This window comes from Oncorhynchus mykiss, chromosome 11, assembly GCF_057628025.1.
Source record: "Oncorhynchus mykiss isolate SJ-2025 chromosome 11, ASM5762802v1, whole genome shotgun sequence".
NCBI classification, from domain to species: Eukaryota; Metazoa; Chordata; class Actinopteri; order Salmoniformes; family Salmonidae; genus Oncorhynchus; species Oncorhynchus mykiss.
In genome coordinates, this window is record NC_143032.1 from 49527350 (window position 1) to 49663496 (window position 136147).

A 136147-nucleotide genomic window follows, 5' to 3' on the forward strand; every position below is an offset into this window, starting at 1 on the left:
TATTCCGTTCCAGCCATAACAATGAGCCGGTCCTCCACAATGAAGGTGCCAGCAGCTTCCTGTGGTGTGAGGTGAGGCTCGCAACCTTTTAGCGTCTGTCCTTTTTCTTTGCAGCCACATGGGCCTGAAAATAGATAGTTACAGAGTTAAGAGCCATAAACACTGGATATTCCTGTATCAACAGGTTCAACTGTATAACAGTGCAACAACAGGCTTCTTGTTTTTTCCTCGCAGGGCTCTCCAGAGTGATGAGAAGCTTCCCTTCCTCTGCTTTGCTGCAGATGCGATGCTGAGGCGATCACCGGGAGAGAAAACGTCTGCGAGGGCTCCAGGCTGGTAGCATCAACTACACTGAACAAAAATATAAACGCAACATGCAACAATTTGAAAAGATTTTACTGAGTTACAGTTCATATAAGGAAATCAGTCAATTGAAATTCAGTAGGCCCGTAATCTATAGATTTCACATGACTGGGAATACAGATATGCATCTGTTGGTCACAGATACCTTTTTTAAAAAAGGTAAGGGCGTGGATCAGAAAAACAGTATCTGGTGTGACCAGTATTTGCCTCATGTAGATCAGCACATGTCCTTCGCATAGAGTTGATCAGGCTGTTGATTGTGGCCTGTTGGCTGTGCGAAGTTGCTGGACATTGACGGGACCTGGAATATGCTGTCATACACGTCGAACCAGAGCATCCCAAACATGCTCAATGGGTGACATGTCTGATGAGTATGCAGGCTTGGAAGAACTAGAACATTTTGAGCTTCCTGGAATTGTGTCCAGATCCTTCTGACATGGTTCTGTGCACTATCAAACTGAAACATGAAGTGATGGCAGCGGATGAATGGCACGACAACGAGTCTCAGGATCTTGTCACGGTATCTCTGTGGATTCAAATGACCATTGATAAAATGCAATTGTGTTTGTTGTCCGTAGCTTATGTGTCTGCCCATTCCATAACCCCACCACCAGGCACTATGTTCACAACATTGACATCAGCAAACCACTTGCCCACGCGACTCCATACACGCTGTCTGCCATCTCCCCGGTACAGTTGAAACCAGGATTCATTCGTGAAGAGCACACTTCTCCAGTATGACATTGGCCATCGAACATGAGAATTTGCCCACTGAATTCGGTTATGATGCTGAACTGCAGTCAGGTCAAGAAACCTGGTGAGGATGACAAGCACGCAGATCGCTTCCCTGAGACGCTTTCTGACAGTTTGTGCAGAAATTCTTCTGTTGTGCAAATCCACAGTTTCACCAGCTGTCCGGGAGAGTCATCTAAGACCATCCCACAGGTGAAGAAGCCGAATGTGGAGGTCATAGGCTGGCATGGCGTGGTCTACGGTTGTGAGGCCGGTTGGACGTACTCCCAAATGCTCTAAAATGACGTTGTAGGCGGCTTATGGTAGAGAAATTAACATTAAATTCTCTGGCAACAGCTCTGGTGGACATTCCTGCAGCCAGCATACCAATTGCACGCTCCCTCAACTTGAGGCATCTGTGGAATTGTGTTGTATGACTAAACTACACCTTTTAGAGTGGCCTTTTATTGTCCCCAGCACAAGGTGCACTTGTGTAGTGATCATGCTGTTTAATCAGCTTCTTGATATGCCATACCTTTCAGGTGTGCCAGGTGGATGGCTTATCTTGTCAAAGGTTTTTAGAAGTTTTTGAGATAAGAAAATATTTATTAAATAAACTAAAGTACAGTGCCTTCGGAAAGTATTCAGACCCCTTGAATTTTTCCACATTTTGTTACATTACAGCCTTATTTGAAAATGTATTAAATAAATAAAAAATCCTCAGCAATTTACGCACAATAACCCATAATGACAATGCGAAAACAGGGTTTTAGAAATGGCTTATTTACATAAGTATTCATAGATTTTGCTATGAGACTCGAAATTGAGCTCAGGTGCATCCTGTTTCCATTGATCATCCTTTAGCTGTTTCTACAACTTGATTGGAGTCCACCTGTGGTAAATTAAATTAATTGGACATGATTTGGGCGGCAGGTAGCCTAGTGGTTAGAGCGTTGGACTAGTAACCGAAAGGTTGCAATATCGAATCTCAGAGCTGACAAGGTAAAAATCTGTCGTTCTGCCCCTGAACAAGGCAGGTAACCCACTGTTCCTAGGCCGTCATTGAAAATAAGAATTTGTTCTTAACTGACTTGCCTAGTCAAATAAAGGTAAAATAAATAAAAAATGGAAAGGTACACACCTGTCTATATAAGGTCCCACAGTTGACAGAGCAAAAACCAAGCCATGAGGTTGAAGGAAGTGTCCGTTGACCTCCGATACAGGATTGTGTCGATGCATAGATCTGGGGAAGGGCACCAAAATATTTTTGCAGCATTGAATGTCCCCAAGAACACAGTGACCTCCATCATTCTTAAATGGCAGAAGTTTGGAACCACCAAGACTCTTCCTAGAGCTTGCCGCCTGGCCAAACTGAACAATCGGAGTAGAAGGGCTTTGGTCAGGGAGGTGACCAAGAACTCGATGGTCACACTGACATAGCTCTAGAGTTCCTCTGTGGCGATGGGGAACCTTCCAGAAGGACAACCATCTCTGCAGCACTCCACCAATATGGATTTTATGGTAGTGGCCAGACAGAAGCCACTCCTCAGTAAAAGGCACATGACAGCCCGCTTGGAGTTTGCCAAAAGGCACCTAAAGACTCTCAGACCATGAGAAACAAGATTCTCCGGTCTGATGAAACCTAGATTGAACTATTTGGCCTGAATGCCAAGCGTCACGCCTATAGGAAACCTGGCACCATCCCTATGGTTTAGCATGGTGGTGGTAGCATCATGCTGTGGGGATGTTTTTCAGTGGCACGGACTGGGAGACTAGATCAAGGGAAAGATAAACGGAGAAAAGTACAGATTCTTGATGAAAACATGCTCCAGAGTGCTTAGGTCCTCAGACTGGGATTAAGGTTCACCTTCCAACAGGACAACGACCCTAAGAACACAGCCAAGACAATGCAGGAGTGGCTTTGAGATAAGTCTATGAATGTCCTTGAGAAGCTTGTTTCAAAAAATTATACAAAATAAAAAATGGAAAAATGGTGAGTGCATCTGTATTCATCCCCTTTACAATGAAGCCCATAATAAGATCTGGTGCAATCAATTACCTTCGGTAGTCACATAATTAGTTAAATAAAGTTCACCTGTGTGCTATCTAAGTGTCATATGATCGGTCATATGATCTCAGTATATATACACCTGTTCTGAAAGACCGCAGAGTCTGCAACACCACTAAGCAAGGGGCACCACCAAGCAAGCGTACCGCTTGAAGACCAAGGAGCTCTCCAAACAGGTCAGGGACAAAGTTGTGGAGAAGTACAGATCAGGATTGGGTTAGAAAAAAATATCTGAAACTTTTAACATCCAACAGAGCACCATTAAATCAATTATTTTTTATGGAAAGAATATGGCACCACAACAAACCTGCCAAGAGAGGGATGCCCACAAACACTCACAGACCAGGCAAGGAGGGCATTTCTCAGAGATAACCCTGAAGGAGCTGCCAAGCTCCACAGTGGAGATTGGTGTATCTGTCCATAGGACCACTTTAAGCTGTACACTCCACAGAGCTGGGCTTTACGGAAGAGTGGCCAGAAAAAAAGCCATTTAAGCAAGAAAGTAAATAAGCAAACATGTTTGGTGTTCGCCAAAAGGCATGCGGGAGACTCCCCAAACATATGGAAGAATGTACTCTGGTCAGATGAGACTAAAATTGAGCTTTTTGGCAATCAAGGAAAACGCTATGTCTGGTGCAAACCCAACACCTCATCACCCCAAGAACACCATCCCCACAGTGAATCTTGGTGGTGGCAGCATCATGCAGTTGGGATGTTTTTCATTGTCAGGGACTGGGAAACTGGTCAGAATTGAAAGAATAATGGATGGTACTAAATACAGGGAAAATATTGAGGGAAACCTGTTTATCTTCCAGAGATTTGAGATTGGGATGGAGGTTTACCTTCCAGCAGGACAATGACCCTAAGCATACTGCTGAAGCAACACTCGAGTGGTTTAAGGGGAAACATTTAAATGTATTGGAATGGACTAGTCAAAGCCCAGACCTCAATCCAATTGAGAATTTGTGGTATGACTTCAAGATTGCTGTACACCAGCAGAACCCATCCAACTTGAAGGAGCTGGAATTCCAGTGGGTAGATATGCTAAGCTTATAGAGACATACCCCAAGATACTTGCAGCTGTAATTGCTGCAAAAGGTGGATCTGCAAAGTATTGACTTTGGGGGGGCACGCTCAAGTTTTCCGTTTTTTTGTCTTATTTCTTGTTTGTTTCACAGAAGAAGAAAAACATTTGCATCTTCAAAGTGGTGGGTGTGTTGTGTAAATCAAATGATACAAACACCCCGAACAATCTCTTTTAATTCCAGGTTATAAGGCAACAAAATAGGAAATATTAATGACCTAATGAGACTCTTAAGGGATTGTTCTCTAAAGTTGTGGGAGCATGTGTTGTTAGCTGGGATGACAGCCCACAGAAATGTATGGATTTAGGCGCACAGCAGACACCTGTTGCACAACTTCTACCCACCTTTCTGAACTTTATTTGCCACAAACCTAGACATATACAGTGGGGCAAAAAAGTATTTAGTCAAATCAAATCAAATCAAATTTTATTTGTCACATACACATGGTTAGCAGATGTTAATGCGAGTGTAGCGAAATGCTTGTGCTTCTAGTTCCGACAATGCAGTAATAACCAACAAGTAATCTAACTAACAATTCCAAAACTACTGTCTTGTACACAGTGTAAGGGGATAAAGAATATGTACATAAGGATATATGAATGAGTGATGGTACAGAGCAGCATAGGCAAGATACAGTAGATGGTATCGAGTACAGTATATACATATGAGATGAGTATGTAAACAAAGTGGCATAAAGTGGCTAGTGATACATGTATTACATAAGGATACAGTCGATGATATAGAGTACAGTATATACGTATGCATATGAGATGAATAATGTAGGGTAAGTAACATTATATAAGGTAGCATTGTTTAAAGTGGCTAGTGATATATTTACATCATTTCCCATCAATTCCCATTATTAAAGTGGCTGGAGTTGAGTCAGTGTCAGTGTGTTGGCAGGAGCCACTCAATGTTAGTGGTGGCTGTTTAACAGTCTGATGGCCTTGAGATAGAAGCTGTTTTTCAGTCTCTCGGTCCCAGCTTTGATGCACCTGTACTGACCTCGCCTTCTGGATGATAGCGGGGTGAACAGGCAGTGGCTCGGGTGGTTGATGTCCTTGATGATCTTTATGGCCTTCCTGTGACATCGGGTGGTGTAGGTGTCCTGGAGGGCAGGTAGTTTGCCCCCGGTGATGCGTTGTGCAGACCTCACCACCCTCTGGAGAGCCTTACGGTTGAGGGCGGAGCAGTTGCCGTACCAGGCGGTGATACAGCCCGCCAGGATGCTCTCGATTGTGCATCTGTAGAAGTTTGTGAGTGCTTTTGGTGACAAGCCGAATTTCTTCAGCCTCCTGAGGTTGAAGAGGCGCTGCTGCGCCTTCTTCACAATGCTGTCTGTGTGTGGACCAATTCAGTTTGTCTGTGATGTGTATGCCGAGGAACTTAAAACTTGCTACCCTCTCCACTACTGTTCCATCGATGTGGATAGGGGGGTGTTCCCTCTGCTGTTTCCTGAAGTCCACAATCATCTCCTTAGTTTTGTTGACGTTGAGTGTGAGGTTATTTTCCTGACACCACACTCCGAGGGCCCTCACCTCCTCCCTGTAGGCCGTCTCATCGTTGTTGGTAATCAAGCCTACCACTGTCGTGTCGTCCGCAAACTTGATGATTGAGTTGGAGGCGTGCGTGGCCACGCAGTCGTGGGTGAACAGGGAGTACAGGAGAGGGCTCAGAACGCACCCTTGTGGGGCCCCAGTGTTGAGGATCAGCGGGGAGGAGATGTTGTTGCCTACCCTCACCACCTAGTCAGCCACCAATTGTGCAAGTTCTCCCACTTAAAAAGATGAGAGAGGCCTGTAATTTTCATCGTAGGTACACTTCAACTATGACAGACAAAATGAGAAAAAAAAATCCAGAAAATCACATTGTAGGATTTTTAATGAATTTCTTTGCAAATTATGGTGGAAAATAAGTATTTGGTCAATAACAAAAGTTTCTCAATACTTTGTTATATACCCTTTGTTGGCAATGACAGAGGTCAAACGTTTTCTGTAAGTCTTCACAAGGTTTTCACACACTGTTGCTGGTATTTTGGCCCATTCCTCCATGCAGATCTCCTCTAGAGCAGTGATGTTTGGGGGCTGTTGCCGGGCAACATGGACTTTCAACTCCCTCCAAAGATGTTCTATGGGGTTGAGATCTGGAGACTTGTTAGGCCACTCCAGGACCTTCAAATGCTTCTTACGAAGCCACTCCTTCGTTGCCCGGGCGGTGTGTTTGGGATCATTATCATGCTGAAAGACCCAGCCACGTTTCATCTTCAATGCCCTTGCTGATGGAAGGTTTTCACTCAAAATCTCACGATACATGGCCCATTCATTCTTTCCTTTACACAGATCAGTTGTCCTGGTCCCTTTGCAGAAAAACAGCCCAAAAACATGATGTTTCCACCCCCATGCTTCACAGTAGGTATGGTGTTCTTTGGATGCAACTCAGCATTCTTTGTCCTCCAAACACGACGAGTTGAGTTTTTACCAAAAAGTTATATTTTGGTTTCATCTGTCCATATGACATTCTCCCAATCTTCTTCTGGATCATCCAAATGCACTCTAGCAAACTTCAGACGGGCCTGGACATGTACTGGCTTAAGCAAGGGGACACGTCTGGCACTGCAGGATTTTAGTCCCTGGTGGCGTAGTGTGTTACTGATGGTAGGCTTTGTTACTTTGGTCCCAGCTCTCTGCAGGTCATTCACTAGGTCCCCCCGTGTGGTTCTGGGATTTTTGCTCACCGTTCTTGTGATAATTTTGTCCCCACGGGGTGAGATCTTGCGTGGAGCCCCAGATCGAAGGAGATTATCAGTTGGCTTGTATGTCTTCCATTTCCTAATAATTGCTCCCACAGTTGAGCCTCTGCCTACCTATTGCAGATTCAGTCTTCCCAGCCTGGTACAGGTCTACAATTTTGTTTCTGGTGTCCTTTGACAGCTCTTCGGTCTTGGCCATAGTGGAGTTTGGAGTGTGACTGTTTGAGGTTGTGGACAGGTGTCTTTTATACTGATAACAAGTTCAAACAGGTGCCATTAATACAGGTAACGAGTGGAGGACAGAGGAGCCTCTTGAAGAAGAAGTTACAGGTCTGTGAGCCAGAAATCTTGCTTGTTTGTAGGTGACCAAATACTTATTTTCCACCATAATTTGCCCCCCCAAAAATTCTAATTTTGTCTGTCATAGTTGAAGTGTACCTATGATGAAAATTACAGGCCTCTCATCTTTTTAAGTGGGAGAACTTGCACAATTTGTGGCTGACTAAATACTTTTTTGCCCCACTGTATGTTTAGTTTAGATTTTGTCCGGTCTGGACCAGCCTTGATTTCAAAACCACAGAGGTCGTCTGGCCCGGCCTATATTTGGCCCAAACATATAGACGTCTAGAATTGATTCAGATTTAGTCCGGTCCAGATCAGACCAAATCTAAACCAATCATAGACGTCTATGTTTTACAAGTTTGGACAGCACAGTATAGCAAGGTATACAGTACAGTAGAGCACAGCAGAGTACAGTAAAGAAAAGTATAGTACACTACAGTAGAGTATAGTAAAGAAAAGTATAGTACTGTACACTACAGTAGAGTACAGTAATGAAAAGTATAGTACAGTACACTACAGTAGAGTACAGTAAAGAAAAGTATAGTACAGTGCACTACAGTAGAGTACAGTATTGAAAGGTATAGTACAGTACACTACAGTAGAGTACAGTAAAGAAAAGTATAGTACAGTACACTACAGTACGGTACAGTAATGAAAAGTATAGTACAGTACACTACAGTAGAGTACAGTAAAGAAAAGTATAGTACAGTACACTACAGTACGGTACAGTAAAGAAAAGTATAGTACAGGGCACTACAGAGTACAGTAAAGAAAAGTATAGTACAGTGCACTACAGTAGAGTACAGTATAGAAAAGTATAGTGTACTGTATTGTACCCTACTTTACTAAGGTCTTCACCGGTCCACCCGAACCCGAATAATACTCGAGACCTGACCCGGGTCCCGAGTGTATCCGGGTCTAAAATTCAAGCTTCTCTCTCGGGTCTGGGTTGGGTCCAGTTTGGTTGTCATCAGCCAACTGGACCCGAGAAGACCCCTACTACGTAACTGTAATGTACTCTATGCTGCTGAACTAAACTATACTCTACTAAATTAAACTACTGTAATTTATTAAAATAAAAATGTATTAAAACTGAAGGAAACTATACTGTACTCTACTGTACTTTACTCAAGCGAATTAAACTGTCCTGTGCCGTACTGTACTCTCCTGGGCTCTTCTGTACTATACTCTGCCATAGTGTATTCTGATGTTAAAAACTTGTGAAACAGAGCCTAGACGTCTATGATTCTTTTAGTTTTGGATCTGGTCCACACCGAACAAATGTGTACTTATTTGGGGGCAGAGCTCATTTGAATAATACCCAGTATGCTTTTGCAAGTGTTTGTTTTTACATTTACATTTTGATCATTCAGCAGACACTCTTATCTTACAGTCAGTGCATTCAACTAAGGTAGTGTCATGGAAATTCTAACCAAGTGAGAGACTTAGTCATTTCTTCAAACAATCAATCTTTATTATAAGATTTGCAAATCTGGAGCTGGTTATCAATCCACTCAACAACAGTGCAGAGTTACGAGCCCATCAAACAAGATTCTGGTCTCAGCCTATATAGGGAAATACAACCTCTGTCTACGTGGCAGTTTAGCAGGTGTGTGAGATCATAGCGCACAAACACGTGATAATGCCAGTGTTATTACTCATTTCTGCTGATAGAATTGTCATTGCTGCTCAAGCTAGCCTCTTCTATTAATATCTCTACACAGCTGTGCCCTTGAAAGATAGGAAAAGAGTAGGATTGACCAAAAAAAACAGGTCACTCTCAGAGGCTCTTTTGTCATTGGCCACGTGACAGTTACTCAGAAACAAGAGAGGAAAAACACTGGCTTCTTCTTACATGAGAGAAACAGAGAGTGGAAATGTACAGGTTTAAGGTTTATACAGCACATGTGTATAACAGAGTTTGTAATTTTGCCACAAGAACATATCACAGCGACAGCAATAAAATAAAATACATCTGTAACCGTTACTGAGAATGTTATTGCAGTTAAAGTGATCTGTTGGTTTATTCTGTAGGTTGGACTACTTTGACCATCATTGTTGACAGTTTTGAAGCTTTTGAAAAAGTTAATATACAGTGTCTTCGGAAAGTATTCAAACCCCTTGACTTTTTCAAAATGTTGTTAGGTTACAGCCTTATTATAAAATTGATTAAATGGTTATTTTTCCCTCATCAATCTACACATAATACCCCATAATGACAAAGTAAAAACAGGTTTTTAGAAATTGTTGCTAATTTATTGAAAATAAAGAACTGAAATTTACATAAGTATTCAGATTACACCTTTGAGTCTTATTGGGTATGACACTTCAAGCTTGGCACACCTGTTTTTGGTGAGTTTCTCCCATTCTTCTCTGCAGATCCTCTCAAGCTCTGTCAGGTTGGATGGGGAGTGTCCCTGCACAGCTATTTTCAAGTCTCTCTGAAGATGTTTGATCGGGTTCAAGTCCGGGCTCTGGCTGGGCCACTCAAGGACATTCAGAGACTTTTCCCGAATCCACTCCTACGTTTTCTTGGCTGTGTGCTTAGGGTTGTTGTCCTGTTGGAAGGTGAACCTTCGCCCCAGTCTGAGGTCCTGAGCAGGTTTTCATTAAGGATCTCTCTGTACTTGCTCCGTTCATCTTTACCATAATCCTGACTAGTCTCCCAGTCCCTGCCGCTGAAAAACATCCACTTAGCATTCAGGCCAAAGAGTTCCATCTTGGTTTCATCAGACCAGAGAATCTTGTTTCCCATGGTCTGAGAGTCTTTAGGTGCCTTTTGGCAAATTCCAAACGGGCTGTCATGTGCCTTTTACTGAGGAGTGGCTTCCGTCTGGCCACTACTATAAATGCCTGATTGGTTGAGTGCTGCAGGAGATGGTTGTCCTTCTGGAAGGTTCTCCCATCTCCACAGAAGAACTCTAGAGCTCTGTCAGAGTGATCATCGGGTTCTTGGTCACCTCCCTGACCAAGGCCCTTCTCCCCCGATTGCTCAGTTTGGCCGGGCTGCCAGCTCTAGGAAGAGTCTTGGTGGTTCTAAACTTCTTCCATTTAAGAATGATGGAGGACACTGTGTTCTTGGGGACATTCAAAGCTGCAGAATTGTTTTGGTACCCTTCCCCAGATCTCTGCCTCGACACAATCCTGTCTCAAGCTCTACCGACAATTCCTTTGACCTCATGGCTTGGTTTTTGCTCTGACATGCGCTGTCAACTGTGGGACCTTATATAGACAGGTGTGGAACTTTCGACATTTTAGAATAAGGCTGTAACGCAACTAAATGTGGAAAAAGTGATGGGGCCTGAATTCTTTCCGAAGGCACTGTAAGTGCATATGACAAATGGGCGCAATAATAAATATTCAGTTGGCTCCTCTTTCCTATATTATTAAGAGCCTTGAAAAATGATATAATGCTTACTTCATTGAGAATATACACTGAGGGGACAAAACATTAAGGACACCTGCTCTTTCCATGACATAGACTGACCAGGTGAATCCAGGTGAAAGCTATGATCCCTTAATGATAAATCCATTTCAGTCAGTGTGAATGAAGGGGAGGAGACAGGTTAAAGAAAGATGTTTAAGCCTCGAGACAATTGAGACAGATTGTGTATGAGTGGGTGAATGGGCAAGACAAAATATTTAAGTGCCTGTGAACGGGGTATGGTAGTAGGTGCCAGGTGCATGAATTACAAATCCGCCTTTAACTAATTAAATCATGTTTGTAGTCTATTACATAGTTACAATGTGTACCATTGACGTCCCAGGACCAGGATTGGTAAACACTGTTGAAGTGTATAATTGTAATACATACAGTTGAAGTCGGAAGTTTAAATACACTTAGGTTGGAGTCATTAAAACTAATTTTTCAACCACTACACAAATTTCTTGTTAACAATCTATAGTTTTGGCAAGTTGGTTAGGACATCTACTTTGTGCATGACACAAGTAATTTTTCCAGCAATTGTTTACAGACAGATTATTTCACTTATAATTCACTTTATCACAATTCCAGTGGGTCAGAAGTATACATACACTAAGTTGACTGTGCCTTTAAACAGCTTGGAAAATTCCAGAAAATTATGTCAAGTCTGGTTCATCCTTGGGAGCAATTTCCAAACACCTGAAGGTACCATGTTCATCTGTACAAACAATAGTACGCAAGTATAAAATCAATTCCAGAACAACAGCAAAGCACCTTGTGAAGATGCTGGAGGAATAGGGTACAAATGTATCTATATCCACAGTAAAACGAGTCCTATATTGACATAACTTGAAAGCCGCTCAGCAAGGAAGAAGCCACTGCTTCAAAGCCGCCATAAAACAGCCAGACTACTGTTTGCAACCCCACATGGGGACAAAGATCGTACTTTTTGGAGAAATGTCCTCTAGTCTGATGAAACAAAAATAGAACTGTTTGGCCTTAATGCCCATCGTTATGTTTGGAGGAAAAAGGGGGAGGCTTGCAAGCCGAAGAACACCATCCCAACAGTGAAGCATGGGGGTGGCAGCATCATGTTGTGGGGGTGCTTTGCTGCAGGAGGGTATGGTGCACTTCACAAAATAGATGGCATCATGAGGTAGAAAATTATGTGGATATATTGGAGCAACATCTCAAGACATCAGTCAGAAAGTTAAAGCTTGGTCGCAAATGGGTCTTCCAAATAAACAATGACCCAAAGCATACTTCCAAAGTTGTGGAAAAATGGCTTACGGACAACAAAGTCAAGGTATTGGAGTGGCCATCACAAAGCCCTGACCTCAATCCTATAGAAAATGTGTGGGCAGAACTGAAAAAGCGTGCGAGCAAGGAGGCCTACAAACATGACTTCGTTACACCAGCTCTGTCAGGAGGAATGGGCCAAAATTCACCAAACTTATTGTGGGAAGCTTGTGGAAGGCTACCCGAAACGTTTGACCCAAGTTAAACAATTTAACGGCAATGCTACCAAATACTAATTGAGTGTATGCAAACTTCTGACCCACTGGGAATGTGATGAAAGCAATAAAAGCTGAAATAAATCATTCTCTCTACTATTTTTCTGACATTTCACATTCTTAAAATAAAGCGGTGATCCTAACTGACCTAAACCAGGACATTTTTACTTGGATTAAATGTCAGGAATTGTGAAAAATGTATTTGCCTGAGGTGTATGTAAACTTCCGACTTCAAATGTATGTATTTTCAATGTCCGGAAAATATGTCTTCACCTAAAATGCACCTGACATTGACGCCTTGAAAAGTTGTTTCAACATAACGTCTTTTCAACATAATTTTTCTCACAGGGAAGAGTAAAATGAAAGTATGAATTCACTTTCTCTGTACTATGAAGGGTTGCCCTATACCATTTTTATTTTATTTTTAAATGCCCCGTTTTGGGAGGGGAAAAGTGTTGGCTGGTACAAAACCATTACAAAAAGAGGTTACTCCAGGTCTAGTAATTGATGGATGACAAAGTGTAACAAAAATGCGTCCACTCACCGTTCGCGCACCTGTTACTTTATTGAGGTAATCCTGGATTTAATTCGCCATCTCGTCCAGTAATGTCTAGGAATTCCTTTTCAATTTTTTTTGTTAACAATACAAAATATGCATACAAACAACAGCATACAAACATCAACGACATCACACCTGCCCAGACACCCATCTCCAGGAGCCCGCATTACTCTCCGCCACATGGCCTCAAACTGCACCATTTTGCTTCTCTCTGTCTCACACACACTTTCAACATTTAGATAGTAACGCATTTGACCTTTCTAATCTGTTAACGATAGATGATTGGTTGATTTCCAGTTTTTAAATTACGTTTTTTTCCAAGATGATTGACAAGAAAAGTATTGTCCAACCCATCGGGTACTTCACTGCACCCTAATATGCCATGTCTTGAAATATGAAGAAAGATAGATTAAAAGGAAATTGACATTGTAATACTTCTGACAGACAACTTTCTAACTCCGCACACAACTTTTGGACTTCATAGCATTCCCAGAAGGCATGGATTATTGAGTCATTGTTAGTTTTGCACTTAAGACATGACTCTGCCGTTGTGCTGTAAAAGTTGTGAATTTTGTCTGTTGTATAATAAATATCTATAAATTACAAGTGTCCAGATTTGAATCCATACTTTGACAAAACATCATTAGCTATTATGCAATATGGGCATGATGGTTTTAGAAACAAAACGACTTTGTCTATATCCCCTTTAATTCTGTCTGAATAGAGTGGGATGGACCAATAGCAAAGTGTGTCAGCTCAAGTTTCAAACATCTATCCATATTTTACATGAGATCTGTTCAGCCTTATTATAAAACATCTTCCAATCAGTTGATTTGATATTATGGGGTCAGGTGTGTTAAATACCACAATATCATATATCACGAGGCAAGTGGTGCAGTGACCGTTAGGCCAATTCTTTGTTTAAGAAAGTGTTAAATCATTTGAATAAATATAATTATTATAAACATCAATCAATAATCTCACTGTTTTGCATCCGTTTATTCCCCCCCCCCCATCATTATATATTTTCACTTTTGTCCAGTAGAGTCCGCCCCTACCCAGCAGCAAGGTTGAAGTTTTGTAATAGTAGGCTTAGTCTAGTCTAAGACCACCTTATTCGAGTCTGATTCAAAACCTAGACAGTGAGGGGTTGAGACCAAGTCAAGACCAAGAGAGCAAGCCCAGTCAAATGTGAGACCAGGAAGTATTAAGGATTTCCAAAAAGTGATTTTCTAACACCAAATTTGCCTAGATGTCTTATTGCCATCAGTAGTCTGCAATCACAGGAAATAATGCACTATTTCATATACATTTATAATTCTCCAAGACTGAGTCAAGACCGAGTACAAGACTACAACATTGGTGATTTCATAAATGAAAAAAATCTCACAGCCCTGTGTTGTTCACCATCTGTTAACCTTCTCATGTGTCAGTTCCAAATATCTTTAACAGTGCCCCCCAGCTGGAGTTTTTTTATGCACATGATGTCAGAATGCGCTCACTGTTCCAAAATGTGATTGTTACACAACAGGACAATTAACCCGTTTCCCCCCTCCCTCAAAACCAAGGCACGCTGCCTGCTAATTATCTATAGGCTGTTTCAACTTGTCAATTTGAAATTATTTTCAAACAACAGTTTTAGTTTGAAATTGAGGCGTGTTCCGCCTCCTCGTTAATGCGGGCAATTTAAGTTTGAGGCATACTATGCTAATGTAATGCTAATCTCCAGTAAGAACAGAACCTGACTGAACTTTATCCCTCTTCGTTGTTGTTTTCCATTCTAAGAGACGTTGTGGCACAGATGCTGTAATGTAAAGAAATTATCACGGTTTATGCATCCTCAATGAAGTAGGAAGCCCATGTAATGAAATCATAGAGCATTGCCTTTACATAACCACACACAATAACATGTGTAGCCAAATACATGGTGTTGTCTAATGCGTTCAAGTGGATTCACGTTGAAAAGGTGCACTTTTCACACATAATCTGTTGAGTTAGTGTTTTTAGCTAGCAAGATGGTATTTGATTCACTGATGAAACGTGGCACATCATGACACGGGCAGTCTTCATGTATCATTGCTGTCAAGGGTCATGTACTATGTCATGTATCATTGTTGTTACAGTGCAGTGTGGCTGCCTTTTTGACACCTCCTCCTTTCCCTGAGCCCCTACAATCCAACATGAGACGACCTTGGGAGTGTCCAGACCAACCCCAAGTCCTACTGTAGTCTATTAATAAACACTGCAACTATGTCTATAATAGAAATCATTAGACTGATAATATGACAATTCACATATGTACCATGTTGTCTACATGGCAGGCTCTCACACTCATGTAATCCAATATAATGACAGAGGCTATTTTCCTGTTTTTAGACCAGGGGTGTGGTGTTTGGTGTTTTTCAACGAGTGTCATAGCATTGCCCAGAATAGAGTTCACACATCTCCCCTGTGCTCACCTTTCAGACAGTGGCCAGTTGTGTGGACAGCAACTGGTCCCCATGTGTGAGTGTGTGAAAAGGGAGTAGAGGCCAGTACCACTAATGAGAGGTTTCCCGAGAAATGTTTTAGAGGTTTTAAATGTTTTAACATTTGAGAAGAAACGTATCCCTTTTGTCAGTCGGTTTTCTTTATGAGTAAGTGAATTGAGTGTCATAACACTATCAAAGCACCAGGGTGTTAGCGCCACAGTGCAAATGTATTGTTTTTATGAAGAACCTCTCCCTGTCACGCCCTGATCTTAGTTATCTCTGTTTTCTTTATTATTTTGGGTAGGTCAGGGTGTGACTAGGGTGGGTATGTTAGTTTGTCTTGTCTAGGGGTTTTGTATATCTAGGTTTTTTTGTAAGTCTAGGTTTATTGTATGTCTATGGTGGCCTGAATTGGTTCCCAATCAGAGGCAGCTGTTTATCGTTGTCTCTGATTGGGGACCCTATTTAGCTAGCCATATTCCCTTGGGTATTTTGTGGGTTCTTATTCTATGTTTAGTTGCCTGTCTGCACTATTCATATTAGCTTCATGTTTTGTTAGTTTTTTCAGTGTTGCATTTCTTTAATAAATTAAGAATGTACGCTTACCACGCTGCGCCTTGGTCTCCTCCTTACAACGAACCTGACACTCCCTCTCTCTCTGACCTCGACATATTCCAAACATATAATAATTACATTGCTAAGTATCATCCATCACATGAACCTGTCTAACACAGATCTTTAGATCTAACCTTCAAATATGGCCTTTTGTTAATTTGTGACTTACACTATTGTTATGGATTCATGGTGAGATATATAGCAGTCCATCTGAGAATATATATATACGCTGACCATGGGAGGTTTGTTGACTTTACAGTTGATCAATAGAGTTTGGAACTTAGTGTATATTCAGAGGATCCAAGCACAAGAGGTTGGTGGAACCTTAATTGGGGAGGACGGGCTCATAGTAATGGCTGCAACAATAAATGGAATGGTATCATACTCATCAAACACATGGTTTCTATGTGTTTGATACCATTCTACCCACTCCATTCCAGACATTATTATGAGCCGTCCTCCCCTCAGCAGCCTCTTGTGATTCCAAGGTTCATAAACTCACACTAATGATGCTATTTTCTATAGTAATTCTCAACAAGACAAGTTTGCCAAGTTAGGCTTTTTCAAAGGTCTCCCTTCTTATGCATTTGGCACATTTGGATCAAGGAGTCTGGCTATTGAGGACAATAGCACTCCAATGAAAAACTCCTGTTACATGTCACCATCTACCCCCTCTCTCTCATTGATCACCACATCTGGGACTTTGGCATGGCGGAAATAAGCTCAAGCCACATGCCTGGAGGGCCGACTAAAAAGAAGGAAACCCAGATAATGAAAGACAAACAGAGACAGAACAAGTTGGGGGAAAGAAGGGAAGAGAGAGCAAATATACACGTGTGTCTTCATGCTTGCTGTTGACTGATGACTGGACACAGCAGTTGCTGCTCCCTATAGGGGGGGATTGAGCGATGGGCCAACTGAAGTAATGCTGTATGCTCATCACTCGCTCCGCTCCATAATATGAATTCCTAGAGGAGCCACTCAGATTAATGTCGAACATGCTCAGCCATGTGAGTCAGGGTGGCACTATCTTTGTCCATGCAGCCCAAGGGGAACAGAGGGGCATTATTATCACTGATGCGGTAGGTTTATGGAGGGTGGTCAGGGGTCAGTGAACAGGGGTTCAGGTCAAGGGTCACCATCACTGTGGTGAGAAACTAAGGAGGGAGTTTGACAGAGATTGAGGTGTGGGGTATTTACAGGTGGTAGGGATGGTGAGCTGGGAGCCATGGTTTCGGTGGTTAGGTTTGTTTGACAGATCACATTCTTCAGGTCCCTTGTGCTGCTAAGCAGGGTGTGGTGAGTGGAAGTGGCTCATGTTAGTAGAAATCAGGGCAGGAATACAGAGAAGACATGCTAACTATCTACACTATCACCACACACACACACACGTGCAAAGGCTTTTCTCACTCCTTGTATTTACCAAAAAGCCATTCTCACACTCTATACCTGCCCCCCCTCCATTGTCCATCATGTGTCCTACTGAGCAGTCAGCTCTCCACCGTGTTCCTTGATATGGTTACTCCTGTTGATCTATGTTGCATTTCACATTCTAGACTTCCTCCCGTCCATTGCATATGTGGACCTACAGATAGTTCTCACCATTAAAACTGGAACCAGGCCCCCCCCCAAACATACACACATACAGTGCCCTCAGAAAGTATTCATACCCCTTAATTTATTCTACATTTTGTTGTGTTACAACCTGAATTTAAAAATTGATTCAATTGATTTTTTCTCTCTCACCCATCTTCACACAATATCCCAGTCAAAACATGTTTTTAGACTTTTTGCAAATTTATTGAAAATGAAATACAGAAATATCTCATTTACAGTGCCTTGCGAAAGTATTCGGCCCCCTTGAACTTTGCGACCTTTTGCCACATTTCAGGCTTCAAACATAAAGATATAAAACTGTATTTTTTTTGTGAAGAATCAACAACAAGTGGGACACAATCATGAAGTGGAACGACATTTATTGGATATTTCAAACTTTTTTAACAAATCAAAAACTGAAAAATTGGGCGTGCAAAATTATTCAGCCCCCTTAAGTTAATACTTTGTAGCGCCACCTTTTGCTGCGATTACAGCTGTAAGTCGCTTGGGGTATGTCTCTATCAGTTTTGCACATCGAGGAACTGAAATCTTTTCCCATTCCTCCTTGCAAAACAGCTCGAGCTCAGGGAGGTTGGATGGAGAGCATTTGTGAACAGCAGTTTTCAGTTCTTTCCACAGATTCTCGATTGGATTCAGGTCTGGACTTTGACTTGGCCATTCTAACACCTGGATATGTTTATTTTTGAACCATTCCATTGTAGATTTTGCTTTATGTTTTGGATCATTGTCTTGTTGGAAGACAAATCTCCATCCCAGTCTCAGGTCTTTTGCAGACTCCATCAGGTTTTCTTCCAGAATGGTCCTGTATTTGGCTCCATCCATCTTCCCATCAATTTTAACCATCTTCCCTGTCCCTGCTGAAGAAAAGCAGGCCCAAACCATGATGCTGCCACCACCATGTTTGACAGTGGGGATGGTGTGTGTTCAGCTGTGTTGCTTTTACGCCAAACATAACGTTTTGCATTGTTGCCAAAAAGTTCAATTTTGGTTTCATCTGACCAGAGCACCTTCTTCCACATGTTTGGTGTGTCTCCCAGGTGGCTTGTGGCAAACTTTAAACGACACTTTTTATGGATATCTTTAAGAAATGGCTTTCTTCTTGCCACTCTTCCATAAAGGGCAGATTTGTGCAATATACGACTGATTGTTGTCCTATGGACAGAGTCTCCCACCTCAGCTGTAGATCTCTGCAGTTCATCCAGAGTGATCATGGGCCTCTTGGCTGCATCTCTGATCAGTCTTCTCCTTGTATGAGCTGAAAGTTTAGAGGGACGGCCAGGTCTTGGTAGATTTGCAGTGGTCTGATACTCCTTCCGTTTCAATATTATCGCTTGCACAGTGCTCCTTGGGATGTTTAAAGCTTGGGAAATCTTTTTGTATCCAAATCCGGCTTTAAACTTCTTCACAACAGTATCTCGGACCTGCCTGGTGTGTTCCTTGTTCTTCATGATGCTCTCTGCGCTTTTAACGGACCTCTGAGACTATCACAGTGCAGGTGCATTTATACGGAGACTTGATTACACACAGGTGGATTGTATTTATCATCATTAGTCATTTAGGTCAACATTGGATCATTCAGAGATCCTCACTGAACTTCTGGAGAGAGTTTGCTGCACTGAAAGTAAAGGGGCTGAATAATTTTGCACGCCCAATTTTTCAGTTTTTGATTTGTTAAAAAAGTTTGAAATATCCAATAAATGTCGTTCCACTTCATGATTGTGTCCCACTTGTTGTTGATTCTTCACAAAAAAATACAGTTTATATCTTTATGTTTGAAGCCTGAAATGTGGCAAAAGGTCGCAAAGTTCAAGGGGGCCGAATACTTTCACAAGGCACTGTACATAAGTACAAGTCAATATATGTTAGAATCATATTTGGCAGCGATTACAGCTGTGAGCTTTTCTGGGTATGTTTCTAAGATATTTGTACACCTGGATTGTACAATATTTGCTCATTATTATAAAAAAAATCTTCAAGTTTTGTCAAGTTGTTGATCATTGCTAGACAGCCATTTTAAAGTCTTGCCATAGATTTTCAAGACGATTTAAGTCCAAACTGTAACTAGGCCACTCAGGAACATTAATTGTCTTGGTAAGCAACTCCAGTGTATATTTGGCCTTGTGTTTTAGGTTTTGTCCTGCTGAAAGGTAAATTTACATTTTAGTAATTTAGCAGATGCTCTAATCCAGAGCAAGTTACAGGAGCAATTTGGGTTAAGGGCCTTGCTCAAGGGCACATCGACAGATTTTTCACAGAGTCGGCTCGGGGTTCATTCAAGCGACCTTTCGGTTACTGACCCAACACTCTTAACCGCTAGGCTACCCATCTTCCAGTGTCTGTTGGAAAGCAGACTGAACCAGGTTTTCCTCTAGGATTTTGCCTGTGCTTAACTCTATTCCATTTCTTTCTATCTTAAAAAGCTCCCTAGTCCTTGACGATGACAAGCATTCCCATAACATGATGCAGCCACCACCATGCTTGAAAATATGAACAGTGGTACTCAGTGATAGGTTTGGGTAAAATCCAACACAACATAACACTTTGTGTTCAGGACATACATTCATTTTTTTCAAGATTTCTTTGGGGGGGGTAGATCAGCTTTAATACTGCAGATAGATTGCAGCTTCCATCAATGTAACTGTCTGCATCCTTTCCAATCCCCCATCTTTTTTTGTAAATGTATATTGTAATGTTTTGCACATTCGAAAGTCTCTCAGCCTATCACACAATGTTATGCAAATGAGTTGCTGTATGTGAGGATGCGAGAGGCATGCTGAGAGAGAGTTTTTGGGAAGGCTTTGTGAGTGGCTGGTCAGTGCTGGGGTGCACTGTCTGTTCATCCAAATAAAATACAACCTGATTATTCCATGGAAAATCTGTGTCCTAGACTGTTTATGCTGGTCAACAAACAACGTGCAAGTTTCGGCGACCTTACGGTTCGTTACAATATGTATACACTACAGTTCAAAAGTGGGGGGTCACTTAGAAATGTCCTTGTTTTTGAAAGAAAATGAAAAATGTTGTCTGTTAAAATAACATCAAATTGATCAGAAATATAGTGTAGACATTGTTAATGTTGTAAATTACTATTGTAGCTGGAAGCGGCTGATTTTTTATGGAATATCTACATAGGCGTACAGAGGTCCATTAGCAGCAACCATCACACCTGTTTTCCAAAGGCCTGTTGTGTTAGCTAATCCAAGTTTATCATTTTAAAAGGCTAATTGATCATTAGAAAACCCTTTTGCAATTATGTTAGAACAGCTGAAAACTGTTCTGCTGTTTAAAGAAGCAATTAAACTGGCCTTCTTTAGACTAGTTGAGTATCTGGAGCATCCGCATTTGTGGGTTCGATTACAGGCTCAAAATGTCCAGAAATAAAGAACTTTCTTCTGAAACTTGTCAGTCTATTCTTGTTCTGAGAAATGAATGCTATTCCATGCAAGAAATTGCCAAGAAACTGAAGATCTCGTACAACACTGTGTACTACTCCCTTCACAGAACAGAGCAAACGGGCTCTATCCAGAATAGAAAGAGGAGTGGGAGGCCCCCATAAACTTGGATAAGCTAACACGACGTGTCATTGGAACACAGGAGTGATGGTTGCTGATAATAGGCCTCTGTATATCTATGTAGATATTAAAAAATAGTAATCTACAATAATAATTTACAACATTAACAATGTCTACATTGTATTTCTGATCAATTCAATGTTATTTTAATGGACAAAAAATTTGCTATTCTTTCAAAAACAAGGACATTTCTAAGTGACCCACACTTTTGAACGGTAGTGCCTTCTGAAAATATTCAGACCCGTTGACTTTTTCCACATTTTGTTACTTTACAGCCATATTCTAAAATGGATCAAATGTATATATATCCTAATCTACACACAATACCCCATGACATAGCGAAAACAGGTTTTTAGAAATGTTTGCAAATGTATTTAAAAAAACAACTGAAATACCTTATTTACATAAGTATTCAGACCCTTTGCTATGAGACTTGAATTTGAGATCAGGTGCATCCTGTTTCCATCATCCTTGAGCTGTTTCTACAACTTGGAGTCCACCTGTGGTAAATTCAATTGATTGGACATGATTTGGAAAGGCACACAACTGTCTATTTAAAGTCCCACAGTTGACAGTGCATGTCAGAACAAAAACCAAGCCATGAGGTCGAAGGAATTGTCTATTGAGCTCCGAGACAGGATTTGGTTGAGACACAAATCTGGGGAAGGGTACCAAAACATTTCTGCAGCATTGAAGGTCCCCAAGAACACAGTGGCCTCCATCATTCTTAAATAGAAGAAGTTTGGAACTATCAAGACTCTTCCTAAAGATGGCCACCTGGCCAAACTTAGCAATCAGGGAAGAAGGGCTTTGGTCAGGGAGGTGAACAAGAATCTGATGGTAACTCTGACAGAGCTCCAGAGTTTCTCTATGGAGATGGGAAATCTTCCAGAAGGACAACCATCTCTACAGCACTCCACCAATCAGGCCTTTATGGTAGAGTGGCCAGACAGATGTCACTCCTCAGTAAAAGGCACATGACAGCCCGCTTGGAGTTTTCCAAAAGACACCTAAAGGACTCTCAGACCATGAGAAACAAGATTCTCTGGTCTGAAGAAACCAAGATTGAACTCTTTGGCCTGAATACCAAGCATCAACTTCTGGAGGAAATCTGGCACCATTCCTACGGTGAAGCATGGTGGTGGCAGCATCATGCTGTGAGGATGTTTTTCAGCAGCAGGGACTGGGAGACTAGTCAGGATCGAGGAAAGATGAACGGAGCAAAGTACAGAGAGATCCTTGATGAAAATCTCCTACTGAGCACTCAGGACCTCAGACTGGGGCGAAGGTTCACCTTCCAACAGGACAACGTCCCTAAGCACACAGCCAAGACACCGCAGGAGTGGCTTCGGGACAAATCTCTGAATGTCCTTGAGTGGCCCAGCCAGAGCCTGAACTTGAACCTGATCTAACATCTCTGGAGAGACAATTTAATCAATTTTAGAATAAGGCTGTAACATAACAAATTGTGGAAAAAGTCAAGGAGTCTGAATACTTTCCGAATGCAGTGAATAGGGATTTTGCATATTGCTATTGATATGTTTAATAATCGTATATTCATATTACATGTTATAACTCCCGTACGGACTCAGGAGAGAAGAAGGTCAGGAGCCATGCGTCCTTCAAATCACGACCCTGCCAAGCCACACTGCTTCTTGACACACTGCTCGCTTAACCCGGAAGCCAACAGCACCAATGTGTCGGAGGAAACACCGTACAACTGGCAGACGTGTCAGCGTGCATGTGCTCGGCCCTTCCACAGGAGTCGCTAGAGCGCAAAAGGGGACAAGGACCTCCCGGTCGCGTCTGGTTGCGAAACACCTCATTCTTTATATTGTAGAACACTTAGAGCATTGGGGGCTTCTCGGAGGAGGAAGGGGACGACCATCTTCCTCAGTGAATTTCAGAAAAATACTTTTTTGATAAAACTACACTAAATATATTCATGTCACCAAATAATTTATTAAAACACACTGTTTTGCAGTGAAGGTCAACAGTAGCCTCAACACCACTCTGTATGATAGCACCATGGTGTAGCCGGAGGACAGCTAGATTCTGTCCTCCTCTGGGTATATTTACTTCAATACAAAACCTAGGAGGCTTGTGGTTCTCAACTCCCTTCCATAGACTTGCATAGTAATTATGACAAGTTCCGTTTGTGGGCACAAGTTCCGTTTGTGGGCACCCACAAATGCGGATGCTCCAGATACTCAACTAGTCTAAAGAAGGCCAGTTTAATTGCTTCTTTAAACAGCAGAACAGTTTTCAGCTGTTCTAACATAATTGCAAAAGGGTTTTCAACCTATCAGAGCTCTTGCAGCACTGACATGTTGTCCACCGAATCAAAGGATCAGAGAATTAATCTAGCACTGAAAGCATAAGCTACAGCTAGCTAGCACTGCATAAAATGTGGTGAGTAGTTGACTCAGAGAAAGACAATAGTTGAAAAACAACTTAATTTCTCCAAAAGTGAAGGAGAAGCAAGAGAGCTAGCTATATTTCATTGTATTGTTTTTCCAATTTCACTTAGCTAGCGAATGCAGATTGCTAGTTTAGCCTACTCAAACACCCAACAGAGAGGGATACTATGTTAGCTAGCTGGCTATGGCTATCCAACACTGGAACTCTTTTAAGTCAAGGTTTATCTTTTGGTTTTATTCCTTTATTGCCACTGGGCCCGCCAGAGTAACTACTAAACTGCTTGCTGACTGTACACTGTACTCTGTGATTGTAGCGGGTTTACTAACACGTTAGTTCTAGATATGTTGACTATGACGTTATCTAATATGGCGACAATGGTGTGTGCTGTGTGTAGCTGTTTCGATATGAAGGTTTCGCTTGGAAAGTTGTTTTTCGCCTGGTCACAGACAGCTGAGGTGTTGTGCACTGAAGAAGTTGAGAGGGAAAGAGTAACGACTAAAGGGATCATGCTGTTTATATGTGGCTACTATGAAAGTGAAATGTGTTTGTGCGTGATCAGGGGTGTATTCCTTCCGCCAATTCCGTTGAAAAACGTTTCTTAAACAAAAGCAAACAGAAAGAAACATGGATAAACATACCTGAATTTGTACAATAGAAACTCTCTTTGGAACTGTTGGACTAATGATAACACCCTAAATCAGCTAGATGTGACAAGAGTGTGCAAAGCGTTTTTGAATATGTCAATGTCTATCTTTCTTGATTACTCAAATTTCTCTTGACCTGTGCACCTACATTGTATACTTTCATTCATAGGCTAGGATGTAGCAACCTCATGATGGGTTTAGGGAAAATGTGAGTATCATGTAGTAGCCTAAACCTATCGATGTTACATTGAGCTGGGTGAATGAAATATGAATGACATTCATCCAATATGCTGTAAGAGAAATATCTTAAATGGCACCGACCGCCTCTGACTTAGAGGGTAGTCACAATTATGAATTCAACCCTTTCCAAATCTGGTTCTGAGTCACGTAGCGCTACTGTAACAAAGTAGGTTCTGTACTTGCCCCAACTAGGGAATGAACCTGCAACCTACTGTACAACAACACCAACTGAGAATATGAATATGATAAATACGTCATAGATCTTAGAACTGTCCAGTGGAAATAGTAGCATGTACATCTTGGTGGGGCAAAGCCACTACACAACACTAAATAATACATGAATTGCACTATAATGATGACAAACTGTGCCCACAAACTGTTAGGGCCTACATAAAGCTGCCCCAACAGCATAACTTTCTTTTCAGCACCATGGAGTAAAACCTTGCCACTGCCACACCTGGCTATCAGCGGAGCCTTGTCTGCGAAACAGTTCATTCAGCCTCATTTACTGCCTTTAAAAATATATATAGCTGAGATGGTTAACTTGCTTAAACAAATGTGGTTACTACTGACAATTGAGATGTTTTTTTAACTTTGGCATAAGGAGACGATGAGCGGATAAGAGGCAAGCCGTAATTTTGATAAAGACATTAATGAGTGAGCTAGGACGGATGTAGTCATAACTATTTGTTCAGCACTTTTGAAATGTACAGCGACAGAATTAGAAACATGGGCCATTCTTACAGTATTCTCCCTGTACACCAAGTCAGATCCGTAGGATAAATAAAGGGGGCATATAAGCAGACAATGAAAGTTCTTACAATATTTGATGATTACATTTATCTAAAACAGGCTATAGGCTACATGTGAATCACCAAGTCAGAACAGTAGGTTAAGTTATGAGGGGGAAAGGGACCAAATTATTAGGGTGAGACACATGGGCTACTAACAAACAGCTTACTACACAACATACACTTACTATTACTTTCTTAGCTACAGTATACACATCTCTTTGGCATTTGCATAATTTATGCAGCAGCATAAAATAAATTTTTGGACTCACCTTTTTGTGCTGTGCTCACTTGAACAGGAAGGTGGCGCGGTGGTCCTTGTCATCACATTTTGTCATCAAATTCTGTCATTCTCTGGATTTATGATACTTTCAAGACAACTTGGAACTTAGAAAAAAACAAGGTCAACTTATGATGTCAGTGATCTTCAGAAAGAGGCCCGAGTTCCCGACTTGGAATTCCGAATTGGATGACCGTTCAAAACACATTTTCCCAGTCGGGGCTAGTTTTTTCCAGAGTTCCCAGTTGTCTTGAACTCACTGAAGTTTGTTCCATGTGACTGCTTATCCTTTTAAGCTTGGGAAAGATACCCATAAATCCAGACTTGGACCACACACCCACTCCACTGAATAGTAGGCTAGTGATTGCTTTGCAACACCTGCAGTTAGCCACTGATTCCTTCCAAAACACTCATTGTTGAATTTGCGATTTCCAACTTGTTGTGTAATGTTTATTATGTTCAATGGCCGATGAGCACCGACACGTTTTATCTATCATTTCTCTTCATATGACAAGGATTGAAAAGGATATGCCAGTAGATTGTTGTCTTGATTCATGATGATGACTGCTAGCTAAGACTTTGAAAGTAAGATGTTGACATGATCAGTCCAATCAAAGCTACAGTAGATATAATGTGTTTTGACATCATTTTATCTGGGGCTAATGACCTTGAGCCTTCTTGGATGGGCACTTCTGCTGTAACTCTATGGCAGCACCCAAGGGGCTTGAATTTTCAAGCTCTCCACATAGATTTTGCGGTGATGTAGTGTCCCCATGAGTAACAGAACACTGAGCCAATCACAGCGCAACTAGAGGACATTACCAACCTCTACGCTCAGTATTTTCCGCTGGCTGCCCCATCCCCTCAGAAAGCACTGAGCTAGGCTGAAACACCTGTATATTGGAGCTGCCTTACTCTAGAAGGCAAAAAATGTCATCAAAAACAAAGTGGTCACCCAGCCTCTGTTTCAGTGAAAAGCTGAGGGATGGCCTGGAGGAATGTAACCACTTTCTAATTCATTGACAAGGACTGATCATCCATGATATCAAAATGATAGTTTTTATCATGTTTTGAGTACAGTGTTTGTTTACATGTAGGCTATATTGTTCACAAACATTGGAATAGCCTAAAAAAAACTAATATTTTGGGTTCGGACGGGGTGCGACAGTTCAACTAAATCGTGAGGCATTTATAAGTTGTAATCTTCAAGAATCAATGGGTACATATAATTTAATTTATTAGTAACATAATTTGTTTTTAGAGTAAAAAAAGTTTTCAAGCTTCAATCTCCCCCATTCTGTGCCATGCCAAAGGGAAACCCACATTTCAGAGGTCCCAGTCTGACCATGTAGTTACATCGAAATACAAAATGAGGCTATATTTGTGCCACTGGTGCGCAATGTTGTTACATTTTATCATAGTTTTAAGAGCGGCATTGTACCTTGTGTCATCTGATTTCACTTCGTTCTCTCCGTGAGAAACAACCATGGGCAAGTCACTTAGAATTGAACCAGTGTTATGTCAACAAAGAGATAAAGAATGATTGTAAACTTCTCTTTCTTGTCAAGTAGGGACCTAAATTGGGTCATAGACTAGATGTAACATAGTAAATGAAAGTCCATGACACTCAAATTAGTATGATATGTTACGTTTGGTATGTTTACAAAAATACGGTTACTTAATAAGGCAAAAACGAAAAGAGGGTGGTTGGTCGGTGCGGATGGGTGGGTCGATGGGTGTGTGGGCGTATGAAGTGAACGACTATAAACCCAAAAGGTTGTGTGTTCAAACCTCATCATTGATAACTTAATCAGTTTAGCTAATTAGCAACTTTGCAACTACTTAGCATGTAAGCTAACCCTTCCCCAACCGCAACCCCTAACATAGCTAACCTTAGCCAGCTAGGTAACATTAGCCACAACAAATTGGAATTTGTAATACATCATACCTATTGTACATTTGTAACATATCATACGAAATGGATGATGGACATTAGGGGTGTGCTGACATGGCCATTGACAGTTGATAATCGGATCGGATGATACTCGTGATCGGAAAAACCTGAATTGTTTTAATATGCCGAAATAAATGTTCGCAAAATACCTCCCTGCACATTCTCTCTGCAAAAAAACTGCAGATTAGGAGCAGCGCGTTGAGGGGTGTGTTTGTATGTGTCTGTGTTTCCTCAATTTGTAGCAGGCAGCCAAATTTGCTGTCACTCAGTCAGATTGCGCATTCGCGTTTCGTCCTTTTCCCCTACCCTTGTCCCACCTGTTAGATATAATACACATTGTTAGCAAACGTCCTTGCCATGTGATTTACCATAGTAGCAGGTAGCAGCAATCTAAACGATTGGACCGAAAACATGCACGGAAAAGTGATCAAGTGACATTTTGTGGACGGAGAAATACAGCTTCACTCTCTCCAATCAGAGCAGCAGGATCAACGCACAGCCCGTTTTTCTCTTTACAGTGACGCAAACTAGCCAGTTGAGTAATTTAGACCATGCAAAACCTTGCACATGACTGATTGACATGAGAAAGATACTAGTTTTGTCTGACTAGTTAGCACACCCCTAATGGACATCCACAAATGAATACATACCATACCACAACACGAGTCCAGGTTGGATAATTCCCTTTTGGTGTAAGAGCTGGTAGAAAAGACCACCCGAAATGTCAGCCTGTTTTGGTGGGATGGAGTTTTGGCCTACCTGGTGAAATTAGTTAATAGACCATTGTAACCTTTATTTAACTAGGCTAGTCAGTTAAGAACAAATTCTTATTTACAATGACGGCCTACCTTGGCCAAACCCGGACAATACTGGTCCAATTGTACGCTGCCCTATGGGAGTTCCATTTAAATTCCAAACCTCTCTGCTATTAACAGCTAATTTTCAGTTTTCCCTTCAGTCCTTGCAAAATTTTTGCTTGAGAAATTGCTCACTGCTAAGATTACTTTTTTGTTTGTTTCTGATCATTTTCATTGAAAAAAATCACAGTAAAGTACTTAATTTTTAATCCGAAATGATTTGATATTGAGATATTGGATCTTTAAAAACATAAATTGTAGATTCATATTATTACATTGTATTGTGTTACAGCCAATAAAATTATTGCACATATCCCTTTTTTTATTTTTTTTATCTGGCCGCGGACCCCCTGCAGTACCTCTTCCACAGACCACACTTTGACAACCCCTGGGTTAGGGCACACCACTAGGCTACTCTATCGTATTAAAGTGGGTCTGCTCAAAAAAGAGCCTGACAGACTGACATACGACACGCCTCCATGTATCCAACTTGTGTAATGTGCTGTCTGCTGAATACAGTACATTATTGCAAGGCCTGGACGAGATTCCCTAAAAACTTTTTCGTAGCAGGTTAGGAGAATTAGGTTAAGGTTATGAAAATGGTTAGGGTTAGCTAGCGAAAATGCTCTCCTAAACTGCTACGAAAGGTCACTTGTATCGAAGTGGCGTGTTTTTAGGAAGACCCACCTAGGCTATATTTGCTCAGATTATTTAAATCTATTTTCAGCGCATGTGAAGATCATAAACGCAACAGAGACAAACACACTTGACAAGTTAGGACAACTCTGTTTGTCCCGAGCTAAAACACTGTCATGGGGAGTAGGCTAGTTTATGCATGTTCTAAATGGGGAGATGCATAAATGGGACACGCACAGTGAGGAGATCAAGGCAGTCAAACCAAGCGTGAGTGTGACCGCACATTTTCAAACAGAATCGACACATTCGAGCTCGAAAAAGGGGTCTGGATAGGCTACGTTTTCGGAAGCCGTCCAAAACGATGGAGGTATGCCTAGATGGATACAGTTTTAGATTTTGGTGGGTTTATAGCTAACCCTAACTCTTTTCCTAACTGTAACCTTATTATCCTAACTTGCTACATTCATTATCCATACCTGCTGCGTAAATTCTCCTAAGCTTACTACGAAAAGTACATTTTGACAAAAGCTGTATCACTTCTTGACAAAACCGTTACATAACATCAGAAAACAACACCAGTTTGCGGACAAGGCAAGCCTACTGGACCCCATCAACCAAGGGGCGCACACACCCCTCTGTCGTTAACGCCCCCTCCACCATCCTCCTCCCGATAGGTCCAGGCAGAGATGGAAAAAACAACAACAACGAGTGCTTTAAAAAGATGCACAATGTTCCGTCCATCAGTAACATCTGGTCATCAGACCGGTGCTACTGTGACAGTCTCCGCTTTGCCGACGCACACTTTCTCCATCTCCGGGGAGGACAGAAATCAAAGTTCTTAATTCTTTATTGTAGCTTCAGCCAAAATCACGAACATGCCCAGCAAAAGGAAGAAGAACAAGCGCCGCATGAGGAGGGTGGTAAGTGCGCACACCAGGGTTCCTTCAGTTCCTCCATATTATAGCTAATTATGATTTGATGATTATTTTATTTTTTTTGTAATCCATGCTACACGTGTTCCCCTCCACTCTGGTAGTCGAAGTGCATTGAACAGTTCATCCATTGAAATTCACCAAACATTAAACAATATATAATTGGATGAATGATCCTGACCATGATCGAGCAAACCTCTTTTTAGGCAAACTAAATAGTTTTTCACATTCTAAATTACTGATAGTTTTTTAAAAGACTGGTTGAAGCATGCGAAGACACCACTGCCAATATAATTTCCAATCCACCAGCCTGGTCTCATAGGCGAGACGTAACATGGTAAACGATAATTCGGGACAATCAAATTAGTATGATATGTTGTGTTTGGTATGGTTACATAAGACTGAAGGTTACTTATGGCTGTCTGAGTTGGTTGGATGTTGGAGTGTATGGGTGGGTGTATAACGCGAACATCTAGCAATCCAAAGGTTTCTTAGCATGTTGGCTAACTCTAACTCCTAACCCTAAACGTTAGCCATCTAGTAGTCACCTACCTAAACCACAACAAATTGCAATTCGTAACATATCATACAAATTGTAATTTGTAACATCATACTGTAATGATGGACATCCACAAATTAATACCATACCAAATGTAACATCCAAATTTAAACTCCCTGATTTTTGTTTACTTTGTTACGTCTAACCCTGAGTTCAGGTTGCACAATCCATATATCCCAATCCACCCAGCTACATGATGGGCTTTGGATGTAGCTCGTCTGGCTACATGACCGGCACCCTGCTTTTGTCGAACTGTTTTATTTAGTCTACTCCTGGCTCTGTAAGGTATGAGGCACGGTGCGCCTAGTTGGCAATGTATGATTAAGGGCCATGCATAAAGTTTGATCTCGCTGTGTACTTGGCCAAGTAGGTTATTAACTTTTTTGTACTTTTTACCCATTTTTCTCCCCAATTTCGTAATATTCAATTGGTAGTTAGTCTTGTCCCATCGCTGCAACTCCCGTGCGGACTCGGGAGAGGCGAATCTCGAGAGCCATGCGTCCTCCAAAACACAACCCCGCCAAGCCGCACTGCTTCTTGACACACTGTTCGCTTAACCCGGAAGCCAGCCGCACCAATGTGTTGGAAGAAATACTGTACAACTGGCAACCGAAGCCAGCGTGCATGCACCCGGCCACCACAATGAGTCGCTAGAGCGCGATGGGACAAGGACATCCCAGCTGGCCAAACCCTCCCCTAACCCGGACGACGCTGGGCCAATTGTGCGCCGCCTCATGGATCTCCCGGTTGCGGCCGGCTGCGACACAGCCCGGGATCGAACCCGGATCTGTAGTGACGCCTCTAGCACTGATCAGTGCCTTAGACCGCTGCACCACTCGGGATGCCATATCTATAAATTGTTATAAAGAATCTGTGACATGGCCATGCTGGTTCTGAGATTTTGTTGTAAATCTGATTTTAAGGTTTATCACTAGCACACATTATTGGCGCAAATTGTGCAGAACAACACAGTGGGTTGCACTCTATGTTTGCGGCAATTGCTTGGCCAGTCATTTAGGCCTAAACTGTCACCTATTCATTTAATTGTCGTGCACGGGATTAGAGCATTTTAATTTAGGACTACTGGTTGTATTATTCAACCATCTTTCGCAATTGTCTAATCAGAGGTGGGATGGCATTACAAACGTGCACATAACTGTCACAATGCTTTGCACACTCTGTGCTTGGGTGGGGGGGCTGAAGATCCTTTCATTTGTGTGTGTGTGTGTGTGGGGGGGTGATGAGAGTCCAGGAGTTTCATGTATCCTCCATTTTAGAACGTGCTCCTCCTCCATTTACAGCATGATAATGTAACGCAGCAACAGGACAGTTCTCTGTAACCCTTCTCACAATGTATTCTTCCTTTCACATAAACTAACTTGAATGTGTATTCTACAAATCACAACATTTCAATTCCCTTTGTGACTTTCCGTTGTAATGTTATCCAGAGCTCTGTCATAGCTCAGCAATAAGCCAGTAGGCCTAACATTGTACATGCACTACACTAGCGATCCCTTGCAAATACTTCTCAATATGGTGAGAAAGAAGTTCTCCTAAACACTCTCTTCCCCCTAGTTTTCTGGCAAGACTCCACTCAAACCAAGCCTGTATTTGGTAATGAATCGTAGGCATGCCCTCCACCAGACTGCTTTTTTTAGGAGGGCCTGTGCCGTGAAACCTTTCACAGAAGCCCAAATAAAAACGTATCCCAAATCAGTTAGCCTTATCACCTCTGCGTGCTCTAGATATCTACGGAGGTGCGTGGAAGGGAGGTCTCTTGCTGATTGACACTCCGAGCACTAACTAGGGCTCATGTTCTGCTTACTGACTTTCATAACATGTGCTTTTTTTGTGCTCCCCTGCCTTTTCAAAACAGTTTTTCTAGTTTATTTCCAAAGGATGATGATGCCTAGTAAATGTCCTTCAGACTAGTCCTGTTGATGACGGGTTCAAAAAACCTCGAAATCGTACCATTACAAAAGGGGCAGGGAGAGGTTGGTCTGACGGACAGACTAAAGGCAGAGCTGTTTTTGTATGCACACTCACTGGGCTTATGCACTTGGTGGGCTGTGTAAACTCTGCTGGCTGGCCGGTCGTCTCTTGCAGCTAACGAGGCGTAGGGTATGATTGTAACCGGATTATAATGCGATTAGTTTACTGTCTGCTATGCGGGGCCCCATCCGGAGCTCTGAGCCCTGCTGACTCGCAGGTTTCGGTCCCGCCTGACTTGACCTGTCAGAATCACTCCGATTCAGCTAATTTACTGCCATTATCTAACTAGTTTGCCCCCCCTCACCCCCCGCCCCATTGATCGGTGCCATGGCTCAAAGGTTTAGTCCTCTGTCCCCTTTGGGAAAACATGTTGATCCTAATTTGGCATCCCTGGTATTTCATCGAATAGAATACCCCCCCCATCAAACCCAAACTAGATGAGGAATTCAATAACTAACAGCCCTCTGGCTGGATTACCTTCAGCAGTCCTCTCCCCATAATTTTCTCTCTCTACATATTTCAATGTTTAATCAAATTGGAGTGATTCAAGGTAAAGTTAATCTGACACCCTTCTCTCTCTCTGTCTTTCGCTCGCTCGCTCTGTGTGTTGAGCAGCAGGCCCAGAGGAAAGTCCTTGAGGAGCAGCATGTTGCTGGCACTGGCAAAGGGACCCCAGGAGTGGCTGCTGTGGCGGCCCCCCCTGTTAAAGTCAAAGAAGTGGCAAAGTGTCCAAAGCTTGTCCCCATACAGACTCGAGTAGTAAACGTCCCCGTTGTAGCGCTGCTGGCCCCAGTCGAGGTACCGGAGCCGAAACCTATGGTGGCGGCATTAGAGGCTGAAGTGGTGGCAGCAGAGGTTGAAGTTGAGGCGCCAGTCGAAGCTCCAGTAGAGGCTGAAGAAGCCACATTGGAGGTCGAAGCCCCAATTGAAACCCCAGATGTGGTCGACGGCCCAGTTGAAGCCCCAGAAGAAGTCCCAGTTGTAGAAGTCCCAGCAGAAACTGCAGTGGGGCCACCTACAGAAAAAACTGCAGTGGGGCCACCTACAGAAGAAACTGCAGTGGGGCCACCTACAGACGAAACTGCAGTGAGGCCACCTACAGAAGAAACTGCAGTGGGGCCACCTACAGAAGAAACTGCAGTGGGGCCACCTACAGAAGAAACTGCAGCAGTGCAGGAGGTTGAAGAAAGCTTCATTCCAAAGACGGAGCTAGTAATGGAGGTAAAGGCCCTCTCCCATTTTGAATTTGTTTGCGGATGGAGAGTATATGGGGTCAGGTGCAGTTTCTGGCGTGTTGGGAAGGGACTGAGAGGGGGCAGTAAGAGAACAGTGTGTTCTATTTAAGAGGCTGTACATGTACACAGAGAGTGGGCAGTCACTATATATTGCCGGGTACATTAACATGGTCTACAGTGTAAATGATTTGTGTCTGTTTTAAAACTGATTTCACTTGTGTTTTTCAGAAGATTGTGGTGAGAGTAATTGGATAAAATGAGATTGATTACATTTCTCTGGAGCTGTACAGATCTAGGATCTTAATTTGAGCCAGTTTGCTACAGCAGGAAAATAATCCTGCAACAAGAGGACATTTGAATTATTATGTAGATCATAATTAATGGACATTTTTGTAGGGGTTGATCCATTTTTCATATGGGAAAATGAAGTGGAAATTACAAACGTGTTTAACATTTCCTGTAACAAGGTGATCAAATTAAGATCCTACATCTGTATTAAGGTTTAGTGATGAATCATCTTAGCCAATGAAGGATAAAGCTACTTGCGACCCGCAATAAACACAATCATCTGTACTTGCGGGTCGCAAGTAGCTTTATCCTTCAGTGTGTGAAAGTTTCAATCTCATGAAAGTTAAATGTTGGTAGTGTGTCATCGTAATAGTTTAGTTTATGCAGCTGTTTGTCTTGTTCAGTGTCCTGTGTTGGAAATTTGTTCAGCTGCTATAGTGTCTCTAAAGTGCCTCCCTCGCTGTAGCTAAGCTATGACCACATATGACGTGTGTGTGCTGACATGTGTGTGGAGCACGGGATGAGGGGGTGGTTATACACGATGGTTGGATCTTGGTCAAAATGCCTCTTTTCCCCAGCCCCATGCTGCTGGACATACCATGGACATGTCAGATGCTCCTTAGACCTACAGGCACAAGCTTTACTTTAGGCGCATCCACACGCATAGCGGATGTGTTATACACAACCCGTATCAGGATAGTTTTATTGAGTTGATGAGATTGCAAATCCTTACACTCTTAACAAAGGAGCGCTGAGACCGTGCACACACACACACACACACACACACGTTGGTATATAAAGAGTGGACAGTTGGTGGCTCTGGTCAGTCGGTCATTGTGTCTTCACCATGGGCCTCATATTCAGACAGAGTTTTTGGGAGGGGTACTGCCGATGGAGAGCGCTTGAGCATTTAAACAAAAGGAGTGTGGGGGTATGGAAGTCTCGGTGCCTTCTTGCTGCCTGGCAGATGGATTGATCACCTAGTGCCTCTGCACGTGAGGCAGACGCCTGGAGTTTGCTAAACGGCATTGACGCTTGGATTGGAACTGGTGCTTTGGTTAGATGATATGAAAATTGAGCTCTTTGACCTCCCAAGCCAGTGGTGGGTTTGGTGTCGAAATGAGAATACATAAGCAGAAAAGAACCCCGTACCTACCGTATAATATGGTGGTGGATCTTTGATGTTATGGGGCTATTTTGTTTCCACTGGTCCTGGAGCCCTTGTTAAGGTCAATGACATCGTGAACTTTACTCAGTACAAGGATATTTTATCCCAAAACCTGGTTGCCTCTGCCAGGAGGCTGACACTTGAACACAAGTGGATCTTCCAGAAAGGCAATAACCCCAATCACACATCAAAATCCACAAAGAAATAGTTAATTGGCCACAAAATCAACATGTCTGCAGACTTGAATCCCATTGGAAAATCTGTGGTTTGAATTGAAGAAGGCAGTCCAGAGGTGCAGACAAAGGATATCAAGAAACTCTGGAGGATTCTGTATGGAGGAATGGTCTAAGATCCCTCTCAACGTGTTCTCCAACTCATAAAACATTTTAGGAAAAGGCTCAGTGCTGTTATTCTCGCAAGGTGAGGTATTGAAAACGTGTCATTTTGGACCTCTACCGTTTTGAGAAAAAAATGATATTACTTGTTTCAACAAAATCTCTTTCTCTGAGCAATTGTATTAGTATGACATAATATACATTTCCATAAAAAATGTGCATACAATATAGCTCAGTATTTTAATTATCCTGAACAAAAATATTAACGCAACATGCAACAATTTCAAAGATTTGACTAAGTTTTTTTGTAAACTGTCATGGTCAAAACATATTGATACAACAGTAGCTAAGATGGGGAGAAGTCTGTCCATAATAAAGCGCTGCTCTTCATTCTTAACAACACTATCAACAAGGCAGGTCCTACAGTCCCTGGTTTTGTCACACCTGGACTACTGTCAGGTAGTGTGGTCAGGTACCACAAAGAGGGACTTGAGAAAATTGCAGTTGGCTCAGATCAGGGCAGCACGGCTAGCCCTTAAAAGTACACAGAGAGCTAACATTAATGACATGCATGTCAATCTCTCATGGCTCAAAGTGGAAGAGAGATTGACATCATTACTTGTTTTTGTAAGAGGTGTTGAAAATCTGAAGGTACCAAGCTGTCTTTAAAATACTAGCAAAGAGCTCGGACACCCATGCATACCCCACAAGACATGCCACCAGATGTCTCTTCACAGTCCCCCAGTCTAGAACAGAACAGGCAGACAGTACTACATAGAGACATGACTACATGGAACTCTATTCCACATCAGGTAACTTATGCAAGCAGTAGAATCAGATTTAAAAAGCAGGTAAAAATACACCTTATGGAACAGCGGGGACTGTGAAGTAACGCAAACATAGGCACAGACACATGCATTCACACACATGATAACATACGCACTATACACACACGTACACATGGATTTTGTGTTGTAGATATGTGGTAGTGGAGTATGGGCCTGAGGGCACACACTTAGTGTGTTGTGAATTCTGTAATGAATGTATTATAATGTTGTATAACTGCCTTAATTCTGCCGGACCCCAGGAAGAGTACCTGCTGCCTTAAATACAAATACAGTTCATATAAGGAAATCGGTCAATAAATTCATTAGGCCCTAATCTTAAATTCACATGATAAACCTTAATTCACATGACTTGGCAGGGGTGCAGCCATGGGTGGGCCTTGTAGAGCATAGGCCCTCCCACATGGCAGCCAGGTCTACCCACTGGGGAGCCAGGTCCAGCCAATCAGAATGGGTTTTTCTCCACAAAGGGCTTTATTACAGACAGAAATACACCCCCTATACCCCCCTCAGGCGATCCCGCAGGGGAATTACCTGGATGTGGAAGTTCTGGCCTGGCGTAGTTACACATGGTCTGCAGTTGTGAGGCCGGTTGGACGTACGGCCAATTTCTCAAAAACAACGTTGGAGGCAGCTTATGGTAAAGAAATTAACATTAAATTCTCTGCCAACACCTATGGTGGACATTCCTTCAGTCAGCATGCCAATTACACGCTCCCTCAAAACTAGAGACATCCGTGGCATTTTGTGTGACAAAACTGCACATTTAAAACTGGCCCTATATTGTCTCCAGCACCAGGTGCACCTGTGTAATGATCATGATAATCAGTTTATTGATATGCCACACCTGTCAGGTGGATGGATTATCTTAGAAAATGATTTCAGACCCGCCGTCTCTCTCTTCCCATCTCCTACATGTGGACGCATTTAACATATGGGGAAAGCCTCTTCAGAATAGAACAGGCTATCTCTCCCACGTGTGTTGAATCATTTCTCTGTTTAGCTCTCCAGAAGTTCCCCTCCATTAGCATTGGTGTGTCATTTAGCTCTGTTAGCATTTCTGTGGTGATTTCTAGTTTTTTACCTTGACGTTATATTGTTCCCTATTAAAGTTTTACAGTAAAAACAGGAACTTGGCTTCTAGGAAGAAGGAGGGGGAAGTGGATGTGTCCTAGGAACTTTATGTACATAATATTCTCTGAATAGGTTACACTAATCTGTCAGATAGAAAGGGCTGCACTTGGATCAGTTTAGTACATTTTGTTCCTTGAGTATTTATGGGGCCTGCGAGACGAGCTGCGATCCGACCATTTTGGTACACAGCTAGGGATATGAGGGGGCTACTGTGGCTGTAGCTGTGTGAATATAGGCTGCTGTTTCGGAGTAAATGGAAGACCTGTAGCCCATAGCCCCTCCCTCACCCTACACAGCTGTAGCCGAGCTACAGTGCATTCTGAAAGTATTCAGACCCCTTGACTTCTTCAACATTTACACACAATACCCCATCATGACAAAGCAAAAACAGGTTTACATTTTTTTACATGAGTATTCAGAGCTTAGGTGCATCATGTTTCCATTGATCACCCTTGAGATGTTTTTACAACTTGATTTTGAGGTCACCTGTGGTAAATTCAATTGATTGGACTTGATTTGGGAAGGCATTCACCTGTCCATGTAAGGTCCCACAGTTGACCGTGCATGTCAGAGCAGAAACCAAGCCATGAGGTCGAAGGAAATGTCCGTAGAACTCCGAGACAGGATTGTGTCGAGGCAGAGATCTGGGGAAGGGTACCCCCCCCCCCCCAAAAAAAAAAAATATGTAGCATTGAAGATCCCCAAGAACACAGTGGCCTCCAACATTCTTAAATGGAAGAAGTTTTGAGCCACCAAGACTCTTCTTAGAGCTGGCCGCTCGGCCAAACTGAGCAATCGGGGGAGAAGGGCTTTGGTCAGGGAGGTGACCAAGAACCGGATGGTCACCCTGACAGAGCTCTGACAAGTCTCTGAATGTCCTTGAGTGGCCCAGCCAGAGCCTGCGCATGAACCTGATTGAACATCTCTGGAGAGACCTGAAAATAGCTGTGCAGCGATGCTCCCCATCCAACCTCAAGGAGCATGAGAGGATCTGCAGAGAGGAATGGGAGAAACTCCCTAAATACAGGTGTGCCAAGCTTGTAGCATCATACCCAAGAAGATTCGAGGCTGTAATCGCTGCCAAATGCACTTCAACAAAGTACTGAGTAAAGGATCTGAATTTTTATGTAAATGTGATTTATTTTTAATAAATGTCTAAAAATGCTTTGTCCTTATGTGGTAATGCATGTAGATTGATGAGGGGGACAAAAACTTCCTGAATGTAGTGTATGAATGTATATATATATAATTTCCACAATGAGGTTGGAATAATATTGTGAAAATTATGACAATGCTGTTTTTATTGAAAAGGCTGTTTGAAATGACCGCCTGAAATTTCAACCTGTATTGGTGGGATGGTGTTTTGGCCTTCCATGGTGACATCACCATGCTTTTCGTTTGTTAATAGACCAATAAAGAGTTCCAAACGTCTGCCAATAACAGCTAATTTTCAGTTTTCCTCTCCCCACTCAGACCACTCCCAGACAGTCCTAGTGAAAAAAATGTATTGAGAAATGGCTTTGCTAAGAATACATTTTTGTTTCTTTTTGACCGTTTTATTAGAAAACGATCACAGTAAGGTACTTGTTACCCAGAAATGAGGCCCAAGGCCCAGGCCCTGGCTCCAGCACCGGTACATCCGTGCCCATGCAGGGCATGTCATCTGTCTGGGTCTTGAACACGAGGATGCAGCATTCGAGGACGCCCGGTCATGTATCCATTGTGGGGATTTTGCTGCGATCACCCTCTGTCAGAGAGTGTGCAGAGCAGCCCAATGTGATTCCTCTCCCACACTGCCTTCGAGCGGGGAGAGAACCATCCAGACCCAGACCTCATGGGCTGACACCATGGATGGCTATCCTGAGGACCTTCACCTAGTTTTGCTCATCATCGAAGAATACAATGGCATGATGATCTCCTCCAGATAGAGGAAGAGGACAAAGAGGCACACACCGTTACTTCTAGGTCCTCTTCTGCCCTTAGTGGGGCATCGATGCGGATGACAGATATTCACTCATTGATATCTTCAAACGGGCAGCGACCAGACGTATTCAGTGGCCCGAACTCGTGGTGGGTGGCAGCGCAGAGAGGGACTGGTACGATGGCAGGGACCTCCCCTTTCGCACCATCCCATGAGAGAAACTCCTCTCAGCCATCCCAGCTTGCGTGGCAGAAGCCAAACGCAATTGGAACAGCCTCTTGATCGGCAAGATCCAAACCAGACTTTTTGCCAGCATGAATGTTCCGTCAACCCCAATGCCTCATCACTAACAGACACTTCTCTCCTTGGTAAGATGGACCGCTTTTCCGTGTCCATCTACCAAAAGTTCTACTTGTCTGCCACACGTTCTGTACTGGCATTGAACATTATGTCCCTACTGCTGGCTTAGCAGGCTGATTTGATGTTAGAAATGCATAATCTCCAAGCTATCGGTAAGCCTAACCCAGACCTTTGGGATGAGATCTGTGTCGTCACAGACCTCAACCGCCGAGCCTCCAGGAGCGCCATTCAAGGCTGTGGCCACGCCATGAGACAGTGGTAGAAGAGAGAGCCTTGTGGCTCAAATTGTCCAGCCTGTCGGAAAAGGAGAAAGCAGATTATCTTGACGCTCCCGTCAACCAGAGGGAACTGTTTGGTCCGGCTGTCTCCGCCATGCGGCAGAAGTGCAACTCTTTGAAAGGAGGAGGGCAAAGCCTTAAACTTTTGCCTGCCCCGTAGACCCGGGTATCGACTAATTGTCCGTCGCCACCAACACTGTCCCCTAGTTTCAGTGTGTTAACACTCCCCTTTTCAATAAAAAAAGTCTGCTGTATCCAGGCATCATGCCAAGGACCGAGCAAAAATACAATAAAAAGGAGACTTGCTCCATCACGACCAGAGGGTGCTCCGGCACCACTGGTGAGCGAGAGTCTACTGACCTGCTGGCTACTCGTCACCAGAGCAGGGAACTGCCGTGAATATTCAGTCCAGCCCTGGGTCTAGTCCATGGTTACGAAGCGTTACGACTGCAGTTTGTGCAGAACTTTGGAATCAGTAGCGACTGGCAACTAGGCACGCATACTTGAGGAAATCTCTGTTACACAAAGTGGCTATCAGGGCCATACTAGCGGCAGAGAGACACCTCTGCTTTTCTTCCGGTACTTCCTGGTTCCCTGCAACACTGCTGCGTTCTTCACATTCAACAGTTTCCCATGTGTATTAAGAATGGTCAACCACCGAAACAACATCCAGCCAACTTGACACAGCTGTGGGAAGCACTGAAGTCAACGAGGGCCAGCATCCCTTTGGAACGTTTTTGACACCTTGTAGAGTCCATTCCCTGACAAATTGAGGCTGTTCTGAGGGCAAAAGGGGGAGGGGGTTGCAGCTCAATATTAGGAAGGTGTCCTTAATGTTTTGTACACTCAGTGTATGTTCAACGTGCTGTCTCGCTCTATTCGTAGAGGTGACTGGTTCACCTCAGTCGACCTGCAGAATGCTTATTTTTACATAAGCATGCTGCCAGCACACAAGGTTTCGAAGGTTTTATTTTCAAGGCACAGCCTTGCTGTCCCATTCAGAGTAGATTATTCAGCAAGTGTGTAAGAGACAGCCCTCACACCTCTGGGAAACCTGCTATGCACCCCATCCCGGGTGCAGGGGTCAAGACACGACTTCCCTTGTAACCCACCTCTCAGAGCTAGGGTTCAAGATCAATCAGAAAAATTGTTGTTTGGTGCCAACACAGAGAATAAAATACATAGGCATAATGCTGGATTCTCTCTCTTATCAGGCAAAGAGTCATTCCGACAGTGCCTTTCCCTGTTCCACAGGGAGTGCTCGGTTATGATCAAGACATGCCTCTGAGTGCTGGGGTTGATGGCCTCCATTTCAGTAGTACATCTTGGCCTACTGAAAATGAAACTTCCAGCACTGGGGGTTTGCGCAAGTCTGTGTACACGGCATCACTTCAATCGTCAGATAAAGGCGACCTCTGCATGTCTCTCGGCTCTCTGCCACTGAAAGAGCTCCTCGATTCTTCATTCTTGGCACTCCCCTAAGGGTAGTGCCAATGAGGAAAGTGGTGACGACCAACTCCTCACGAATGGACTGGGGCGCAGTTCACGAGGGGAATGCAATAACAGTGTGGACCCCACAACTCCGGATTGCTCACATAAATGACCTTGAATTGCTTACTGAAACTTTGTTCTTGAACTTTGTTCTCTTCTCTCTGCCTGACATGGAGAGAAGAGGGGGGGCGTGGCAGCTTGTCTTGCGTGTTTGCACCTCTAGTGTGTTTTCCAAGGGAAGGTTTATGATCTCTGACATGTATGTGTTTTTCAAAACCTTGCCCATTTTTAGACATGGGTTGAAAAACACAACAATTGGGCACCACCCACCCACCACTGTTTCTAAAATAAACTACCATCATGTGGTTGTCAGAACTCAAGTCTGAATTGCTTTATCCTAGACTCGAAATGAACTTTATGTCCCAAACCTACCATCTATTTACTTATAGTAGTCAGTCAATATGTATATTAATAACTAATTCTTTCTCTCTACCACTTGCAGGCCGCATCCATCCCTGAGGCTCCCGTGTCAGCTCCTGACCAATTTGAGGTAAACCTAGTACTGAGTGTATATCACCCATAGTTCCATAGTTCTGTTGCATGGTGGTTTTTTGTGTGTGTGTGTGGCGTCTTTGACCGTGTTCTTCTGCATGTTTAGACACATGACGAGCCGTTGGTGAAGGCCGAAGTGGAGGCTGAAATAGTTGCCAAGGTCCAAGCGGAGGTCGAGGCAGTAGTCGAGCCAGAATCCGGGCCCGTGGTCGAGGCCGTAGCTGCCCCAGTAGTGGAAACTGAAGAGGTGGTGATCGACACAGAGGACAGTCCTGAGGTTGAAGCTGAGGTCATTCCTATGGTCAACGCAGATGCCATTCCTGAAGAAGTTGAAGTAGAGGAGGCCCCAGTCGTCACAGAGGTGCTACATCATGCTAACGTGCTACGTCGCTAACGACCCTTCTCTGCTTTCACACCTCTGCCTTTCCTGAAAAAGCTAAACTCAAGTCCTTTGTTCTTTTGCTTGATGTTGTCTTGTGTGGTGGTGCATGTACTGCGTGATCATGTGTGGTTTGCTCTGTTCCTTACCCTTCCTCTTTCTCTTAAACAGCGTTCAGAAAAAGCATCTGATATTTATTTTCTGTTTGATTGGATGAGTCTTTAATGAGTAATTTCTCCTCGTTCCAGGATGAGCCTGTCACGACAGAGGCACCTGAAGAGGTTCCAGTTGTAAGCAGACCTTTCTCACTACTTTAATATTGTGCAACTTCTTTTACATGGGAAATATTTAGATGCCACTAGATCCATTTCCTAAGCGTTCGTATCAGCTCATTGCAGCCTGGGCTTTTGAGTTAGTGATTGCTCCTATTAGTAAGGCTATGGCTCTACCTAGTGGAAAGCTGGAACACTTCACAAATGTTACACTTCAGTGTTTGCTCAACTTGTCGTGCCTGAATTGACCAATGGTTGATTTTTATGTGTCGCCTAATTTTTGCTTTGGAATCAAACTGACCTGTCCCCAACCTCTCTCTTCCAGGAAACAGAAATTATCCCAGAAACGCTGTCAGAGCCCGTGGTAGCCCCAGTTCATGAAGCCCCCGTAGCCAACGTCGCTCCCTCAGAGCCCCTTGTAGAGGTAAGGCATGACATTAAGCCTTCTCAGTCCTAGGGGTGTGAATGTTAAACAAAATTGGGACGTTAACGTTAAGAAAAAATACATAACCGAAAAAGTTAGCTTCCAAAAAATTGTAATCACAGTGCAGTTATCACTAAATTATCATCATAAAGGGAAAATTGCATAATAAACTAATGCAACAATGATGTAACGTTAGTCGAAGAGATGCATCTTTAAATTATTAGCTATTATTAGCACTTTGCTCGTCATCGTTAAGTTTGAAAAATGTCAGAGAAAGGCAAGCAACAGCAACGAACAGCCTGCTCTGCACGCTGTCGTACACATCGATCCAGAGCATTCCAAACATGCTCAATGTGTGACATGTCTGATCAGTGGAGGCTCCTTAGAGGAGAAAGGGGAGGACCATTCTCAGTGATTTTCAGAAAATTAAAAATGCTAAAACATTTTAAAAGTTATACTTTTTAGATAACTATACTAAACATAATCACATCACCAAATAATTGATTAATACATACTATTTTGCAATGAAGATCTACAGTAGCCTCAACACCGTTCTCTAGTGTAGCACTGTGGTGTAGCCGAAGGACAGCTAGCTTTTGTCCTCCTCTGCGTACATTGGCTGAACTCCTGGACTCTGTCCACGCATTTCAAGGCTGCGTTGAAACAATGACTGGTAAATGATCCAAGACCAGCTCAGTTAATCCCTACCATTGTGACAATGAGTCATCATAATGATGCATCAAATGTACACGATCTTAGGGGCATTGGCAAACACAATGTAAGTCATTTAATTTATGTAGCCCTAATTGCACCAAATGCATCTGTTTATTCTACAGCTATTGTAAGCAGTAATCATGAGCCTATAAACCAGAGTAACACTGTTAGCACTGAGGCGGTGTGCAATAGTAGGAAGACCACTTTATGCAGCTCACCATGCACTATCAGCTCCAATGTAAATAACATGAGTAAGTCTACCTCTGAAAAGCTTCCCAATAAAGCATTAAAAACAATCAAGCAACCAAAAAAAGTGCTAAAAATAGCCCATATTAACATATGTTGCCTAAGAAACAAGGTCCATGAAGTTAATAACTTGCTTGTAACAGATGACATTCATATTCTGACTATCTCTGAAACTCACTTAGATACAGTGGTAGCAATACATGGTTATGCCATCTACCGAAAAGACAGATATGCAAACGGAGACGGTGTTGCGACCTATATTCAGAACCTCATTTCTCTAAAGCTTAGAGACAGTCTAATGTTAAATACTGTTGAAGTAATATGGCTACAGGTTCATCTGCCTCACCTAAAGCCCATTCTTGTGGGAAGCTGCTGTAGACCACCAAGTGCTAACAGTCAGTATCTGGATAATATGTATGAAATGCTTGATAAGGTACAGTGGGGAGAACAAGTATTTGATACACTGCCGATTTTGCAGGTTTTCCTACTTACAAAGCATGTAGAGGTCTGTAATTTTTATCATATGTACACTTCAACTGTGAGAGACGGAATCTAAAACAAAAATCCAGAAAATCACATTGCAGGAAGTAAATCATCAACATGTATTGATCACATCTTTACTAATGCTGCAGATTTTTGCTTTAAAGCAGTATCCAAATCCAAAGGATGTAGTGATCACAATATAATAGCCATATCTAGGAAAACCAAAGTTCCAAAGTCTGGGCCTAATATAGTGTTTAAGAGGTCATACAATAAGTTTTGTAGTGATTCATATGTTGATGATGTAAAGAATATTTGCTGGTCTGTGGTGTGTAATGAGGAGCAACCAGACGCTACACTTGACACATTTATGAAACTACTTATTCCAGTTACTAATAAGCACACACCCTAAGAAAATGACTAAAAACTGTTAAATCCCCTTGGATTGATGAGGAATTGACAAATTGTATGGAGAGATGAGGCAAAAGGTATGGCAATTAAGTCTGGCAGCCCAACTGATTGGCAAAAGTAATGCAAATTTTAAAATCATGTGACTAAACTAAATAAAATAAACTACACTATGAAATTTTGGGTAAAAAAAGCCAACTCGGCTCCTTCATTCATTTAATCATATGAGGCATTTAAAACTATTCACCACAAAGCCCACTGATATTGCAAACTACTTTTAATGACTTTTTCATTGGCAAGATAAGCAAACTTAGGGATGACATGCCAGCAACAAACGCTGACATTACACATCCAAGTATATCGGACCAAATTATGAAAGACAAAAATTGTACTTTTGAATTCCGTAAAGTCAGTGTGGAAGAGGTGAAAAAAGTATTGTTGTCTATCAACAATGACAAGCCACCGGGGTCTGATAATCTGGATGGAAAATTACTGAGGATAATAGCAGACGATATAGTCCTATTTGCCACATCTTCAATTTAAGCCTACTTGAGAGCGTATGCCATCAGGCCTGGAGGGAAGCTAAAGTCCTTCCGCTACCCAAGAATAGTAAAGCCCCCTTTACTGGCTCAAATAGCCGACCAATCAGCCTGTTACCAACCCTTAGTAAACTTCTGGAAAAAATGGTGTTTGACCAGATACAATGCTATTTCACAGTAAACAAATTGACAACAGAATTTCAGCATGCTTGTAGGAAAGGACACTCAACAAGCACAGCACTTTCACAAATGACTGATGATTGGCTGAGAGAAATTGAGGATAAAATGATTCTGTGGTCAGGGGCCACAAAAAAGGACTTAGGAAAATTGCAATTGGCTCAGAACATGGCAGCATGGCTGGCCCTTGGATGTACACAGAGAGCTAATATTAATAATATGCATGTCAATCTCTCCTGGCTGAAAGTGGAGGAGAGATTGACTTTCTCACTATGTTTTATTTATGAGAGGCATTGACATGTTGAATGCACCAAGCTGTCTGTCTAAACTACTGCCACACAGCTCGGACACACATGCATACCCCACAAGACATGCCACAAGAGGTCTCTTCAGTCCCCAAGTCCAGAACAGACTATGGGAGGCACACAGTACTACATAGAGCCATGACTACATGGAACTCTATTCCACATCAGGTAACTGACACAAGCAGTACAATTATATTTAAAAAACAGATTAAAAAAACACCTTATGGAACAGTGGGGACTGTGAAGCAACACAAACATTATCAGACACACACACACACACGCACTATACATACACATGGATTTAGTACTGTAGATATGTGGTGGAGTAGGGGCCTGAGGGCACACAGTGTGTTGTGAAATCTGTGAATGTATTGTAATGTTTTAAAAATTTTATAAACTGCCTGGACCCCAAGAAGAGTATCTGCTGCTTTGGCATCCATAATAAATACAAATACAAAACCTATGAGCCTCATGGTTCTCACCCCCTTCCATAGACTTACACAGTAATTAGGACAACTTCTGGAGGACGTCCTCCAACCTATCAGAGCTCTTGCAGCATGAGTTGACATGTTCTCCACCCACTCAAAGGATCAGAGAATTAATCTAGTACTGAAAGTATAAGATACCGCTAGCTAGCACTGCAGTGCATCAAATATGGCGAGTAGTTTACTCAAAGAGAGGCAATAGTTGAACAGTTTTGAACAAATACATTCCTTCCAAAATGGAGAGAGAGAGAGTGGGTCATCATTTTTCAGTTTCACTTACTTAGCTAGCAAATGCAGCTAGCTAGTTTAGCCTTCTCAAACACCCCGCTAAAAAAGAGGGGTGCTATGCTAGCTGGCTATGACTATCTAGCACAACACTGGAACTCTTCCAAGTCAAGGTACCTTTTGGTTTTAGTAATTGATTGACCTAAACTGGTTACTGACTGTACACTGTAACGTTACTTCTTGATTGTCGCAGGTTTACTATCACGTTAGTTCTATTGGCTGTGTTGACTATGACATTACATTAGCTAATATGGTGACAACGATGTAGGCTGTGTAGTAGCAGTTATGATATGGTTTGGCTTGGAAAGTTTTTTTTCCGCCTGGTCACATACAGCTGATGTGTTGTGCATTGACATCCACAAGCGACGAAGGGAAAAGGTGAGAGGAGGAGAGTGCATAGATGCGAGAAGGAATACAACGTGGCTGTTATTAAAGTGAATGGTGTTGACGCGTGATCAGCAGTGTATTCATTCCGCCAATTCTGTTGAAAAAAGTTTCTTAAACTGAAAAAATTGGGATAAACATACCAGAATGTTTAATAGAAACTCTCGTTTGCAACTGTTGGACTAATGATTACACCCTATATCAGCTTGATGCAGGCAAGAATATGCAAGGCGGTATTGAATGTGTCACTGTCTGTCCATGTGTTACCTCCAAAATGTTCTCTTGACCTGTGTGCACCTACGTTGTAAACTTTCATTCATAGGCTAGGTTGTAGCAACCTCATGATGGGTGAAGGTAAACATTTGAGTATCATATAGTAGCCTAAACCTATCGATGTTACATTTAACTGGATGAATGACATATGAATGACCGTCATCCTATATGCTGTAATAGAATTAAGGGCATGCTCATGAAATTAAAAACAAATAAAATCATCCTCCCTCATCTTAAAGGGCACTGACAGTCACTGGTCTGGACATGCAGGCCATGGATGTTCTGGGACATTTAGAGCTTCCAGGAATTGTGTAGAGATCCTTGTGACACGGGGCTGTGCATTATTATGCTGAAACATGAGGTGATGGCAGCAGATTAATGGCACAACAATGGGCCTCAGGATCTTGTCACAGTATCTCTGTGCATTCAAATTGCCATAGATAAACTACAATTGTATTCGTTGTCTATTTCTTATGTCTGCCCATACCACAACCTCACCGCAATCAATGTTGACATCAGCAAACTGCTCTCCCACACAACGCCATACACACCATCTGCCCTGTAGATTAATCTGTGAAGAGCACACTTCTCCAGCATGCCAGTGGCCATCGAAAGTGAGCATTTGCCCACAGAATTCGGTTACAATGCCGAACTGCACGGAGAGCACGTAGATGAGCTTCCCTGAAATCGTTTTGGATCATTTGTGCAGAAAGTCTTCAGTTGTGCAAACCCACAGTTTTATCAGCTGTCTGGGAGGCTGGTCTCAGACGATCCCGCAGGTGAAGAAGCCGGATGTGGAGGTCCTGGGCTGGTGTGGTTACATGTTATCTGTGGTTGAGGCCGGTTGGGCGTACTGCTAAATTGTCTAAAACGAAGTTGGAGGAGGGTTATGGTAGTACAGTTCTCTGACAAAAGCTCTGGTGGATATTCCTGCAGTCAGCATACCAATTTCACGCTCCCTCAACTTGAGACAGCTGTGGCATTGTGTTGTGTGACAAAACTGCGCATTTTAGAGTGGCCTTTTATTGTCCCCAGCACAAGGTGCACCTGTGCAATGATAATGCTGTTTAATCAGAATCTTGAGATGCCACACCTGTCAGATGGATGGATAATCTTGGAAAAGGAAAAAATGCTCACTAACAGGAATGTAAACAAATGTGTGCACAACATACACTTTTTGTGCGTATGGAACATTTCTATGAACTTTTATTTCAGCCAATGAAACATGTATGCATGCTAATTTTTGCCAAAACGCTTGCAGACTCGAGTGGTTTACTATCAAACACAACAAATGGCCACTCAACAAAAGGCTTAGGGGCCAAGTGTTCGGTTTGAGATTCAGTTTATGACTGCGGTAGATAAAACTTCATTGCCCCCTAGCGGTTATACGCAATAGGACCATATTCTGCATTGTGAATTCACATGGAATTTAATGAAATTTGTACGGAAAACCGATAAATGGCCGTCTAAACACCAAGATTTGTTTTCCCATTTGTCATATCCCTACTCAGTCCCTTTACTTTTCTCAGTAAGAAAGGAGAAATGGAAGTTAAGTTAGAATTGGAACATTGTGTAACAGCCCTATGCTCTCCAGGCCCCAGTAGACCCTGTCATCGATACAGTGGCCGACAACTTTATCATCACAGAATCTGTCCCCACTCTGGAGGCAGCCATGGCTGAGCCCGCCATTGAGGAGCAGGTGAGACTCGGGCTCCAAATCATACCTACTCTTAACACATACACACAAGGATGTTGTTTTGGCACACCTTTAATCACCTGCTGACATCCCGTCAAGTCTGACTGCGTGTCATCTCTGTTCAGGTGCCCACAGTCCCAACAGATTCACTTGAGGCCCTATCGGAGTCGCTGAACAACGTCCTCCCAGTATCTGAGCCCGCCCCTGTCACAGCTGATAAAGTCGTCGCCGTGAGTCATCCTACTGTTTTCTATCCAGAGACTGAGGTGCCCAATGCCAGATGTAGTTTTGGTAGAGCAGACATGAGACACACGCTTACTCCTGTAACCCCGTTGTCTGGTTGGTCTCTGGAGGCAGGTGACAAAGATGGGGGAGAGAGAGACGACACACTTCCACCCGATTACCGGCACTCTCCGGAGGACCTGCTGGTTAGAGTTAAACCATAATAACCTACAAGCTTTTCATCTACTCAGACTAATTTATAATAATGACTCAAACCAACTCTTTACGCAATCACCTTGGTATATTAAGCACTAACATATGATCAAATACTTTGGTGCAGGCTATCCTCTCATCTGAATGCTCTCGCACATTTTGAAATGTGCCCATCCAGGAGTTCTTGCTTCCTCGTGAGTTTCTCTTGCCCATCTTTGGATCAATCCTCCCTCCTTGTGGTCTTCCTTTTTACATTCTGTTCATTTCCTGGGCTGTGGGCTCCTCCAGCTCCTTTTATTGCATCAGGCATGTCATCTAGTGGGTGTGACTACTGATTTTAGTTGTGCGCTCAACATTGACTGGGTGTGTTGCCTTTGCAGGCTAAAGAGGGAATTGAAGCCCAGATGGAAATCGAATCCAAAAAGGACGCCACGGATGAGAATACTGCTCTGGATGTCCTCTCTGGACATTTCTCAGCCCCCCAGCCTGTCATCTCAGAACTGCAGTGTCACACGCAGCTCGCCTCTGCGCCCGTAGAGCTCGCCTCCGTGGTAAGAGCATATAGTGACACGACTGTATCCAACTTTCCCAATCAATTACGATCTGTCTTTACACGTATTGTAAATCAACCACCTCCTTTCTTACATTCCCATCTAAACCCCTCCCGTGTTCTTTAGGATATCCCAGCAGAAGCAGCATTGAATGGACATACTGCAACTGAGGTGGCCATTGAGGGATAGATCTCTGCAGGTGAGGACTTGTTTAATCTCCCGAAACGCTTCGTTTGAACACACGCACTTGCGTTGGGTCTAAATTGGCATTAACATTCTGTTATTGTTTCTGTCTCCCCATAGATTTCCTCAGTCAGTATGGAGGACTGAAGAGAGCCTCACGGGGAGCCGACCAGCAAATTTGACTTTTCAATATTTAGGGCTTCAAGGGACCGCCGGGAATTTATTAACATCCAACACTCAGTGCCTTTCCTGCTTAGGTTCTCACCAAAAGAAAATCAAACAAACACATTTTAATGCGGCATCAAGGCGGGGGAATAAGAGTCTTTGGATCAGAATGTGAATATTTGGAATGAACAAATTATGGCTTCTTTCATAGATTTTCTGTATCGTAATGCATGTATTGTGGATTTGCATCGATTGTAAATGGCATACATTGTGTATGGATACTGTAAAGTTAATGAATGTGGAAATTACTTGTCTTCGCATTTGGACCATGTTTGTATGGATGGGAGGGGTATTTCCTTGTACGTGTTTTCTACATGCTGACTACACCGGGCACGAGCGTGTGTCTGCGTGCTCCATCACATGCATGCTGATTTTGTCCATCCACACCAGACGCGATCAGGACATGCACGTTGAAATATCAAAACAAACTCTGAACCAACTATATTAATTTGGGGACAGGTTGAAACACATGAAACATTCATGGACATTTAGCTAGCTAGCTCGCTGTTGCAAACTAATTTGTTCTGGGATATAAATATTGGGTTGTTACTTTACCTGAAATGCACAAGGTCCTTTTTTTTCCCTGGATCTTTGTAGAATTTTGACCCATTTTGAGTAACACAAAATCGTGTGTCCTCTACTCTGACAATTAATCCACAGGTAAAAGTGGAAACCTAGTTAGTTTCTAGTAATCTCTCATTCTTCAGTCTTCTTCTGTGGACTTTATATGGCGGTTGGTAACCAACTTTAAGGTGCATTACCACTATCAACTGGACTAGAGTGTCGATCTCAGTTCTGCTTTCAATCACCCGCTTGGGTCTATACTCCTAAAAACCAATGAGGAGTTGGGAGATGCAGGACTTACAGCGTGTCACGTGCCAAAAATAAAACCAAGTTCTATTTTAGCGCCTGGCTACGCAGACGCTTGCGAGCAGTTTGGATGATTGAATAGCATACCCATCCTCTTCACTGTGCACTGACAATGTGTCTACAGTCCTGTTGGAGAAAGTCTGCCCTGGGCAATGAGAAAGGGTGTGAAGTTTTTCAGGCCCTCTGGCCAGATTATCTTAAAGACGTCCTCTGGCGATTTTCTAACTTTTACTGTTGAAAAGCGATATCCCAAGTATACTTACAGTAAAGTACACACAATAAAGGGTAAAAATAATAGAGGAACAAAAGAGGAAAGCCCACCCCCCCTACTTATGCTACGTTATGACTTACCTGGACCACCTATTGAGATGTGCCTTTTAAGCCTTTTAAATAAATCAGGTGTTAAATGAGGTGAAAAGGAGACTGGAGTTCAGCTTTAACGTTCAATTAACTACACTCAAATCTGGCCATTGAAAATGGGGGCTTGTAGATCATGTTTGTTTTTTAAAATGATATTTTCTCATTTTGTTTTGTATAGACCATTAGATGTGGTACAACCGCAGTTTGCGTACACGGTTCTGTGCTCTGGAAGATACCATGAGGAGTTATGTAATGAATATGCTGGGTTGGATTTCATTCACCTTTTTGAATAAAGATGTTACTCACCGTGATCCAGTTGTTGGCCTGTTTATTCTACATTAAATGTAGTAATCAGATGTATACTGAACAAAAATATTATCACAACATGCCATGCAACAATTTAAATAATTTTACTGAGTTTGTCAATTGAAATAAATTAATTAGGCCCTAATCTATTGATTTCCCATGACATAGGCCCAGCCAATAAGAAAGAGTTTTTCCCCACAAAAGTGCTTTGATACAGACAGAAATACTCCTCAGTTTCATCAGCTGTCCGGGTGGCTGGTCTCAGCCGGATGTGGAGGTCCTGGGCTTGCATGGTTAAACGTGGTCTGCGGTTGTGAGGCCGGTTGGATGACATTGGAGGTGGCTTATGGTAGAGAAATTAACATTTAAATTTTCTGGCAACAGCTCTGGCGGACATTCCTACAGTCAGCATGACAATTGCACCCTCCCGCACATTTTAGAGTGGCCTTATATTATCCCCAGCACCAGGTGCACCTGTGTAATGATCATGCGGGTTAATCAGCTTCTTGATATGCCACACCTGTCAGGTGGACGGATTATCTTGGCAAAGGAGAAACTCTCACAAACAGGAATGTAAGCACATTTTTACACACAATTTGAGAGAAATAAGCTTTTTGTGTGTATGGAAAATATCTGGGATCTTTAATTTGAGCTCATGAAACATGGGACCAACACTTTACATGTTGCGTTTTATATTTTTGTTCAGTGTAAATGTTCAGCTTGATTTCAACATTGGCATAACATTTGAAACTTCTTGCAGTACCATACAAGCTTTCAGACAGTCGAACCAATAAATTATTTTAAACTACATTTTGTGGCATGTCATACAGAGTTTCCATTAGCTCATAATCCCTTTTCAATATTTTAATTTAATAATACCACACACACCATACCAATACCAAGTATTTATTTAATAGTTGAAAAGAGTTAACGTTACATGCCAAGGCACAACATAAGGGTAGCAGCAAAGGGACATTATTACATTGTATCAAAGCACATTACAACTAGTTCTGTCGGTGTAACCTACCTAGGAAAAACACCATGCTCTAGTTCTATGCATCAAGGATGGTAATTTAGGAGACTGGTAGCATTTGACAAGTTGAGTCATTTCTAAATGTATTTGAAAGACCTCCACAGATCCAAAGATGTCTGCTACTTTAGCAAGTGTATCATATGAGTAAAATAAAACGTAGAATAAATATAAATAAAGCTAGAATCCGCACTTGCTACATCTATTTTTTGACTTATAAATGAACAAAATATACACAGGAGTCGCTGGTGCGCGATGAGACCCCTACCGACCAAGCCCTCCCTAACCCGGGCAACGCTAGGCCAATTGTGCGTCGCCCCACGGACCTCCCGGTCGCGGCAGGTTACGACAGAGCCTGGGCGCGAACCCAGGACTCTGATGGCACAGCGCAGTACAGCGCCCTTAACCACTGCGCCACCCGGGAGGCGAGATTATACATTTCTAACATCAAATCAGCCTGCTAAGCCAGCAGTAGGGACATAATGTTCAATGCCAGTACAGAACGTGTGGCAGACAAGTAGAACTTTTGGTAGATGGACACGGAAAAGCGGTCCATCTTACCAAGGAGAGAAGTGTCTGTTAGTGATGAGGCATTGGGGTTGATGGAACATTCATGCTGGCAAAAAGTCTGGTTTGGATCTTGCCGATCAAGAGGCTGTTCCAATTGCGTTTGGCTTCTGCCACGCAAGCTGGGATGGCTGAGAGGAGTTTCTCTAATGGGATGGTGCGAAAGGGGAGGTCCCTGCCATCGTACCAGTCCCTCTCTGCGCTGCCACCCACCACGAGTTTGGGCCACTGAATACGTCTGGTCGCTGAGCCAATTGGCCTGAGCCAATTTTCTTAATTTTATTCTCAAAAGAAGTCTTCGTGGGTGTCAGTTGTTGATGTGTGCAGAGGGTCCCTGGTTCAAGCCCGGGTAGGGTCGAGAGGACAGACTAAAGGTATACTGTTACACATGGCCACGCAGTCATGGGTGAACAGGATGTACAGGTGAGGGCTGAGAACACACCCTTGTGGGACCCAATTTGTTTGCAAATGTTACTGGCCTGCCCTACATAGAAGGCAAAATTGCCATGGTAATTTGGAATGTCCAATCAATGAGCATTATGGGTAACGTAGTAATTCTACAGATTAGAAAAATGCTTACATAATTTACATTGTGGCAGCATGGTATCCCAAAGATATAAGACATTATTACATTGTATCAAAGCACATTACAACTAGATGTAAGACATTTCAAAAAACAAAATCGGACACACCCTACCCGGGCTTGAACCAGGGACCCTCTGCACACATCAACAACTGACACCCACGAAGCATCGTTACCCATCGCTCCACAAAAGCCACGGCCCTTGCAGAGTAAGGGGAACAACTACTTCAGGTCTCAGAGCGAGTGACGTCACCGATTGAAATGCTATTAGCGCGCACCCCACTAACTAACTAGACATTTCACATCGGTTACACATGCATGCCTCCAACTCAATTATCAAGTTTGCAGATGACTCTACAGTGGTAGGCTTGATTACCAACATCGACAAGACGGCCTACAGGGAGGAAGTGAGGGCCCTCGGAGTGTGGTGTCAGGAAAATAACCTCACACTCAACGTCAACAAAACAAAGGAGATGATTGTGGACTTCAGGAAACAGCAGAGGGAGCACCCCCTTATCCACATCGACTGGACAGTAGTGGAGAAGGTGGAAAGTTTTAAGTTCCTCGGCGTACACATCACGTACAAACTGAAATGGTCCACCCACACAGACAGCGTGGCGAAGAAGGCACAGCAGCACCTCTTCAACCTGAAGAAATTTGGCTTGTTACAGAAAACGCTCACAAACTTTTACAGATGCACAATCTAGAGCATCCTGTCGCATGGTACGGCAACTGCTCCTCCCACAACCGTAAGGCTCTCCAGAGGGTAGTGAGTTCTGCACAATGCATCACCGGGTGCAAACTACCTGCCCTTCAGGACACTTACAGCACCCGATGTCACAGGAAGGCCAAAAAGATCATCAAGGACAACAACCACCTGAGCCACTGCCTGTTAACCCCGCTACCATCCAGAAGGCGAGGTCAGTGCAGGTGCATCAAAGCGAGGACCGGGAGAATGAAAAACAACTTCTATCTCAAGGCCACCAGACTGTTAAACAGCCATCACTAACATTGAGTGGCTGCTGCCAACATACTGACTCAAATCTCTAGCCACTTTAATAATAAAAAAAATGATGTAATAAATGTATCACTAGTCATTTTAAACAATGCCACTTTATATGTTTACATACCCTACATTACTTATCTCTATTTAGTCAGCCACAAATTGTGCAAGTTCTCCCACTTAAAAAGATGAGAGAGGCCTGTAATTTTCATCATAGGTACACTTCAACTATGACAGACAAAATGAGAAAAAAAATCCAGAAAATCACATTGTAGGATTTTTAATGAATTTATTTGCAAATTATGGTGGAAAATAAGTATTTGGTCACCTACAAACAAGCAAGATTTCTGGCTCTCACAGACCTGTAACTTCTTCTTTAAGAGGCTCCTCTGTCCTCCACTCGTTACCTGTATTAATGGCACCTGTTTGAACTTGTTATCAGTATAAAAGACACCTGTCCACAACCTCAAACAGTCACACTCCAAACTCCACTATGGCCAAGACCAAAGAGCTGTCAAAGGACACCAGAAACAAAATTGTAGACCTGCACCAGGATGGGAAGACTGAATCTGCAATAGGTAAGCAGCTTGGTTTGAAGAAATCAACTGTGGGAGCAATTATTAGAAAATGGAAGACATACAAGACCACTGATAATCTCCCTCGATCTGGGGCTCCACGCAAGATCTCACCCCGTGGGGTCAAAATGATCACAAGAACGGTGAGCATAAATCCCAGAACCACACGGGGGGACCTAGTGAATGACCTGCAGAGAGCTGGGACCAAAGTATCAAAGCCTACCATCAGTAACACACTACGCCGCCAGGAACTAAATCCTGCAGTGCCAGACGTGTCCCCCTGCTTAAGCCAGTACATGTCCAGGCCCGTCTGAAGTTTGCTAGAGAGCATTTGGATGATCCAGAAGAAGATTGGGAGAATCTCATATGGTCAGATGAAACCAAAATATAACTTTTTGGTAAAAACTCAACTCGTCGTGTTTGGAGGACAAAGAATGCTGAGTTGCATTCAAAGAACACCATACCTACTGTGAAGCATGGGGGTGGAAACATCATGCTTTGGGGCTGTTTTTCTGCAAAGGGACCAGGACGACTGATCCGTGTAAAGGAAAGAATGAATAGGGCCATGTATCGTGAGATTTTGAGTGAAAACCTCCTTCCATTAGCAAGGGCATTGAAGATGAAACGTGGCTGGGTCTTTCAGCATGACAATGATCCCAAACACACCGCCCGGGCAACGAAGGAGTGGCTTCGTAAGAGGCATTTCAAGGTCCTGGAGTGGCCTAGCCAGTCTCCAGATCTCAACCCCATAGAAAATCTTTGGAGGGAGTTGAAAGTCCGTGTTGCCCAGCAACAGCCCCAAAACATCACTGCTCTAGAGGAGATCTGCATGGAGGAATGGGCCAAAATATCAGCAACAGTGTGTGAAAACCGTGTGAAGACTTACAGAAAATGTTTGACCTCTGTCATTTCCAACAAAGGGTATATGTGTGTATAAGGTAGTTGTTGTGAAATTGTTAAGATTACTTGTTAGATATCACTGCACGGTCGGAACTAGAAGCACAAGCACTTCTCTACACTCACATTAACATCTGCTAACCATGTGTATGTGATCAATAAAATTGGATTTGACATTTGCAAACAAATTGTTTTACTGTGCCCAGTTGCACAGACTTTTATGGTCACACAAGGTGCAACCGATTGATTAAAAATGAGTAGCCTAACAATTAGACTATTCACATGGCCCCAGTTTCATTTGCAAACAAAAAAAACATTAACAGTTCCACACATCTGTTTGGCCTCAAACTGTAATTTCAGCTATAATTTTGATATCATGTATGTTCAGTCTTTAAATCCATAGCTCTATGAATTTGAGAGTGGTTACATTTCTCCAGGCCCATCCCTCAGCTTTTTACCAAACGGGGTGGGGGTAAATGCTTCATGGTTTCAACTGCAGATTCTAGCTTTAAATAGTCTGCAATTAGTAAATGACGTGTAATAAATCGATATCAGGTCTCGCGTGTTTAACTTTGTGCTACTTCTAATGATGTCTGTCCCTCTGTGGGCACGTAAAGCGCTTCAGCTTCATGTAGGAGTTTCACTAGTGTGATCGACTTTTAGCCTGTAACCATGTTTGGTATGACAATGACCATAGATCTGGGACATGGCAATTGAAATGTGCATTCTGTTACAAAAATCACAAACGTCACCTTTCTATCTCTCTAAAACAATCCCATCATCCGTCTTTCATAGGCAGGTCAAATCATTAGATACAATTATTTTATTGCATAGCTGACAGGAAAGACAAAGCAGATAGACAGAACAGATCAACAGTGAACACATCTTTATGAAAGACATCAGATCAGGTGACTTATTCACATACACACCTGTAGACAAATTATATCTTTACAGCTTCACATAAGGCACTTTTAGTGACATATCTTTTAACAGTGGAGCAGTAGGTCAGTGTGAACAACATACAGTACATGAAGAAAATGCACTGTCATTTTCTTTCTACAGTATAGATAGAAAGAAAATGCAGTGGCAATTTACTAATCCCCAGTGAAGTGAAGACATTGGGGAAGAAAATGTTTTGATTGGCGACAGTAAAACCCAGCCCGTGGTTATTTGAAAGTTCACATTTGACAATGCAGACAATTATTTGACAGACAAATGCATGCATTCTAATGACTATGAAGTTGGTTTTAGAATGAGGTTAAGTTAAGGCAGGATGAAGTATGGCATGATACTGGAAATCATCTCTGTGCTTACTAGTGCCAGAGAGAAATAAATCTGACTCAACATGGTCACTTCCTGCAACACCTGCGATGCAGGTTCAGACCACCTTCAATGGGAGATATGATTGGTTCAGGAGATATTTGTAGGAATTAATCGCATGTCAATCTCTCTGGTGTCAGCAATCACCGACTCACCCGCAGATAGCTCGACAGTGGAACCCATGCTATTAGTTCCCTTAGAACAGCCAATCATCTACCAGAATTTAATAATAAAGACGTCACCTCTCCACGGCCCTAAGGTTTTATAAATTCCATGTTCCATTCACATTGTTAATTATATGTCTTGTATTACTTTAATTACAATTGTTTTTCAGAATGTTGAACAAATGTTCAGAAAATATTTGGAAAAATTGGAATGGTATCCGAACTCCTCCTCACTCCCCACCCAGCTAATAAAATGTCCCACACACTGCAAACTCCCCCCATCCCATGAGAGACAGGCCTGAGATATTCCCCCCCTTTCGGAGTGGGCTCAGTCAGAGTCTTCGTCGTCAAGGTATTCATCGGCGTTGCTGTGTGCACGTGTGATATCTGTAATAGAAGGAAGAGCTTAGGCCAGTAACAGTAACAGTAGTAGGAGATTCAATTACATTTCATGGAATTAAAAAAACATTTCCTCTATTAAGGGACCCATGATTGCAAAAGTACAACTACGTTCCAGTATGGACTGGACAGTTCTTTGTTGGGGGTTCCTCGTTTTGTCATCTTGCATTCTTAGTAGTGTTATTGAAATGCATGAAATGTCTTACTAAGCAAGTTAAATCTATAAATAAACATGGTGAAAAATAAGCACTAAAGCATAGAAATCAACGTGTCTAAATGGGAAATGATCATGAACAGTCAATCAAGCTGATTGACTGTGTGACAATAAGGGCCCGTTTCACAGATACAGATTAAGCATGGTCATGGACCAAGAAACATGTGCAATAGAGATTCCCCACTGAAAGTGCTTTTGAGTCCCGGGACTAGGGCTTTCATCAGGTTCCGGGAAAACGAAATAGCGTAAGGCTTCCACGTTCTGGCCTAAATGACTCACTGCCTCCTTGTTTCCTCTTGATGAGAGAGGCACACTGGGCATTTGTGGCCATCTCCAGAGCCAGCTTCTTCTCATTGTTTTTAATATCCATCCTGGCATCTGAAACACAAATACAGAAATAAACACAAATATAGAAAATGATTAACATACAAACAACCAGACATGCTCATACTAGGGTTATTGTCAATTCTAAATGGAACTCAGTCAATTCAGGAAGTAAAAAATAAATAAAAAGGCTTATTTTGAATACATTTTTAATCAGTTAAAAACAGGAGAAGGTATGTGTCTAATTTTATATTTACAATTCCTATCACTTTCTGAATTGACTGACTTCGATGTGAACTGAGCCCTAAACCCTGGCTCATACACACACAGAGATGGGAACCTAAACAGGAAAAGAGAGCAACAACAAACAAAAAAAGATGGAACTTGAAACGAGAGGTAGATGGGCTTACTCTTATTCAGTAACATCTCCACTATGTCGGAGTATCCCTTCCAGGCGGCAGCATGCAGAGCAGTGTCTCCCAGTTTATTCTGCAGTGGAACAGAACAGCCGACATGTCAAAGACCTTACCCATTTTTTGCATAATTCTCACCATGTAGGGACAGTTTCCCAGACACAGATTAAGCCAAGCACTGGACTAAAATGCATGCTCAATAAAGAATCCCCTTTGAAATACTTATATATATAAAAAAAGAAGTTAATCTAGTCCTGGACTTGAGTCTAAATAGAGTCTTTCGAGATTAATACTGTATGCATCAATCGCATACAGCCCCATCAGGCTGTACATTTTTTTTGGGATCAATCATAAGAATTTGCCTGAAACCGCATTTTCCAAATGTGTAAACTGTTCTTCTCACCTGCTGGTTCAACTCAACGCTAGACTGCCCCAGCAAGATCTCCACCACATCTGTCACAAAAATTACAACACAACATAAAACTGTCATACATCTCACAACAGCATGTGTGTGTGTGTAGGCTGACATGCATTTGCTCTGTCATTCAAGAAAAAAAAAAGAAGCTGAGTGTGTGTGTGCGTTGGCGCATTTGTGTGAGTGCATGCGTCTGTGCAACGATGCATGTGTTGTGGCGTGTGTGTAGTAGACATATTTGTTACCTTTGTGTCCTCCGTGGCATCCCCAGTAGAGGGCAGTATTCCCAGCTTTGTCCAGTCCATTAATTCCCACTTTGTTCTCCAGACACTCACGTAGCCAACTCAGATTGCCTGCGTCCCACATACGCAAAAATGTAAATACACACAAATAAACATGGGTATGCAAATGAAGCAAGCATCACACCATTCAAATTCATACAGGTTATAGAAGGTGTATAGCAAACAAACAATCAAAACGTAGTTTGTTATCGAACTACATAGTAGGTTTAGATTATTGGTGGTGCGATGCACAATATTTGCTAATTGGGAAGAGTGAGTGACGCAGCGGGCCTCTTTTTGGTGCCTCACCTCGTTTAGCTGCCTCGTGCATTGGGTTGTCAATGGACTCTGCCTGCTCGGCCACTGTGGGTTGGGGAAGTCAAAGAGAAAAGTGTGATTTCAACAGAGCAACATGCTCCTTTGAAAACCACAGTTAGGGCACGAATCTATTAAGGGGCGCCTAGAATAATCAAACACATAGAACATGTTTTCTCAATCTAAAGACAAGTTAATGGAATAATGCATTTACTGACATGGATGGGCACCTCTTTTGCAATAAAACTTCAACCTTACCATGAAACTTGCCATACGACATATCACATACAGTGAATGGTTTGTTTACTCACCATAATTGCTTGGGATGAGGCCAGTTCTTCCCCTGCAGGTTCCCTTCCACCAATTGCTGTCACTCTAAGGATGACAGACAGGCAGTGAGAGCCAATAACAATACAGAATGCTTGCATCCAGTATCTCAGAGGTGAGAGAAAAGACAGACAGAAAGAGAGAAAGAGAAAAAGAGTATGGGATACAGGAAAGACAAGAGATGTAGGGAAAAAGGAGTGGAAGATTGAGGACATTTTATTTTTTAAGTGACACACAGACAGAATAAATGAGTGAAAGGGAGAAAAGTGGACAGGCGGAGATGGTAACTTACTGTATCAGAGATATACAAGATGTCTCCCTCTTCAAAGTAGAGCTCATCTGGCTGAAAAGCAAAAAATAAATAATACCATCTTTAATTTGGATTGGTGTGAGGCGGAGTAAAGGGATTAGACCAACCATTAGGAAAATAAACACTAACCGTTCGGGGGTCAAAGGTGAACATGGCTCGGAACACCTTGACCTGGCCTATAAGAGAACAGAGAGGGAAAGGAACATGAGTTTGAATGTATACAACTGTGCAGCGGGTCTCTCTCACACACACACACAGTTGACAGTACACAGCACAAAAAGATCCAGACATGCATTTTCCGACTTTTCAGATTTTGTTCTATCAGATCCATTTACACAGTGAACAGACATTGGGTCCTCATCCACACACTCCAAGGCTACAGGCCTTAGGGCCTCTGAAGACACACTGTACTAGTTTGTCTCAATCCCAGGGGTAGAATGTTACCAGATTGGTGTTAAGAGAAAGCTAAACTAGTTCATAGGCACAGAGAAACCAGGGTGGCGTTCATTAGGCACAAAACTGAGTGAAGGGGATACCTGCAGGCCTTCTTGTCCAAAAATAAACATCAAATGAACATGACTCACGCATAAAGAAACACTGTTTATGCAGAAACTGATCAAAATGGGAATCAATTAGCGAACTGAAAACACTGGAGTATGCAAGCCTTTATACTGCTTTCTGAGTGTAACACCTGTTTTACACTAGTGTATACACCCTCATGTTATACTAGGGAAATTGTGTTTCCATAGCTAGGGCTGACAGTGAGGACTTGTGAAGAGTAGAATCAACAACCTCTGCATAATTAAAACAGTTACTTTGTGAGAAGGCGTTATAGTTTACAGTTAGCCATTACGTAAATGAAAGCTGAAAAATACCAGTGGCCTGGCTTTGGCCCCAAATGAGAGCAGGTCCGCCAGAACCATGGGTGCCAACCCACGTAGGTGAAAACAGAAAAGTCTGATTCTTTTGGGGTGAAACACTGGGGTAAATCTTATATGGAAATGTGCCAGAGATTTTCTCTCTGTATGCCACACATTGTTCCAGAGAGAAGCTGCAGTTAAGTTCATAGACAAACTCTGCTTTATTCAGCTCTGTTCCCGGAGTGGTTCTGCAGGCCCCATCCTGCCCCTGTGAAAACTCTGGGGCCTGTGCCGACTAGCCCGCCCACAATACTCTCAGCCTCACAGTCTGAGCTTGCTATGCAGCGGTAATTCACAACAGACAGAACCCAGGACATAGCTGGCTAGCTAAGAGGCTACAACTCTATTTACATGTTTTTTTTTTAAATATATGTTTCTAAGTAACTTTAGTACTGTGTAGGGCAAGCACCTGGATAATTAAATGCCTGTGTGTGTGGGGGGGGGGGGGGGGGGGGGCTAAGCAGCTTTGGGCAGGCACAGGCTTGTGGGGCTCTGTATTTCAGGAATGATTCATTCCTGGTTCAGGAAAAACCCCAAAAGTAGGCCTAAATCAGAATGACAGTCTTCATGTTAGTAACAATCTCGAATTAAAAAAGGTTAAAAGAAAAAAACATAAAAACAAAAAGCAAAACTTTGGTGAGTGAGTTTATACAATGTCAAAGTGTCAACTGCTTTGTGCATGTTACCACCATGGCATTTCCAGTGCCCGAGTAAATTAGACATGTCGATGATGAGTATCACGTGTCTCCTCTCTAACACCCAGGACGCTCTGATACAAACTCCCATTAGACAGCTCTGCAAACGTTATAATGTTAAAATACTTTCGTTGCTCGCCGAATATGGAGTGTTGCTGTTCAACTATTCCCGTTACGGCCGGTATGTACTTCCAAAAAAAAGGTAAATATAAAAATATAGAGGCAACCGATAAAAATGCTTATTCGGCACATCCATTCTATCGCTCATCCGTGCCACGCACAGGTCGGAAGTCTCCAACAGCTCAATACATTGGATGTTCCGCCCTGATTTAACTTTCATTGTTGATTTGTTTATCTTTCATGGAAGATTCTTTGTCTATAAAATGAAGTGGGCAGAGAACAAACCCCCCTTTCACATTATTTAAGATAGAATTGAAATATTATTTTGAAATGATCAGTAAATGTAAAAACAAAAAAGCAATACGCACCATAAAAGTATTTAAGGTTAGGTTTATGTACTCTTGTTTGTATTTGTCTGTTTTTTTGTATTTGTTGCGTTCATAATAAAACATAAGTAAATAATAATAAATAAAATAAAACAGATGTTCCGAAAAGGCATTTTTTTCAGTTGCTTGTACATTTTTATTTTGACATACCGGACGTAACGGGAGTATATGAAGATAATTGCTCAGCGAAACGCCATACTTGGTGAGTAAGGCAGGGTTTTCTCTAACAACGAATTCATGAGAAGGTCCGCCCCCATTCATTTTCAACGAGGGCACGCAGAGAAATGTGCGGAGAGAGTTGAGCGGCGAGAACCCTGCTATCCGAGCGGTAGAAAAAGTTGACCTCGGCTCTACTTTATGCAAATGTTAAGCGAAGTGTTGGAGCGAAGCACAGTCAAGAGGAGGCGCCGCTTCTGGTCAGAACCCATTGTATATTATGACATAACGCTTGCAGAGCTGTGTAATTGCAGTTTGAATCTGAGCTTCCGGGGCCCGGTTTCAAGTTAGAGATGGAATTTAGCCTTACGTGTGTTTTAATTATGCAACTTTCCTACAATGACCGAAGCTGTAGCATGAGTTTCCCAAAACACAACGCAGAGAGAACAGTCGCTAAGAGTGTGTTGTTGGAGAATGTGTCAATACCGATAGGATCGAATGAAAGGGAGCGCTGCTCTCGGATCAGCTTCTCCATTAAAATTTTACCTTAGAATTATTTCACAATACTGACGACGGATAGAGAGATTAGCACCTATAGCTGCAAATATTGAGGCGGCTTATTCTAATGCTTAGATAAAAATGCACCAAATCGTAGATTTGACAAATCATTGCGCATCTTAGGCTACACATCATGAAATATATTGAGCCAAATTACAGACAGTTGCAAAATAGAACAATTGATTGAACAAATGTATTTAAATATGATTGAAATAGGCCTATAGCCTACTGTTTATATTTGAATAAAGTTTTTAATTTGCCTGGTTACCCAAACCCCTTGAATAAAGGTTTTAATTTAACCACGGATGTTTAGTTTCTTCTCCGCCTTGAGGGGATTCGGCTCAAAACAAAAGTGATGTAATAAAGTACAAGGAGCAATGAGTAGGATTCAAATGAAATTGTATGTGTCATATGCTCCATAAACAACATGTGTACACTAACAGTGAAACGATTACTTACAGGCCCTTCCCAACAATGCAGAAAGAGGGGAAAAAAGAAATAAAAATAACAAGGAATAAATACACAATGAGTAACGATAACTTTGCTATATACACACGGGGTACCAGTACCAAGTCAATGTGTTGAGGTACGAGGTAGATATGGACATATACTGTAGGTAGGGATTAATTATATAATAAAAACACAGAAATACGAGCCTTAAAATCCGGAAACTATCATTTAGAAAACAAAACGTTAATTATTTCAGTGAAATATGGAACTGTTCTGTATTTTATCTAATGGGTGGCATCCATAAGTCTAAATATTGCTGTTACATTGCACAACCTTCAATGTTATGTCATAATTATGTAAAATTCTGGCAAATTAATTACAGTACGTTAGGAAGAAATGGTCTTCACACAGTTCGCAACGAGCCAGGTGGCCCAAACTGCTGCATATACTGACTCAGCTTGCACTGAATGCAAGAGAAGTGACAATTTCCCTAGATAATATTGCCTGCTAACATGAATTTCTTAACTAAATATGCAGGTTTAGAAAAATGTACTTCTGTGTATTGATTTTAAGAAAGGCATTGATGTTAAATACATTTGTGCACCGATTGTGCTTTTTTCGGAAATGCGCTTGTTAAATCATCACCCGTTTGGCGTAGTTGAAGTAGGCTGTGATTCAATGTTAAATTAACAGGCACCGCATTGATTATATGCAACGCAGGACAAGCTAGTTAACCATCAACCATGTGTAGTTAACTAGTGATTGTGAAGATTGATTGTTTTTTACAAGATAAGTTTAATGCTAGCTAGCAACTTACCTTGACTCCTTGCAGCCACAAGGTCCTTTTGATGCTGCACTTGTGTAACAGGTGGTCAGCTTGCAACGCAGTCTCCTCGTGGATTGCAATGTAATCATCGTCCAAAATGGCTGATTACTGATTGTTATGAAAACTAGTCGACCTCTAGTATGGACGATGATAATTCCTTAGTGATGTGGACAGAGAGGAACTTGAAGCTCTCGACCTGCTCCACTACAGCCCTGTCGATGTGGCTGGGCCGTGCTCAGCCCTCAGTTTCCTGTAGTCCACAATCAGGGTCTTTGTCTTACTGACGTTGAGGGAGAGGTTGTTGTCCTGACACTACACTGCCAGGTCTCTGACTTCCCTCCCTGTAGGCTGTCTCATCATCATCGGTGATCAGGCCTACCACCGCCCGTCATCTGCAAACTTATTAATGGTGTTGTAGTCGTGCTCGGCCACAGTCTTGGGTGAACAAGGAGTACAGGAGGGAACTAAGCACGCATCCCTAAGGTGCCCCTGTGATGAAGGTCAGCGCGGCGGATGTGATGTTACCTACCCCCACCACCTGGGGGCGGCCCGTCAGGAAGTACAGGATTCAGTTGCAGAGGGAAGTGTTTAATCCCAGGATCCTTAGCATAGTGTACATGGTACCAGGGCACAAAATAAATAGGGCCAAACGATCCTTCGTCTCAGCGGCAATAAGGCTCCTGAATGTTTAAAACTACAAGTAGGACCAGCAGGCTGGCCTACAGCTAACATTGTGGATGACAGAGTGTTGTGTACAGGTTAACCATTGATGACGAATTGCACTTATTCTACCTGTATATTATGTCATTTGTGTTATGTGTGCATAGAGCCACAACCAAAATTTCCCCATGGGGATATATCTTAGTGTGTTTTCACATGCAAAAGTGATTGTTTTTGATAAAAACGCTTCATCTGCCTTCCCAGTGAAAACTATACTGTACAAAAATATAAAATGCAACATGTTGGTTCCATGTTTCATGAGCTGAAATAAAGGATCCCAGAAACGTTCCATATGCACAGAAAGCTTATTTCTCAATTTTTGTGCACAAATTTGTTTACAACCCTATTAGTAAGCATTTCTCATTTGCCAAGATAATCCATCCACCTGACAGGTGTGGCATATCAAGAAGATGATTAACATCATGATCATTAGACAGGTGCACCTTACACAGGGGACAAAAGGCCCTAAAAAAACTAAAATGTGCAGTTGTCACAACAGAATGCCAGAGATGTCTCAAGTTCAGGGAGCATGTAATTGCCCTGCCTACTGCAGGTATGTCCACCAGAGCTGTTGCCAGAGAATTGAATATTCATTTCTCTCCTATAAGTCACATTCTGTAGTCCTAGTTCACCCACGACTCCAACACCATCATTACGTTTGCTTACGACACAACGGTGGTAGGCCTGATCACCGACAACAAAGAGACAGCCTATAGGGAGGAGGTCAGAGACTGCCAGGACAACACTCTCTCCCTCAACTACAGGAAAGGAGGGCTGAACACGCCCCCATTCACATCGACGGGGCGGTAGTGGAGCGGGTTGAGAGCTTCAAGTTCCTTGGTGTACACATCACCAACAAATTATCATGGTCCAAACACACCAAGACAGTTGTAAAGAGGGCATGACAACGTCCTCAGGAGTCTGAAAAGATTTGGCATGGGTCCTCAGAATGACCAAAAAGTTATACAGCTGCACCATCAAGAGCATCCTGACCGGTTGCATTACTGCCTGGTATGGCAACCGCATTGGCATCCGACTAAGGCGCTACAGTGGGTGGTGCGTACGGCCCAGTACATCACTGGGTCCAAGCTTCCTACCATCCAGGACCTATATACTAGGCGGTGTCAGAGGAAGGCCCCAGAAAAATTCAAAGACTCCAGTCACCCAAGTCAGACTGTTCTCTCTGCACCGCATGGCAAGCGGTGCCGGAGCGACAAGTCGAGGTCGAAAAGGCTACTTAAAATATTCTACACCCAAGCCATAAGAGTGCTGAACAATTAATCAAATGGCTAACTGGACTATTTGCTTCTTTTCATAAAAAAAAAATTGACATACTGTTTTATCTATGCATAGTCACGTTACCCTTACGTTACCTTATTTACCTCGATTAACCTGTACCCCTGCACATTGACTTGGTACTGGAACCCACTGTATATAGCTTCGTTATTGTTATTTTGTGTCACTAAATAAACCAAAGTAAAACAATTAAATATTTTCTTAGCTGCATTTTTGCTTAATAAAGGGCTTGTAAGTAAGTATTTCACGGTAAGGTCTACCTACACCTGTTGTATTCAGCGCATGTGACAAATACAATTATTTGATTTGAGACAGGCGCTCCTCAGTCACCGCTTTTGCCCGTTCACGTCACGGGCCATAGACCGGTGCCCCGCGGCTCAGCATAATCGAACACGCCCATTGGCAACTTTAATTGTAGTCAACTTTGCTCTATCGGCGGTCACAGAGAGAGAGTTAAAGCACGTGATTATATGTTTAGCGTAGATCTTCAGTGTATAAAGTGACGCGGGAGGGCAAAAAAAGTCTCCAAAGACGAGCTTTGATGTTCTACGACTGGTCTGAGGCAGACATTAGATTACGAGCGTTTAAGTGCAACTTTACTAACGATGGTTTTTGGAAACATCTTCGCGATAGAACCTGTGCATGAGCATAGTTCAAACAATTAACTTAGCCTAAATATATTTTGGGGGATATCGGACTTTAGACGTTAGATAAGAGTCACGTCATGCTCATCGTCGACGTCTCTAATGCCGCGTTCACGTACTAATCGGAACTAGGAATCTGACATTTCCGACTTGCTAACTGTTTGTAGTTATACACGTGCCGCGTTCAACCAGTTGCGGCATTTCGCACAGACACTGGGGCAGGTTTCCAGTACTGAACCACAAGTGCAATATGTAGCTAACCATATAAAATGTCTAACATTGGCTTAAGCAACTCCACACAACTTTCTGGAAGTTTTTGGGATGGGACTGCACACATTGCAAGCAACTGTGCATTGTGTGGCCAGCCTGATAACGTCAGCTAGTTAACTTGCATTACTGTGAAATGGGGAAGTCACGTTAGCCATGATGACATAGCCATGGGATCTACATCTAGCTAGCTAGATAATTTTGTATCTAGCTAGTTCGTAAAGATAGACAATAAGGACGACAGTGGGAAAAGGACAGAGACAACTGAAATCTGACTGAAATGTTCAATTATTCAAGGAGATTACTGGTCAAACATTTGGCTAGCTAGGTGTGTTACACTTGCTTGATGCCGGGATGGAAGAGGAAGTTTCAAGTAGCTAACGTTAGTTAGCTCAACGTTTTCTAGCTCATTTATCACGCAGTTAATCGAATACTTACCTGGTTTGGCTGGCTTGGGAGGCGGTTTGGACATTTTCAGACTTTAAAGAGTAGCTACGCCGTATCTTTTCTGAAAAAGTTGCTTACCGTCCTAAAATAAGAGGTACTGTCTCACTTCCAATAAGGAAGTAGGCTACTGTCTGACAGAACCAGCTAGGCGGAAAACTAGAAGTGCGCATGCCCACTGAGAAATTACTAATATTTTGGTTAGTCTGAGGTAAAATATGTTCTAGTAGCCAGGTAATATAATTGGATAGAGTTGTATTACAGCCTAGACACCAATAAACTTGAGCTTTTCACAGCTAAATGCAAAAATGTTATCAGCCCTGAAAAATGGCTTCTAATGTGTTAGCTCGTATCTTTATCAACAAGTAGAAATGGACTGATGACAACAGACCTAAAACAGCACACTTTAAAACATGGTTAATGTATTATATTTAGCGTATTTAACGATCATAATGAATGTATCGCATATAGCTAGCAAATGTTTTATTTTGAAATGTTAATTCATTTAATATTTCCCTGCACCCACTACAGATTTTGTCCCAGGACAGGGCAGCCAGGGGTCGTGCATCGTGGAGCCCTTTAAATGATGACGTATTAATGCAGGATCGCGAATCCATCGTCCTGCTGTGGAATAGCGGAACCACTATCAGGCAATGGACCTACTTTCATAAAAGTACTCTAACATTAGCCCTGTTTTTATAATTTCTCTCAATTCTGCAAGAGGAGGTTTATGTTACCCGCATTTGTCAGCATTCAACGGGACCATTTCACAACCTCCCAACTAGCTTCAGCCATGAGGACCCTTGTCGTTGGAATTGGAGGGTAAGTGTTAATGTACGTGCTATTATTGAATCTGATCTGAAATTGTGTGAGACGAAACCTTGTTATTTAAGAATCACGACCATTCAATCTGACCATTACATCTGAAATGTGGCTGTATTCTTTTGGGCTTTTCTTTTGGCCATTGGGGTAGTTGACGTGACGCCCCCTTTTTTTGGTCCATAATGGCAAACAATTTAAATTGGTTAAAATTGTGACATATTACTAAAAGCTTTGTGTGTTTATTTTAATTGTGACATATTACTAAAAGCTTTGTGTGTTTATTACACTTCATGCAGTGTATTTATTTTCTTACTATTTTGAACCAACGCGGTAATTATGCAATGGTTTGACTGTCCCATGTAAGGCTATGGAACTTAAGGAAAACATTAATAACATTTCCTTCACCTACTCTTGTATTTATGACATCTATTTCAAGAAACAGTAATCCTAGTCCCTAACAGTAGGCCTAGTCCATTCATGGTATTTCCAAATAGTTCTGATTGATTTTGACGATAACATGTAATCAATGTCCACATGGTGTGTCACAATGTAGTCCTAAAAACCGGACATGAAACCTCTGCTTCGTTCAGCCATTCCTATGGTCAAAATTATGTGGGTTTTGGGATAAACGTTGAAAATGCCGCGTTCAGTTCATGTCGGAAACTTCTGATTTAATAACTTAGGCGGAAGAGTCGGATCCCGAGTTTCCCACTTGGGCGTTATCAGAATCAATCAATAGGATGTTCTATCTACGCAAATAACTTCATGTTCGTTTTAACACGGAGTTTCTGACAACTTGAACGCAGCATAACACAGGTTTGGGGGATATGTTTTACGTTTTGAATGATGAAGCCTTTTTGCTTTATGTGCTTATTTTGATGACATGAACGCTTCAAAATGCACACAGAGGCAGGTGTTAACTCATGAAGGTTATCTAATAGAACAACATGTATAAGATATTCTAAACGTGTGTTAAATGCAGACCATATTTTCGGGGGTTATATAAAGAAAAAACTACAAAACCCCCGTTCATTTCCCCATAGGCTTTGGCCAACTAGCCATAGTGGAGTTAGTCACCATTAGTGACTACAAGAAGAAGCCATTACTTTTGGTCTCTGTGATTCTTCTTTCAGTTGTATGAAGAACTACACGCAAAATGTATATTGTCACCACTAACTGGACAGGGGTGAAAAAATGTACAAATGAAAAGTAAATTCCATACAAGGAAGGGGAAATTATCATTTAAAGAGCGTCTGCCCCTAAAAACCAAAGTGTACATAGTTTTGGTCATAGTCAGTCTCGTATCAAACGGAGTTTGGATCCTCAGTGGACCACAATGAGTAAATTAAGGTTGGGTTTGGATTACAATTATGTCAACAAATCATTCCCCCTTTTGCGAAGCTCCACGTGCAAATCGCCCCTCCGCCCACTTCGCTTCCCTTCCCTTCATTTAATGGGGCACTGTTGTTGTTTCATCGCACCCAAACAACGCGTTCAAAGGATCACGGCCTTTGGTTTGAGATGTAAAAGCCCTATACGGATTGACCATGTAATGCATAATTCCAGCAGGATGCACAGCCAACAACCATTGTTTGCATGCCCTGCCGAAGGACCCTATCATCATGCGGGATATGTGGTTGGAGTTCGTTGGTCCCAAGTGTTGGTGAGTATACCGGTGGCTAGACCATAGACTGCTGGTTATGTAGCTGAAGTTAGCTAGCAGCAGGCTACCAACTAGCTAGCTGGCTAACGTTAGCCTACCTCAATGCAACTTTGATTTGGCATGGAAAAACGATGACATTTCAAATAAGTAATGATTGTGTTGTCGCCCGATTGACTTTAGCCAGCTAGCAAAGATTGAGGGGACCACTGTATTTTAGCTAGCTAACATTAGCATTGCTAGTTATTTTTGTCTTTAAGGTAAAATTGACGACTACATAATATGGCAAAGTTGATTCCTACAAATTATATGCCTACTTTAGCAATTTCATCGTATTTCAACCATCGTAATTTAGAGGAAATGGTCACAAGTGAGGTGCAACCCATGCCTAGACTCTAGGGCACAAATACATATTGGCTGCAGTTATGGTGATACTCATGTCTGACTACAACAGTGTACTAACTAGCAACAACAAACTCAAACCAACCCAAGGCCATAGCAAAACAGGTCACAGTTGGTTGCATAGTCTAATGGTGTCACTGGCCTAAATGTAATCTAATCTGGAGTCAGTCAGTCTACATCTGTAAAGCACAACATTAGCTTCCAAACAAGATTTAAGTTGTTTCTCGAGCTATGTTTATAATTGAGGGATGATGACAATCGTTGACACTGTTTTTCTGTTAGACAAAGTGCACAGTTGGGTGCCAGACTGATCCCCTGGTTATTAACGGATGCTGGGACCTACCAGAGGAGCAAAGGTGGGTATCGTAACATGTCCAGCAATGTGATTGCAATGGTTTAGCAACCTCAGTCATTTCATTCACTGTTCACTTGCTATTTTCACAGCTTGTCAGCAAGATCTTGGAATAAAAGTGTGTCATGCGACACAAGTAGGCTGAATCACATAGGGCGGTGCACAATTGGCCCAGTGTCATCTGGGTTTGACAGGGATAGGCTGTCCATTGTAAATAAGAATTTGTTCTTAACTGACTTGCCTAGTTAAAAAAATGTAAAAAAAAAAACTTAAGGTATTCCTGTGATCTTTCCTCGGTTGTCAGTCTATCTCGACTCCTATGAAAAGAACAGGAGGCCTCTGATAGTGACTTGAGTTACTGCCCTGATGATACTGACGGCTTCATCAACAACAACAAATAATGTGAATTATGTGAAAAGTTGTATTCAAATATACCCATCTTGATAAACAGTAGGCTAATAACCCCAGCCAAGCAGATACAACTAGTAGTCATTTCTGTTGTGAAGTGCATTAGAAAAAAAGCTTTGTCCATTTCTAAAGAACAAAATTCAATTTACCACTTGGCATTTGATAGACTCTTTATGTAAACTGACATTATTTGTGGCTTATTTACATAGATGCATATAATGTCCAGGGCATAACCTAGCCTGGTGGAACCAGCCTGATTGCTGTGTTCACCATTCGATTTCATTTCTGTGTGTGTGTGTGCGTGCATGCGTGCGACCAGTATCTTTGATGAGAGGCCAGGAGCTGATCTACGTTGCTATGCCCATCAATGCGGCTCTGGAAAAGACCTCAACTCCAGCCTCACCTCTTGCCTGCTCACCAATGGTCATCGATGGGGAGGTCAGAATTAGGTAGATTTTATCTGACTTGTTCAGACTTCAACATAGGATAGGTAATATCTGACACACAAACATGTACTAACTGCCACTGGTAATAGAAAAGTAACTGTGTGTATGTGTTCACAGAAACATTTATGGAACCAGTACATGGAGACTTGTAAGGTGATGTGATGAGGTCCAGACAGACAAATTAGCTTGATACTGATGTCTCTGAATGGAGAGAGAGAACTGGCACTCATGTCTTGTAAAATTATAATACCATCGTTTACTTGTATTGTCTTTTTTGATTATTGAATTGAATGGTAGGAAGAAACCCTTTGTATTCTTCACCAGGATCAGGGAACTCCTGTTGTATACAGGACACTACACAGGAAGGTATGACCACTCTGATATCTTTGCCAAGATGGACCAATTACCACCGGACAAAATGTCGATAGGCACAGTATCTGTATCGGCTGGGAAAGACAATGAAAGATGACTAGTACACATTATATTAGCAGAACACGGCTTCTATGGTATTATGTGAAGGGTTATTTATTATACATGGACCTGTTACTACATTTGGAAGATATCAAAACACTTACTTTTGAATATCTACATAAATTCAGCAATTGCATTCTCACATTACTCTGTAGGCTACTGACCTATTCAAAATTTCATCCGGCATCTCACCATACATCTGCCTGTAGTTATTGAACTCAACCTAGAGACATTTTTTGTTGTGATAGACGGGATGGGTGTTTAACAACAAAACTGAGGAGTGCACAACTGTGGGGCAAAACAGACGGCTTTGTTTTAGATTGTTGACCACATGTAAACTATTTAGTCTCCAATGTTTATTGAAAACATGAATACATCGTTAGTTGTTGGTTAGCTAGCGAATTTTTGCCATATTAGCATTGACATGAAATCTGTCAAAACACCTCAACAAGACATGTTATCAAGAACAAGATAAAACTCGCTGAAACGAGTAATTTACGATTCCCCACATGGGAGTTTCTTGTTATGGTTGGTAGCTATCTTGCCATCCATAATCACAAAAACTCAAGACTTCTGCCCCATTGAAGTGAGTGCATCGTTTTCGTGATGTCAGCTAATCCATCTATTGAGTGGGGGAAAACCGCTTTTTGCGGGCAAGGTGCTGACAGATGGATGTGTCTTTGGTGAAGGCAAGGACGCACCCAAGAAACACCCACATCTAACCACACCCCCAAGCCAACTCACATTTAGCTTCTGTCATGGCGTCAGCATTTCTTGAGGAGCAAGCCAAAAGACCAGGCCAAATCAGCGGGTGCGCAGTTCCCTTTTAATCCACACAACTACAAAAAAAGTATTAACCAAAAAATATACATTCCCACTCCTTAAGTAATTAGGAAACTCAAATACCCTGCTCAGGCTCTGGGGTCTGAGAGGGTGTGACCGCACGAGACAAGACTCCCATGTAGCTCCTCAGATGTAAATAGTTTTAATCCCAGAGTTCAGCTGCAGAAACAATGTTGATCATTGAGCTTTCTTGACTTATTTTGTACTAGTGCAGTTTGTGTCATTTATAGAAATGGTGAAAAACCAATCTACTTTCTTCACATGAACAATTTCTGGGTCGTGCCGGTGATACTCAGGCTGCAGTGTAGGCCTACCGGTCTTCACTGCCGTCAGACCTTCAGAGATACTCGATCGTTCTACCTTTTTGACAGCCTCCGCATAGAAGACTCTCTCAATTGCCCTGATTTTGTTCACCACTATAATTACAACATTTTGCTTCCTGGTCATTCTCTAACACTAAACATGTGAAATCTCTTTCATAGTGATTTTTTTCCCCCACATCTCAGCTTTTCCCGTCTGTAGACACTTCTTACATGTCAAAACATTTTACAACAAGAACATTGTAAAGACCGCTTACAAAAGCTCTGACAAGATAGCATACATGTCCCAGCTGCACTTGAGTAGGGAGAGACTTCACATAAAACATACAGAACAGACTTCCTCTTTCTGCCATTAACCATTCTTCAGAAAGGAAACAGCTTGTAAAAATATGTAAACATTTATTAAAGAATGAACAATGCAAGTATTGGCAATATAGGTTCTGCTCCTTCAGGGTACCTCACTGCCCAATCAAAGCGTAAATGTATAAAATTACATAAAAACAGCAAGAGCAGTAAGCTTGAACAATCCCCCAACAGGAAAATAACTTAACAGGTGGAGGCTGGGGTGATGGTGGGATCTAGAAGCAGGATGTGTGACCAGAACCGGTCATTTTAAATAGACCGCCAAATAAGGCAGGCGTGATTACTACTATCGTCTAATTGGCTGAGGTGGGAAATCGATTCCCATTCCGAACAGGAATCATTTTATTTCAGAAAGGAAACGCCACATAGAAATATATGTTTTGCCATTTATTAAGGAATGAATAATGTAAGTCTTGGCAAATATATATTTTTAATTATTATATATATATATATATCTATATATAGGCTCTGCTCCTTCATGTTAGCTCACTGCCAAAGAAAGTGTCAATACATAACATGATCTACAAGCAGTGAGTGCGGTAAACTATACCAATCCCACAAAACAGCAGAACCATATGCCAATCTACACATAATATCCCATAATGAAATATTAGCAAATGTATTAAAGATTAAAATAAAAAAAATAAAAACATATGTAAATAACATAAGTAATCAGACCCTTTGCTATGAGTTTTGAAATTGAGCTCCGGTGAATTTTGTTTCCATTGATCATCCTTGAGATGTTTCTACAACTTGATTGGAGTTCACCTGTGGTTAATTCAATTGATTGGACATTATTTGGAAAGGCGTGCACCTGTCTATATAAGGTCCCACATTTGACAGTGCATATCAGAGAAAAAAACAATCCATGAGGTTTAAGGAATTGTCAGTAGAGCTCCGAGACGGTACCAAAAAAATGTCTGCAGCATTGAAGATCCCAAGGACACCGTGGCCGCCATCATTCTTAAATGGAATAAGTTTAGAACTACCAAGAACTACCTTCCTAGAGCTGGCCAAACTGGCTAATTGATATCGTTTGAGTCAATTGGAGGTGTACCTGTGGAAGTATTTCAAGGCCTACCTTCAAACTCAGTGCCTCTTTGCTTGACATCATGGGAAAATCAAAAGAAATCAGCCAAGACCTAAAAAAAATATTTGTAGACCTCAAGTCTGGTTCATCCTTGGGAGCAATTTCCAAATGCCCGAAGGTACCACGTTCATCTGTACAAACAATAGTACGCAAGTATAAACACCATGGGGCCGCGCAGCCATCATACCGCTCAGGAAGGAGATGCGTTCTGTCTCCTAGAGATGAACGTACTTTGGTGCAAAAAGTACAAATCAATCCCAGAACAACAGCAAAGGACCTTGTGAAGATGGTGGAGGAAACGGGTACACAAGTATCTATATCCACAGTAAAACGAGTCCTATATCGACATAACCCGAAAGGCTGCACAGCAAGGAAGAAGCCACTGCTCCAAAACCGACATAAAAAAGGTTTTGAAGGCCTCCATGCTTGCACATGCTTTTTCAGTTCTGCCCATAAACGTTTTATAGGCTTGAGGTCAGGGCTTTGTGTTGGCCTCTCCAATACCTTGACTTTGTTGTCCTTAAGCCATTTTGCCACAACTTTGGAAGTTTGCTTGGGGTCATTGTCCATTTGGAAGACCCATTTGCCACCAAGCTTTAACTTCCTGACTGATGTATTGAGATGTTGCATCAATATATCCACAAAATCTTCCTGCCTCATGACGCCATCTATTTGATGCCATCAGTAATAATCTGTCTGTAAACAATTGTTGGAAAATTACATGTGTCATGCACTTGCAAAAGCTGCAGTTTAACAAGAAGTTTGTGGAGTGGTTGAAAAACAAGTTTGGATGACTCCAACCTAAGTGTATGTAAACTTCCGACTTCAACTGTGTGTGTGTGTGTGTGTGTGTGTGTGTGTGTGTGTGTGTATATATATTGTGGTGTAATCTGTGTAGAGTACAGAGGTGAGGTAGTCATTCAAAAACCATGTTACCCTATTATTGCACCTAGAGTGAGTCCATGCAACTTATCATGTGACTTGTTAAGCACATTTTTACTCCTGAACTTATTTAGGCTTGCCAATAACAGCGGTTGAACACTTATTGACTCAAGACATTTCAGGTTTTGTAAACTTTTCGAAAAACATAATTTGACTTTGACATTATGGGGTATTGTGTGTGTTGGCCAGTGACAACAAAGCTCAATTTAATCAATTATAAATTCAGGCTGTAACATATCAAATATGGAAATAGTCAAGGGGTGTGAATACTTTCTGAAGGCTCTGTACATAACCAGCTACATAACCAGCAGTCTATGGTCTAGCTACCGGTATACTCCCCACCACTGGGGACCAACGAACTCCAACCACCTATCTCTGCATGATGGGGTCCTTCGGCAGAGCATGCAAACCATAGTTGTTGGCTGAGCATCCTGCTGAAAGCATGCACTGCAAGATCAATCCGGAAAGGGCTTTTCAGTCTCAAATGGCCATGATCCTTTGAACGCGTTAGTTGGGGGCGGTGAAACAATGGATCACTAAGTGAAGGGAAGCGATGCAGCGGAGGGGCGATTTGCAAGTGGAGCTTGGAAAAGGGGGGGCATGATTTGTTGACATAATTGTAATCCAAACCCAACCTTAATTTACTCATTGTGATGCACTGAGGTTCCACACTCATTTTAGTTAAGACTATGACCAAAATTATCCTATTTACACTTTTGTCAATTTTGACACTAGAATAAATGTTTGTCTCATATTGATGCCACATAGACTGTTTTCAAAGGGATTAGTTGTTTTTTAGGGGGAAGACCTTTTTGTTGCAACTTTCATCATTTTATGTGGTTCTGAGTGCAATATTTACATTTTCATTCTCCCACAACCTATTACCCACCAGCATCAGAGACCCATTGTCATTGGCTCCATTGTGGGTTATACTCCAACAACCCTCCAACAGAACACCTCTTATTAAACAGCATCTCGGCTCCCACGGCTTCGGCTGTTGGTAGGTCGGGGCCTCCCACTGCATGTGCACGGGTGCGCTTCGCTCTCCTCCATCACTAGATGTGCACCTGGCTGCTTGGCCAGGTAGACCTCAGTGTTGGGTTCTACCTGAGTGATTCTGCCAGTCTTGCCTGAAAGATTAAGCCATGCAAGTCTTACATACGGCCGGTACAGTGAAATTGCGAAGGGCTCATTAAATGAGTTATGGTTCCTCTTGATTGCTCCAACGTTACTTGGATGACTGCAGCAATTATAGATCTAATACATGCAAGTACAAGTGCTGACCACAGATGCCTGCATTTATTCAGACCCAAAACCCATGCAGGGTTCTCTCGGACACCACAGACGCTTCTGGTGACTCTAGTGTATAACCTCGACTGGTGATGCGCTGACATCTCATTTGAATGTCTGCCCTATCAACTTTCGATGGTACTTTCTGTGCATACCATGGTGACCACGTGTAACGGGGAATCAGGGTTTGATTCCAGGGAGGGAGCCTAAGAAACAGCTACCACATCCAAGGAAGGCAACAGAAAATGACCCACTCCCGATTCGGGGAGGTAGTGATGAAAAATAACAACGTAGGACACTTTCGAGGCCCTTCAATTGGAATGAGTACACTTTAAAATCTTTTTAATGAGGATCCATTACTGATGTTTAGAAGTTTGAATTTTACAGTGGTCAGAAACTTCTGAAAGTGTTATTAATTATGTTTAAACCATCACCTTTGACTGCCTGTTGTATATTGTCCATCGGTGTGACATCATGTCCTATGGGGTGAGACCAATAAATAAAAGGGGGAAAAAAGGTGTTGTCTTGAACATAATGTAAAAATAATTATAAAGCATGAGGCTGGTAACATTATCATAATACACAAGTAAACTAATTATCTAGGTTTTTGTCAAATTACTGTGAACCTTACTCAAAATGTAATGGGGGAGACAATTTGTTTATCCTCATTCTACAAAGAAGTTGTTTTTTAAATTAAAATTCCAGAATATGATTAGAAGTAACTGGTAATGAGTAAAACATTTTTGTCTATTTGAGAATCATTAAACCTTTTATATTAGCATTAATTGTGATGTCACACACCTGAGGACAAATTCAAGGCCCCCCTGCATGAAATGAATGGTTCATTAAATTGAATTTCTTCAAATTATCGAAGGTTACCACATTACATTTAGAATTGTTTAGACAGTTTATTGCAATAGTTTTTTTTAGAATAAATACTTTTTTCACTTTTGATTTGGCCATATGGCAACACCCATAGATAGAGAATCAGTCATTGAAGGCAATGCTACAAATGTACAGAAGATAGCCTTTCGACAACAATTTAACTAAACAATTACCCTGGCTTATATGCATTGATCTGTTCCAAGGAAACACTATTAGCATAATGATGGCCTACTCAGGTGGACATTTCAGCAATGCACATTGCACACCAAAGGGTTGTCCTGTGGCGCGACACCTCATCACTCCACTCAAAGTAATTGGAGTATGTCTGACACAGATTAAACCCAGTCCTAGTATACAAATCCAACTGAATGCCAATGGCTTAATCTGTGTCTGAGAAACCTGTGCTTGGTATGTTAGGCTGGAATCTCAAATCTTCACCTGATTTTAAGATTCCAGTCATTTGTGAATCTTAACTTGTCATGTCTCCAGGATGACCAATGGGGGGAAGTCGACCATGTCCAGTAGTCTGCACCTGCGGATCCCCAACAGCTGCATCATAGCACAGGATGCTTTCTTCAAGGTCCTCTCCCTCCTCCTCCTGTCTCCTCAATTCAACTTCTTCATGGTCCTCTCCCTCATGTCTCCTCAATTCAACTTCTTCAAGGTCCTCTTCCTCCTCCTCCTGTCTCCTCAATTCAACTTCTTCAAGGTCCTCTCCCTCATGTCTCCTCAATTCAACTTCTTCAAGGTCCTCTTCCTCCTCCTCCTGTCTCCTCAATTCAACTTCTTCATGGTCCTCTCCCCCATGTCTCCTCAATTCAACTTCTTCATGGTCTTCTCTTGACTGTCAGTTTTTAAGGAGGATAGGAAAGAAGAGGCTCAGTGTCAGTGGTCATGTCTTTCTCTCTCTCCCTTTAGGATGACTCTGTGATAGCTGTGGACAGCAATGGGTTCAAGCAGTATGATGGTAGGGGAAGAGTTTCTTTCTATTTTATCAGCAAGAAGATACATATCAGAAGATCAAAAAAGTTTAACCTCATTGAGTGTAAGTTTATCGAGTTATTACTTATTTGTAAATGTAAACAATAATGTGACCTATTACCAAAGTTTACATTTACAAATAAGTCATGAGTCAGTGAAACTTAGTGTTCATTTGGAACTCAACACTTTTTAACTTGACTGTCTGATACTTTTGTAGTGCTTGATGCACTCCACATGGACAGAATGATGAGCAAGATTGAATCATGGCGGAAGGACCCCGGTTCATTCCTAGCATCTCAAAGTCTGAGAACACAATGCTCTGTAGGAGAGGAGGTGTTTGTGCTCATCGTCGAGGGCTTCTTGATCTTCAACTACGGGTAACTAAGAGAAAATTGATCTTTCCTCCTATGTGTCGCTCTCCTTCTCCCTCTCTTGGTATGCCCTTTGTCTGTTGTCTGCATGATGAGAATAATTATTTGTCTGGCTTTTTGTTTCATGTTTTGATTGGCAGGCCCTTGAACGAATTAATGGACAAGAGATATTTCCTTGAAATTCCTTATGACGTCTGCAAAGAGAGGAGAGGGTGGGGCTAATATTTTTTTTAAACTCCGATATAATTGCAATGCTTGGATATAATTTTGGTATGTTCAGATAGGCCACTGTATAACCTGTGGCTGATGAAAAGAACAAGCCTTTGGCCCACCTTTCCTGTGATTGACAGCTCGAGGGTGTATACACCACCTGACCTACCAGGGTACTTTGACGGATATGTGTGGCCAAGGTACCTGAAAAACCGGCAAGAGATGGAAGACATGGTATCGGATATTGGTGAGTTTTTCATTTAGAAGATATAAAGATCTTCCTTTGCCAGGTTTGTTTCTGATAGTCGTTGTTCCTCCTCACTCCATTGCTGTTAACATGCTATTGCCTTAGATCATTCTTTCTGATGCTACCATAAGGTTTGTTTCTTTGTCACTCATGCTTTGTTTCCAGTCTTTTTGGATGGATTGAAGTCAAAGGAGGACTTGCTGGATTATGTGTATGGGGATGTAACCATGGAAATACAGAGTCTCATGGGTAAGTTTGCTCCTACAAAAAATGAAGTTACTTATCTACTCAAAATTAAACTGTTTTTTTTTTTTAAAGAGTGATTTGTGATTAGACACCAGAATGATTGGGCCAATGGGAACTGAACGAAAGGGCACTCAGTATTCTAATGTTCCAAAATCTTACTTTATTTTGTTGTCTTGTTTTCCCAGGGAAAGACTAAGCAGTTGGATTTCTCAAACGGTTGCTGGAATCTGGAAGAGTAAAAGAGACAATATGTTCAGAAACAGATGTGTTGAAACTTAGACTAATGTTTACAGCCACAGGAGAAAGACAGGACACACACACACACACACACACACACACATACACACACACACACACACACACACACAGTGCAGAACAAACTTTCATGTTAAATCCATGTTACTTTTACTCCAGTGAGGTAAATCTTGTTTACATAGTTTTTTAACTAAGAAAGTATTTTTGCAATTTGTTTTGTTAAATCTATAATGGTTATGTACATAGTTAAGGAGTGCAAAGTCTATAAGCAGTGCAGACTCTTGGCTAAAGTTAATATGGGCGGCAGGTAGCTTAGTGGTTAGAGCGTCGGACTAGTAACCGAGAGGTTGCAAGATCGAATTCCCGAGCTGACAAGGTAAAAAATTATTTAGTTCTGCCACTGATCAAGGCAGTTAACCCACTGTTCCTAGGCCTTCATTGAAAATAATAATTTGTTCTTAAATGACTTGCCTAGTCAAATACAGGTTAAAAAATATATATATACTGTATATTTCTCTGTTATACTGCAGTGTTACAAAAATATTATGGGCACTATGAAATTCCTGAGTTCCTGAGTAGTACCATGGCAGGAAATTAATTGATTAAAAGGTTGCTGAAGTGTGGTTTGGCTCTTAGCATGCCAATGAAATAGTAGCTCACTATTACATTGTTAAACAGTATAATGTACCAGACATGGCTATAAATAATATGCCATTTCACAAACGCAACTTTGTCATGCATAGATGTTTTTTGTATGGGTGGTCCCAGGAATCAAACCCATTATCCTGGCGTTGCAAGCGCCATGCTCTACCAATTGAGCCACAGAGGACCACCATACATACAGTTGAAGTCGGAAGTTTACATACACCTAAGCCAAATACATTTAAACTCAGTTTTTCACAATTCCTGACATTTAATCATTGTAAAAATTCCCTGTCTTAGGTCAGTTAGGATCGCCACTTTGTTTTAAGAATGTAAAATGTCAGAATAATAGGAGAGAATGATTTATTTCAGCTTTTCTTTCTTTCATCACATTCCTAGTGGGTCAGAAGTTTACATACACTCAATTAGTATTTGGTAGCATTGCCTTTAAATTGTTTAACTTGGGTCAAATGTTTTGGGTAGCCTTCCACAAGTTTCCCCAAATAAGTGTGGTGAATTTTGGCCCATTCCTCCTGACAGAGCAGGTGTAACTGAGTCAGGTTTGTAGGCCTCCTTACTCGCACACGCTTTTTCAGTTATACCCTCACATTTTCTATAGGATTGAGGTCAGGGCTTTGTGATGGCCACTCCAAAACTTTGACTTTGTTTGGAAGTATGCTTGGGGTCATTGTCCATTTGGAAGACCCATTTGCGACCAAGCTTTAACTTCCTGACTGATGTCTTGAGTTGTTGCTTCAATATATCCACATACTTTTCCTGCCTCATGATGCCATCTATTTTGTGAAGTGCACCAGTCCCTCCTGCAGCAAAGCACCCCCACAACATGATGCTGCCACCCCCGTGCTTCACGGTTGGGATGGTGTTCTTTGGCTTGCAAGCCTCCCCCTTTTCCCTTTGCTGTTGTTCTGGGATTGATTTGCACTTTTCTCACCAAAGTACGTTCATCTCTAGGAGACAGAACGCCTCTCCTTCCTGAGCGGTATGATGGCTGCGTGGTCCCATGGTGTTTATACTTGCGTACTATTGTTTCTACAAATTAACGTGGTACCTTCAGGCATTTGGAAATTGCTCCCAAGATGAACCAGACTTGTGGAGGTCTACAATTTGTTTTCTGAGGTCTTGGCTGATTTCTTTTGATTTTCCCATGATTTCAAGCAAAGAGGCACTGAGTTTGAAGGTAGGCCTTGAAATACATCCACAAGTACACTTCCAATTGACTCAAATGACATCAATTAGCCTATCAGAAGCTTCTAAAGCCATGACATAATTTTCTGGAATTTTCCAAGCTGTTTAAAGGCAAAGTCAACTTAGTGTATGTAAACTTCTGACCCACTGGAATTGTGATACAGTGAATTATAAGTGAAATAATCTGTCTGTAAACAATTGTTGGAGAAACTACTTTTGTCATGCACAAAGTAGATGTCCTAACCGACTTGCCAAAACTATAGTTTGTTAACAAGAAATTTGTTGAGTGGTTGAAAAACGAGATTTAATGAATCCAACCTAAGTGTATGTAAACTTCTGACTTCAACTTTATATACAGTCATTAAGGCAAAGGGTGGCTACTTCGAAGAATCTAAAGTATAAACTATATTTTTATTTGTTTAACACTTTTTTGGTTACTACATTATTCCATATGTGTTATTTCATAGTTTTGATGTCTTCACTATTATTCTACAATGTAGAAAATAGTCAAAATAAAGAAAACCATGGAATGAGTAGGTGTGTCCAAACTTTTGACAGGTACTGTGTATATACACGGCCGTTCAAAAGTTTGGGGTCACTTAGAAATGTCCATGACATTGTTAATGTTGTAAATGACTATTGTAGCTGGAAACGGCAGATTTTTTTTATTAGAATATCTACATAGGCGAACAGAAGCCCATTATCAGCAACCATCTCTCCTGTGTTCCAATGGCTGGTTAGGGCCAGTTTGCTCTGTTCTGTGAAGGGAGTAGTACACAGAGTTGTACAGATTTTCAGTTTCTTGGCAGTATCTCGCATGGAATAGCCTTCATTTCTCCGAACAAGAACAGACTGATGAGTTTCAGAGTTCCACCGTCCATTGTCTGTGTTCTTTTGCCCATCTTAAGCTTTTCTTTTTATTGGCCAGTCTGAGATACGGCTCTTTCTTTGCATCTTTGCCTAGAAGGCCAGCATCCCGGAGTTGCCTCTTCATTGTTGACATTGAGACGGGTGTTTTGCGGGTACTATTTAATGAAGCTGCCAGTTGAGGACTTGTGAGGTATCTGTTTCTCAGACTAGACACTCTAATGTGCTTGTCCTCTTGCTCAGTTGTGCACCAATCCTCTTTCTATTCTGGTTAGAGCCAGTTTGCACTGTTCTGTGACTGGAGTAGTACACAGCGTTGTACGAGATCTTCAGTTTCTTGGTAATTTCTCGCATGGAATAGCCTTAATTTCTCAGAACAAGAATAGAAGAAAGGACTTTTGGCCATTTTGAGCCTGTAATCGAACCCACAAATGCTGATGCTCCAGATACTCAACTAGTCTAAAGAAGGCCCGTTTTATTTCTTCTTTAATCAGGACAACAGTTTCCAGCTGTGTTAACATAATTGCAAAAGGGGTTTCTAATGGTCAATTAGCCTTTTAAAATTATAAACTTGGATTAGCTAACAGAACGTGCCATTGGAACACAGGAGTGAAGGTTACTGTTAATGGGCCTCTGTTCGCCTATGTAGATATTCCATTAAAAATCAGCCGTTTCCAGCTACAAAAGTCATTTACAACATTAACAATGTCTACACTGTATTTCTGATCAATTTGATGTTATTTTAATGGTCAAAAATGTAGCTTTTCTTTCAAAAACAAGGACATTTCTAAGTGACCCCCAAACTTTTGAAAGGTGGTACATATACTGTATATTACCATGCACAACAGAAAATCCACAACAGACATAAATTGCACAGTCCTATAAAATAACTAAATGTAACAGAACAACATAGAGCCTACAACAGAGCAATATTGCACAATAGCTATCATTTCTGTGTTATCATCCAACTAATTATTGATGATGTCTAAATATCCGTAGTTTACAATATAAATGTTTTTCAAGTTTTTGTGTCCTGTGCCAATTCTAAATGAACAATGTTGTGGTCAGCACTCCTTCTATGCAGGCAATCATTACACTGTTCAAATATGGGGGCATGCCAGTACCAAACAAACATGTCAAAGTTCAACCACTGACAATCCCAAATGAAGGACACCACCCGATCCTCAGTATATAGACAGATTTTGGTACAAAGAGCCCATAGCTGCTGTCTATAGGGGTGAGTACTGTCCTGCTATCTATCTCTACACTGCAAGACTTTTACTGGTCACTGGCTCTATATAGCACTGTAATGGTTATCTCCAAACATGGTTCACTGGATGTGTCTGGTGTGAGGCCCACTAATTGATAAACTAAAGGTATAATTTACCTTGACTAGGAGTAAAAATGTCTGATTTCCAAAATGAATAAAAACAAGACAAATATTTTCCAGGAAACATTAAATGATAAGACTTTGAAAAGCTAGTCTCTGTTGGACCAGTGCTGGAGACCTCAGAATAAAAACATAACATAATTTGATTACTGATATGGGAAGATAAAAACACAGTTTAGTTCAATGGCAGGTTTGAGATATACAGTGTTCTTTGATTCATTGAAGACTTTGTCTCCACTGGAATGTTCTAGACCCTGCCATGTTTACTTGTCCACCTCATGGGTACAGAGTGATGTAATAGTGTGACTGTTAATAATGTGTGGTGTCTGTGAAGCTTATTCTTCAAGAAATATTTTGATGTGATCTGTTTGGAAGTATAATTTTTCTCTGGTAATTGAACTATCATGTATTTCTCAACAGTAATTTACCACTCACTGGTTATTACACCTTTCTTACACTTTTTTTAGTGCCTCTGTCATATCGCTGAATCTACCTTTAAATGTGGTGACTATTGTGTAATCGAAACAAAATTGATTGAGTAAGGCCACGTTTTTGAACTCTGTGATAGTTACCAAGATGAGGACAGCCTTGTGTTTGTGGATCGTCATGGCAGTGCTCTGCCCAGGAGAGGTCAAAGGTCATAAAGGTCACGGAGGTGACCACCACCAGGGTCAGGGGCTTGACCAGGATCATGATCACGGGCGCGATAACAACCACGACCACGACCACAGGCGAGACCATGAACACAGGCGAGACCACAACCACGGGCATCATCACCCTGAGCCTGGTGACAATGGTACCAAACCAGTGATACAAGGTAATGGGGGGTTTGCCTTCAGCCTGTACAAGCAGCTGGTGGTTCAGCCTGACAACCAGGGCAAAAATGTGTTCTTCTCCCCACTGAGTGTGTCCCTGGCCCTGGCTGCTCTGTCCGTGGGGGCCAGGGGTCAGACCCACCAGCAGCTCTTCGCTGGTCTGGGCTTCAACAGCAGCCTACTGACACAAGAACAGGTGGACCAGGCCTTCCAGACCATACTCACACAGCTCAACCAGAAGAACGGAGTGGACCTGTCCATAGGAAGTGCACTTTTCCTGCACAACACCTTCAAACCACACCCTGAGTTCCTCAAGGACATGAAGCGCTTTTACCTCTCCGAGGGTTTCACTGTCGACTTCACCAACACGGCCGAGGCCATCGACACGATCAATAAATACGTGGGGGGAAAGACTCGAGGCAAGATAGACAAGTTAGTCAAAGATCTGGACCCATCCACTGTCATGTATCTCCTCAGCTACATATACTTCAAAGGTAAGAGGATTTTGCAAACTATAAGATCAAAAAAACAATAAGCAAAAAATGTAATGGAGTTCACATATTTGATTGATGCAGACCTTGTGGACATATGTAATTCCTTCTAACTCTGCCAATATGTATTTTTGTCTCTGGGTGTTGGTATTAATGATGCCACTGTACTTTTTGGCTGTGTTTCCTGCTGAATCTTGCCAGGTCTCACTCAGATTAGATTTTTTTTGCCTCAGATTGACCGCTTTTAGTCTGGTAACCTTTAATCATCATCATAATATTTGACGATTTTCTAATTCTCAAGGAAAATGGGAGATTCCATTTGACTCTAAAGACACAAAGGAGGACACATTCCATGTGGATGACAACACCACTGTTCCGGTCCAGATGATGAGCGTGAAGAAGAGGTTCTCCGTCTACTACGACCAGGAGATCTCCACCAGTATCCTGCAGCTCCACTACAACGAGTCAGTGTCAATGATGCTGGCGCTACCAGAGAAGGGACTCGCCAGTCTGGAGGAGGCCATAGGTCAGAACCACATCACCAAGTGGCACAGGTGGATGAAGGCCAGGTATGATCTGCCTCAATCAGGACGCATCACTCTCATAGAACTAATGAACGTTGGGTGGGTGAAGCAACCACATATCACAAGCATTGCAAGTAAAATCTTCTTCCTGTCCAATTTTGTCTTTAGGGAATACCAGGTGTATGTTCCCAAGATGTCTGTCACCACAACATACTCCCTCAAGGACGTCCTGAGTGGAATGGGAATGCCGGACATATTCAGTAATGGAGCTGACTTCAGTGGAATATCAGAGGATCTGAAGGTGGCTGTTTCAGAGGTATGGAACATTTTCACTCTCAATGTTTTAATGCCTGTCAATCAATTCTTCCATGAAATATGATACATTTTGGCCTCAATATTGCCGTTATTTTCAATTCATTCGCTTTTTCAGGGAGCCTCTGAAAGCTCTCTGTGGGTCCCAAGAGAATCACTGCCCTAGAACATATTGTATGTGAACCATGTGAACTAGGCCTATCTACTGTACATCTGACTGCATTGTGTGGTTGCTTTCAGGTGGCGCACCAGGCCTCCTTGGATGTGGATGAGGCTGGAGCGACTGCAGCAGCTGCTACAGGTGTGGTCCTCATGCCCCTCTCCTTCCGAAGCACCCCTGTGTTGAAGTTCAACCGTCCGTTCATGGTCATTGTGATGGACCAGGAGACCAAGAGTATTCTCTTCATGGGCAAGATCATCAACCCAGCCAACAAATAAAACCAGTGGTGTAGAAAACATGTGCTCTATAAAAGCTGTGGTCTATAATCGCAAATTGAAGCGTAAGCGCATGCTTTGCCTGTGCTGCTGTTACATAACCCATCCAAACTTCTCTGGCTCAATCTAGCCTGGGAAGCTAAAACTAACAAGTGTGTAAATCCTCTGTATTCACTTTGGATATTTTTACAACTACTAAATGCATATCACCATTTGCTGCCAGTCTTTCCTTTTTATCTATACTGTAATGGGGACATTTAAGATGACCAAAGTTCATATTTAGCTAAGTCAACACAATGTTTAGCATATTTGGAGTTTCTGTAATACACATAATTACTCTATTTGTGACACTCGAGGTGCAGTTGATGGTCACTAGACTTGATGCTGAATGTTCTGGATTATTCTCATATCTGTTGATAGTGATTGACACCAGACTGGAGGTACTGTTGTATTGTTTTGAATACATTCTGTGAGTACTGGAGGGCCATACTTGCGGACATAAGCAACCATTTAAATTGAAACCGTTTCTCCGGCTCAAAATGTGTATCAGCCAATTCAAATCGTTAATTTACTTCCACGTGACAGAACGCTAAATTGAAGCTGGTCCCATCAGATTAAAATGGCAAATGTTAGCCCTATGCTAACCTCAACAGGTGGCAGTGATTATATCCTGGAACAAGTTCTGCATCAGCAAATTTAAATCGTGGACATAGTTGGGCGTGTTCCAACACTTGTTCATGGAAGCCTCCTGAACATACCTGAGTCCAACATCACATTCTGATCATCCAGGCAACTTTCACGTGTATTTGACTGACTGTTCAAATTGCTCTCTAAAGTGCCTAGTCCATGTAATTGTCACAGATTGTGGCAAGGGTTCGAATCTCACAAGAACTGTGTCAGTGTGATGAAAAGGGACGTAGCCTACAGCCAATAGCTTGGAAATTAAGAATGAATTAAATCAGGAGCTACCTCTTTCAGCCTTGCATCACAAACTGTAAGTGAAGACTTGGTGGACTGTATATTCTTTAGGTTTTACTTCATGTGTTTGCTCCTGTTTGCTGGTAAGGGCACAGATGACAGACAGGTAGGATTCCAGTTGAGGTGGTTTAATAACTCTGAATATACACAGGCACGGATCAGCACCGCACAGCGTATGTAGTATGGATGGGCTAAGGCACTTAGTGGTCCGGCAACTTGCTTCAACCAAAGTGTGTGTGTGTTATATCAACAAGGACCCACACTGGCCTTGGTTAACACAATGAAAGCTAACTGGTGGGAAAACACAAGGGTCTACGATAACAGAAGCAGGCTGGGCCCTCGTGGATGGAGAAGGCTGCTCCTCATGCCTGACAGACAGTGAGTCTGACTTGACAGGGGTAGGCTGAACCCCTATAGCAGAAACAGACAGGAGACTAGCGCACGGGGTAGGCTCAGCCCTGTAATCAGTTGCATACAGGAACTTGTGGGAAGAATGGGTTAGCTTTGTAGGGATCAGCGGTAACCCTGGGGACGGGGCAGACTGGGCACCATCTGTGGTAACTGGTATGGGTTCCAGGACGGGGTAGGCAGAGCCAGAGAGGGCTGTAGCACCACGTGGCTATTACTGGCTGATGCTCTGTAGCCGGAGCAGCTGAAGAGTCCACCTTGTTGATTAACTTCGGCTCTCTAGCAGGACCAGGTGGCAACTCTGGAACAGCGGGTGGCTGCAGGCTAATGTTGACTGATAGGTCCTTCGAGGCGGCAGGCTGAAACACTTTGTCAGGAACAGGATGGATACCCATACTGAAGGCAAACTGAGAACCAATGGCAGGGACGAGTAGACACACCCTGGCACCGTCAGTGGGCTGGTACTCCACACTGGGATTGTCTAGGAGCTGACCGGTAGGTATGTCTCTTAGCTGGACCACTGGTGCAGGAGGAGCCTCCTGACAGGTGGAGTGAGCACCAGGACTGAGGGAACTCATAGCTGCCGGAGGAGGCGCTTGGTTGCCACACTGTGGCTTGGAGTGTCTCTCTGATGACACGGCAGTAGTGACTCATCAAATGCTGGTGGCCACGTTGGGGGGTCAGGCCACTCACTTTTCTCATACTGTCCATCGCAAGCCGTATCTTCTACGTTGGGTGATGGCTTCGTATGCTCAACCAGCTCTGATGAGGGCCGTGGTGGTGCCAGCAGAACTGTATCTGCTGGAACGATACCTTGGGGTGAGGGCTCTGTACGGGCTGGCTTAGTGAGAGAGAGATTAGCTATGGACTGGAATGAGAGCTGTGGAAGCACGGAGTAGAGGGTCTCGGCTACCTGTACCATCTTTTCTTGTTGCTCACGTAGCTGAGTGAGCCTGACCTGCATAGCTTGCTGGGACTGCCGCTGCTGGGCTCTCTCTTGCTCAATGTACTCTCTCTCTAGCTTGTGCTCTGTAGGTGGCTTCCTGTGTTCCCAGTGACTGTTTCAGACCATGGACAGACCTCTGTTTCTCCTTCCTCTGCTTACTGTGGCTCATCCTTCTGCTCTCGTTGGTCAGATGAGGGTTTAGGACGGACCTGTGCTCTCTGAGGGTCTCCCACTCATCTGGAGTTGTGTCCCATCTGGCCTGGCTGGATAGGGAGGGACTGGGTGGAGTGAGGGGTGTCATCTTGGCAGCTTCTTCCATGCGAGGCTGAAGGTCGTCTTCTTACCCATGTACATACTGTGCTACTTTAACTTGGATAAGGTGAGGCTTGGCGCCTTGGATGATCAGACCAGGTCCAGGCTTCACCGGTAACTCAATGCATCTTGAGCCCGGGAGTAAACACCTTTATCCGGCTCGAAGTACCACAATGTAATTGAGGACTTGGTGGACTGTATATTCTTTAGGTTAGGTTTTACTTCATGTGTTTGCTCCATTGTGCTGGTAAGGGCACAGATGACAGATGGGTAGGATTCCAGTTGAGGTGGTTTAATAACGCTGAATATACACAGGCACGGATCAGCACCGCACAGCGTATGTAGTATGGATGGGCAAAGGCACTTAGTGGTCTGGCAACTTGTTTCAACCAAAGTGTGTGTGTGTGTGTGTTATATCAACAAGGACCCATACTGGTCTTGGCTAACACAACGAAAGCTAACTGGTGAAAACACAAGGATGGGTGGAACTTTCTCTCACTTGACTTCTCTGAGCTGATCATCTTCTCTGAGCTGGAGATCACCCAGCATGCTCTGCTCCACTTCCCCGGTGGGCAGAGCTAGGGCTCTGATATGAACTAACATTACTGATATGATTAACTACAAATACTTCACAGCCTTTTGTACACAAACACACTGCTATTGCCTAATAATCATATTGCATAGGCTATATTACATGTACGTGTACACCTACAACATTTTATATGGATGATTTATAATCATCTGCTGAGTTATTTGATTCAGGATGAGAATGAGAATTACACAGTGTACAGTGATTATAGGTTGCGCTCTGGTTATCATCCTACAGATGGCAGTATTGCAGTTTTCTTCTTAAGAAGTTTTAGAGTGAGTCCAGAAGACTTGAAACGACAGTCTTAATGGAGGAAGACACTTGGCTGTGGAAGTAACAGATGAGGAAGTACTTCTATTTGACAAAGTAATCTAACGCTCTGATTACTATAGGAACTCCAATCAACGTACTGCAGCTGTAACCTACATTCATTCATATCAGATAGTGTCCTGCTTATGTCATAACCTACTAATGCATATGGGACTTTTGTATGGTACACCTCATGATGAACCCCATTAACCACCTTGGTCATATTCCATATGTAGCCTCGGCTTTCAGGACGGTGAGGTGAAAGCCTGGTGGAGCCTACCCACAGAGTGATTCATTTACGCCCTTTCCTGGCGAGGAGACATTCATGTAGGCTATATTATTATGTAGACTACACTTACATGTAGGCTTAACCAGTGGTGTTAAGTACTTAAGTAAAAATACTTTAAAGTACTAGCAAATTCGTTTTTGGGGGTATCTATATTGTACTCTTTATTTGAGAACTTTTACTTCACAAAGAAAATAATTAACGTTTTACTTCATACATTTTCCACGACACCCAAAAGTACTCGTTACCTTTTGGATGCTTAGCAGGACAGGAAAGTTGGCCAATTCATGCACTTATCAAGAGAACATCCCTGGTCATCCCTACTGCATCTGATCTGGCGGACTCACTAAACACAAAAATATTTTTTATTTAACCAGGTAGGCTAGTTGAGAACAAGTTCTCATTTGCAACTGCAACCTGGCCAAGATAAAGCATAGCAATTCGACACATACAACAACACCGAGTTACACATGGAATAAACTAAACATACAGTCAATAATACAGTAGAAAAATAAGTCTATATACAATGTGAATAAATGAGGTGAGATCCTTAATATACTTAAGTATTTTTTTAAAAACCAAATACTTTTAGACTTTTACTCAAGTAGTATTTTACTGGGTGACTTTTACTTATTAAGGTATCTTTACTTTTACTCAAGAATGACGATTAGGTTATTTTTCCACAACTGGGCTTACCACACTTTATACACTATGCATTATTAGAATACTTTACTTCGTCACATGTCTTTTGAATCGAGCATCAAGGACCGGCATTGAATCGTTTTTTCCTCAACAAAAGATACTGATGCGATCGAACCCATTGTTAAAGTACACTATACGGTTGAAGTCAACCACATTAGCTGTGTGCCACCTAGAAGTGATGATAAAAATGACGATAATAGCCTACATGACTTGTGTGTGACGTACAATAAACGTACATGTTGTAAGGACCTCATCCATATTTTTTTACATAAAAGCCCATGGGTGTGTGTGAAACAGAAACAAAAACGTAGGATTTTGTCATATGCGGGACATGTTGTGTAACCTTAGTAGTAGCTAGTACCCTATAGTCAAGGATGCATCAACGCAATATTAGCACACAACATTTTGTTACAAGACCAACATAAGAAAGTAATCAAGACGACTAGCTTGTTTAAGCCTCCGCCATGTATATCTCACTAGGTCAGGGTATTTAAGCCTCCATATATCCACTAATTCCAATATATCCATGACAATCATGAGATCCTTAAGTGCCCCGGGTGATAGTTTGTAGTGTGATTTCCTTTCCGGTCCATAGAGGTATTTAAAACCGTATTAAAATCCCTACCAAATAATAGAGTCAAATAATAGTGTTGCTTGTAGAATTCTTATATATATTTTCAAAGAAGCTTGGATCATCATTATTTGGACCGTATAGGTTAATAAGCCATATCTGTTTATTGTCCAATAACATATTTAAAATAATCTATCTACCTTGATGATCTGTTTGGACAATTTGCATATTTGGATCAAAATTACTGTTAATTAATATCATCACCCCTTTTGAATTTCTTTGCCCATGGGAGAAATATGTTTTGTCCCCCCCAGTCCTTTTTCCACAAAACTTCCTCTAAAATTGTTGAATGAGTTTCCTGTAAACAATAGATATTACATTCCTACTCTTTTAGCCTGGTAAATACTGATTGTCTTTTCTTATTTTCTGCTAAGCCATTACAATTATAACTGGCTACACTTATTTCACCACTTACCATAATGAGACACACGTTTCAGTTTTATTTATCAAAATATATGTTTGTAAATGTAACATTAAACAATAACATGATGATTGAGTGTCTATATAGCTGTACCATGATATTTGCATTGCCACTATTCCACCCACTAAAAGCCCTCCTCATCCCGAGTTGGGTTGTCATCCCAATGCCCGGCAGAGGTGTTGTTTCCTACCTTCACAACCTGGGAGCAGCCCGTCAGGAAGTCCAGGACCCAGTTGCACCGTGCGAGGTGTTGAAGGCTGAGCTATAATCAATAAACAGCATTCTTACATAGCTATTCCTCTTGTCCAGATGGGATAGGGCAGTGCGATGGCGATTGCATCGTCTGCAGATCTATTGGGGCGGTATGTAAATTTAAGTGCGTTTAGGGTGTCAGGTAGGGTAGAGATGATATGATATGATCCTTAACTAGAATCTCAAAGCACTTCATGATGACAGAAGTGAGTGCTATCCTGATAATCGGTATTCACATGCACGAAGAAGTCTGTAGCATCCAGTAGAGGCTGCTGAGGGGAGGACGGTTCATAATAAGGACTGGAATGGAGTCAATGGAATGGTATCAAACACATCCAAGATGTGGTTTCAATGTGTTTGATAAAATCTATTCCAGCCCTTATGAGCCGTCCTCCTCTCAGCCGCCTCCCCTGGTTTGGCATAAAATACTATAAACAAACAAGTTTTTCTCTACGACCCCCACAAGTGTCAAGGGACTCGTCAAAAGGTAACACATACAAATTAATGGAACTATGGAGGTAGTTTTGTGGCAACAAAATAAGGGGTTAAATGTGTAAAAAAAAAAAAAAACACTTCCTGAGCTTTCTTATATCTCCTAGATATAGGATAGACACTTCAAAATCTTATTCCTTATGATTTATTTTTTTGACAGTCTTTATTGCCATTTATGAATGTGTTATTCAATGTGTCTCTATGGGCTATAGTTGTAAAGGCCAAACTCAATATTTTATCAAATATATTTTTTTAAATAATTTTTGATAAATAAAGTGGTCCTAAAATTCAAAATCAAATAGCTTAATGATCCATGACATGACCTTCTTAAAACAATTCCATATGTAAGCTTAGAGCCCCCCACCTCAACGGCTTAGACTTTTAAGAATTAAATGTCAATATTTGCTTATGTTCGCAGGTAAGCAGCCTTACTGATTCTGCTTTGACTTCCTACAAGCCTTTCAGGTTGGTGTTTACACATATGGTGCTGTCTGATGTCTGATTAGGATATAAAGGGCCTCCAAGAGGCCAGTTATACATTTTCTCTGGTGCTGGAGCTGTCTTCCTGTTGCAACTTGTAATAAACCAGACACACATACACAGGTAAAATCATTTTCTGAACAAAAAATACATCAGTAGCTACTTGTTAGCTCACTGCCATAGTTAACTTGCCAACCAGATGAAAGGTCTATTACTTTTCCTGGCTCACTCCATTGTTCGATTGGATGGGTCTGAGTACAACATTCAGACATGGCGGAAGGAACGGTGGACCAGGTTACTGATGGAGAGCAAGAAGAAGCATATTTTTACCGAGAAAGGATTAAATGTACACCAGAAGAGGAGACAAAGCTCGAAAGGCAACACTTTTGGAAAGTGATCGATGCGTTTAGATACTACAGGTACGGACTGTTTCAAAACAGCAGTAGTATTTGGTAGCTAGCTTACCCATAAAGTAATTTGACCCAGACGGTCTGGCTATCGTTAGTTCAAGTTTTTATTAGTCGTATGTACGGGATACACCGTCTAACGGTGCAGGTTCCTTCTCGACAATGCAACAATAATAAGAAATAATAAAACAAGAATAGAAACATGAAGTAACGTTAAATGACTCATGGAAGGGGGATCGGGGGTGTTAAAATTGTGCAGTTGTGATGTGTGTGTTATGTTGATGTAGTAACGTTTTGTCCGAAGATTTTAGAAGAGGGATGACTGATTTTGGGGTCTTGACTAGTTCTCACAGCTCCAAAGTCATGCCTAAACCCCGCCTATTTCTACAATTTCTCTTCTTAAAGGCCCAGTGCAGTCAATATTACTGGTTAGAATAATATTGTGAAAATTATGATTAATGACCTTTAGTGTAAGAGCTGTTTGAAAAGTCCTGAAAATTCAGCCTTTTTAGGCAACCTGGTCTCAGCACATTTTGTATTATTCTCCACGTAAACCCAAGACACTCAATTTAGTATGATATGTTACGATTTGTTTTCGTATGGTATGTGATAATTGCTGGATGTCTGTCAACCATTTCGTATGATATGTTACGATTTACAATTCCTGTTATGAATTTGCAAAACGTACAATATGTAATGAATTTGCAAAACATACGATATGTTATGATTTGGAAAAAAGGTATGATATGTTACTAATTCTAGCTAGGTGAGTTAGCTAGCTCGCTAAGATTAAGGTTAAGTTTAGGAGTTAGTTTAAAGGGCTAAGGTTAGGGTAAGGGTTAGCTAAAAGGGTTAAGGTTAGCATTAGGGTAAGGGTCAGATAACATGCTAAGTAGTTGAAAAGTAGCTAAAAATGTAGTAAGTAATTGAAAAGTAGCAAATTAGCTAAAATTGTCCGTAATGCGAGTTGAACTCGGAACAGCTGCATTGGTGCATTGGACAGCTGCATTGGACCAAATCTGATTTTAAACCTAACCTTAACCTCCCTGCTGACCTTATGCGTAACCCTTAAGTTAAGGCCCCCTTTTTTACAATAGTCAAGTTGTACTTTGTGGTAACTAGTGACAACCCTAATTATGTTGCATAGCTAGCTAGCTAAGATATATTGTGTATTTATATCAGGATTTATACCATTTTGGATAACTACATTGTCCCATACCATCGCTATTTAGCTAGTAGCTAGATATCAGCAGCACAGGAAGTGGAGCTAGCTCTAGAAAATAACAAATATAACTTAAAGAAGATGCAAAAACAGCAAGAGCTATAAAATCCAGGCTGACAAACATTTACATTTCAATCCAGTTAATCTTGTTACTTACAAACAAGAAGGTCATACATGATTATGCCTAGTCTAAGGTTTTGTGAATCTTTGTGTCAAGTCATTTCAAGGAGTCTGCATATTGGATTAGGCTTTATCATAATTCAAAAAGGCTATAAAATATGAGTTTCTATTCCCCCCCCCCATCTGTGTTTCTGGACCTCCATCTTCTCTTCCTCCTTTTCACCATGGCACCACCCTTCCCTTTATCCTTGTCTAATTCACCTCCCCTTAATCTCAGGATGCATGTTCAAGAGCGGGTGAATCGAGCAGAGCGTCAGTTCCAGAGTCTTCCGGAGCATCACCAGCTGCTGCTGCCCGGGGTCTTGCCCAACCTGGCCCGTATCCGCCGCAGTGTGGACCACAACCAGGAGGTGCTGCAGGCTATCGTGCTCAACTGTATCCACATGTTTGAGAACATGGAGTATGGTGAAGAGGTGAGCTAAACGGTCAGAAAAGGTCACACTCATGCTTTCTCGCAGTCACACCAGGCACTACTTGTAGCCCTCAAACTACTGGAAATCAGTTATTTTTAATGGAAAGAGGAGACACGAGTCATTTAGCAATTTAACCACTGGCAACTAGGGAACTCGCTACCAAAGTTGAGAATTCCAGCTTTATGCAAAATGGTCAGTGATGCGAATGCAAGATAACCAATCAGAGTAGGGAGAGTCTTACTTGCTAGCTTTGACACTGTGCTGGATAGGCTGCATCTAGGTGGTTTTGTGCAAGAAAAATACAGTAGTAGTAGGAGGAGCTGCATATGTTCTTCTATTCTACTATACCACACCGGCACACATTTCAGTAGTTCTTGTAGTAGTGTAAATCATATTGGAAGATAGATCTTAGATTAATTTGCTTCCATGATCCTTTCACCATTGGATGACGTTTGAGGAGTTGAAGTGAATCTGTTTTCTGTCCAGGATGACCTGAGGAAGGTGGGTACGTCTTCCACGTTCGACATGGACAAGCTCAAGTCCACCATTAAGCAGTTTGTGCGTGACTGGAGCGAGGCCGGCCAGGCTGAGAGAGACTCCTGCTACCTGCCCCTCATCCAAGAGATCCAGAGACTCTTTCCCAGCAACAAGTGGTGAACACACACACACACACACACACACACACACACACACACACAGTCTTGAATTCTAACTCAGTTGTGTGATTTAGTATTTTGAATTACGCATGTATTCTGTCAGTGATGGCGTGGTTGTTTCTGTAGTGATGTGTCCAAGGTGAGCGTGCTGGTTCCGGGGGCAGGGCTTGGTCGCCTGGCATGGGAAATCGCTCGTCTGGGTTATGCCTGCCAAGGCAACGAATGGAGCTTCTTCATGCTCTTCTCCTCAAACTTCGTCCTCAACAGGTAACACTCACCCTCAGCCCTAACCAAGTAGCCCTGCAAGTAGATTTCATTTCTTCCCATTACGGGACCTCCTATGTGTGCACCTCAAAAATGTATGGGTGTAACAGGCCCGGCCCTGGACGTTCTGCCGCCCTAGGGAAGACAAAAAATTGCCTCCCCCATATCCCGCTAAACTAGAATGGTGTACAGTAGGGGTCGGTATTGGGCCAATTTTTTTTATCAGCTAATAGTTGGCAGAACAGAACCATAAGAACAGAACATAAATGCAGCCCAATTCATAGGCCTATTCATAACACATTTTTTTTTATTTTATTTTATTTATTTCACCTTTATTTAACCAGGTAGGCAAGTTGAGAACAAGTTCTCATTTACAATTGCGACCTGGCCAAGATAAAGCAAAGCAGTTCGACACATACAACGACACAGAGTTACACATGGAGTAAAACAAACATACAGTCAATAATACAGTATAAACAAGTCTATATACGATGTGAGCAAATGAGGTGAGAAGGGAGGTAAAGGCAAAAAAAGGCCATGGTGGCAAAGTAAATACAATATAGCAAGTAAAACACTGGAATGGTAGATTTGCAATGGAAGAATGTGCAAAGTAGAAATAAAAATAATGGGGTGCAAAGGTGCAAAATAAATAAATTAAATACAGTAGGGAAAGAGGTAGTTGTTTGAGCTAAATTATAGGTGGGCTATGTACAGGTGCAGTAATCTGTGAGCTGCTCTGACAGTTGGTGCTTAAAGCTAGTGAGGGAGATAAGTGTTTCCAGTTTCAGACATTTTTGTAGTTCGTTCCAGTCATTGGCAGCAGAGAACTGGAAGGAGAGTCGGCCAAAGAAAGAATTGGTTTTGGGGGTGACTAAAGAGATATACCTGCTGGAGCGTGTGCTACAGGTGGGAGATGCTATGGTGACCAGCGAGCTGAGATAAGGGGGTGACTTTACCTAGCAGGGTCTTGTAGATGGCATGGAGCCAGTGGGTTTGGCGACGAGTATGAAGCGAGGGCCAGCCAACAAGAGCGTACAGGTCGCAATGGTGGGTGGTACATGGGGCTTTGGTGACAAAACGGATTGCACTGTGATAGACTGCATCCAATTTGTTGAGTAGGGTATTGGAGGCTATTTTGTAAATGACATCGCCAAAGTCGAGGATTGGTAGGATGGTCAGTTTTACAAGGGTATGTTTGGCAGCATGAGTCTGGTTACATCTGGTTATACAGTTCTTCTCAAATAGTGGGCCGCGCTTTTTTTTGCCGCAGGGAGTAGTTTTTTTTTGTTGCACCGAACAAGAGCACAGAGCACAGAGCACAGAACACAGAGCACAGAGCACAGAACACAGAACACAGAGCACAGAACACAGAACACAGAGCACAGAACACAGAGCACAGAGCAGGAGATATGAAGTGCAGATAACAAACCCTTAAGAGACACCATGGAAAAATATTTAACAGGGATGAAAAGAAAGGTGGAGAGAGACGGAGATAATGAGACAAAACGTAAGTCTCCCGAAAGCCAAGACGAGGAAATATGACGAAGCGTATGTAGCGCTTGGCTTCACTGTGACTACGGTGGGGGACGAGGAAAGACCGGTATGTTTACTGTGTCTAAAAATGTTGGCAGCGGACAGCATGAAGCCAAAATAAATGAAGGCGTCACTTAAAGACATTACACCTCAATCACGCTGATAAGCCACTTGAGTTTTTTCAGCGAAAACCGTGCAGAATATTGCCAACAATCGTCCCGCTTTGTGAATGCTACTTCAGTAAACCAGCGAGCACTGTTAGCATCATATAAGGTGGCGTACCAAATTGCTCAGTGCAACAAACCCCACTCCATAGCAGAGGAGCTGATACTGCCTGCAGCAAGACATGGTCTCTGTCATACTGAATGACGCAAGTGCTGCAAAAATAAAAGTACTTCCCTGAAAACAGTTCCCAATATGACTGGGTGAGAGATCCTTTCAATGCACCAACTCCAACTGGTTTCAGCTCTGCAGAGGAGGACCAGTTCATTGATATGACGTCTGACTCCACATTGAGACTGAGGTTCACATCACAGACACTGAGTGAATTCTGGCTGAGTGTAGAGAGGCAGTATCCACTCTTAGGGCAGAGGGCCATGGGCATTCTTCTTCCTTTTGCAACATCTTATCTTTGTGAGACTGGCTTCTCTGCTGTTGCTGCACTGAAGACCAAGTACAGGTCCCAGCTAAACATTGAGCAGGAGCTGAGAGTTGCAGTATCATGCTTCAAACCCCTCTTCGAAAAGCTGTGCTCTGCAAAACGTGCTCATTGTAGCCATTAATCCTGACTTCCTCATTTTGATTTATTTTTAAAAATCAGCACAAATTGTTTTATTCATTTTTGTTTTATAGGTCAAAGTGTTTAATATATTGTGCTCCTGAGTTAATGTTGCTGATCAATTTGAATCTATTATTTATTGATTATATTTAATTTAATTTTTCAGTATCAAATACAATGGATACAATGTTATGCAGAGGTGTACTTCTAACAATTGTATAGACAAATTATACTATTTACAGTCGCGGCGGAGAGTTGGGGGGAGCGAAATGTTTACTTCTTCCTAGCGGGGGCGTAACAGAAAAGAATTGAGAAGCACTGGGTTATTAGGCTATATAGTCTGTTCAATGTCAATAACGTATCATCTTTTCAAACTGATAAATCACCAATGTCTCTATTAAATTAGTTTTTATATTTCTTTGTGCGTTGATTGGGGAAAAACGATTTGCAATCAAGAGAAAATGTTGCTCTGAAAAAGTCTCAAAAGATAGGTGGATAATGAAAATAGAAGTTTCAGGGAAGAATGGACAGTGAAATAGGCGTATTTCTCCAATGTCAAACCAGAGAATGTTTGCAACGAAACGGTTGCTGTTTGCAAATAATTAAACATTAGACATCCTTATTAATCTAAATATGGCACTTTCAAAAGTTACCTTTCCACCCAGACAGACGCTCAACCAACACAGAGTAATGTAAGCTTCAACTGTTGACATTCTGAAGCTCAGCTGCGGCCTATTCTGTCCCTAGTAATTTAACTTTTAATTTTCTGAAAAGAGAATATGTTAAACCCAACTTCTTAGCTATCTGTGTCCCGTCAACGGGACAGTTGTACATCATGCAGTGCCTTGTGTCACCATCGCAGATTTTAGAGAAACAACAAGTGTCGGTACATATAAGTGACTTATATCGGCTGAAAGCTTAAATTCTTGTTAATATAACTGCCCTGTCCAATTTACAGTAGCTATTACTGCGAAACAATGCCATGCTATTGTTTAAGCGGAGCGCCTAACAACAAAACACTTTTCACCACTATAGGTTTGATAAATTCACCTCTGAAGGTGAAATGTGTACTTACATTCTGAAATCTTGTTCTGATTTATCATCCAAAGGGTCCCTTTTTCATACCTTTTTCATATCCTAAAAAGGTCCATATAGCACGCACAATCAATTTTGTATTTCCACTCGTTCAATTTGCAAAGAAAGGAATCTGTGAAAATCTCACCCTAAACGTTGTTTCAACCAGTCAAATCGCAGTCAGATCCTAGAACGTAACGAGACACTATATCATTAGGGGTGTCGTATATCCTATAGGACACCATATTTGGTCAGAGAGCGACGCGTTCATGGCACACTGATGACGCGGGCGGTCTTCACTTGAACGACTCTAACTTTGTCAAATAAGCACCAATCGGGGTCAAACAAAGCTATCTAAATAGCCCATAAGCTGGGCTTTAAGGGAGTATCCGTGTATCTGTTGTAAAATGTATCTACTAACCTTGTACGACAGCATGCCATTTCATTTTGGACAAAAAATATAAGAATATTCAGTTATAAAAACTGGTTGTTTTGCAAATGTTGAACTATAATATGGCTACTAATACTGGAAAAGCTAAATCAAAGTCCAAGTATACAGCTTTCAAATCAAAATCAAATCAAAGTTTATTTGTCACGTGCGCTGAATACCACAGGTGTATTTAGTATTTAGTCAGCCACCAATTGTGCAAGTTCTCCCACTTAAAAATATGAGAGAGGCCTGTAATTTTCATCATAGGTACACTTCAACTATGACAGACAAAATGAGAAAAAAAATCCAGAAAATCACATTGTAGGATTTTTAATGAATTTATTTGCAAATTATGGTGGAAAATAAGTATTTGATCACCTACAAACAAGCAAGATTTCTGGCTCTCACAGACCTGTAACTTCTTCTTTAAGAGGCTCCTCTGTCCTCCACTCGTTACCTGTATTAATGGCACCTGTTTGAACTTGTTATCAGTATAAAAGACACCTGTCCACAACCTCAAACAGTCACACTCCAAACTCCACTATGGCCAAGACCGAAGAGCTGTCAAAGGACACCAGAAACAAAATTGTAGACCTGCACCTGGCTGGGAAGAATGAATCTGCAATAGGTAAGCAGCTTGCTTTGAAGAAATCAACTGTGGGAGCAATTATTAGGAAATGGAAGACATACAAGACCACTGATAATCGCCCTCGATCTGGGACTCCACGCAAGATCTCACCCCGTGGGATCAAAATGATCACAAGAACGGTGAGCAAAAATCCCAGAACCACACGGGGGGGGGACCTAGTGAATGACCTGCAGAGAGCTGGGACCAAAGTAACAAAGCCTACCATCAGTAACACACTACACCGCCAGGGACTCAAATCCTGCAGTGCCAGACGTGTCCCCCTGCTTAAGCCAGTACATGTCCAGGCCCGTCTGAAGTTTGCTAGAAAGCATTTGGATGATCCAGAAGAAGATTGGGAGAATGTCATATGGTTAGATGAAACCAAAATATAACTTTTTGGTAAAAACTCAACACGTCATGTTTGGTGGACAAAGAATGCTGAGTTGCATCCAAAGAACACCATACCTACTGTGAAGCATGGGGGTGGAAACATGCTTTGGGGCTGTTTTTCTGCAAAGGGACGAGGACGACTGATCCGTGTAAAGGAAAGAATGAATGGGGCCATGTATCGTGAGATTTTGAGTGAAAACCTCCTTCCGTCAGCAAGGGCATTGAAGATGAAACGTGGCTGGGTCTTTCAGCATGACAATGATCCCAAACACACTGCCCGGGCAACGAAGGAGTGGCTTCGTAAGAAGCATTTCAAGGTCCTGGAGTGGCCTAGCCAGTCTCCAGATCTCAACCCCATAGAAAATCTTTGGAGGGAGTTGAAAGTCCGTGTTGCCCAGCAACAGCCCCAAAACTTTGCTGCTCTAGAGGAGATCTGCATGGAGGAATGGGCCAAAATACCAGCAACAGTGTGTGAAAACCTTTTGAAGACTTACAGAATAGTTTGACCTCTGTCATTGCCAACAAAGGGTATATAACAAAGTATTGAGATAAACTAATGTTATTGACCAAATACTTATTTTCCACCATCATTTGCAAATACATTCATAAAAAATCCTACAATGTGATTTTCAGGCCTCTCTCATCTTTTTAAGTGGGAGAACTTGCACAATTGGTGGATGACTAAATACTTTTTTGCCCCACCATAGATATGGTTAAAGTGACTATGCATATATGATGAACAGAGAGTAGCAGTAGCGTAAAAGAGGGGTTGGCGGGTGGTGGGTGGGACACAATGCAGATAGCCTGGTTAGCCAATGTGCGGGAGCACTGGTTGGTTGGCCCAATTGAGGTAGTATGTACATGAATGTATAGTTAAAGTGACTATGCATATATGATAAATATATATATATATATATATATATATATATATATATATGATTTGATGATATTCTTGCAGAAAAATGTTATATGAATGCAAATGCCTCCTTCAAATGTACCTGGGTGACTTCACACTAAATGTCATGTAGGTTGCTCATACTTCAAGTTACCTGTCTGAAACTTTGCACATACACTGCTGCCATCTTGTGGACACCATCGGAATAACAACGAGTGATGGCTGGAAAGGGGACCTTTCTTTTGCATTTCAAAAATGGTGGTAGTAAAATAAATTGTTGTTTTTTTTCTTTTCTATTTTCTTCTACCAGATCTATTGTGTTATATTCTCCTACATTCAATTCACATTTCCACAAACATCAAAGTGTTTCCTTTCAAATGGTACCAAGAATATGCATATCCTTGCTTCTGGGCCTGAGCTACATACAGGCAGTTAGATGTTGGTATGTCATTTAGGCGAAAATTGAGAAAGGGTGGGTTTTCCCTAAGATTATTTAATAAGGCATCAAAGAGTTAAGCACTGTTATAGAACACTTTTTATTATCTGGATACTTTTCAATGATTTATTTCTAAATATAAACTTAACAATAGGTACACATTTTGCTCTTTTCTTTAACAAATGGTCTGGCATACCCTCACTCATTTTGAGCCCTGGTTTAAACCGAACACAGCAAGCCCTTCTCAGACACCAAGGTATTTAAGAAGTGCACGGTGACAGTATTGGAGGCTTTGGCTATACTTGCAAATCTATGGATAGCATAATTGTGTCTGTCAAACATGTAGGCATATCTCTTTTTGGGGTGGAATTGGAAGAAATAGCCTCCAACAAAGCCCTCTTGTTGTTAGTGAAGTCAAATTAAAATGAAGACAATTGTTGAAATGAATTACTTTCAGCACCATTTGCTGTCCACCTCTGTTTTGAGTATGCCGTAGCAACACCAAAGGTGATGTTTGCCCGCTAGCCTTTTTAGTTGACTTTCTCCTGCACTCTCGATCCTCATTAATAAGTTAATGATTGAAAAGGTGTCTGTCTCATGACATTGTAATACATTTAGTCTCCAGTCCACGGGTTACAGAAACACCACATAGGCTGCTACTCTTTCTACCCCGTAGGCTACATCATTTATGTTAAATTAATTTGATGGAGCGTGGTGGAGCGTAGAGTCTCTCCAACAGCACCCTGGAGAGGCGCACAATGCATGGATAAGCAAAATATTTTGCACCCCTGCCTGTGACAAAGTGGGCTCTGATTATCATGGGGCAGCATCAGCGCTCACCTAAAGAGCCCGCATGCCACTGGGAGAGAGAAGTTATTTTTTGGGGGCAGAATAATGTGAGGTGTTGTTGGAGGTGCATCTTGGTCAGTTTAAGTCTGAAAATGCTGCCCTCATCAAACTGCCGCTCTAGGCGGCTGCCAAATCCTGCCTAATGGGTGGGCCACCCGTAGGGCCTAATCATAGAATTATATTTGCAAATAAATTCCTATTAATTGAATTATATTTTTCTGTGGGACTAGCCAGAATGATTTGTAATTGAACTTTTCTTGTGGCATCAACACAACCAGTCATGATGTTTTCATCATCACTTCAAAGGGTTCCCGTGCACGTTCATCCACTCACAACATTCTTCCAGCCTCCGAACAGTGGTGGATGGAAAGAGACATCCGTTACACAAAACACCAAAACAGTGTGATGACATTTGGTGCTTGTGATTAGGCCAAAATGAATTCCTCCACTGCTGTCCGTGCACGTCTCTCTGCCGTAGCAAAATGTTTGTGTTCTCCTCGAACCAGATCGTATTTTGGAGCGTAGGCTATAGGCCTAGCACCTGTTTTCAAGTCCATTCGCTCATTTTGCATGCCTCTAACATACAGCAATGATAACTGTAGGCTACTACACCTTTTATTTTTCTTGACATTTTGTTTTCATTATTGTGATAGGCTCATGTTTTACCGATACGGCGTACCCGCACTATTTGTTTTGCCGTGACACCGTACCGGACCGTACCGCCTTACTTTCACCCCTGGCCCTAACTCAAGTCTTGCGTATGATGCAATAATTCAGCCCTTGCATATGTGTGTCATTTAATGTTGAAATGTCTGGTGTGTTTAGCTGCCTGAAAACACGGGCCAAATCAATTGCCTAGCATATCAAATTATCCCAATGCAATCCTCTTCGGACCACTGTTGTTCAGCTTAACTTACCTTGGCTCTGTTCTGTCCTTCCTGAGATGTGAAAAGGTCAACTCCATGACCCTGTACCCCTGGATCCACCAGTTCAGCAACAACAAGAGGTCATCTGACCAGACGCGGCCAATCAGCTTCCCAGACGTCAACCCCCAGAGCCTGCCTCCAAACTCGGACTTCTCCATGGTGGCTGGGGACTTCCAGGAGGTCTACACAGAGCCTAGTGAGTGGTGAGCTTCACACAGGCTGTATGAAGATCAACAAGAGCAATGAGTGATCAGGGCCTGTGTTCACAAAGCGTCTCAGAGTAGGAGTGCTTATCTAGAATCAGGTCCAACCTTGTCTTATTCATTATGTTCTAAAAGACTAAACTGATCCTAGATCAGCACTCCTGCTCTTAGACACGGGCCTCGTCTCTGTTGAGTGACAGGTTGTTATGTGAATTGGCCACGTATTGAGCACTCTGTCCTACACACAGATCATTGTTTTATTACCTGTGTTGGTTGGGATTTTAGCAATAATGTGAGACTGGTTAGACGAGTATCGTTGTGGTCTTCCCTGTCAGACACCTGGGACTGCGTGGCTACCTGCTTCTTCATCGACACGGCGCACAATGTCATCGACTACGTGGAGACCATCTGGAACATTCTGAAGCCTGGAGGCGTGTGGATCAATCTTGGTGAGCGACAGAGCTGTTCAATGTTCAACGGAGCTCCTTACTGACCAGTGATAGAGGTTCTCTGCGCATTTTTTTGGTGTAGTTCCTGTTTAAACTTACTGGTAGTGTATGATACGCTGTATGTCAGTGGCGGTCGGCACCGTTTAAGGGAGGGTGTATTTTTGGGGGGTTTGGAGCATGGCCTTATTTCTATTGGATGACTGTCATTAATATGACATTCACCCAGCTCAATGTAACATCGGTTTAGACTACTACATGATACTTCCTATATCCATAAATTGTCCCTATACCCATCATGAGGTTGCTACAACATAGCCTACGAATGAAAGTTTACAGCATAGGTGCACACGTCGACAGAAAAACTTGAGTAATCAAGTGACACATTTAATACCGCCTTGCATACTCTTGACTGCATCTAGCTGATCTAGGGTGTAATCGTTAGTCCAACAGTTGCAAACTGGACTTTCTATACTTTCTACTTTCTATTGGACAAATTCAGGTATGTTATCCCTGTTTCGTTCCATTTGATTCCGTTTAAGAAATGTTTTTCAACAGAATTGGCTGAACGAATACACCCCTGATCACACGCAAACAGTTCACTTTCATAGCAGCCACATATACTCAAACAAAAATATAAACGCAACCTTCAATGTTGTTTTAGAGAATTTGGCGGTATGTCCAACAGGCTTCACAACCGCAGACCACGTGTAACCACGCTATTCCTCCACATCTGGCTTCTTCACCTGCGGGAGTATTTCTGTCTGTAAAAAGCTCTTTCTTGGGGAAAATCTAATTCTGATTGGCTGGGCCTGGCTCCCCAGTGGGTGGGCCTATGCCCACCCATGGCTGTGCCCCTGCCCAGTCATGTGAAATCCATAGATTAGGGCCTAATTAATTAATTTAATTGACTTATTTCCTTATATGAACTGTAACTCAGTAAAATCTTTGAAATTGTTGCATGTTGCGTTTATATTTTTGTTCAGTATACAAACAGCATGTATAATTCCTTCTTGCATCTATGTGCTGTCCTCCTCTCACCTTTTCCCTTTGTTTGTGGACCTCGGTGCACAATACAACAGCTGTATGTGACCAGACGAGAAAAACCTTTCCAACCCAAACCTTCATACCATAACCGCTACACAAAGCCTACGTATTTGTCACCATTTTAACTAATGTCATAGTCAACATAGCTAGCTACTAGAACTAACTTGTTAATAAACACTTGTGGTATCCCGGGAGGTCTACCCCGGTTGGTAATAGAAGGGAGGTACGTGCCGCAACGTTGGCTCCCTCTGCTGAGAGTAGACGGGCTAAGCACCCCGCCGCTGATGGCTCCAAGTAGAGGTAATTAGGGGAGAGTGCCAACCAGCAGTGCAGGCCACAAAAAGGGAGCACCGTGGCACGCCGCGAGGGGAGCGAGAGAGACGGACACGGAGAAAAACCTGTGAAGGACAGAGCGTGTTATTTAGTTATGTTTATTTTGTTTCTTAGTAGAGTTGTGTTTTCTAACTAGAACCTCCCTGTCTCTGTGTTAATCTCTGCACGCTCAACCCAACACCCCACGGTTTGCCACACCCGCTATAATCATGTAGTACAGTGTACAGCAAGCAGTTTAGTAGTTACACCAGGTGTTTGAGTAGGCTAAACTAACTGGCTGCATTCGTTAGCTAGGTAAGTTGAAGTGAAAATACAACAAAACAGCTAGCTCTCTCTTGCGTCTCCTTCATTTTTTAATAAATTAATTTGTTCAAAACTGTTCAACTATTGTCTTTCTCTCTCTTTGAGTCAACTACACACCACAGTTTATGCACTGCAGTGCTAGCTAGCTGTAGCTTATTTTTTCGGAACTAGATTAATACTCTGATCCTTTGATTAGGTCGACAACGTCAGTTCATACTGCAAGAGCTCTGATAGGTTGGAGGACGTCCTCCGGAAGTTGTCATAATTACTGTGTAAGTCTATGGAAGGGGGTGAGAACCATGAGCCTCCTAGGTTTTGTATTGAAGTCAATGTACCCAGAGGAGGACAGAAACTAGTTGTCCTCTGGCTACACCTTGGTGCTACCCCAGAGAGTGCTGTTGATGCTACTGTAGACCTTCATTGCAAAACAGTGTGTTTTAATCAATTATTTGGCAAAATGTGAATATATTTAGAATAGCTTTATCTAAATAGTATAACTTTTTTTTATTGTTTCACTATTTTTATTTTTATGAAATTCACTGAGGATGGTCCACCCCTTCCTCCTCTGAGGAGCCTCCACTACTGTATGAATACTTTTACCAAAGCTGCGATTCCTCCCTTGTCTATAGGCCCACTGCTGTACCACTTTGAGAACATGGCCAACGAGCTCTCCATCGAGCTCAGCTACGAGGACGTCAGGGCAGCAATTTTAAAATATGGATTCCATTTGGAGGTAAAGCTGTTTTTTTGTGTTAATTTTTTTTTCTTTATATGAAACAGGTGTACAGATTGGAGGAATAAGATGAACAACTACTACAGTTTACAGTAAAGAAAAGTATAAACATTGTTTTCAGTTTCAGTTGTTTTGACTATCCTCCTTGGGCCTAAAACACCCCGTCTTTCACTGCAGGTGGAGAGAGAGTCTGTCCCCACCACCTACACGGAGAACGATCAGTCCATGCTGAAGTACCTGTACGACTGTGTTTTCTTTGTGGCAAGGAAACCTGACCATCTGTATGCCAACGGTTACCAGGTGGTCCATAAGAACAGACCGGAAGTGTCGCAACGGCGAGAGAGCTGCGACGGTCTGACGTGACATCGTCTGTCATGACATTGCAGAGCAACAACCGGAAAAAAAAGCAATTGGCCACCACCAAGAGCATAAAAAAAATTGTAAGATGACAGAAACACAAGTCAATGGACAGGTTTGCTTTCATGTTTCTTCTTCTTTATATTGTCTCATCGCCAGAGCTGCCAAATCACCTTCCTTCCTCCCCTGAGCCTTTGAGATTGAGACAGATGCCTATTATGAACTCAAGTGACTAAATCTGTCAGCACAGGACTGTTTGTCTTCAGTTAAAGAGGCAAAGTGACGCCTCTATCTCCATGGTGACCTGATGTAGTTGCATGCGTGTCAGAGACCCGCCTCTACGTCTTCCCATTGTATTTATTTTGTAAAATACAGTTACCAACTCTGGCTATTTATAGTAAAACAAAAAAAGTATCACTTAAAATCATTTGCTGAAGTGGCTGGAGTTGGTTATTTTAACCTATATTGTATGATCGGACACAGATTGAGTTTCAGCATTACACCCTGGATCTAGTACTGTCTCACTTAATAAAGAAAAACAATTCTTTAAAAAAAAGAAAACGTTTCATTGACTGAGAGGGATTGTCTAATTTTCCTAACTCAATAGTGTCTTTAGGGTCATTCCATGAAAAGTGCCTTTGATATTAAGTATTAATTGTGCACCAATATTGCATTTTTAAAAGCCTGATATTTAAATGAAGTGCCCTTTAATATAGACCACATTGAGAATTCAATAAATCAGATTTTTCTTATATGAATAAAGACTTACTCATGTGCCAAAAATCCCTCTGTACACCCTCTGTGACTTCTAGAATGATTTTAACCCACTTAACCCCAACATTTCTCCAAGCTTTCACAATCATTGTAAAGATCTAGTTATTGTGTTGCTTTGACAGTCATTTGCATTCAATTGCCACTCCCAGTTGCACACAAGCTTCCATTCTGTCAAAAGGGTGATTTAAGATGAAGCCATTGTTTACTTTATTTGACACTTACTAGTCATTTTTTTTTATTTGACCTTGAGACGGGAAAACTAGTTTATTAAGTAGAATATGTGCCCTTTATGGCAGAATGATAAATTAGGTGAAAGCAATGTTTTTTTTAAATGTATTATATGCACCTCTATATACACCTCATCAGCCCAGCCAGGCAATTTATAAACTCTATTAAAAGCATCTAGACATTCTCTCGCATTTCTTTTAGACTAATATTTCGTTTTCAACTTCGGGGATTTGTATAAACCATGCTGTCTGTCTCTCCGACATTTGCAACATTGTTTCAATATTTCAATTTGATCTCCTGCTGTCGCATAGTAATGAACGTGACGAGACAGACAGGCAGGCAGGCAGTGTTTTTCAGCCAGTTGAAATCACGAATCAGCTGGCATCATGTTTATGGATTTATTTTAAAAAAAATGTCAGTTGAAAAAAGGTCAAACGAAACGCAGCTAATTAGCAATCTTTCCAGCTTCAGTTTGAAGTGATTGTGTTACTGTAGCTGTGTAACTAGATCCTCTGAACAACAGTGTCCTGACGAGTGAGCGCATTTTCTATGCCAGGCAAAATTGCGCCTCATTGGCTCATTGTTATGGATGTATCCAAATAAATGTCACTAGAAAACAGCTTACTTTGCTGTTATTCTGGCTGCACTTTTTGACATGACTGTAAGTTAGTTGTAGTTGGCTAGCTAGCAAGCAAGTTATAAGAATGTTGCCAGCAAGTATGACAATGGAACATTCTGTATCTATGGGGTCACGCCCATAGATACAGAACAAAAAGACTGAACGACTGGGTCGCGTCTCTAGCAACCCTAGATTTGTGTCGGGACTATATCTAGTATGAATAAATGAATCAAAATGACGTTTTTTATGAAAATATGTCCATCATTATTTGAATATGTTGGTTACCTGTTGTATAAAAGTGATAGTGCCCTCGAAAGCGCCTCTGGCCTAACAAAACCTAACAACACTTAAATATGAATCTCATATTCCCTCTGTTTGCAGTTATACACTGCAATCAGTTGGAGCATTATGCCTAATGATGATCAATGTTATAAAGTATGCAACAACTCCCCTTTTGTCAATTACTGTCTTCATACAGCCAGGTACATCTGAGAGTCACAGTTGGTTACAGAGGATACAGGCATCAGTGGTGAACCCTTATCATATACCAGTTAACACACAGCATATGTAAGGGAGATCCAGTACATACATGAAATGATTCACTGACTATGATTGCCCTACCTATTGGAATGAACGCCCTATCTGGCTACCTCAATTACTCTTCCTCAAGCAACCGACATGTGGCGCTGTTGGTGGAGAAGATTCTTGATAGTGGTGGGCGGGAAAAGAGGACAGATACATCCTCTCATTGGACAGACCGGGTGTGTGTACAATTTACAGTGACTTTCAGTCAAAACATTGATACCTGTTAATTATTGGAAGTCTCTACACGGTCTTTACCTGGCAGTCTGAGGATGAGAACACCAGTATACATACAAGAAGTATACAAACAGACAAGGACAACATACAGTGCAATCGGAAAGTATTCAGAGATGGACTTTTTCCACATTTTGTTACATTACAGCCTTATTCTAAAGTGGATTAAATAGATTTTTGTTCCTCATCAATCTAAACACATTACCCCATAATGACAAGTGAAAACAGGTTTGTATTCAGACCCTTTTCTATGAGACTTGAAATTGAGCTTGGGTGTATTCTGTTTTCATTTATCATCCTTGAGATGTTTGATTGGAGTCCACCTGTGGTAAATTCAATTGATTGGACATGATTTGGAAAGGCACACAACTGTTTACATAAATAAGGTGCCACAGTTGACGTCAGAGCAAAAACCAAGCCATGAGGTCAGTACAGGTGCAGCAAATCTGGGACACAACGTGCCATTGGAACACAGGAGTGAAGGTTGCTGATAATGGGCCTCTGTTCGCCTATGTAGATATTCCATAAAAAATCTGCCGTTTCCAGCTACAATAGTCATTTACAACATTAACAATGTCTACACTGTATTTCTGATCAATTTGATGTTATTTTAATGGTCAAAAAATGTGCTTTTCTTTCAAAAATAAGGACATTTCTAAGTGACCTTTAATAAAGAAATGTTTTGGTTATCCTGACCTGGACACCATGTACAGTATTATAATAGCCCCCCCGATTGGCGCAGTGGTCTAAGACACTGTATCGCAGTGCAAAATGTGTTGCTGCAGATGCAGGTTTGATACCCATGCCGGCCGCCACCTGGGAGACCCATATGTAATTATACACAAGGTTTTTATTCGAAGATAAACTTAGACTACAATTAGGGTGTGGAAATGTTAGGATTATTTTGCTCTTACTGTAGTACTGTAGGCTACTCCCGACCGGTCACGTTGTACAGCGCCTTAGTGCAAGCTGTGTTGATACAGATGCTGGTTCAATAGCCATGCCGGCCTCGACTGGGAGACCCATGAGATGACTGTAGGGTCTGTTATCTCTCCCTCTAAAAACATAAATAAATAATTCTAAATAACAAACTAGCTATATTTACAAATTAGCAACAATTTCTCACCCCATGTTCGAAAATGCATTAAAGACAGAGTTAATGAGTACTTGAGGTCACCGAGAAAGTCTGGACATGGCCTGCTCTCCCTTATGTAAGGAATTAGGCACTTTCCCATGTTTACTACAGTATGTACTGTAGGCTATGTTTACTTGTCAGACTGCACAGTAGCCTAATAAACAAATGCAGGTGGCTTATATCTTCAAAATGCTTTAAATACTTTATTATCTAAATGTAAAAGCATTTACTGTACAGTACTGTCTTTCTTCATCAGCATCTCTATGCTTTCGTTATTTAAAAAAATGATAAAATACTCTTTCAAAATGCAGATGTTTATTTAGTTATGGATCCATAATGAATTACTATTGGAATAAATATTCCTGAATTACAGAAATATTGGAACAAAGTTGTCTAATGAAGGTAAACATATTGTTGCTTACTGGAAAATACTCTTTCAAACACACACGGTCACATTGTACAGCACCATTATGGCTATTAGCAGGTAGCTGGACAGTGGACTTGCCTAGGTGGAGGGTAGGGGGATAATTCTATTGTTAAATGTATTTCTTAGTTAGGTTGGCTGTATCACAACCGGCCGTGATTGGTTGCAATTTCAGATTAATCCACCAGAAAAGATAAAACAAATAATACAACATAAAGTATTATTGCGGTGCACAATTGGCCCAGCATTTCTCTCCCTCTAAAAACAGAAATAAATGTTTTGGCCTTTACAAATATTAGTTTGGTCTTTATTCAGATTACAATCGCTCACTCTCGTTTTTTTGAAAACGAAGTACACTCCAAAATATTGTTATATATTATCAAGTTGATGGCACAGTCATATAGCCCGGCACTTACATAAACCTGAGTGACTCACTCATTCATGGCTTTGGATCAAAATAAATAAGTACCAACATTCTTTCTGATAGTCTTTAATAAAGAAATGTTTTGGTTATCCTGACCTGGACACCATGTACAGTATTATAATAGCCCCCCCGATTGGCACAGTGGTCTAAGACACTGCATCGCAGTGCAAAATGTGTTGCTACAGATGCAGGTTTGATACCCATGCCGGCCGCCACCTGGGAGACCCATATGTAATTATTTGCGATTGATATACTGTAGGCCTACCGTAGTCGAAATGAGTCTCACAAATGTTGAGTAATGTGGTGTAGGTCTTATTTATTTTAAGAGCATATTGAAGTTAGAAGCAATAGGATTTGAAGCAATAGCCAACCTGTTGTGGTCACAATTTTAGCACTGTTTCGCGCTGCACTTTTTTAGCACTTTTCTTGGAATAGAAACACCATAATATTAATCAAATTAATTAAGCAACATTTCTTAAAATCAGTCCCATATACTATGCTCTTACAAAAAAAGGTTTTAAAATCTCTAGTACAGCCACTATTGAAGGCTATCAAATGCTTCTCAAAGATGCCATCTGGTGGTCAAATTAGCACTAACTAGCTTTAATGGTTACAATGGCTGATACTTAAACAACGTTCCATTGAATTCTGCGGCATCATGCAAGCTATGCTGCAACTTTTAAAGGACAAACCACTGTAGCTCGTCTGGTAGACTCGCGTCATTGGGCAGCTCGCGTCTTGGTTTCCCTTTGTAGTCCGTAATAGTTTTCAAGCCCTGCCACATCCGAAGAGCGTCAGAGCCGGTGTAGTAGTATCCAATCTTAATCCTGTATTGACGGTTTGCTTGTTTGATGGTTCCTCTGAGGGCATCGCTTGATTTCTTATAAGCATCCGGATTAGTGTCCTGCTCCTTGAAAGCAGCAGCTCTAGCCTTTAGCTCGATGCGGTTATTGCCTGTAATCCATGGCTTATGTTTGGGATATGTACATACAGTCACTGTGGGGACGACGTCGTCAATGCACTTATTGATGAAACTGATGACCGAGGTAGTATACTCCTCAATGCCATTGGATGAATCCCAGAACATATTCCAGTCTGTGCTAGCAAAACAGTCCTGTAGCGTAGCATCAGGTCATCTGACCACTTCTGTATTGAGCAAGTCACTGTTATTGACAAATAGACACACACCCCCACCCCTCGTCTTACCAGACATAGCTTCTCTGTTTTGCCGGTGTATGGGACATCCCGCCAGCTCTAAATTATCAGTGTCGCTGTTCAGCCACGACTCAGTGAAACATAAGATATTATAGTTTTTAATGTCCCTTTGGTAGGATAATCTTGATCATATGTCATTGATTTTATTTTCCAATGATTGCGTTTTGGCCATTAGAACGGATGGCAGTGGGAGTTTACTCGCTCGTCTACAAATTCTCTGTCACGTTCTGACCTCTATTTCTGTTGTTTTGTATTTATTTAGTATGGTCAGGGCGTGAGTTGGGTGGGCAGTCTATGTTTGTTTTTCTATGTTTTGGGGCATTTCTATGTTTTCGGCCTAGTATGGTTCTCAATCAGAGGCAGGTGTCATTAGTTGTCTCTGATTGAGAATCATACTTAGGTAGCCTGGGTTTCACTGTGTGTTTGTGGGTGATTGTTCCTGTCACTGTGTTTGTTGTCACAGGATAGGCTGTATAGGTTTTCACGTTCCGTTTGTAGATTTGAGTTATTTCATGTATCGTTCAGTTTTCCATTAAAGAACATGAATAACCACCATGCTGCTTTTTGGTCCGCTTCTCTTCCTCCTACAGACGAACGCCCTTACATTCTCAGAAGGCCTACGTTCCCTTTTTCTCCGTCTTTTCTTCATGCAAATTATGGGGATTTGGGCCTGTTCCCGAAAAAGCAGTATATCATTTGCGTCAAACTCGTTAAAGGAAAAAGCTTCTTCCAGTTCGAGGTGAGTAATCGCTGTTCTGATGTCCAGAAGTTATTTTCGGTCATAAGAGATGGTAGCAGCAACATTATGTTCAAAATAAGTAACAAAATATCATAGTTGGTTCGGAGCCCGTAAAAAGTCAGCCATCCTCTCCGGCGCCATTCTCTGATACACAATGAGTAACGATAACTTGGCTATATGCACGGGGTACTAGTACCAAGTTGATGTGCAGGGGTACGAGGTAATTGAGGTAGATAAGTACATATACTGTAGGTCGGGATAAAGTGACTAGGCAACGGGATAGATAATAAACAATAACATTAGCGTATGTGATGAGTGAAGAGTTAGTGCAAAAAGGGTCAATGCCAATATTCCGGGTTGCTATTGGTTAACTATTTATCAGTCTTATTGCTTGGGGGATAGAAGCTGTTTCTGGGTCCTGTTGGTTCCAGACATTGTGCATCGCAGTGGTATAAAGTACTGAAGTAAAAATACTTCAAAGTACTACTTATGTATTTTGGGGGTTATCGGTATTTTACTATTTATATTTGACAACTTTTACTTACCTTCAGTACATTCCTAAAGAAAATGATGTACTTTTTACTCCATACATTTTCCCTGACACCCAAAAGTACTCATTACATTTTGAATGCTTAGCAGGACAGAAAAATTGTCACTTTTGACTCAAGTATCTTTACTTTTACTCAAGTATGACAATTGGGTGCTTTTTCCACCACTGGTGTATCGGTACTGCTTGCCGTGCAGTAGCAGAGAGAACAGTCAATGACTTGGGTGGCTGGAGTCTGACAATTTTTAGGGTCTTCCTCTGACACTGCCTGGAATAGAGATCCTGCATGGCAGGGAGCTCGGCTCCAGTGATTTACTGGGCCAGGGTTCCTGTCGAGAAGCACAGTTTCTACTGCTCCTACAGTTTTGCTTCGGTACTGCAGTTTAACTGACACACGGCCCACAAAGACAATTACCATCGACGGCCACATAGAGCAGTCAAATGTGAACATTCCTAATAAGACACTTTAATCATCCCCTTTATGCACAAATCATCCATTTAATTGTTCTAATAATTGTCGCTGAGGCCATTCCCCCCCCCCCCCCCCCCATCATTAACATTTTATATTCATCCAATGTCTGTCGTTTTTGGATGAAGTGATGATGTCGCTGCTACTCCCTGTGCACAATGAGTGTTAGTGCGCATGTCATGCAACTCAGATATAGACGGTCCATGAATCGGCGAATGCGAACGTAAGTAGATCATCTGGAAAACAACAATCGGACATCTTGGACGCAGTCTCCATTTCTTATTATACCTCAGTGGTTGAAGCGAGAGGCTAAACTTCTCTGGTGTTTTGGTCCAGTACCTACTACGCTCTAACAGCGTGAAGCAAACCTATGCACATGTGCAGATACTCTGTGACTGTGTGAGAGTGAAGTCATCTCGCTCAAAAGGTCACACACAAAGATGGAGTTGATGATGGCAAAGACCTATGCACTTTCAACTCATTACAGTACTGGAGGGTCCCTTTGCCAGAGCTGGACCTTTTACTTCTGCAGAGTGGGAACCTCTTTGGACCAAATGGAGAACCGACCCCCTGCCAAAGACTTCTCCTCTGATGCCATGGAGTATCTACCCACCATGGAACTCTTATGCAAGAGGTGGCCACAGACACTGCCCATCAGAGCAATCGATATAAATCTATATAATGTAGACATATGGGTGGTTCTGCTCCCCACCAATGCACATGTAAGCCTTGGTGACACTATAAAACAGCTAGGCCTGCTAAACTCAAACTTTCACAATGCCCACCATACACTGGGACTTCTGAGTGGCGCAGTGGTCTAAGGCACTACAGACCCTGGTTCGATTCCAGGCTGTATCACAACCGTCCGTGATTGGGAGTCCCATAGGGCGGCGCACAATTGGCCCAGCATCGTCCGGGTTAGGGTTTGACCGGAGTAGGGCGTCATTGTAAACAAAAGTTTGTTCTTATCTGACTTGCTTGGTTAAATAAAATAAAATCATTTATTTATAGCCACTATGCTGCACCAGTTAAAGTATGAGGCACAAAACCCTCTCACAGGGTTGGTTAACTCTTGACGTCCCTTTTGTCTCTACCAACCTAGATAAATGACCCCCCCACACACACACACACACCTGAATGCTAATAGCATACCTGACCATATGAACCATGCATAGGTTATGCATGGTCCAATATTAAAAATAATTTTAACAAAGAATTTTACCAATATGTTAATTGGGCTCATTTCTGGAGGTGGAAATTATATTTTAGATAGTGTCAGGATAATTTTATTTTCATTCATTTTGGAGTAGAATGTTCTTTTAAAAAGTCACTCCACTACCTTTTCCCCCCATTGCTACAAAACTTTCCAGAGGAAACACTGACTTTAGCCCATTCTTGTCATGGGCCATAGACCGGTGCCCCGCGGCAAATTATAATCGAATCCGCCCACTTTGTAGGTTACTTGTGTCAGGTAAAGGTGTGGACCTACGTCAGGTCCATTTGTGTGCCAATATGAATGCAGCTCCTACAATGGTAAGTTAAAAAATACGTTGTATTTTTATCTTCCTACAAGCAAGGCAGTTCATTAGCAAGTTTCTATGATAGCCCAGTTGTCAAATTATGGAGGCTACAATGCGAAGAGATAATTGGAAAAAAGGTGATGATAGCCAGAAATGTTGAATTAGTATCTAATTAGAGTATCAGTGGTATGAAATGGCAAAATTGTAGCCTAACTGAAATTAGCACTATTTTCCTTTTCAAATTAATTTGGATAAAGTTATGAGTCCTCAAATGATTCTGAATTAGTCTTTACTATCAGATAATAATACAAGTGCTTATTATATAAGTGCACGGAAATCAAAAAGGTGTGAAAAGTATAATCGTTAAGCAACTCTAAACCTGAAGTCAAAGTTTATATATGCAATTTAAAAGAAAAAAAATAATTGTAACCCAAACATGGGGTGTGCAAAGTAAAAGCTTGAAGTGTGTGTGCTGCATAAATGATGAGCGACATGGGAGTTGTTGAGATGCCCATAATGCAGGTAAATCTCTTTGGCTGTGTCCGAATGCCCATAATACATCCTAAATAGTAGCCTGTTTGAGTTTGCGATAAAATTAAGTTTTATAATATGTGAATTTTCCAATATCGAATATGTTTTAAATACCAGGATGTTATCCTCATTTTGGCTTTTCATTTAGTAGGATTCGTTGCATACTTTTAGGGAATTTCACAGCCACAATGCATTGGAAGAATGGGGCTGCAAGTTTTAATAGCTAGATCTCTTCAAGTAAACAACAAAACAACTTGGAAGATTGCGAATACCGAAGCCTCTGCGGTGGTTCTCAAATGTAAGTAGTTTTTGTTATTAAAAATGATCATGACTATTTCATTGTACCTACATCTTTGAAAGCAGATTTGTAGCCTGCCGTGCCTTTCGCTAGTAGGATTTGAAGTTAGCTTTAGAACAGTAATGTTAGTTACAGGTTTACTTGCTGTTGAGCAACAACTTCATATTTAACATTAGCCTAGCTAGCTAGTTTCATTGCACATAACCTGTTATGGTGAAAGTAATGGTAAGCTGCTCTCGTGGCACTCTTAGAAAAAAAAGAGTTCCAAAACGGTTATTCGGCTGTCACCATAGGAGAGCCCTATTTAGTTCCAGGTAGAACCATTTTTTGTTCCAGGTATATAGATTCCAAAAAGGTTCTACCTGGAACCACAGCCTGGTCTCAAAGTAAATGTAAATCCGGGATCAAATTAGTATGATAAATTACATACCATATGGTTACATAAGACAGATGCTTACTTAATGAAAAACGAAAGTTGGATGGTTGGTCAGGGTGGATGGGTGAACATATAACGCAAATGTCTAGCAACTCAAAGGTTTGCGAGTTCGAATACCATCATGGAGAACTTTAGCATTTTAGCTAATTAGCAACTTTTCAACTACTTACTCGGATTTACGTACAGAATAATGCGAAATACTCTGAGACCAGGTTGGGAACCAAAAGGGTTCTGCCTGGAGCCAAAAAGGGTTCTTCAAAGGTTTCTCCTATGGGGACAGCCGAATAACCTTTTCATGTTCTAGATGGCACCTTTTTTCCCTAAGAGTGTACTGTTTCACCTTGGCACTGCAATTTGATAAAGTATGTGGCAGTCTAGCTACAGAAAGTTCACACAACTCTACTTTGCTCATGTTTTGGTTAATGTTGTACTTGATCTTATGTCTTTTTACGATCTATGTGAAGGAGGTGGAGGGGCAGCTATCACCTGCATGGGTGAAAAAGAAGTGGGAGGACCTTAAGCAAAATACTTACACTTATTGCTGTGCTTGGCTAATAAAGTTCCCCTTTTCTCTGAAGTAACAACACTTTCCCATCTATTTCCTCTGCTTAAATGGCACATTCATGTAAGTGTGAAAATATGCATGCTAGAAATGTGCACGTATTCCAGAGAAATGTACTGCAATTGGCATAATACCTTTTACAGGGATTTACATGTAGTATGTTTGATGCTGAAAGCTAACCTTACCATATTTTTCAGGTGTTGAAAGCTCCCCCCACCGGAGTCAGCACGGAGGGAGGGGAGGCCACAGCCACATCCTGGAAATGGTATGCGGGGATGGGTGAGGCGCTGCAGGGGCTCTCACTCTATCACCCCACCGGTCATTATCTCTTCTGTTCTTCTGTTTTTGGTGAAGTCCTTTAAACTCAAAGTGGATTTCTGTTTTCTCATTGAAAAGTGTTTGTTTGTAATAAAATAAAAAAATAGATACCAGTACATCTACTGTTGGTGTGTTTTACTTCCAACATAGAAAAAAATGCACTCGCACATCAGAGCTATCTTGTGTAAGGTGCATGGTAACAATTAAGTTGAAAGAAAAAAGTAACCCGCACACTGCTCTTGCATGTATCACTTTTTTTGTGTGAAGATTACGCTCTACTAAACTAAGTAAACCAATAATAATAACAAGATTACATTTCTGTAGTGCTTTTCATAACTATCTCAAAGCAAAAAACGAACTAGTAACACATCATCATGAGTAGCCTAGCTATAGTTGGCTAGGTCAACCAATAAATGCCAAGTCTGAGTGCATGCAGCATCCTCCAAAGATGGAGAAGGGCAGTTGATCATGGCTTGATCAGAGGAAGGTGGTCAGGGGGATGGTTGATGAAGATGGAGTCTGGGGACGATCTAGTAGAGACCCACTGGGCAGACGTCTATTCCATCTTGGTTCAATGTAATTTCATTAATGATGTGGAAACAATGTTGATTCAACCAGTGTGTGCCCAGTGGGGGGCTAGTTACCCTGGGAATCAGCCTGAGTCGTGTGGCCACTGGACTTCTTCACAATGTATGACACCCACGGGTGATACCTCAGCAGCTCTGGGCGCCAGGAAGCTTACCACACACAGTAGACTTCTGTCTTTACCAGTCGTCTTCTATTGCATCTCCCATTCCTCTCAAGCTTCAGGTGACTTTTCAATTGATAGGCCTACGGTACACTCAAGTTTACTCCAAATTAGTTGTTCCAAATGCTAGCTACATAGCTAATGTTTGCACAAAATAACGAAAGGTCAATGGGTGGTGCTACAGACGATACTTCCGGGTTCATATCTAAAGTTGTATGCGATGGTACATTTACAACGACGGGGAACTCCGAAATAACTTTCTCAGACTGAAAATTCCAGGTGACTACCTCATGAAGCTGGTTGAGAGAATGCCAAGAGTGTGCAAAGCTGTCATCAAGGCAAAGGATGACTACTTCGAAGAATCTCAAATATAAAATATATTTTGATTTGTTTAACACTTTTTTGGTTATTGAATGATTCCATAGGTGTTACTTCATAGTTGTGATGTCTTCACTATTATTCTACAATGTAGAAAATGGTCAAATAAGGAAAAACCCTTGAATGAGTAGGTGTGTCCAAACTTGTGACTTGTACTGTACATTCCACTTGAACAGCAAAAGACAGAGAAATAAACAAAGAAAAACATATTTTAAAAAAATGTGAAAAAGAGAGTTGTTCATTGAGACCCTTTGGCTTGATGCAGTCTAAGCAGTTGAATTTAAGTGCCTCTCTGTAACAGTTTCCTCACAATATTGGGTAACACTTTATTTTAAGGGGTCCTTATTACAGTGTAATTGCATATGTAATTACACTAACAAGTATTGTAATTAATTGTAATAATTCGTAGCTACTCTATTAACAACATGTAACAGGTGGTAATTGCAGTCTGTAATTACAGAGGTGTGACATCGAATGCTTGTTATCATGCTTATTACAAATGTTCACGTTTCTGATAGCATCCGGACTCAACATTCTTCAAACCATGTTATAAGAGTTAGCCAATTGAAAACCAACCACCTAATAAAGGACTCTGGAGTCTGATGCCTAGGCCCAGGTCCAGCTTTTGTTTTAAATGAATGCATGGAAGCTTATGAGTGATAGGGCAAAAATGGGGGGGGGTTTACATAATTTCTGTGTGTTTTAATTGTTGAATTATTTAACGGTGCATTTGACCTGGAAGGCAACAGTAGCTAAGGAGGTCAGGGCTTGAAAATGGGTGATTTTTTTCTTTTTTCTTAATAACCCCTCCACCACCCCCCTCTTCGGTGGACAAAGCTTTTCTGCTACATATATATATATATATATATATACATTTTACATATACATTTTGCATACACATTTAACATACATGGTACTTTTATATAAAGCAGTCACATAACAATAATACATTACCAAACATAAGCTCTACAATGCCACCCCTCAGCCCATCCCACCTATTTTTTAAATTTATTTTATTGATAGCCCATCCTACCTATCACCATAGACCACCCTTGTTTGGTTTCCATGTGCCATATATTTTTCAATTGTGCTGTGATGTTTTACACCATTTTTGTAACTTTTATAATCATATAGTCCACAGATTGTGAGCTAATGATGATGTGAGCTAAAGATAAAAACCTTTCTTGACTGACTATGGCTTTCCAAATCGCCCAACACTGCTATTTGGAAGGTTAATTTTAAGTGAATGTTGTGCTTTTTTAACCATTCTTGAACCTGTGACCAGAAACAAGCTACATAGGGGCAATACCAGAATAAATTATATATTGATTCTGTCTCTTCGCAGGAAAATCTATAGAGCTGAGATTGTTTTTTGCCCCATATATATAGCATTCTGTTAGTTGCAAGAATTCTAAGTGAAAAACTCGTAGTGTTGAATCAAGTGTAGTTTTTGTACCAGTTCATAAACCATGTGCCATGGAATTGGTACATCGAAAATCTCTTCCTATTTATTTTGCAACCTGTATGGCGCAGCTGTCAAAATTTTTGTCCTCAAATTCAACTGGAATATTTTTCTATTTATGCCAGTTCCTTTCAGCCAATTTGTATCTTTAACACATGGCAGGCAAACAAGTTCCCTACATTCTCCCTTTTCCACGTCTCCTCCATTTTTGTGGTAATGCTTTTGGTTGTAAAATTTGAAATATTCCCATATAGTTTTGATAGCTGCATATGTGACGTCACTCTTCCATTTTTATTCATAATATCATTCATAAATATAATACAATGTATTTTTTCAATCCATTAAGAATGTTTTTTTAAATGAATCATTATATTTGAGTTCAATCATAACATTTGTTGTAATATTTGTTATATCTTTTCTGGAGGATAAAACGGAAATTGTAACCAGCTTTGTATGGCTTGTTTAAGAAAGGGCAATACTTTAAACAAAATTTCATTTTCAATTAGTCGGAAATGAGAAGTTGTAATCTGTATAAAGGCAAAAAGGCAATTTTAAAACAAAGGATGAGCCTTTCTGAATAATCTACTGGAGAACCATTTTGGGTTTAAGTATAACTTATGTATGAGTGAAGCTTTAGTGAGAGGTTTAAAGCTTTAATATTTAATCATTTTAGCCCCCTCAAACTCATATTTATTATATAAATAGGCATGTTTAATTTTGTCTGGCATAACATTCCAAATAAAATGAAATATTTTTTGCTCATACGATTTAGAAAACGAGTTGTCTGAAGTAGGCAGTGCCATTAATAAGTAAGTAAGATAGGACCAAAAAGTTAATCGATGGGATTTTTCCATAAATAGACAAGTATTTACCTCTCCATGGTGGCAAAATCTTATCTATTTTTGCTAACTTTCTATTGAAATTGATTGTGGGAACTTAATTCATATTTTTTGAGATGTGAATACCAAGTATGTCTAATTCACCATCCACCCATTTTATTGGTAAACTACAAGGTAGTGTAAACACAATTTTTTTACGATCCAATACGTAATATGGCACACTTGTCATAATTAGGTTTTAATCCCGAGAGGCTAGAAAAGTGATCAAGATCTTCAATGAGACTGTACAGGGATCCAGATTGCGCACTTTGATTGACAACTAGAGTCATCAACATACATTGACACTTTTGTTTTTATCCCCTGGATTTCTAACCCCTTGATGTTCTTGTTGGATCTAATTTTAATAACTAGCATTTCAATGGCCATAATAATAAGATATGGAGACAATGGACAGCCTTGTTTTACTCCTCTTAAAAGCTCAATACTTTTTGAGAAGTAACCATTATTTACTATTTTACATCTGGGGTTGCTGTACATAACTTTAACCAATTGTGTTAGAGATTCAACTAAATTAAAGTAATCAAGGCATTTATATATACATTCTAGTCGTACTTTATCAAACACCTTTTCAAAATCTGCTATGAAGACCAGGCCTGGTATCTTCAATGTTCAATCTTTGAGTACATCAAAAAAAGGTCTGATATACCTCTACTGGTATACCGTCAAGCCCTGGTGTTTTTCCAGGCTGAAAATATTTTACTGCCTCAAAAAGTTCCTCTTCTGTAAGCTGACCGTGACACAGTTCTTTCTGTAAATTTGTTAATAATACATTAACATTATTATTATTATTAGGAAAGAATTCCATACAGTTAACATCATTCAGTGGAAATGGAGGAGACTGAAAAGAAAACATATGCTTAAAATATTTAGCTTCCTCTTTCAAAATATAATATTATGAATCATGGATGACGAAATATAAGGTATTTTTACATGTTGCAATAAAGTTGTCTAAAGTACAAGCTCATATTTTGTTTGTTTTCACTTGGTAATGAGTATTAAGTAAGGATATGGTATTTGCTCATAGGTAACTAACTATATGTATGTAGATAACATACTATGCAGGTACACAATCATTCCAAGTATGTACCCCTCAAGATGCACTTAATTTTAACTAGCTAAATCATGTATAACACCTAGTAATTACATTGTACATAGGCAGATATTACATGTACTATAGTGTTTATCTTCCCACTTGGATGGCAGGTTGTCAGGATGGGTAATGTACTATATAAGTACACATTAATTACAAATAAGTACCCCTCAAGATACACTTCATTTTAACTAGCTAAATCTTATGCAGATGGTACATGCACTCTGTGGTGTACAAGTGGGTTTATCCTCCCATTTGGATGGCAAGGAGGTTCAGGTTGTGGGCAACATACACATTAATTATGTCTTTAAACCAAAAAAAATCTGGGATGACACCCGTATGGTAGACCCCAGTCAGTGAGGTTGACCTATACCTGATCTATTTTTGTAAACTTAACCAAATTAACCCAGATGATACACTTTTGGGGGTCAACTGCTAGCAATAGCATTGAATGGTTATTTTGAAGAGTGTGTATTCAAGGCTTGGCAGTAAGACTGTATTGAGCCCCCAACCCTTTTAATGTTGGACACCAAGCGCATCTGTTCAAGAGAGATTACAACTTTGTGACAGTTGTTACTGAATCGGATGCAGCTGAGAATAAACAAAACACAAAATTGGTGAATTTAGTGAAACTTGCCCAGTTGTAACAAGCATTTGTTGTTACACCTCTGTAATTACAGACTGCAATTACCACCAGCTACCTGTTATTACAGTTTAACTATGAGTTATTTCAATTAACTACAATACCTGTTACAGTGTAATTACACATGTAATTACATTGTAATAAGGACCCCTTTGATAAAGTATTGCCCCCTCTGGAACAAAGTGGAACTTTCTCAATTCCCCAGAATTTCACGGTTGAGGATGAGCTATGTTTGGCATTCACATAGTGTCGCGTGATCGCATAGTCAATATTTTTGGTGCGGATAGCTGTTTTGTGTTCAGCTATTCTTAATTTGAGCATGTATTTCATTTGACCAATGTAAACTAGCCCACCTGGGCATTTGAGCATGTAAACTAAATGTGTTGTACTACAATTTATGAAGTAATTTATCTTGTATTCTTTACCCGAGCATGGGTGATAGAATACTTTTGTCTCACTTGAATTGGAACAATGTGTACAATGACTGCAGCGGTAGAAATCATTAGGGGCACCTGGGAGCCAGGTAGAGGGTGCAGGTGCAGGATTCGAGAGCACTGTGCACCACACGGTCTCTGATAAAGCAATGCAGGGGAGGGTTGGACGCAAAGTCTTTGAGGGAGGGATCACTGGAGAATGTGCCAGTGTTTGAGGATCATGGTTTTTATCTGTATACTGTATACTAAAATACTAGTTTCAAGTGTAGTTTCAAGTTAAAAATAGTGAGGTCGAGGAAATTGAGAGAAGAAGTGCAATGCTTTTATGCTTTTCTGAAAATGAGGGAGAAGGTTGGGATGCTTTGTTAGGATTCGTAGGCAAGTGAGTAAATTGCCATAATCATCGGTTCTGTTGACCAGCATGCAATCACTGGAAAACAAACTCGAGGATCTACGGTCGAGACTATCCTACCAGCGGGACAGTCATTAAAAACTGACATTAAAAACTGTAATATCTTAAGTTTCACCGAGTCGTGGCTGAACAACGACATGGATAACATAGAGCTGGCTGGTTTTTCTGTGTATCGCCAGGACAGAGTAGCTACGTCTGGTAAGACGAGGGGTGGGGGGTGTCTGCCTATTTGTCAATAACTGCTGGTGCACGATGTCTAATGTTAAAGAAGTCTTGAGGTATTGGTCGCATGAGGTAGAGTACCTCATTATAACCTGTAGACCAAACTATCTACCAAGAAATGTTTCATCTATATACGTAGCCGTCTCTATACCACCACAAACCGATGCTGGTACTAAGACCACACTCAATGAGTTGTATAAGGCCATTTGCAAACAAGAAAATGCTCATCCAGAAGCGGCGCTCCTCACCCGCTTCATCAATAAGTGCATTTAGGACGTCGTCCCCACAGTGACTGTACGAACATATCCCAAACAGAAGCCATGGATTACAGGCAACATACGCACCGAACTAAAGGCTAGAGCTGCCGCTTTCAAGGAGCGGGACACTAATCCGGACGCTTATAAGAAATCCCGTTATGCCCTCAGACGAATCATCAAACAGGCAAAGTGTCAATACAGGACTAAGATTGAATCCTACTACACCTGCTCTGACATTCATCAGATGTGGCAGGGCATGGAAACTATTATGGACTACAAGTACAAAGGGAAACCCAAACACGAGCATCCCAGTGATGCGAGTCTAGTAGACGAGCTAAATGCTTTTTATGCTTGCTTCGAGGCAAGCAACACTGAAGCATGCATGAGAGCACCAGCTGTTCCAGACCACTGTGTGATCATGCTCTCCGTAGCCTTTAAACAGGTCAACATTTACAAGGCAACAGGGCCAGACGCATTACCAGGATGTGTACTCAGAGCATGCACGGACCAACATGTGTAGTCAGAGCATGCACGGACCAACTGTCGGTAACCATGAAGTGCTTTGAAAGGCTGGTCATGGCTGACATCAACACCATCATCCCGGAAACCCTAGGCCCACTCCAATTCGCATACGCCCCAACAGATCCACAGATGACACAATCTCAATCACACTCCACACTGCCATTTCCCACCTGGACAAAAGGAACACCTATGTGAGAATGCTGTTCATTAACTACAGCTCAGCGTTCAACATCATAATGCCCACAAAGCTCATCACTAAGCTAAGGGCCCTGGGACTTAACACCTCCCTCTGCAACTGGATCCTGGACTTCCTGCCACATCTGCCACGCTGATCCTCAACACCGGTTCCCCTCAGGGGTACGTGCTTAGTCCCCTCCTATACTCCCTGTTCACCCACGACTGCATGGCCAAACACGACTCCAACAACATCATTAAGTTTGTTGATGACACAACAGTGGTAGGCGAGGGGGTCAAAGACCTGTCAGTGTGGTGCCAGGCCAACAACCTTTAAAGTTCCTTGGTATCCACATCACCAACAAACTATCATGGTCCAAACACACCAAGACAGTCATGGTGAGGGCACGACAACACCTTTTCCCCCTCAGGAGACTTAATAAACGATTTGGCATGGGTCCCCAGATCCTCAAAACGTTCTACAGCTGAGAGCATCCTGACCGGTTGCATCACTGCCTGGTATGGCAACTGCTCGGTATCTGACCGTAAGGCGCTACAGAGGGTAGTGCGTACGGTCAAATACATCACTGGGCCAAGCTTCCTGCCATCCAGGACCTATATTTCCCAGGCGATGTCAGAGGAAGGCCAAAAAATTGTTATCGACTCCAGACATAGACTGCTCTCACTGCTACCACACGGTAAGCGGTACCGGAGCGCCAAGTCTAGGTCCAAAAGGCTCCTTAACAGCTTCCACCCCCAAGCTATAAGACTGCTGAACAATTAATCGAATGGCCACCTGGACAATTTACATTGAATTTACATTAAAATCACATTATATCTACAGCAGCTTTGATTGGACTGTCAACGTCATACAACAAATTGGAAATTGCAAATCCAACAATGAGTGGTTTGGAAGGAATCAGTAGCTAACTGCAAGCATTGCAAAGCAAACACTAGCCTGCTATTCAGTGGAGTGGGTGGGTGGTCCGCAGCCTGGATTTAAAGGACTGTTTTCCAAGCTTTAAAGGATAAACATTCAACATTGGCCATGATGTCAATGCAGCATGACTTCTGCCGAGCTCAAAACAACTGGAAACTCAGAACTGGGAAATCTGATTTCAGTGAGTTCAAGACAACTGGAAACTCTGGAAAAAACAAGCTCTGACTGGGAAAATACTTTGAAAAAGAAATGTTGAAATGAATTATTCAACATTAAGTACACTACCAGTCAAAGGTTTTAGAACACCTACTCATCCAAGGGTTTTTCTTTCTTTTTACTATTTTCTACATTGTTGAATAATAGTGAAGACATCAACACTATGAAATAACACATATATGGAATCATGTAGTAACCAAATAAGTGTTAAACAACTCTAAAAATATTTTATATTTCAGATTCTTCAAATAGCCACCCTTTGCCTTGATGACAGCTTTGCACACACTTGGCATTCTCTCAACCAGCTTCACCTGGATTGCTTTTCCAACAGTCTTAAAGGTGTTCCCACATATGCTGAGCACTTGTTGGCTGGTTTTTCTTCACTCTCTTTTTTTTGCCCAACCAAGATTTACATGCTAAAATCACCACTGGATATATCCTAGCTACCTAGTTAACCATTGGTAATCTTATAGACTAGAGATATGCCCCTAGCTATAGTTAGTCAATGGTTGCACATCTAACTAGCTGGAACGAAGCAAATGTGTGAATAGTAGACATGTAAATATCCTTTTACTGTTTATAGCCTGTCTCCAACTATTCACAAACATACTCTGAGGAAGAACCAGAACTGCCTAGCTAGGGTGATCAGCCTGAGAGGGTGCCGTGGGTGTGTCCAGCAATGGAATGAAACGTCCAACCAATGCCTCAACTGACATGCTGAAGGTCCCCCACAAACCCACAGGGTTGTGGGGTTCTGTCCAGAAACAACCATTAGCACATACAACCTAGGCACCTGTAAAGATCTGAGAGGATTGGACAGGTGTAAGCAAAATGGCAAAAACTGTCACCAAGTCTGTCGGAGGGCAAGGTGGAGGAGCTATCTCCATGTCACCACATCAATCCCTCTCAGATCTCCACAAGTGTCTAGAGCGTAGGGTCTATGGTAGGGGTTGTGTCTGGGCAGTGCCTGGTATCTCTCTCTCTCTCTCCTCTCTCCTCTCTCTCTCTCTCTCTCTCTCTCTCACTCACTCACTCACTCACTCACTCACTCACTCACTCACTCACTCACTCACTCACTCACTCACTCACTCACTCACTCACTCACTCACTCACTCACTCACTCACTCACTCACTCACTCACTCACTCACTCACTCACTCACTCACTCACTCACTCACTCACTCACTCACTCACTCACTCACTCACTCACTCACTCACTCACTCACTCACTCACTCACTCACTCACTCTCACACACACACAGAACTTGTTCATCATGTGAGCGTTTCACTATTCTTATGTAATATGCAAAGTTCAAGTGCCATACAAAGTCAGTAATGTTGAGCTCCCGAATCCAACAGAAATAGTCATGCATTGGCTCATTGGTTGTGTGACTATAAAGAAGGGGACTGACCATCGTAGACTATATCAATCCTGAAGAGGTGTCGTTTCAGAATGAGGGGTACTGTAGCTCTGCTGGTGTTTCTATTCTGTCTCTCAAGAGCATGGGTTTAGGGAAGGAGGAGAGTGGAGGGGTCAGATAATGACATCACTCAACAGATTGACAGTGAAGAGAGCTGGGTGAGAGATTTAGATTAAGACCCAAAGGCCTGAGGCTATAAAGACCACCCACAAATGACCAGCCAGGCCAACACACACACCTGCAGTACGCTCCTCTCCCTGCCACCAACCCTTCCTGTCACTTCCTCACTCACACACCTAACATTTAGAGAAGATTGAGGCCTGTACTCACAAAGTGTCTCAAAGTAGCATCGCTGATCTAGGATTACTGATCAGGTCCCCCTTGTCCATGTGGTCAGCAGATACCAGACCCCTGATTGAGTTATTATTGTAGGAAAAGCCCATTTAATACATTATTGTGGAGGTTATTTCCTCTTTATATTGAATTGTTGTGTCCATTTCTGACATGTTATCTTTCATTATAGGGAATATCATGGAACGTAACCTATTTATCATGTTGTGCAAGATGTGCAACCGCAGGGTTTTCATGAGACAAGTTGTACAGGTCTCTCCGCTCTATCCTATCAAGGGACACAGACCCTGTCATCCTAATACATATTCCTCACACCTGTCTCTTGTGCCACAGTGCAAAAAAATATTCTGGAAATGTCCAATCTTTTTCATGCTCTCACTTATGCAGACGTTAAACTCATCAGTATTGATAGAAACAATTGTGTTCTGGGTTCTTATCAACATTTCAGAAAAAGGCCTATTTAATGAAGTTGAATTGTATGTAGTAATCTCTTGAATTCCACTAGATGGATGTAATGAGCAACAGTTAACCCTGGATTCTATTTGAGCCCTGTTGGTATACTGTATCAATCAAATGCATTTTATAAAGCCCTTTCTGATACAAGTATGTGTGTGAGTGCGTATCAGTAGATTGAAAATGGTAAATTCAATACAAATTTAGAACTTTGAAATTACAGATGACATGTAGGAGTGATAAACACACACACACACATGCACACACACACACACACACACACGCACACACAAACAAACAAACAAATGTTTGCATCACTATGCTTTCTTTATGGTTATGTTGCATTTTACCCACCCACCCACTAGCCGTCAAATCCTTGCGGCTTTTTCCTTGTTTCCTCCATTCCTCACCTCTCTTTCAAAGTGCATCAGAGGAGGAGGCCCAACGGGAGGAACCTCCAATCCTCTCCCCTAATGTGGTTTCAGAGGAGTTGAGTAATGATAAAAACAACGACAGAAGAAGCAAGCATTTGACAGCCAGTAACATTTTTAGACAGTGCCTGAGTGAGACATTTACATGTCTACTATTCACACACTTGCTTCGTTCCAGCTAGTTAGATGTGCAACCACTGACTAATCTATAGCTAGGGGCATATATTTAGTCTAGCAATAGATACTGTTGTTTTGGCTGTATGCCAATCATTGAAAAAGATGATCAATGGTTAACCAGTTAGCTAACCACGTACAGTCGAAGCAGTTCATCAAGTAAGTCAATAAACACTTATTTTTTGTGGCTAGTTTATAATCTTGAATCTAAAGAAGAAACTGAGAAATGTCACCTTATCGTAACATTAATATAATATAATGGAGTTAGAAAGGTGAACCTCTATTTTGAAGGGACAGGAAGTGTTGGTTGTGCATTTGACATGCACAATGACATGCATTCCACATTTAACCCCACGCACAAGTGAAAATCGGAATATCAAGTTGTTTTTTGGTTTATTTGCAAAAACGAGATTCTCGTTCGCGATGGCTCTGTTTTAACGCAGAAAATGATTTATCCACATGGACCCATCCTAGAGCTCTGACTTCTCCGATCTTAAATTCATCAACATCACGATTTTTCAAACTTGGTGCAAAACCACGCCCATAAGTAACCTAGCAACATTCAAAGCTGCGCTGATTGGTCAGAGTTTGGACATTCCCTGTGACGAAGTGAGGCAGAATGCCTGCCATGCCACGAACCGTGGGAGGTGTGCAGTTTCGCGGCCTCGTTTGAAACGCGCTAAACGAAAGGCAAGCAACAAGTGCCTCTATAGATAGCTAACATTACATGATTGTCAGCAATAGTGAATCAATGGAGCTATCTTTACAAATTCAGCTAGAGCCAGCTATGCAGCATATCTTTTGCCAACTAGCACAAATGTCATGTAGCAAAGTATCTCAATATTCATTTCGTAAACACTTACATAACCACACTAAGCTAATGGTAGAAGACACACACTACTAGACAGCTTTAGCCCAAACGGCATTGTAACATAGCGATAACAGTTGTTATAATTCACAGTTTACAAAACGACTCGTCTGGTGCTGGTTTTCTTTCCGAATTCCCAGTTGTCTTGAACGCACCAAAAGTAATACGTTTCGGGATACTTTTTACTTAACAGTTTGTGCTAAATCGTTTTGTTGATTTCTGGTAGCCTATATCATCAAAATAAGAGTCCCACCTGTTTTGAGCCCGACATTTTTAGCAACAAAAAAAGGGGGGGGGGAATTAATACGAGTCACATATCAGTTTGCAAACAATGTAAAAAAACATATATCATTGAGTTATTAAAGCCGCATACAAACATAGTCTCTTTTTTGTTTTCTTGACTAAGGCAGCTTCAATATGCAGGTGTTTCAGCCTAGCTCAGTGCTTTCTGTGTTGGTGAGGCAAGCCGGCAGAAAATAGGACCGTTGCGCTGTGATTGGCTCAGTGTTCTGTCACTCATGGGGACACTAGTCACCGCCAAGTTTAAGTCCTTAGTAAGGGTAGACATCGAAAATTCAAGCCCTTTGGGTCCTGCCTTAGAGTTACATTAGTAGTGTCCTTCCAAGAAGGCTCAAGGTCATTGGCCACAGATAAAATGACGTCAAATCACGTTATATGTACAGTAGCTTTGATTGTACTGATCATGTCAACATCTTATTTTCAAAATCTTAGCTAGCAGTCATCATCGGTGAATCAAGTCAGCAATCTACCGGCAAATCCTTTTTAGTCCTTGTCATAGGAATATAAATAATGAAGAGAAATTATAGATAAAACTGTATCGGTGCTCATCGGCCATTGGACATAAACATTACACAACAAGTTGGAAATCGCAAATTCAACAATGAGTGGTTTGGAAGGAATAATGACAGTGGCTAACTGCAAGCATTGCAGTTATAGCCCCTTATAAACTGTGCAGGGAGAGAAGACAGCTAGCTACATTTTGAAGTATTGCATTTGGATTCAAGTGGGTCGCCAACACCATATGTGTAATGCAAACAATTTTGGTTAAGGGACAGGGCCGGTCAAAATGTATGCATTTGTTACCCGGAGGAAAATGGGGAAAGGTCATGCTTTTTCAATTTCAGTCAGGGAGTGTTTAGTATATTTTTCTTTAATCCAGGGGATGATCATGTCATTTGTAAACGATTAAATGTCAGCATTTTAGCATTTACGTATTGGATTCTACTATGTGTAACTTCTGTGTACAACCCAGAAATGCTGCATTCAAAACAACTGAGAACTCGGGAAACAAACAAACTCCGACTGGGAAAATAGTTCTGAACGGTAATCCAACTCGTATTCAAAGTCAGAAACGTTGGCATCTTTCTAAAGCTCAGACTTTCCATCATTATTTGAGCTAGTTTTTTTTCTCTCGAGTTTCCAGTTGTCTTGAAAGCACCAAAAAACTCTTGTGCAATTATGCGAGACCACAGCTTGTGAAAAGTTATCTAATTTAAGGGTTTCTTGCAGTCTTTATCCGTTGAAGATAAATTCAATGGAAGTCAAAAGGAGATGGTTCCTCAATGAGGAAAAAAGTGATTGGATTAAATCAGGTGTTTGAGGAGTTGTTACCAAATGGGGAGGACAACAGTCCATGTGGAAGGCAGGAATATCAGTATGCCTATGAGTTGTTCTCCTTTTTTGAGCAATATGTTTATCCTAGGCTGCCTGTCATTTCATATAAATCAAATTTGTATTTTATTTTTTTGAAATTCACTGTAAATTCATTGGGTAGGCCTACAGGATAAAACAATAGTTCCCTACCTTTTTCGGTTACTGTACCACCAACAGAATTTGGCTCTGCCCGGAGTACCCCTGAAGTAACCCCCTCATGTGCATTTTACTAGTAGACCTATGGCGTCTTGAGTCTTCTCAAGTACCCCTAGTGGATAGGCAAAGTAACCGGAGGGGTCCTAGTACCCCTGGTTGGGAACCATTGGGCCAAAAGCTAGACTTGGCCTACAATAGCTTGTTGTACACTTATTTTGAAAAATTTATTTACTACTACAGTTTGCTCTGCCTTGCTGATTTTAAAATGAAGAAACCAAAAGAACTGGGGCATATTCATTACTCCGATTCTGTTGCAAAATGTTTCGCAAACAGACCTAAAATTGGAGGGACCTACCTGAATTATTCCAATAGAAACTCTTGTTTTTCTCCGTTTGCTTCTGTTTGGTTCTAAACGGTTTCCATAATGAATACACCCATGGCTGGGAGCAAGAAGAAAGAGAGAGCACGTGCGATGTTGTGATCAAATACACCACATGAGTAGCCTGCTAATGTACCTTTCTGGACCTTGTAAACTATACTCCCTCTATATAGATCAATTCTTGTATTTTATTTTATTCCTCATGTTACTATTTTATTTGTATTATTATTTTAAAACTCTGCGTTGTTGGGAATGGCTCGTAAGCAATGTTCCCTCAATTATTTTCCGGCACTGAGCAAATTTTAGGTCTGCTGAGCTCACACTTGAATGCTGTGAAAATCCTTTGCAACTTCTGGCATATGTTTTCTGGTGCCCAAGTAGCCTGCTTTGGCTTTTTGATCAGTGTGGCCTACCATAAAAACTATGGAGAAAATGCATCCCATAACATTTTAACATGGAAATAGCTGTTCTGTCATTCAGCCTACAGTAGCAGTAGAATGTGTGTTGTTCATTGTAGGCCTACAATCAATGAAACTTTGAAAAAACAAAACATGTAGGGATTGACATGAACCTGTTTATCCACTTGTCCTTCAGACAAGGAGGTGACTGAAAATGTGTTGTTTGATGCAAGAAACCACTTTACAAAATAAAATGCATTATTATTCCCATACCGTTATTACAGAGAATCAGACAAATTATGAAACCCTCTGCCTATTGGCCACTTAGCTTATTCAAGCCTGTCTCAAAATACAACACTGCCCCTTTAAGAAAGAAAAAAGCTCTTTACCTGACTTGCTTTTCAAAGATGGCTAGAAATGCACACATTGACCAATAGCTGTCTAATATTAGTTACTATGCTGTTACTAATCATTAATATATTAAGGCAGTGTTATGTTATGACACCTACTAGGAAGTGCACTTCGCAATAAAATCTGCTAACCATGTGTATGTGACCAATAACATTTGATTTGGATTTGACACGCGCACTATTGGCCCGGCACAAGATGTTCTTACTAAACAACACTAAACTGTACTCCCGTCTCGTGGCCAGTCCTCTTCTGGCTGTGCCAGGTGGAGATTATAAGAGTACATGGCCATTAAGGCCAGAACGTTCATAGATGACCAGCAATGTCAAATAATAATCACAGTGGTTGTAAAAGGTGCATCAGTTCAGCACCTCAGGAGTAAATGTCAGTTGGCTTTTCATAGCCGAGCATTCAGAGGTCGAGACAGCAGGTGCGGAAGAGAGAGAGAGTGGGTCAAAAACAGCAGGTTCGGGACAAGTTAGCACCTCTGGTGAACGGGTCATGGTTACATAGCCGCAGGCAGAACAGTTGAAACTGGAGCAGCAGCACGTCTGGTGAACAGGTCAGGGTTCCATAGCCTCAGGCAAAACTGCCAGGAGTCATCAGGCCAGGTAATCCTGAGGCATAGTCCGAGAGAGAGAGATTAATTAGAGGGAGCATACTTCAATTTAAACTGACCCTATCCCCCTGTGACACATCCCTCCTAGGTATGGCATGAAAAAGCACTAGTAAACCAGTAACTCAGCCC

General features: G+C 41.7%; 5 protein-coding genes across 34 annotated transcripts; 4 read left to right on the forward strand and 1 right to left on the reverse strand.

Moving 5' to 3' along the window:
* Positions 1 to 29186: 29186 nt before the first annotated feature.
* Positions 29187 to 52026, forward strand: LOC110535791 (uncharacterized). 11 transcript variants are annotated; one of them, XR_016484518.1, is made up of 13 exons: positions 29187 to 29854; positions 33033 to 33638; positions 41975 to 42022; positions 42131 to 42385; positions 42652 to 42693; positions 43001 to 43099; positions 48990 to 49094; positions 49217 to 49321; positions 49445 to 49519; positions 49654 to 49720; positions 49907 to 50077; positions 50204 to 50276; positions 50381 to 52026. XR_016484518.1 is itself a non-coding variant. In XM_090190334.1 (13 exons), the coding sequence occupies exons 1-12, from the start codon at positions 29810 to 29812 to the stop codon at positions 50264 to 50266; spliced, it is 1677 nt and encodes a 558-aa protein (XP_090046460.1). In that variant the 5' UTR covers positions 29187 to 29809; the 3' UTR covers positions 50267 to 50276; positions 50381 to 52026. The 11 variants fall into 11 exon arrangements, 8 of the variants coding, with proteins under 8 accessions (XP_090046460.1, XP_090046461.1, XP_090046462.1 ...); XM_090190334.1 differs by having other exon boundaries at positions 49449 to 49519; XR_016484517.1 differs by lacking the exon at positions 49654 to 49720 and having other exon boundaries at positions 49449 to 49519.
* Positions 52027 to 57484: 5458 nt separating this feature from the next.
* Positions 57485 to 68969, reverse strand: LOC110535795 (osteoclast-stimulating factor 1). The gene is made up of 10 exons (XM_021621076.3): positions 68635 to 68969; positions 61288 to 61334; positions 61141 to 61191; positions 60833 to 60896; positions 60516 to 60569; positions 60171 to 60278; positions 59914 to 59963; positions 59508 to 59586; positions 59053 to 59151; positions 57485 to 58547 (listed from the first exon to the last, which is right to left on the reverse strand). Exons 1-10 carry the CDS (start codon positions 68666 to 68668, stop codon positions 58489 to 58491), a joined length of 645 nt encoding a protein of 214 aa, XP_021476751.1. The 5' UTR covers positions 68669 to 68969; the 3' UTR covers positions 57485 to 58488.
* On the forward strand, positions 63481 to 81720 carry nmrk1 (nicotinamide riboside kinase 1). 20 transcript variants are annotated; one of them, XM_090190345.1, is made up of 11 exons: positions 63538 to 63695; positions 69172 to 69462; positions 71032 to 71125; positions 71807 to 71880; positions 79424 to 79682; positions 79853 to 79979; positions 80133 to 80292; positions 80427 to 80498; positions 80637 to 80743; positions 80909 to 80992; positions 81175 to 81720. In XM_090190345.1, the coding sequence occupies exons 2-11, from the start codon at positions 69371 to 69373 to the stop codon at positions 81183 to 81185; spliced, it is 1080 nt and encodes a 359-aa protein (XP_090046471.1). In that variant the 5' UTR covers positions 63538 to 63695; positions 69172 to 69370; the 3' UTR covers positions 81186 to 81720. The 20 variants fall into 20 exon arrangements, with proteins under 20 accessions (XP_090046484.1, XP_090046471.1, XP_090046477.1 ...); XM_090190351.1 differs by having other exon boundaries at positions 79424 to 79514; positions 79853 to 79901; XM_090190344.1 differs by having other exon boundaries at positions 63554 to 63695; positions 71029 to 71125.
* Positions 81721 to 85918: 4198 nt separating this feature from the next.
* Positions 85919 to 88138, forward strand: LOC149979608 (alpha-1-antitrypsin-like). The gene is made up of 4 exons (XM_090190342.1): positions 85919 to 86658; positions 86957 to 87224; positions 87348 to 87495; positions 87732 to 88138. Exons 1-4 carry the CDS (start codon positions 85926 to 85928, stop codon positions 87927 to 87929), a joined length of 1347 nt encoding a protein of 448 aa, XP_090046468.1. The 5' UTR covers positions 85919 to 85925; the 3' UTR covers positions 87930 to 88138.
* A 6552-nt stretch (positions 88139 to 94690) lies between these two features.
* carnmt1 (carnosine N-methyltransferase 1) lies at positions 94691 to 109796 on the forward strand. The gene is made up of 8 exons (XM_021621075.3): positions 94691 to 95151; positions 96759 to 96954; positions 97441 to 97607; positions 97737 to 97877; positions 105831 to 106009; positions 106352 to 106465; positions 108775 to 108878; positions 109056 to 109796. The coding sequence occupies exons 1-8, from the start codon at positions 95003 to 95005 to the stop codon at positions 109239 to 109241; spliced, it is 1236 nt and encodes a 411-aa protein (XP_021476750.2). The 5' UTR covers positions 94691 to 95002; the 3' UTR covers positions 109242 to 109796.
* Positions 109797 to 136147: the final 26351 nt, after the last annotated feature.

What these genes read in the sequence shown, in the direction of transcription:
- nmrk1 (XM_090190343.1), top strand. Translation starts at nt 70,799, where the DNA reads ATGAGTAAATTAAGGTTGGGTTTGGATTACAATTATGTCAACAAATCA. An exon ending in TTCGTTGGTCCCAAGTGTTG is followed by an intron (nt 71,126 to 71,806) that starts GTGAGTATACCG and finishes TTTTTCTGTTAG; the next exon opens with ACAAAGTGCACAGTTGGGTG. An exon ending in AGACATGGTATCGGATATTG is followed by an intron (nt 80,744 to 80,908) that starts GTGAGTTTTTCA and finishes CTTTGTTTCCAG; the next exon opens with TCTTTTTGGATGGATTGAAG.
- carnmt1 (XM_021621075.3), top strand. Translation starts at nt 95,003, where the DNA reads ATGGCGGAAGGAACGGTGGACCAGGTTACTGATGGAGAGCAAGAAGAA. An exon ending in AGGCGTGTGGATCAATCTTG is followed by an intron (nt 106,466 to 108,774) that starts GTGAGCGACAGA and finishes CCTTGTCTATAG; the next exon opens with GCCCACTGCTGTACCACTTT. An exon ending in AATATGGATTCCATTTGGAG is followed by an intron (nt 108,879 to 109,055) that starts GTAAAGCTGTTT and finishes CTTTCACTGCAG; the next exon opens with GTGGAGAGAGAGTCTGTCCC.
- LOC149979608 (XM_090190342.1), top strand. Translation starts at nt 85,926, where the DNA reads ATGAGGACAGCCTTGTGTTTGTGGATCGTCATGGCAGTGCTCTGCCCA. An exon ending in CAGCTACATATACTTCAAAG is followed by an intron (nt 86,659 to 86,956) that starts GTAAGAGGATTT and finishes CTAATTCTCAAG; the next exon opens with GAAAATGGGAGATTCCATTT. An exon ending in TGAAGGTGGCTGTTTCAGAG is followed by an intron (nt 87,496 to 87,731) that starts GTATGGAACATT and finishes GGTTGCTTTCAG; the next exon opens with GTGGCGCACCAGGCCTCCTT.
- LOC110535791 (XM_090190334.1), top strand. Translation starts at nt 29,810, where the DNA reads ATGCCCAGCAAAAGGAAGAAGAACAAGCGCCGCATGAGGAGGGTG. An exon ending in AGACGGAGCTAGTAATGGAG is followed by an intron (nt 33,639 to 41,974) that starts GTAAAGGCCCTC and finishes TACCACTTGCAG; the next exon opens with GCCGCATCCATCCCTGAGGC. An exon ending in CCGTAGAGCTCGCCTCCGTG is followed by an intron (nt 50,078 to 50,203) that starts GTAAGAGCATAT and finishes CGTGTTCTTTAG; the next exon opens with GATATCCCAGCAGAAGCAGC.
- LOC110535795 (XM_021621076.3), bottom strand. Translation starts at nt 68,668, where the DNA reads ATGTCCAAACCGCCTCCCAAGCCAGCCAAACCAG. An exon ending in TCTTGTATATCTCTGATACA is followed by an intron (nt 60,897 to 61,140) that starts GTAAGTTACCAT and finishes TGTCATCCTTAG; the next exon opens with AGTGACAGCAATTGGTGGAA. An exon ending in CAAGAGGAAACAAGGAGGCA is followed by an intron (nt 58,548 to 59,052) that starts GTGAGTCATTTA and finishes CTTCTATTACAG; the next exon opens with ATATCACACGTGCACACAGC.